This window comes from Mandrillus leucophaeus, unplaced genomic scaffold (genome assembly GCF_000951045.1).
Source record: "Mandrillus leucophaeus isolate KB7577 unplaced genomic scaffold, Mleu.le_1.0 Scaffold408, whole genome shotgun sequence".
NCBI lineage: Eukaryota > Metazoa > Chordata > Mammalia > Primates > Cercopithecidae > Mandrillus > Mandrillus leucophaeus.
Genome location: NW_012104343.1, coordinates 81,772 through 189,297, shown reverse-complemented (window position 1 = coordinate 189,297; position 107,526 = coordinate 81,772). Strand labels below are relative to the sequence as shown.

General features: G+C 38.3%; 2 protein-coding genes across 3 annotated transcripts; one reads left to right on the top strand and one right to left on the bottom strand.

Annotated features, from left to right (window-relative positions):
• Positions 1-10,921: 10,921 nt before the first annotated feature.
• DEPDC4 (DEP domain containing 4) lies at positions 10,922-22,809 on the bottom strand. Its single transcript, XM_011992248.1, is given in 9 exon segments — positions 10,922-11,004; positions 11,958-12,107; positions 12,110-12,177; positions 14,470-14,659; positions 17,272-17,310; positions 17,802-17,947; positions 19,067-19,174; positions 19,176-19,278; positions 22,653-22,809. Coding segments are annotated over 9 exon segments (1,044 nt in total).
• A 69-nt stretch (positions 22,810-22,878) lies between these two features.
• SCYL2 (SCY1-like 2 (S. cerevisiae)) lies at positions 22,879-92,839 on the top strand. 2 transcript variants are annotated; one of them, XM_011992216.1, is made up of 19 exons: positions 22,879-23,533; positions 38,934-39,138; positions 48,519-48,676; positions 52,766-52,910; positions 62,188-62,337; positions 63,921-64,142; positions 64,915-65,031; positions 65,991-66,116; positions 67,056-67,232; positions 69,158-69,169; positions 69,280-69,402; positions 74,635-74,748; positions 77,931-78,063; positions 80,489-80,607; positions 85,434-85,534; positions 86,747-86,813; positions 86,929-87,024; positions 88,507-88,626; positions 89,634-92,839. In XM_011992216.1, exons 2-19 carry the CDS (start codon positions 38,962-38,964, stop codon positions 90,276-90,278), a joined length of 2,802 nt encoding a protein of 933 aa, XP_011847606.1. In that variant the 5' UTR covers positions 22,879-23,533; positions 38,934-38,961; the 3' UTR covers positions 90,279-92,839. The 2 variants fall into 2 exon arrangements, with proteins under 2 accessions (XP_011847606.1, XP_011847607.1); XM_011992217.1 differs by lacking the exon at positions 69,158-69,169.
• The last annotated feature ends 14,687 nt before the right edge of the window (positions 92,840-107,526 follow it).

Here is a 107,526-nt window from a genome sequence, read left to right as displayed (position 1 = left end):
TTTTTTTTTTTTTTAAGTAGGAAGAACTTAGAAGTCATCTAGCTTAGTGCCTTTTTTTTTTTTTTTGCCCAGGCTGGCATGCAGTGGCATAATCTCAGCTCACAGCAACCTCTGCTCCTGGGCTCAAGTGATCCTCCCACCTCAGCCTCCTGAGCAGCTGAGACTATAGGTACCCACCATTTTGCCTGGTTAATTTTTGCATTTTTAGTAGAGATGGGGTTTCGCCATGTCGTGCAGACTGGTCTTGGAACTCCTTGGCTCAAGCAATCTACCCACTTCAGCCTGCCAAAGTGCTGGGATTATAGGCATGAGCCACCACATCCAGCCAATGCTCTTATGTTAATATAACATTGGGATATTTAATAGTTTATCCATAAGGTAAAAGCAAAATTTGGGAAATATATAAATATACATCAAGAAGGACTTTTAGATTCTTGAACCCAGTGGTTCTTACTGTGCTTGCACCACAGTCCTCGTGAAAATTTGCTGATAGCCATGGATTGTCTTCCTAGAAACATGCCATAAGCACAGATACACAAAAAACTGCCTATAGTTTCATAAAGTGTCTTGTACTTTGGCCCTTTGAAACCTTTTCACAAACTCTTAGTTGAGAATTTTTGTTTGTTTGTTTTGAGACAGAGTCTCTCCCTGTTGCTGAGGCTGGAGTGCAGTGGCGTGATCTCAGTTCACTGCAACCTCCACCTCCTGGGTTCAAGCGATTCTCCTGCCTCAGCCTTTCAAGTAGCTGGGATTACAGGCGCCCACCACCACACATGGCTAATTTTTGTATTTTTGGTAGGGATGGGGTTTCACCATGTTGGACAGGCTGCTCTCGAACTCCTGACCTCAAGTTATCCACCTGTCTTGGCCTCCCAAAGTGCTAGGATTACAGGCGTGAGCCACCACACCTGGCCAATAATTTTTTTTTTTTTTTTTTTTTTTTGAGACAGTGTTTTGCTCTGTTGCCCAGGCTGGAGTGCAGTGGTACACTCATGGCTCATTGAAACCTCAAACTCTGGCTCACGTGATCCTCCCACTTCAGTCTCCTGAGTAGTCAGAACTACAAGGCACACCACAGTCTGCCCAGCAATTAAAATTTTTATATTTTTTGTAAAGACAGGGTCAAACTACATTGCCCAGGCTGGCCTTGAACTCCCGGTCTCAAGCAATCCTCCTGCATTGGCATCCCAATGTGCTGGAATTACAGGTGTGAGCCACCAGGCCAAGCCTTAGCTGAGAATTTTTTTCCCCCTGAGACAGGGTCTTGCTATGTTGCCCAGGCTGGCCTCTAACTCCTGTGGTCAGCCAGACACAGTGGCTCACAACTGTAATTCCAGCACTTTGGGAGGCAGAGGCAGGAGGATCACTTGAGGCCAGGAGTTTGAGACCAGCCTGGGCAATATAGTGAGACCCCATCTCTACAAAAACAAACATACAAACAAACTAAACATCCTGGGCTCAAGGGATCCTCCCGCTTCAGTCTCTCAAATAGTTGGGACTATAGGTACATGCCACCATGTCTGGCTTCTTAGTTGAGAACTTAGAAACTAAGTGTTCTAATTCAAGATGACTGATACAAGTTTTATACAAAAAGAGTTTATTTTTTTTCAAGAACTTAATTAATCATGCTTCTCTTTCCCTGTGATCAATGATATAAATTAAGATGACCACAAAATACTTTTTCCCTTCTTCTTTTTTTTTTTTGAGACAAGGTCTTGCTTTATTGCCCAGGCTGTAGTACAGTGGCGCAATCATAGCTCACTGCAGCCTAAAACTCCTGGGCTCAAGAGACCCTCCCACCTCAGCCTCCTGAGTGACTGGGACTATAGGTGTGAGCTGCCACACCTGGCTAAATTTTTTTTGTAATTTTTGTAGAGATAGGGGCAGGGTTTCACTATTACTCAGGCTGGTCTTGAACTCCTGGCCTTAAGCAATCCCCCCTCCTTGGCCTCTCAAAGTTCTGGGACTACAGGCATGGGCCACTATGCTTGGCCCAAAAGAATTTTTCTGTGTAAAACTTTCCATAGGTATTGAATCCCTGCTACATTAGGGAATGATGCCATAGAGTGAACTAACCAATTTAAAACAAAGAGACAGAGAGGAGCAGGCAAGAAAAAAGTGAAAGAGGTGGAAAGAGAGAGAGAAAGAGGAAAGAAAAGGAAGGAGCAGAGAAAGAATGAGAAGGAAAGAAGACAACCATAAAATATGGACTGAAGAAGAATTAGAGACAGAAATCACAGTTTGGATGTTTACGAATTTTTAATTTGTGGCCTTTCAAATCTACTTCATGCGGCCGGGTGTGGTGGCTCACGCCTGTAATCCCAGCACCTTTGGAGGCTAAGGCGGGCAGATCACCTGAGGTCAGGAGTTCAAGACCAGCCTGGCTAACATGGTGAAACCCCATCTCTACTAAAACTACAAAAATTAGCCAGGCCTAGTGCCAGGCGCCTGTAATCCCAGCTACTCGGGAGGCTGAGACAGGGAGAATTGCTTGAACCCGGGAGGCAGAGGTTGCAGTGAGCTGAGAAGATGGTGCCACTGCATTCCAGCCTGGGACAGAGCAAGACTCCACCTCAAAAAAAAAAAAAAAATACTACTTCATGCATCTTTCCCTATTTCAAAGATTCACAGTCATTTAAGTTACAGCAGCTTAAGGGGGTTGCTTGAAAATAATCATATACTAAGGAAAGTGCATGCTTTCTTCAGGGAGCTTGTGTATGAAAAGTTCCTTTCCTGTGGGAAAAAAGGAAATTAACTGTACTAGTTCCCTAATAATAGCAGCACATTTATTAAGTGATTTTAGCAGCATAATAGTTAAGTGAATCAGCAAACATGAAGGCTAACTTGTATTCCTTCTTGAAGTTAAAAACTTCCTTAACATATTTTAAGCATGATTAAATTAAAATTAATATTTTATAAAAATAAAATAATGGCCAAGTACAGTGACTCATGCCTATAATCCCAGCAGTTTAAGAGGCCAAGGCAGGAGGATGACTTGATGCCAGGAGTTGGAGACCAGCTTGGGCAACATAGTGGGACCCCTGTCTCTACAAAATAAAAATAAAAAATAAAACACTTAAAATCTTTTGAGATTATGCTTTCTTTGAAGTGTAAGTATGGCAATTTGAGAAAACCACCAGAGAAATGTTCATATTTACAAATTGTAGTTTCTTGTACCAGAAATGTTAATTCAAAGCTTCTGGATGCTGTTTTTGAAATTCCTTAATTAATTTCTTTTTTCATTTCAGAGAGATGCTGGGGTTACTATTAATCTCAAGAGCCAACTGATGTAGATATTGAATTGTCCTTCCCTTTCGCTTTTCAAACTCCTTGTACATCAAGGGTTGGCAAAATGTAAAGCCTGGAAAAAAAAAAAAAAAGAAAAAGTACCACTGGAAAACCAAGTTAAAAAACCAACTAAACTGTACTTACCCAAACTGGTCTTATGGTACATTACCTATACCTAGGCTTTCTTCGTTCCAGTTTCTTTCAAAAGTGCTTTTACTTTAGCAAAACATACATGATGTTATTTTACACACATTATTTGATCTCCAAAATAACTAGAAGCAAGAGAAGCAAGAAACTAGTATCCCAGTTTCAAGAGAAATACATAAAAAATTTAAGTGACATGGCCAATAAGTTAGAGACATGTTCATAAGATGATGAACATGTTCATAAGATGATGACATGGCCCTTCATAAGATGATACCTATCAATCTCTCTAGTTTCAATTTCTGCTATCTCCCTGGCAGCAGTTTCTTTTTATTTATTTATTTTTATTTTTAAATTTTTTGGTTTTCTGAGACAGAATCTCACTCTGTCACCCAGGCTGGAGTGCAGTGGCATGATCAACGCTCACTGCAGCCTTGACCTACTGAGCTCAAGCAATTCTCCCACATCTGCCTCCCAAGCAGCTAGGACCACAGGCATATGCCACCATGCCTGGCTTTTTTTTTTTTTTGTCATTTTTGTTTCATTTTGTTTTGCCTTATGCCTGACTGCTGTTTCTAGTGCTTACCTGTTTTTGCTCACACTGTTCTAATTCTTTAAGCTCCTATTCGTCAAGACTCCTGTTATGCATTACCTCTTCTACGAACTTTGATTCCCTCAGACTAGGTGGTCAGGTAATCCTCCTCCAAGCTTCCATAATCTCCTCTGGCTTGAACATATCCCTGTCAGATTTTTATGATTCATTGATATGGCTGTCTCTCATTCATCAACTCTTTCACTGAATTTAGTCAACAAATGTTTACTGAACATCTACTATGTGCTAGTTAGTTTGAATGTTAGAATGTGAGCTTATTGCAAGCAGTGGCATTATCTTACACATCTTTGTGTTTTGTGGTGCTTATACAAGTTCTGGCACAACTGTAGATATTCAAAAAATGTTAAGTGAATAACTGAATAAATAGATAGACAAATCCTGGCTGTCAGAAGCATTTTAAATCAATACTCATGAATTTCAAGTACTCAGGCCAGCCACGGTGGCTCACACCTGTAATCCCAGCACTTTGGAAGGCCGAGGTGGGCGGATCACTTGAAGTTGAGAGTTCGAGACCAGTCTGGCCAACATGAGGAAACCCTGTCTCTACCTAAAAATACAAAAATTAGCTGGGCGTGGTGGCACTTACCTGTATTCTCACTACTTGGGAGCCTGAGTCAGGAGAATTACCTGAACCCGGAAGGCAGAGGTTACAGTGAGCAGAGATGCACTATTGCACTCTAGCCTGCGTGACAGAGCGAGACTCTGTCTCAAAAAAAAGAAAACAAAAGAAAATAAATTTCAAGCCATCTACAGAGAAAAAAGCATACAATACAAAGCATGGAGGCAATTTAAAAATGTAAAGTTGTTTACTGATATACTCTGACAGTTTTACTGAGTAAGAGATAAGCTTCAAGAAGAGATAAAATAGGCAAGTTATTTAGGGAAAAATATTATCAGAAAACTCTTCACTTTCCAAGTACTTGTAGTACATGGCATTGTGCAAAACACTTATATAATCCCCCCTTAGTGTATTCGTTTTTGTTTTTGTTTTTGTTTTTGAGACAGAGTCTTGCTCTGTCGCCTAGGCTGGAGTGCAGTGGCATGATCTTGGCTCACTGCAACCTCCGCCTCCCGGGTTCAAGTGATTCTTCTGCCTCAGCCTCCCAAGAAGTGTGGACTACAGGTATGTACCACCACACCTGGCTACTTTTTGTATTTTTAGTAGAGACAGGGTTTTACCATGTTGGCCAGACTGGTCTCGAAGTCCTAACCTCAGGTGATCTGCCCGCCTCAGTCTCACAAAGTGCTGGGATTACAGGCGGGAGCTGCTGCGCCCAGCCTAGCATATATTGTTGAATAGAAATAAAGAGTAAAATGTTGACAATTCTTCTATTTTCCTCAAAAGTCAAAAGTAATGAAAAGTTGAATGTGAAAAAATAATGCAGTAATGGCAGCCAATTAATGTTTGTTTTGAAATAAGCCAGAGAAGATTAAATTAATCCAAAAGATTCTAAGTACTAGTTTCAGAATACTTCATTAGTATCGATGTTTACTTACATCAAATAGGATGCATGTGGCAACATACTTGTTGCCATATACTCTGTATTCAAAGAAGGGAATGAGATAAAATGGCATCTATTAGCTAAGAAATTCCAAGTAATTCAAGCAAGTACACTTATGCCCTCCTCTGTAAATGTTCTTTCCAACAATTAATAATGCCTTTGAATCATTTTTTCCCCCGCCACAACCCTTGAAACTTTTTTTTAAAGAAAAAGAGTCACCTATCTTTCTAGTTCACCAAGTTACATAACCTCTCTAAGCTTCAGTTACCTCCCCTATAAAATCAAATAATAGTAATAATATTAATATGCCTACATAGTAGATTATTGTGAAGATTAAATAATTGCATAAGTCTATGTTAATCTTCAAACAGTTTCTGACACATAGTAGGGCTCAGTATATGTGTCAGCTAATGTCATATTAATTCAGATATATTAATCATAATTACAACCAGCATTATATATTAATAAACATTTAATATCCCTTTAATAGCATAAATATTAAATATTTAACTGCACAATGAAATAGCTATTATCATTCCCATTTGGTAGTTGAGGAAACTGAGGCAAAAAGGTGCCCAGACAATTTGGTGTGGGCACTCACAGATATATCTATTAAGCTATTTTGTTTCCTGCATGACAATCTTAATAAACTTGGATTAATAATATGTTATAGTTTTAAACAGTTATAAGTTAAAGAATCAGACCAATTAGGGCCAGGCGCGGTGGCTCACGCCCATAATCCCAGCACTTTGGGAGGCCGAGGCAGGTGGATCACAAAGTCAGCAGTTCAAGAGCAGCCTGACCAACATGGTGAAACCCCGTCTCTACTGAAAATACAAAAAAAGTAGCTTGGCGTGGTGGCGGGAGCCTGTAATCCCAGCTACTTGGGAGGCTGAGGCAGGAGAATCGCTTGAAACCGGAATATGGAGGTTGCAGTGAGCCGAGATTGCGCCACTGCACTCCAGCCTGGGCAACCAGAGCAAAACTCCGTCTCAAAAAAAAATAATAATAAGACCAATAGCCTAAAGACACTGAATGAAATCATGGACTCTATTCAACTGAGAGTCAGGCTACTCCTCTATAAAATTTGATCCTTCCCCTAGAAAAGAAGGGAGCAAGGGAGAGAGGATGAAAAACAAGAAAAAGAATCTGAGAGAGTCAGAAAAAGACACAACAGAGAGCACAGGAGCAAAGAAGCAGGCACGTGGGTGATAATTGAAGGGGAGGTGAGAACTTGGAGCAGCCGTGAGAGACAGAAAGTTCTTGCCTTCTTAGTAGAAAAGGTAAATAAAGGGCTTCAAAAAAGGACTAGAGAAGAACTTGCCCAGGAGATACTAAAAAATAACCTTACTATAACCACTTTTTACAACATTTTACATACATTTATTACATACTCATCTTTGATGCCTTCCCAACTCATTTGACCACAACAGTCACTTAACGATAAAGGAGGAACAAGAAGGAATCCATACCTGATATGGCATGTGCATCTTCTCCATGTAGAAGCTTCTTAAGTTTCTTACTAACCAGATCCAATAAAAGTAACTGGTGTCTACACAAAACAGGTATTTTCAAATATTTAATATAATTTTTTCTAGCCAGAATTTCAACATAGAAAGAAAAACATCTCCATATTTTTGACCAATGAGTAGAGGGAGAGGATCGTAGATGAGTGGAAAGGGTGGGTGGTAGAAGGCCTCTGAATTATAAATTCTTGAAATTTTTTTAGCACTCTTAAAATCTTATTTTCTGCTTTCATGTATGTATTATATTTAAAATTAGGTTAGGCCGGGCACGGTGGCTCAAGCCTGTAATCCCAGCACTTTGGGAGGCCGAGACGGGCGGATCACGAGGTCAGGAGATCGAGACCATCCTGGCTAACACAGTGAAACCCCGTCTCTACTAAAAAATACAAAAAACTAGCCGGGCGAGGTGGCGGGCGCCTGTAGTCCCAGCTACTCAGGAGGCTGAGGCAGGAGAATGGCACAAACCCAGGAGGCGGAGCTTGCAGTGAGCTGAGATCCAGCCACTGCACTCCAGCCTGGGCGACAGCGTGAGACTCCGTCTCAAAAAAATAAATAAATAAATAAAAATAAAATAAAATAAAATTAGGTTAACCCATCATTAGTGAAATGTTTTCCTATAACAATAAAAATTATTTGTACTTTAATTACAGCATTTATTTAAATAACATTACACAGTACATATGTAAATAGCAGCTCTAAAATACATTAAAATTTTTATCTTAAAATAGGCAAATAGGCCAGCCATGGTGGCTCACACCTGTAATCCCAGTACTTTGGGAGGCTGAAGTGGGAGGATCACTTGAGTCCAGAAGTTCAAGACCCGTCTGGGCAACACAGCGAGATCCTGTCTCTAACAACAACAACAACAACAAAAATCCCCAAACAAAATAGGTATCTATTTCTTTTCTAATTTGGTTATAGCAAAGGTAATCCCAGACTACTACACATATCTGGAGAAATAATCCATTGACTAATACTGTTACAGAGGGCATGCCCTAGCCCTACAATCCCGAAGCTCAGGTCTAGATAGCTCCTTCATCCTGGCTCACAGGATACCTTTTCATTAGCTTCCACTCGTCCTGTCACTTTCCAGCCATGATGCTGTCCCCATTAATTCATTCTGTCATTCAATAAAAATTGAGTGAGTGATTGTTATGTGCCAGGTACTGTTACAGGTGATGAATGAATAGATCAAGTTCCTGAATTTATGGGAAGTTACATTCTCATAGGAAAGACAATTTAACAACAACAACAACAACAACAACAACAAAATAGGCAAATACATAATACATATAATTTCAGGTAGTGGTAAGTGCCACTATGAAAACAAAGTAGAGAAAGAGGCTAGAGTGAAAGCAGCGGTCAAAGGTAAACAGAACAGGGAAAGCTCTGTAACAGGAACAAGCGTGGCATGTTCCAGAGCCCCTATCATAAATATCCCCACCTCAGCCTCCCTGAAATACATCAGCCTCTAATCTCTAGAAACCAACCATCAGGGCCCTTCTCCCCGCTTCCTGATTCTCATACCCCCACTTCCTCCAGCCCATGTCAAGTTGCTTTTCTCCATATGTGGCCTGGTACAAAACTTGAACCAGTATGTTTCTGTTTTTTTAGATGGAGTCTCGTGCTGTCGCTCAGGCTGGAGTGCAGTGGCGCGATCTTGGCTCTCTGCAGCCTCCGCCTCCCGGGTTCAAGCGATTCTCCTGCCTCTGCCTCCCAAGTAGCTGGGATTACAGGTGCCTGCTGCTACGCCTGGCTAATTTTTTTGTATTTTTAGTAGAGACTGGGTTTCACCATGTTAGCCAGGCTGGTCTCGAACTCCTGACTTCCAGTGATCTACCCGCCTTGGCCTCCCAAAATGCCGGGATTACAGGCATGAGCCACTGCACCTGACCTGAACTAGTATGTTTCCTTATGACACTGCTAGGTTGAACATGAAGGGGGAGGTAGAAAGATGAAAAAAATCCTTCCTAATATCTGTACCACGTGTAGGAAAGAGGCAGATTCATTTATGCAGAGGAGGGGGTAGAGTGAGAAAGAAGAAAGCAGAGAGAGGCTGAGTAGTACAGAAGAGGAGAGAGGAGAGGAAGTGTTCTTTCTAAATTGCTAGTTGAAATCTGGGACCCATTTTAGCAGGTAAACTACATATGAGAAAAAGTACATATGAGAATTTTACTTTGGTGACTGTAGTATTAAACATTTACATAACCTGGGCCCTTACTACCATCTGTTATTTATTTATTTGGATGAAAAACTAGGTGTAGAGTACCTAACAATTGACTTACAAATGACCTTTTAAAATAGGTTTCATTCAAAATTCGGGGGAATGAAACATTTTTAAATGTTTAATGTTAATGAGGACTGCCTCTATTGTATATACTTAGTGCCACCTTTTTCTTGTAAATAATGGGAAAAAAAGTTCAGTTAAGGTCACAGAACTGTTACAAAATTTGGATCAATATGTTGCATTATGACATGAGACAAAAAATTTTTTAAAAATAAAATGGGGTCTTGCAATGTTGCCCAGGCTAGTTGACAACTCCTGGGCTCAAGTCATTCCACCCCAGCCTCCAGAGTAGCTGGGGTTAAAGGCATGTATCACTGTGCCCAGTTAGACACATTTTTAAGCAAGGAAACAGAAGAAAGAGAATTCTTTATAGAGGCTTTGGAGAAATAACACCATTAAAAGTATTCATACTATTATCTGGTACTAAAATACAATAGTGAGGCTAAAAAAAACTCTTTCAAAAATGCTTCAAAATATATTAAGACCATGTTTTACTAATGCTACTGCTACTCCTAAGTGTTTTGCTTTGTTTTGAGACAGGGTTTCACTCTGTCACCCACGCTGGAGTGCAATGGCGTGATCACAGCTCACTGCAGCCTCAACCTCAGGGGCTCAACTGACCCTCCCACCTCAGCCTCCCTAGTAGTTGGGACCACAGGTGTGTGCCACTACGCCTTGCTTTTTTTTTTTTTTTTTGAGACAGAGTCTTGTTCTGTTGCCCAGGCTGGAGTGCAGTGATGCAGTCTTGGCTTACTGCAACCTCTGCCTCCCAGGTTCAAGCGATTCTCCTGCTTCAGTCTCCTGAGTAGCTGGGATTACAGGCATGTGCCACCACACCTGGCTAATTTTTGTATTTTTAGTGGAGATGGGGTTCTGCCATGTTGGCCAGGGTGGTCTCGAACTCCTGACCTCAGGTGATCCACCCACCTGGGCCTCCCAAAATGCTGGGATTACAGGCATGAGCCACTGTGCTCGGTCTGTTATTTTTCTGTATAGATGGGGTTTTGCTATGTTGCCCAGGCTAGTCTTGAACTCCTAGGCTCTAGTGATCTACCTGCCTCGGCCTCCCAAAGTGCTGAGACTACAAGCATGAGCCACTGTGCCCAGCCAACAAAATGGTTTTAAGTCTCCTTCCTTCTCTTTTATGGGTGTGGGGAGTCAGCATTTCTTTAAACTTTGCTCATTATAGGTACTTAGTAAATTATTTACTAAGTGAATGATTTTCTTTTTTGCTTGACACAAGTAGCTTAGTAATAAAAGTGCCCAGGCAAAATGCCAGAGATACCTTGAAGAGCTCAGAGTGGTACTCCAGTAGAAACCAGACCGGTTGTTCTGCCCACACTTTTAATAATGATTTGGTCTGCAAAACTGATTTGGCAAGAGTTTTCAGGACCACTGTTTTATTATCATACTGCAAACAGAAACATTAACATTAGCATAAATGGTTTTTAAAGGGAAAAAAAAGCAAAAAAAAGGGTAAAACTTATTGCAAAATTTTTCACCTGTTTTTGCAACTTGTAGGCATTGGGCTCTGACGCCACGCCATAAAAGTAAGTAGCCGTCATAATTCTTCTCTAATGTTCGGCAACAGCAATCTTAGATATAGTTGTATTGCTTCAAGTGCTTCTGCCCTTTTCTCATTTTCTGTTATATGGGTTACAAAGAAAACAAAGCATAGGATGAAAAATAGAGAGTATAGTAAGTATTTATTTAGTCGTCAATTAAAATGCTACAATGTTGTATTGGTTTGCAGGTTCTTTTCTACAATTAAAACTTTTTATTATGGAATATTTCAAACACAGGAAATTATCTATATAATTCTATGTAATATGCGATGTAGCTATATCCAGCATTGTTGAACATTATTTTGTTTTTAACATGAAATTATATGGCCACTTACATAGCTAAAAAATGACATGTCATTCACTTTTTATTTTGCTGAAAGTTTATCAAATTAATAACTCAGAAGTTAGTATTTCTAGGTACCTCAGTTCTTAAATCCTTATACTATATCATATGCTTTTTTCTTTCTTTTTTTTTTTTTGAGACGGAGTCTCGCTCTGTCACCCAGGCTGGAGTGCAGTGGCACGATCTCGGCTCACTACAAGCTCTGCCTCCCAGGTTCATGCCATTCTCCTGCCTCAGCCTCTAGAGTAGCTGCGACTACAGGCGCCCGCCACTACACCTGGCTAATTTTGGGTATTTTTAGTAGAGACGGGGTTTCACCATGTTGGCCAGGCTGATCTCGAACTCCTGACCTCAGGTGACTCACCCTGCGTCGGCCTCCCAAAATGCTGGGATTACAGGTGTGAGTCACCGCGCCCGGCTATATCATGTTTCTTAGAATGTCCCTGCGATGCTCTGTGATGTATTCCTTAGATTTATGCACTATACTATATTAGTTACATTTGATAATAGAATTTACAAGGTAGGCAATAGTAGTGAAGTAAAACAAGACTTCCTGAAGTACCTTGACATCATAGAAGAAAAATATTAAAATGTAATACTCATAGAGTATACACAATTTTCTATTTCAACTTGTATATTTTAAAGTATTTTATTACACTAAAAATTAAAGTATAAACATCCTGTCTTACCTAAAAGTTCAATAATTCCTGAATGAATATCAAAATACTCATCAGTTAATAGGCAATCTCTCTCTTGAGCATAGTATTTTGCTATGACATCAAAGAGTATCTTCTGACTGTTCAATCTTGTCTCTTCATTTCCGTTTTGCAGTAACTGCTAATTATAACTACTAACTGGTCAGGGAAATACTCCAAGCATTCAATTGCTGCATTAAGCTAGTTATTGATCCTAGAGGGAAAATGCAAACCAAAATAAAGCAACGGTTAACATTTCCATTTAACTAAAGCACTATTTGATAAAACATGATAAAAGCTAGCTTATTAAAGCTAGATAAATCTAAAGAAGAAATTATTTTTTGGGAGAAGCATTTCAATACATTTCACTGGATGAGTGAAGGACTGTATGAGAGGGAATGGCTGTATTCCTTACTGAATACCACCACACCTTTACGGACCTTTATTTTCAAGAAGTTAAAATAATTTTTAATGAACGCTTTATTATTTATTTCTAATTTTGTTAGTAGTTACCCTCCCTTTTCCTGCTCCGATGAGATGCATATGGTTCTATTATTATTTGAAAATAAGATACCAAATATTTCCCTAACCTAGATGTACTGTTTACCCCACCATACGTTGTTTCCACAGTAAGATAAGAAATTTAGGGTCCTGTCACCCCTACCCTCCAGTGACTCCTTTAGAAGGCCTTTATTTCTCCCTTTTCCATATCTGCTGCCCTCCCAATCCCCAGGTTTTGCCAAGATAGGTTAGTATTTATTGTAATTTCCCTTAAGGGTATGTCCCTTTTTTTTTTTTTTTTTTTTTTTTTTTTTTTTTTTTTGGTGCAGGGTCTTACTCTGTTGCCAAGGCTGGAGTACAGTGGCATGATCTCGGCTCACTGCAACCTCTACCTCCTGGGCTCAAGCAATCGTCTCACTTCAGCCTCCAGAGTACCTGGGACTATAGGCGTGCACCATCATGCCCGACTAATTTTTGTATTTTTTATAGAGATGGGGTTTTGCTGTGGTTGCTCAGGCTGGTCTCAAACTTCTGGACTCAAGTGATCCATCTGCCTTGGGCTTCCAAAGTGCTGAGATTATAGGTGTGGGCAACTGTGCCTGGTCTGAATTCTTTACAATCCTCAAATATCTTTCTTTCCTTCCTCCCTCCCTCCCTCTCTCCTTTTGTTCCTTTCTTTCTCCCTCCCTCCTTCCCTCTCTTTCTTCTTTTTAAAATATGACACAGGGTCTCGCTATGTCACCCAGCTAGAGCGCAGTGACATAGTCATAGCTCGCTCTAACTTCCAACTCCTGGGCTCATGTGATCCTTTCACCTCAGCTTCTTGGGCAGCTGAGACTACAGACATGTGCTGTCATGCCTAGCTAATTAAAATTTTTTTTTTTTAGAGAGACAGGGTCTCGCTATGTTGTCTTCCTTGAATTCCTGGCCTCAAGCAATCTTCTCACCTTAGTCTCCCAAGTTGCTGGGATTACAGGCCCTTTGGCCCTTCTTTCCTTCTTTCTCTTTTTTTTCTCCTGACAGATGAATAGCACATCTTGCCTAATATGTGTGATTGTCTTCTAGATCCTAGCATTGCAGATGAAAAGACTAATGAAAGTTTGATTGCTTTTCTCTTACAGATAACCTGCCCCTTCTGCCTGGAAGCTTTTTAAGGCAGACTGGCTCCTGTGGGTTCCCTGCAGAGGCACCTGCAGAAATCCTGTTTCTTTTCTGGTGTCCCTGTACTACCCCTGACTCAAGGGCAGGAAGACTCAGCCCTTTGTTTGGGTCTTTCTTGGCCTATTGCGAATAAGAGAAATCTGCCATGTACAAACAGGACCACAGTTGACTAAGAGGGTCCAGAGGTCTCTGATCACTAATCTCTTCACAAGATACGACGTTTTCTGGTCCTCAGCTTTGGTGTCTAATCTTCTTTTCTTGTTTGGCTCACATAGGAGGAAGCACTATATCAGTTCTCCCTGCTGGAATCCCAATACTACTCAAGGTCTAATGCCTATAGTTTCCATCAGCTGCTTTATTCAGAAGTGAGAAATAGCTTGGAGTTGGGAGTAAACGGGAAAGGAGGCTCATTCAGGGTTCCCTTAATCTCTTATCTACAAATTAGGCTGATGTTATGATAGGGCTTATCTCATCAGATTATAATTTTTTCTCTCATGTATGTCTCCCCTTCTAGACTATGGATTCTTCTAGGGCAGGGATAAATAAGCTGGTAGAAACTGGGATGGCTATATTATTTAGGATAATAAAATGGAAATGACAGAATTTTGGATGGTGCAGGGAGAAGACGACTGACATATAAATGAATTCATATGAACCAAACCACTCTGATTTCCAGTGATCTTGTAGGTCATGACCGATGGCTTTGTTAGATCAAATGGGGATTCATAATGATAATTTATAAAAGAGAGATGGTATCAGCTTATAACATGAATATTTTCTCACATTTTAAAATAGCAAGGGCAAATATGTGAAAAAAACTGTTTATAAATTATTTGACAATAACAACGGTCACTTATTCAGTAGACATAAACTTGGAATAAGTTCTCTGTCTAGGCAAGTATTAGCGGTAACAAGATTTTCCTCTTTGTTTAATAGAAGATTTTGTGTTTTAACTGGAGGCTCCAAAATATTGTCCAAGAATGGAAGGTGAATCGATCAAAGAAGACATAATAATGTTTGTTCTTTCCAAACATCTTGTATAACTTGAAAAGGAAAGTAATGCAATGATCAAGATTGGCAAATAAAACATACACATTTAACCAATATTATAAAATAATTCTATTTCTAAATAATACAAAAGCAAAACTAGTTCAGTAGTAATATAATGGGTTAATTTAATGATTAGATAATTTACACTTGTTGTATTACAATTTTTCAAGATTGATCTTAAACATCAGTTATGAGCCATATTAATTTTTTGTTATGCTGATCATAAAGACACATTCCAAATATAAAAAACTACTAGTCATGCTTATAACTTATATTATACATCTGAAAGAATATAAGATTACTATTTATCTTTCTATTTATAGTAACACAGATAATTGTAGTTCGTTGCTTTTAAACTAAAATACAGTATTAGGCCAACTTTATCTTGGATTTCCAGTCATTCCTGTTAAGTTCCTGTTAAGTTTTTCATCACCCTAACCATCATCATAATTAATACTTTGTTTTTCCTTTATTTTTATTTTATTTTTATTTATTTACTTATTTTTTGAGACAGAGTGTCACTCTGCCCAGGTTGGAATGCAGTGGTGCAGTCTCGGCTCACTGCAACCTCTACCTCCCCTGCCGAAGCGATTCTCCTGCCTCAGCCTCCAGAGTATCTGGGACTACAGGTGTGCACCACCACGCCAGACTAATTTTTGTATTTTTAGTAGAGATGGGGTTTCACCATGCTGGCCAGGCTGGTCTCAAACTTCTGACCTCAAGTGATCCACCTGCCTTGGCCTCCCAAAGCACTGGGATTACAGGTGTGAGCCACCGCACCCGGCCTGTTTTTATTTATTTATTTTTGAGATGGAGTTTTGCTCTTATTGCTCAGGCTGGAGTGCAATGGCACACCACAGCCTCCGCCTCCTGGGTTCAGGTGATTTCTCCTGCCTCAGCCTACTGAGGAGCTGGGATTACAGGCATGCGTCACCACGCATGGCTAATTTTATGTTTTTAGTAAAGACAGGGTTCCTCCATGTTGGTCAGGCTGGTCTTGAACTCCCGACCTCAGGTGATCTGCCTGCTTTGGCCTCCCAAAGTGCTGAGATTACAGGCGTGAGCCACTGTGCCCGACCTATTTTTTATTTTTTAAGGCTAGTCAAGTGAAGCAGTGGAAGTGGAGAAGGAACAAAGAAATCTGTAACTGGTTGTAATCAATTAGTTGTAAATACCATTGCACTTGGACCAGCCTGGTTTTCCTTTAATCTAACAAAATTACAAAAGCAATTATAGTAAGTTTCCTGCAGAGCTCCCAAGCCAGTGGCCTGTGGACTAAATTTGGCCCACAGCCACGATTTGCTTGGTTATAAAGTACTTTGAAGAAAATTAATGTATAAAAATGGGAGATTTCATGTGAAATTCTAAAATGTATATAGATAGATAGATAGATAGATAGATAGATAGATAGATAGATAGGGTCTTGCTCTGTCATCCAGGCTGGAGTGCCATAATATGATCATAGCTCACTGCAGTCTCAAACTCCTGTTCTAAGTGCCAGGGATATAAAGGTAAACAAAACAAGCAACCATCAAACAAAAACAGGATGCCACAAGAAAGGAAATTCTGAGAAGTTAAAAGTGCTTTTAGGAAAAAGTAAAAAAAGAAGAAAAAAATGAAAAGTGCTTTTAGGTATCAGTAAGAAAACTGGAGGATACATTTGAAGATACTTCCTAGTAGGTAAAACAAAAAAATCCCCAAAATATGAACAATAAGAGAGAAAAATATATACAAATTACTGCCTGGGTGAAAGAGTGAAACTGTGTCTCAATGGCCAGCCGAGGTGGCTCACGCCTGTAATACCAGCACTTTGGGAGGCTGAGGCAGGTGGATCACTTGAGGTCAGGAGTTCGAGACCAGCCTGGCCAACATGGTGAAACCCTGTGTCTACTAAAAATACAAAAATTAGCCGGGTGTGGTGGTGGGCACCTGTAGTCCCAGCTACTCTGGAGGTTGAGGCAGGAGAATCACTTGGAGGTTGGAGTGAGCCAAGATCACACCACTGCACTCCAGCCTGGGCAATGTTGAGCGAGACTCCGTCTCAAAAAAAAAAAAAAAAAAAAAGAGAGTTATCTTTTAGTTCCTCTTCTCAATTCCACACCCTTTCTTTGGGCACCCTGTATTTCCTTTATCATGCCAATGTTAACTATTGTTGATAAATCATACTCCTCCAGCGTGCAAGTCATGACTAGTCTTGCTTCTGGTCATGGTTTGACCAAATGGAGTAAAGGGCCATTAATGAATTTTGTATATATCTCTCCTAACTGCCCTGGCTACGGTGCTCTTTTTTCTGCCATTAGTGGCATTTTAAGGACAGAAACACTAGTAGATGAAGTACATAGTAAAGGGGAGTGGTGCAATAGGTAGTCTAGCTAGTTTGTTGTGAGAAAGGGAAAGAGTAGGAAGATGTTTGGGAGGAGTTTATACAATGGACAAAGGATACACTCATAAGAAGATGGTCTTGCAGTACAAATACTAAGGACTGTAGTGAGTCCGTATGTTTTCTCTCGTAGTACAAACTATAGCACCTCCAGTTAATCTGGTCATGGTCATTGTAAAAAATGAATTAAGTGTTACTGGATGTATACTGCCTCACCTGTCTTACCTGATGTAATTGCTCTGTAGAAGAAAACTCCTACAGGGAAGAGGAGGGAGTCAACACACTAACACACTACTTAAATCACATTTAAAACGTCAGTTCTTGGAAACAGTAAAAGTATTAGCGATTGCCTAAGGTTAGAGAGAAGAGAGGAATGAGTAGATGAAGCACAGAGAATTTTTAGGGCAGTGAAACTATTCTGTATGATACTATAATGACAAATATATGTCATCAAAAATTTATACAAACCCATAGAATGTACAATACCAAGACTGAGCCTTAATGTAAACTATGGGCTTTGGGTGATAATGATGTATCAATGTAGATTCATTGATTATAACAAAAGCACCACTTCGGTGCAGGATGTTGATAATGGGAAGGTTGTGTGTGAGTGGAAGCAAGGGGTATGTGGGAACTGTACTTTCTGCTCTATTTTGCTGTGACCTTGAAACTGCTCATAAGAACCTGTTAAAAAGAAGTTAGTTCTTCCTTACCAAGTTCTGAAAACAATAATGAAAACAAATTACCTCCTTTTGAAAGCCGGAGAAAAGGTTTCTGAACTGTGATATTTGGACATAAAGCTGGATTCCCATTTATTGTATGAATAAGTTCCTCAATTCTTTCCTCACCAATCTCTTGTGCTAGAGGATTTGAAATCATTTCATATTCTGGTCTGTTAAAAAATAATATGTGGCTCTTTTCATTATACACAGAACCAAAATTTCAAATATACATTTAAATTAATGTATTAAAATTTATTCATACATTCTCTATTTCCAAAAAGGATTTCAGGCAGCTTATAATAAAATATGCAAATAATTAATTTAATAGACTATCACCAAAAGAGGACAAATTAGAATTCTAAATCAAGAAGAAAAGCATATATGCTAATTCTAAGGTTAACATAGTTGTTATGATGGAAGAGAAAGTTTTTGATCTGAGTTTCCAGACAACCTTGGCTTTTAATACATTGGCTAAGTCATTTTTCAAAATTAGAAAGCATATCCATTCCTTAGAAGACATAGTTTTTCCTGGTATAAATTCTGAAAAATGTATGTGATAATGTCTTCAACAACTAAGCAAAACAGAAAACAAAAATGTATTTGCTCTAAGGAAAACAAAATGTTGTAAAGGAAAAGGAATAACATATATTTTTGTTCACAGCCACAGATGCTGCTATATTGGGAACAGTAAAAACTACCGAGATATAATTCACATCCCATACAATTCACTTTTTTTTTGAGACAGATTCTCACTGTGTTGCCCTGGCTGGAGTATAGTGGCACAATCTTGGCTAACTGCAACCTCCACCTCCCCAGCTCAAGAGATTCTTGTGCCTCACTCAGCCACTTGAATAGCTAGCATTACAGGCACCTGCCACCACACCCCGCTAATTTTTGCATTTTTAGTAGAAATTTTCTACTTTGCATTTTTAGTAAAATTTTTAGTAGAAATTTTCTACTAAAAATGCAAAAATTGGCCAGGCTGGTTTCGAACTCCTGTCCATCTCGCCTCAGCGTGGGCCACCCTGCCTGGCCAAAAGTCACCCTTTTAAAGTGTATAACTCAATGTTTTCTAGTACATTCACAAAGTTGTGCAGTCATCACTATTATCTAATTCTAGTCTATTGCATCATTCCAGTTTTAGAGGAGATGCATAAGTGTATTAATTTTTACATGGATTTTTTTTTAACTGGCTTCTGAAAAAAAGTACACATTCGAGTTTAGCGCAATAAAGATAGTTCTTCTAGGGTCTAAATAAAATATATTACAGTATCTTAGGTAACACTAACTTCAAGGTTTCTTTTGGTTTTATTTCATCATTGAACTCATTCTCAGCATCCTTTTGTCTTTTGCAACAATTGTAAGATGATTTATTGCCTAGAAACGTGTAGAGACTTGTTGGAATCTTCAAATTCCAATTCCTTTTCTTTTTTGAAAAGCTTCTTCATTCCTACTGGTTCAAATACTTTGTGATTCGTTAGAACTTGGCAAAGACGAACTCCTTTAAGACGAGAGATGTCATTGCTACTTAGGCATGTATTTTGCATACGACGACTTAAGACCACATTGACAGCATCAGAACCAGTAAAACAGTCTTCGTATGTTCGTAAACGATGCCTCCTTCTTTTTATTTTCACTTGGGCCTGAAGAGAGTGAATAATACCATCCCATAGCTGAGTAGCTTGAAAAGGACCAGAGCGTCCTGAAAAAAATTAAATATACATTTCTAACAAATCTAGATTATACAAAAATATGCAAACTTTTCAGTTTTGACAACCTTATGCCTGTTGAAGGCATATCTGCTGCTAACATCCTTCTTATGTGTCATTTCACATCTTACATAAACTATAGTATATTTACTCAGTTGCACCATGTGGGTTTGCCAATAAAAACAGAGCAAACCTAGGAACTTGCTTTACTGATGTGAAATATATTATTACCTGAATTTATATATCCTTATTACATGGTTAACTACTAGCTATACTTAATCTTCAAGAATGTTATTTTAGGGCACATTTAAAAGTAATGCAAATACATTCGAGTATTGATTATTACAGAGTTGTGGCTTCACCAAACTCTTTGCCTTTTCTTTTTGCCCTTTTGAACAATGGTAAGCTCTTCATTAGGGAGATCAAGGCAAGGAACTAAATAATCAATTTTTTTAAATTGTTTAAAGCAGCTGTTTAAAAAGTTTGCTGAGGCCAGGCACAGTGGCTCATACCTGTAATCCCAGCACTTTGGGCGGCCAAGGCAGGCAGATCACCTGGGGTCAGGAGTTCGAGACCAGCCTGGCCAACATGGTGAGACTCCGCCTCTCCTAAAAATACAAAAATTAGCTGAGTGTGGTGGCGTGCGCCTGTAATCCCACTTACTCGGGAGGCTGAGGCAGGAGAATCTCTTGAACCCAGGAGGTGGAGGTTGCGGTGAGCTGAAATTGCGCCACTGCACTCCAGCCTTGGTGACACAGCAAGACTCTGTCTCCAAAAAAAAAAAAAAAGTTTGCTGAAAAACGAAACAGAGGGTCACATACCCACTTGAGTCGAATACTTGAATATAACCGAATTATGTAAATTATGAAATGAAACTACCAAACATTGCAGAGATACCAGGCTCTAGAAAGTGCTTCCACTGTTGCTCCCAATTAAGGGGTTTAGATAAAGATGTGCCTTATCTTACATGAACATATTGGGCAATGAAAAAAAAACAGTCCTTATCACATGCTGAACTTACTCTCCAAATAAAAGAAATCCCACTTCTCTGGGCAAAAAGAAAAAAAAAATTGCTGAGAAATAATGAAAACCTAAAAACAATAAAAATGTCCATTACTGGCCAGGTTCAGTGGTGGCTCATGCCTGTAATCCCAACACTTTGGGAGGCTAAAGCAGAAGGATCGCATGAGCTCAGGATTTCAAGACCAGCTTGGGCAACACAGGGAGACGCTATAAAAAATACAAAAAATTAGTGGGGCATGGTGGCATGCTCCTATAGTTCCAGCTGCTCAGGAGGCTGAGGTGGGAGGATCACTTGAGCCTGGGAGGTCAAGGCTGCAGTGAGCTGTGACCTCCACACTGCACTCCAGTCTGGGCAACAGAGTGAGACTTTGTCTCAATTAGAAACAAAAACAGTTGGCCAGGCTCGGTGGCTCACGCCTGTAATTCCAGCACTTTGGGAGGCTGAGACAGGTGGAGGTCAGGAGTTCAAGACCACGCTGGCCATCATGGTGAAATCCTATCTCTACTAAAAATATAACACAAAAAAATTTAGCTGGGCATGGTGTCGTGCACCTGTAATCCCAGCTACTTGGGAAGCTGAGGCAGGAGAATTGCTTGAACCCGGGAGGTGGAGGTTGCAGTGAGCCGAGATCACATCATTGCACTTCAGTCTGGGCAATGGAAAAAAAGAAAAACCAACAGTCTATTACCTGAAAAAAAACAGTTAAATTATGATATACCTTTACTATAGAATAGTAGCCAGCCATTAGAAAGAATGAAGTAGAGCTATGTTTATAGTGTGCAAGGATCTCATTAAAAAGGGAAAAATAAAAACCCAAAACAAAAATTTTTTTAAAATGAGCTGAGCAGGACAACTTGTATATTATTATCCTACTTAGGTAAAAATGAATTCCCAACCTACATAAAAATGTATGTAAATAAATAGAAAGAACTGGAAGAATAAACTTCAAACGAGTAACCTTGGGGAAGAAGGATTGTAATGGTGGCTGATGAAAGAGGATGTTCATTTTTTAATATATGTTTTTCATTTGAGCCCAGTCAAGTTAACATCATTTTTTATTCTATGTTTCTGACTTGTTATAATGGGCACATATAAATTCATTTTTTAATTAACTGGAGACAGTAAAAACTACTGAGATATAGTTCACATGCCATAAAATTCACCCTTTTAAAGTGTACAATTCAGTGTTTTCTAGTACATTCACGAAGTTGTACAGCCATCACTATTGTATAATTTCAGACCATTGCATCATTCCACAAAGAAACCTATAGTTCGTAGTCATTCTTCATTCTTCCCCACCCCAGTAAAATTTTAATTAAAACATTTAAAGAATGATAAGGGAATAACTTAGAACACCTAGAATGTTTTTCTAGATTTGCAGGGGCAAGTGGGTAGAATCCAGGAATTTAAGCTCTCTTCTCCGACTACGTATAACCGCAAAAGGTATGCCCAACTACAGGTATGTTTACGATAAAATGACAAATAAAAATCCATCACCCTCAAATTCCTTCTGTAACAGAAGTCACCCGTCTAATCACTCCAGAAATCTTATCCCCAGACATTGTGGGCAGAGCGGAGACTGAGGAGGGGAAGCCAGAAAGTGATGGGCGGAGTAGGGCAGGAGGGTACTCGAAGGGGTTGGCGGAAGACAGAGCGGTGGAGCCTAGCTGTTTTCCATGGACAATCTACCTCTCTAACCTTCATTAAACAAGTAGGTTAGATTAAAGAAATCACTCCTCTAGCTCAAGGAACTTGCCCTCTAGTACTTTAACCTCTTGTTGCTCTAAGTGTAGCCTAGGGACCAGCAGCATTGGTGCCATCTGGACATGTATTAGAAACGCAGATTATCAGACCCTACTCCTCAATCAGAATCTGCATTTTCACAAGATCCTAGGGATTCGTATGTACATTAAAGTTTGGGAAAAAATGCTTTCCTGCATGCTCCAAGGGCACTTCACCAGAGTAACCCCTAAAAAGCCTCAGTCCTGGGTCCCCCAGTCCAGTGCCTGGGAGACCACGAAGGGGGCGGGCTAGGAAATGGGCGGGGCCCTGGACCGATGAGGAGCAGAGTCCCAGCCGTCCGCTCCCCTCAGCTCCCCACTCCACCTTCACTACAACTTTGGCTAGGATATACAGGGCTGCATGTCCTCCTTTTCCGGCAGAAGCCACCTTTACGGTTCATGGAACTTGGCCCGTTCAGCCCTGGGCCCGGAAGCTCGTTCTGACTGCCAAGTCTACGGAACCGCGGAGTCAAAAGAACCGCCATAAGCTCGCGTGCTGGCTCCTCCTCCGGCACCATAGCCCCGCCCCCAACTGACACCAGGGGGCGGAGAGAAGTCCTGGCCCCGCCTCTTCCGAACCAGCAGGAAGTGACGTCATGCCCCCGGCCAGCAGGTCTTTCAGTCTTTTTCCCCCTCCCTTACTCTTCGTCCCCAGTCCCTCCCCTCCTCACCCCCTTCCCTCCTCCAGCTCCGACGTTTGCGACCGCGGGGGCGGCGGAGGATATGGAGTAAAGCCGGAGTCAGCGGCCAGGCACCAAGGCAAAGCAGGAAAAGCCAGGCGGCGTTTGTTAGGGGGGCGGGGGGAAAGAGCCCCAGCACCGCCCCTCCTGGAAGGAGAAGGAAGAGGTAAGTGACCGGCCGCCGGCACCGAGCAACCTCCCTCACCGGCCGCGCTCTCGCCTGGGCTCCCGGGGCCGGCGAGGAGGGAATGGAGGACTCGCGCCCGGGGTAGGCCTCCCAGGGCCGCCTGGGCTGGTGAATGTTGCCTGGTGACGGGCCTGCCGGCGGCCGGCCGGGCGATCGGCGGTCGGCGCCCGCTCATAGCAGGGCTGGGCGAGCAGCGAGCTCCGGGGAGCTGATCCGAGAGGGCCGAGTCCTCAGAAGAGGCCTTGAGGCGACGGGAGACCGGGGATCGGAGTCAGCTGCCGGAGGGAGAGCCCCCCATGCCGGCTGGGGAGCTCGGGTTTCGGTGGTGGAGAACGTGGTACCTTTCGGGGACATTGGACACTACTCTAGGACCGAGTGAGAGAGCTCCCCTCAGTTCTGAGATCTGGAATCCGGTAGCTTGGGTCACCAGCCGGGGCCCTGCCGCCCGCAGTCCTTCTCTGACAGTAGCTTTAGTTCTGGAATGGAAGGTTATTGTGTGTGAGGTGGGTGGGGCAGGTGTTTTGTTAAGACAAAAACCCCACCGGTGACTCCTGCAGTCTTGTTTTTCTAAGCGGAAGAGAACGAATGGAGGAAGGTTTAGACCGATAAAGCTTGCAAAAACTTCTTGGACTCTGACTGAGCACATACCTGTGATCCGTAATTAAGGAGACCATATTATCAAATTCACCCTCTAAAGCACTCGAGGAGGCTCCAGACAAGCCGCTTAAAAGCGCTATATGCCTGTAGTGACTTCATTGGAAGGTGTCAACTGTTTTTTAGTACGTCAAACTCAGGAATTACTTGTGATGACACTTTTTAAAAACATTGGATTCTATGAGTGAGTTTTCTAAGTAGCATGTCTCCGTTCTGAAAAATAAATAGTTTAGCAAAAGTGCTCCAAATCAGCCTGTCACTGTAAAACCCCGTCATGTTCTGGTGATGGCTTGAAAGTCAGATGCTTGAAGATTCCTTTTGGACTTTGCAGGTTTGTTGTTGTTGTTTGGTTTGCTGTCTTATTCTTTAGCACAAATATTTTTAAAATATTTAAAAATGAAATCAGCTGAGTATATAAATTACTTCTTGAGGCAACATTAAACTGTAATCTTAAAGAATGCTTTTGGGGGATTGTGTAAAGGAAGGGAACCTAATGGAAGGTGAGGGCCTTCATTCTTTTTAGGTTTACATTACTCACATGCAGAAACCTATTTGGTCTCTAAGATTCATAAATACCCAATAAAATATATACAGGCACATTGTACTTCTGTACTCTGGAATACTTCCTGTACAGATCAACCCTGTTACTGGGAATAACTACTCATACTCACATGTTTGAAATTCATGATATACCTCCCTTCCCTCACCCCAAGAAGAAAAATAGCTCCTCTTACTGTGTTTAACTCCGTGGGTAGCATCACTATCCATTCTTTTCTATAGAAGTTGAAGTTTGACAGTTCCTCTCTCATGCCTCATACTCAGTCTCTCATGAAGTCCTGTTGATTTTGCCTCTTGAATATCTCTTGACTCTTGTCTACTCTTCGTCTGTAACAGTAGTCCTCCTGTTCCAAGCCACTGCCATCTCTTATCTTGACCACTTCCGTAGCCTCCTGATTATGGTCTGCTTGCATCTACTGTGGTCTCCTGTAGTTTTCCACATCAGACTTAGTGACTTTTTCAAAATGTAGACCTAATAACATTGTCTTTGTGTTTAAAATCTTTCAGTGGCTTCTCACTATTTTTAAGTAAATCGAACACATTAACATGCCTTACAAGCCCTGCATAGTCGGTCCCCTTTCCAATCTCATCTCCTCTGTGCTTTCTGACATTCCCTTTCTCCCCTAGTCACTCTGTCTTTTCTGTTCTCCTGCTTCAAGTATGTGGCTTTGGTTATGCTACTTCCTCTGCTTGGAAATGCCCTTCCTTTCTTTTTTTAGCCAATTATGCCTATTCATCATTCAGCTCACTTCAGGGAAGACTTTCCTGATTAGAATAGATTCTCCTGATTATATGTTCTTACCACACCATTGAAGAGTTGCCATGTTTATTAATACTTAATAAATTAATTAGACCTTCCTCATCTCCTGATGTGTAAGTGCTGAATATTTGTTAAATGAATTCATTTTATGCTTACTGAATGTGCCAGTAATTGTACTTAACATTTACCTCATCATCACCGTTAATCCTTATAACAATCACTTGAGGTATAGCTAGCTTTTCCCCTTTTTATAGATTAGAAATAGTGTTAGGGTGGGTAGTTAGTTAGTCATAGCTCTAGTAAATATTAGAATTGGCATTTGAACTCAGATTTCCTTACCACTGAAGAGTGTGTACTTAACCATTTAACTTAACTTTGCTGTTCATCAGAATCACTTGGGGAGCTTTCTCAGGATACAGATACACTTCATCTTTATAGGTTCCGATTCCAAAGGTTTGAGATACTACATAGGCATCTATATGGTTTAAGAAGTTATCCAGGTTATTTAGATGTTCATCAGAATTTGAAAACCACTATCTTAGACAGTACTTGTGTTCTATGAGTTTATTTGCATACACTGTATTTGAGATTTTATACTTTTTTTTTTTTTTTTTTGAGACAGAGTCTCACTCTGTCGCCCAGGCTGGAGTGCAGTGGCATGATCTCGGCTCACTGCAACCTCTGCCTCCTGGGTTCACGGCATTCTCCTGCCTCAGCCTTCCGAGTAGCTGGGGCTACAGGTGCCCGCCACCATGCCCGGCTAATTTTTTTGTATTTTTAGTAGAGACTGAGTTTCACTGTGTTAGCCAGGATGGTCTTGATCTCCTGACCTCGTGATCCACCCGCCTTGGCCTCCCAAAGTGCTGGGATTACAGGCGTGAGCCACCGTGCCTGGCCGAGATTTTATGCTTTCTTAAATTAAGGAAGAACTGTAGACTTTAAGGAAATAATCATTTAGTCTAATTTCCTACCCAGTTATTCCTTTTCCCTCTTCTCTAGCTGGAAGGCCTGCATAGAGATAAACTGTCATCCCTCTGCTACTGCTTTAAAAAAATTACAATAATTTCAAGAATCTGATTAACTTCTTGTTGTAAAAACTATAGTTCACTAATTACATGGACTGGAAATAGCTTCAAAAAACTTGGACGTAATTTTTCCTCAGATCTTATTTATTGTTTAAATTACTAATTTGATATTTAAGCATATGTTGCCTAAAATTTCATGTTGCTTTTTTTTTTTGTATTTTTTTTTTTTTAATTTACATAGAGACAGGGTTTCACTATGTTGCCCAGGCTGGTCTCAAACTCCTGAGCTCAAGTGATCCTCCTGCCTTGGCCTCCCAAAGTGCTAGGATTACAGGCGTGAGCCATTGTACTTGGCCTCATGTTGCTTTTTAAATCTTATTGTACAGTGGTCTTAAAATTTGTGACCAATGACGGAAACTGAATGTTTTACTTCTTGTTTCTCCCACTGCTTTCACCCATGATGAAAAGCATAGTGCTTTTCACCTAGTAGGTACCTAATAATTCGTGTACTAACTTGGCTGTACATTGCTGAGTCTCTTCAGTTTTTAATGTTCATTTTTAAAATCAGGCTTGTCTTCTGTAATCTGTTCTGGCTCAACTGTGTCTGATAATTAGATACTTTTTATAATTGTAAAGAGAATGATTGTACTCAGCTGGTTTAATCTTTGTTCTGAATAAGATTAAACATGATTTCTGTGTAGAACGAAGAAGAGCATTATCCATTTTTTGAAAACTTTCTTTTTAAAAACTTCTAGTAATCTCTGAGTGCTCCCACAAACAGAAACGTATATTTCAAGAATACATCTTAAGGCCAACTCTGGCCTTAAGGTTAGCCCTGCTCCTTTCAGAGCAGCTAAAAAAAAAAGAGAATGTATCTTAAGATCATCTTTCTTTAAATACAAGCAGGTAAGTACTGCATATGGGAGTATAAGCACACATTTTTTCCCCCAGATTTTGTGAAGCATTTAACCGTATTTCATGTCTTCTGAATGTAATTTTTATTTAGAATTACAAAAATTCATTGAATAACTATAAATGATTATATAAATGGTATTCTCTTATTTTCAGGCATTTACATACAAATCTCAGACCTTTGTGCCCCTTTAAGGGATAAAGCAAACTATTTTGAGTTTCTTTGTTTTATATTGCTGTTCTTTGTAGTCAGTGTCTATTATTTTGTGCTTTTTGAAAGTCTAGTCTCTGCTAGGTGCCATGAGACTGAAAGTTATTAAATGTAACTTCATTGCCAGATGTAATTACAATAAGCTTTTTATTTGCATTGCAGTGACTTCAACAAAAATGGAAGCTCATTCTGCTTTTTAATATTTTATTCTCGGGATTGTAAGCTTGGGAAGCTGGGGACAAAATTAAAAATATATTCCTGGGGAAGTATAGGACTGTATGTATTCATGTTATTTGAAAATTCAGGAAGTCTTTCTTAAGCATAAATATAATTTTACCTGTTGTATTTCTTGCTGTATCTAGAATTCATGAGCAGGCAGGACTGAAAGAATTGCCAGTTCCTTTCAGCCACCTGCTGTCAAATGCTGTAACACTCATCCGACTTTCTGCCAGGTGCACGCGAAATCTAGTATTACAACAGATTCACATTCTGGTTTACTGAAAGCCAGGTGATGGCTGAGCTAGATGGTAGAGAGATACAATCTTGGAATCATACTGAAGCTACCCCAAATCCTATTTTGGCTGAGATTTAGGAAGGGAAGATGATTGAATTTCTAGTGAATTATAATAAATGGTATGCAATGAGAAATGCCTTACATGAATAAGAATTTCCATCATTTATAATTTTGTCATTGGAAAATATAGGCTTTTTTCTTCATTAATCAAAGGAAAAATGAAAAGCTGTAATTTTAAGAAAAGATATTTGGACTCCATGTTTCTTACATGTCAGATGGCTATGCTAATAATTCAAAATCTCAAATTTAAGTTCAGGTCTTATTTTACAGGCTCCTTGGAGATTACTCAGTCCTCGACCTTCTGTAATTTTCATGGTATTCTTCTTGGGTCTCCTTGGGTGATATTTTTCAAGGCCATAGTCTACCATACTGACTCATGGTGCACCAATTTTTACGGTCAGTCTGGACGGTTTTTTCTAAGTTTTTGGACTGCATGTCTAAAAACCTACTAGATACCTCCATCTGAGTGTCATTCAGGCACTCAAATTCTACATGTCCAAAGTTGAGTTCTTCCCTCATAAAACAACTGGCTTCTATATGTCCTGTCTTGGTAAATGGCTTTACCTTCCAGCAAGACTCTGAAATTGGAGGTGGGGTAGACTTCTTAGTTTTGTCCTTTTCTTCTCTTGGTTTTAAATTGTTTCTTAATTTTTCCTTTCTTCTCCTTTCTCACTGCTATTTTTGTAATTCAGCAACCTTTCTCCTTTTAAAAATTTGTTTAAAATGTGAAATATAACGCATAAAAGTATATAATGTAGTTGAACATGTAAATACAAAATCTGTATAACTAGCACCTTTGAAATACCTCCTTTACCCACCATCTCTTCTCTATCTTCCTTGTCCATGTTTCCTTTATTTTCTTGCTTTGTATATATTCTGAATTATAAATATCCCTGAATTGCATATTGAAGTTCTCTTCAGTCTTGCCGTATTCTCAGCCTCCACTTTTAGTATATCTTCCACTCTGCTTGATAGAGTGATTGATCATCTTACTCATGCCTGAAACCCTTCTGTGGCTTCCATAGCTTGATTTCTTACTACTCAGTGTCCTTGGTGATCTGGCTTTTTAGTCTCCTTTGCCATACTTTCTCCTTTTTCTTCAGCTTTTAACTGAACTTGGTTTTCACTTTGTGATTTTACTCCTACAGTTCTCCTATTCTCTATCCAGTTTACTCCTCTAGCATGACTGTTTTTGGGAAACATTCTATTCCTCTTCTTTTTGTTCCTATAACACTGTGCATGTATATTCTGTAGCATTTTATCACCTGTAGGCTAATGCTGTGGTGGTTTTGTCTGTCTTCCCCTTTGATATAAGATGTTTCATAGCTTTTCATTTACTTCCTTCCCAGTTTCTCATATGGTATCAGATACATAGTGGATGCTCAGTAAATATTAAACCACCAAATGAATTTCCATGCCTATTCTCTGCCGTATGTACACCAGTGTTGACTCTGGATGACGGATAGCACCTCAAAATTGAATATCAATTCTGAAAATACGCTTTGTTTTCATATGGAACTCTGTAGTTTTCAGACCACACCATAGTCTTCCTCCCTTACGACTCTTGGCACATGGTATTATAATCCCTTCCGGAATACTTCTTCTGCCTTTTCTTACCTGAAAAATACTTTATAGTTTTGAGCCCATCTTAATATTTCCATAGCATGTACATTCTTACCACAGGTTATTTGCTGTAACTCTTTGCAGGACTGAGTCTGCTATTGGATGGAGTCCCTAAAAAGCAGAACCTCTGTATTCTCAGTGTATAACAAGGTGCAGGGCATTTAATATGTAGCTTATCAGGCAGCCTTAGAGGAATGGATATGTATGGTTTTAAATAGAATTTTGTATCCTTTCACCTTCCCATCAAAATCAACAGCAGATGTTCCTAGAGAACAACTTGGCATAGCCAGTAAATGTTTTCATAATGACAGTAGCTACATTTTCTAGCTGCTTACAAAAATGCAGCATTAAATTAGAAAGGGAAAGTGAGTCTCCGTTTCCATTTATAGACAGTTCAAATCTTTAATAGAAGAAAGTGGGTTATACTTACGTAAGTAAAATTTTGTTGATAGAGAAAACGGGATACAAACTACCTGAGATCAGTGGTCTTGTATCAAATAATTTTGAATAATGTGTGCTCCTTTTGCACATTTTTTAAGTTGATCACATCTGGAGTTTTTGTTAAGAGTTTAAATAGTTGCACAATATCTAATTTCTAAATTGTTGTATATTGTGATAGTGCTTTACTTCAACAAAACCTTGGATTTTATCAATTGAAATGTGTTCTTATATCTCTGTGACAACTATCTTCTTAATTGTAATTCTGTGATAGATAGCGTGTGTTCTTGTTGTTATTAACATCTGTCCTGAAAGAAGCAAGGTATAGCCTCCTTCAGTATTTCTTATCAAACTTCCTTGTGCTTTACTCTTAAGTGGCTTTCTCTTAGAATTAAATCTACAAGTTGCATCCCCCTCCTCCCACAAAATTTTTTACACCTAGGAAAATGGCCTACGGTAACACTGGGATGGCTGAGAAATACTTTGTTTTAGTCAAGTGGGAAAAAATTGTGAAGAAAGAAGCAGTTAAGGAAAATCTTCAGGACATAGACTTGGTCTCAGGCAAATCAATTTTAGGAAAGAGTACACATGGAAGTTGACAATTTGGAAAGTGATAGGACTTCAAAACTTTGTTTGTGCCATAGACCCTTTTGACAATTTAGTAAAGCGTGTGAATCCCTTCTCACAGTAATATTCTAGAATCAATTTGTCACTTTCTACAGAAAGCCTGCTGGGATTCTGGTTGAATTGCGTTGAGTTTGTAGATTATTAAGGATAATTGACACATTAACCATACTGAATCTTCCAATTCATGATCATAGTATATCATTCCATTTATTTAGGTTTTCTTCAGTTTCTGTTAGCAGTTTTTTGTTTTCATTGTATAGATCTTGCATAGCTTGTTAAATTTATTCATAGATATTTCATACCCTTGAAACATTATTTTTAATTTTTTAATTTTCTAATAGAAATACCTAGAAATGCAATTTTTTTTTCAAGACAGGGTTTCACCCTGTCACCCAGGCTGGAGTGCATTAGTGTGATCACGCCTCACTGCATCCTCAACCTCCCAGGCTCAAGTGATCCTTCCACCTCAGCCAACTGAGTAGCTAGGACTGCAGACATGTGCCACTGCTCCTGGCTAATTTTTAAAAACTTTTTGTTTTTAAAAATTATGTTTTTTTCCCAGGCTGATCTAGGAAATGTTTGCCAGGCTGATCTCAAACTCCTGTACTCAAGCAGTCCTTCCACCTCAGCCTCCCAAAGTTCTGGGATTACAGGCATGAATTACTATGCCCAGCCTAGAAATACAATCTTTTCAAATATGTTGTTCTTGTATTCTACTATCTTGCCAAACTTATGTATTCGTTCTGGTAGCTTTTTTGTAGATTCATTCCTTCTGATGTTCTGTGTATGCAGTTGTGTCATTTGGGAATAAATTGTTTTCTTTCTTCACAGTCTGAATGCCTTTTATTTCATTTTCTTGCTTTATTGCCTTGGCTAGGACCTCTATTGGAATGTTGAATAGAAGTGGTAAAAGTGAGTATACCTACCTTGTTCTGAAACTTAGGGAGAAAAGTGGTCAGTATTTATCTTTAAATATAATATTAGCTGTAAATATTCAAAGATGCTGTTTATCAGGTTGAGGAAGTTCCTTTCTGTTCTTAGTTTCCTGAGGGTTTTGATTATGAATTGGTATTGAATTTTGTCAATTTTTTTCTCTGCTTCTACTGAGATTATCTTGCTTTTTTTCTTTATTCAGTTAATGTGAATTACATGGATTCATTTTTAAATGTTGAATTAACATTGCATTCCTGAAGTGAACCCCATTTGGTTATGGGGTTGGATGTGATGTTCTAATATCTTAAGGATTTTTACATATTAACGAGGAACATTGGTTTGCAGTTTTATTGCCATGGCGTTATTTGGTGTTGATGTCAAGGTAATACTGACTCTATAACATGAAATGGAAAGTATCCTCTCCTCTTCTGTTTTCTGGGAGAGTTTGTGTGGACTTGGTATGATTTTTTTCCTTAAATGTTTGATGATATATGCTATTCATGTAGAAGCTTTAAGATTAGAATCTGCGGAATTTCTGTTGTTGGTCATTTGTGTCTTTTAAAATTTTTATTTTCTTTTTTTATTTTTATTTTTGAAACAGGATCCCACTCTTTGTCACCCAGGCCAGAGGGGAGTGGCACAATCATGGCTCACTGCAGCCTTGACCTCCCAGGCTTAAGCAATACTTCCACCTCAGCCTCCCAAGTAGCTGGGACCATAGCACACACCACCGTGCCCTGCAAATTTTATTTTTCTTTTTTTGTAGAAACAGGGTCTCCTTATGTTGCTTAGGCTGGTCCTGAACTCCTGGGCTCAAGTGATCCTCCTGCTTTAGCCTCCCAGAGTGTTGGGATTACAAGCATGAGCCACTACACCTTGCTACAATTTTCTTGATGAATGCAGCTAAAGTTTTGCTGATTTCATTGATCTTTTCAAAACTTTTTTTTTACTTCATTGGATTTTTTTTCCTCTTTTTCATTTCTCTATTAAATAAAGTATTAAATTACATTAAATTCAAATTACATTAAACTTTTTCATTGATTCCTCCTCTTCTGTCTACTTATTTTAATTTTCTCTTTTTCTAACTTCCTAAGGTGGAAGCTTAGACCATTATTTCAGACTTTTAAACCCCCTAATATAAACATTTACAACTATAGATTTCTTTGTAAGTACTGCTTTAGTTACGACTCACAAATTTTCATTTTCATTCACTTCAAAATATTTTTAAAATTTCTTTGTGATTTCTTTTTTAGCCCTTGGATTATTTAAAAGTGTTGATTGGCCAGGCGTGGTGGCTCACACCTGTAATCCCAGCACTTTGGGAGGCCGAGGCAGGTGGATCACAAGGTCAGGAGATCGAGACTATCCTGGCTAACACAGTGAAACCCCATCTGTACTAAAGAATACAAAAAATTAGCCGGGCGTAGTGGTGAGCACCTATAGTCCCAGCTACTTGGGAGGCTGAGGCAGGAGAATGGCGTGAACCCAGGAGGCGGAGGTTGTAGTGAGCCGAGGTTGTGCCACTGCACTCCGGCCTGGGCAACAGAGCAAGACTCCGTCTCAAAAAAAAAAAGTGTTGATTAATTTCCATATATTTGCAGTTTTTCTATGTATTTTAATCTATTATTGATTTCTAGTTTAATTTTATTGTAGTCAAAGAAAATAGTTTGTATTATTTCAGTAGTTATAAATATTTCGAGACTTGTTTCATAGCCAAGCATGTAGTTCATTTTAGTGAATGTTACATGTCTACATGAAAACAATTTGTCATTTGTAGAGTGACTGTTTTAGTTCAGGTTGTTTGGTAGTGCTGTTGAAGTCTCTGTCCTTACTGATTTTCTTCCTGCTTGCTCTGTGTTACTAAGTGAGAACTCGTAAAGTCTCCAACTATAATTATGAATTTGTCTATTTCTTCTGTCCGTTCTGCCACTTTCTGCTGCATTTATTTTGAAGTTCTCTTATTGGGTGTGTACATATTTAGTATTGTTATGTCTTTTTGGTGAATTGACAACTTTGTCATTACAAAATGACCTCTTTGTCTTCAAGCTTATTCTGTTATTAATATAGCCACTCCAACTTGGTATATTTTCACATTCTTTCACCTGTGTTTTTATACTTTTAAAGTGGGTTTTTGTAAGCAGCATATAGTTAGGTCTTGCTTTTTTATCCAATTTGACAATCTCTGCCTTGTAATTGAAATTTTAAATTGTTTACACTTAATGTAATTTATTGATATGGTTGGATTTAAGTCAACCATCTTGCTATTTATTTGGTATTTGCTGCATTTGTTTTTTTTTTCCTTCCTCTTTTCTGCTTCTTTTTATTTATTTATTTATTTATTTTTTTTGAGACGGAGTCTTGCTCTGTGCCCCAGGCTGGAGTGCAGTGGCGCGATCTCGGCTCACTGCAAGCTCCGCCCCCCCGGGTTCACGCCATTCTCCTGCCTCAGCCTCCCGAGTACCTGGGACTACAGGCGCCCACCACCTCGCCCGGCTAATTTTCTTGTATTTTTAGTGGAGACGGGGTTTCACCGTGTTAGCCAGGATGGTCTCGATCTCCTAACCTCGTGATCCGCCCGTCTCGGCCTCCCAAAGTGCTGGGATTACAGGCTTGAGCCACCGCGCCCGGGCTCTGCTTCTTTTTATATTTATTCAGTTTACTTTAGGGTTTATTTTTATCTTTACAATTTAGTTATATCACTTTATTATTTTGTAGTTATTTTATTATTCAAGGGTTTACAGTATATATCATTTAACTTACCACAACCTGCCTTCAAATGATACTGTACTGCCTCACATATAATGTAAGGATCTTTAAAAAATATACTTACATTTCCCCCTCCTGTTCTTTCTCATGCCAGTTCTTCTACATATGTTATAAGCACAATACATTTTTATTATTTTTGTTTTAAATGATCAGCTATATTTTAAAGATATTATGACATGAAAAGTATTTTTTATATACCTACATCATTTTTATTTTTATTGTTCTGCTTTAAAAACTTTCTTGTTTTTTTTTTTCTTTTTCCTTTCTTTTCTTAGAGAGAGGGTCTTGTTCTGTCACCCAGGCTGGAGTACAGTGGCACAATCACAGCTCACTGCAGCCTCCACCTCCTGGTCTCAATTGATTCTTCTGCCGCAGCCTCCTGAGTAGATGAGACTACAGTCAGGTGACACCATACCTGGATAACTTTTCTATTTTTTGTAGATGGGGTCTTACTATGTTGCCTAGGCTCGTCTCGAACTGCTGGGCTCAAGTGGTCCTCCCAGCTCTACTAGTTTTTATAGTGATTATCTGTTGTTTTTCTGAAAATGTCTTTATTTCACATTGAGTTTTGAAAGTTTTTTCCCCAACCTATAGAATTCTAAGTTGACAGTTTCCTTTACCAGTTTTAAAGACCTCATTCACTTGTTCTCTGGCATGTGTTGTTTCTGCCAAATCTGGGGAAATTCTTTTTTTTTTTTTTTTTGAGACAGAGTCTTGCTCCTTGCCAAGCTGGAGTGCCGTGGTGCGATCTCAGCTTACTGCAGCCTTCTCCTCCCGGGTTCAAGCGATTCTTCTGCCTCAGCCTCCTAAGTAGCTGGGACTACAGGTGTGCACCACCTTGCCCAGCTAATTTTTGTATTTTTAGTAGAGATGGGGTTTCACCATGTTTGCCAGGATGGTCTCCATCTCTTGACCTCGTGATCTGCCTGCCTCAGCCTCCCAAAGTACTGGGATTACAGGCATGAGCCACCGCACCTGGCCAGTCTGGGGAAATTCTTATCTTTGTTCTTATGTGTAATTTACTTGTTTTCTGTGGCTGCTTCTAAGATTTTTCTTTTAATCACTGATTTTCAGCTATTTGGTATATCTATGTATGGGTTTCTTTGTGTTTATCCTGTGTGTGGTTTATTTAATTTCTTGGAGCTTTGTATAGCAGCAGTCCCCAACCTTTTTGGCACCAGGGATCAGTTTCCTGGAAGACAGTTTTTCCATGGATGGGGTGTGGGGGACTTGGTTTCAGGGTGAAACTCTTCTACCTCAGATCATCAGGCATTAGTTAGATTCTCACAAGGAGCACACAACCTAAATCCCTCACATGTGCAGTTTGCAGTAGGGTTCACGCTTCTATGAGAATCCATTGCTGCCACGTATCTGACAGGAGGCGGAGCTTAGGCAGTGATGCTTGCTCGCCTACCGCTCACCTGCTTTGCAGCCCGGTTCCTAATAGGCCATGGACTGGTACTAATCTGCGGCCTGGGGGTTGGGATCTACTGTTGTGTAAGTCACATCATCTTGCTTCTTGGCATGTCAAATAGTTATTGATTGCCTGCTGAACATTGTGAATGTTACATTGTTTAGTATCTGAATTTTTTGTGCATGTTATATGTCTTCTTTTCATGACTATTGGGTTTTGTTCCGGTAGGCAGTTTAGTAATTTATTATTACTTCAGTTATTTGAGAATTGATTTTAAAGCAGATTTAGATTAACTTTTACACTAAGGGTGGTTTACCCCACTATTAAGGCATGGTTCTTACAAGGTTTCTGCTAAATGTCTTAGTGGTCAGTGAAGACTCACTACTCCAGCTGATGAAATACCGAATGATTTGCAGCCTTGTGTGAACTTTAAAACTATTCAACTCTTAGCTCTCTAGTTTGGTTCTTGCCAGACCTGGTGGAGTGTCACACTATGTATGCATAAGCATGTGTGGGACCAGGGAACAGAGCATGAAGGGGACCTCTATGCATTTTTTTTAGCTTCATTCACTTTGAAATTGTGTCTCAGAACTTTCATCTACCTCCGCATTCTTGAATGCCAGTTTGTCCCTCCAGCTTCTCCATTCAGCTAGATAGCTACCTGGAATTCTGCTTTATGCTCTGTAGTGTGCAATGTGCCTCTGGGGCAATCCTGGTTCTCTTGTTAGTTCTCTTTCTTACTGGGATCAAAGGCTCTTGCTGCCTGTTCAGTGTCTGAAAAAATGTGTTTCATATATTTTGTTCAGTTTTCTAGTTGTTAAAAGCAAGAGGGCAGATTCACTCTTTGTTCCTCCCTTATGGCCAGAAGTTAGAGTAACTTATTCATTTATTTACTTAGAGTAATATTTTTAAATATATGAAATAAAAAGTATAGAATAAAAACATTATTTTGAAATAATTGTAATAACATTTCCATAACTACAAAATGGTTTTATATATGTTTAATGCATTCAATATAACAAAGCCTAGTATGGGGTCCTAATAGTACCTCTAATTATCTTTGAAGTCTTTACCTGACTCCAGATTAGGAACTGCTACCTTAAAACTGTCTATGCCCATGTATTCCCTGAGAAGTCTTCAGGTAACCCTAGAGATACAGACATTACAGTTTGAAGAAAGCTTCCTTTAGCTTTCTTCAACTAAAGATGTCAACAGACATCATCACAATTAGAGTCTATTTTAATTTACCAAAGGAGAAAAGTTAAGCCTGGCAATTACTAATTATTAACACTGGTTGAATATCCCTAATCCAAAAATCTGAAGTGCTCCAAAATCTGAAACTTTCTGAGCAGTGACATGGTGCTTAAAGGAAATGCTCATTGGAGCATTTCGGATTTTAGATTTTTGAGTTAGGGTTGCTCAATCAGTAAGTATGTAATGCAAGCATTCCAACATCTGAAAAAAATTTAAAAATCCAAAATGCTTCTGGTCCCAAGCATTTAGGATAAATATTCAGCCTGTAACAACTGCTGATCATTATGCTTATTAAAAGTTACCAAATAAGTATTCATTAATGACACGTCATTCATAACAAAGCTATGTAAAATTTTAAAAATAATCTTCAGATTTTATGCTTATGCTTGTTATGCATGTATTTTATTGCCCCTTTACCATCAGTGCTTTTTTTTTTTTTTTTTTGGAGATAGAGTCTGGCTGTCACCCAGGCGGGAGTGCAATGGTGCTATCCTAGCTCACTGCAGCTCCCCATCCCGGGCTCAAACGATCCTTCCACCTCAGCCTTCCAAGTAGCTGGGAGTACAGGCACATGCCGCCATTCCTGGCTAATTTTCATATTTTTTGTAGAGACAGGGTTTCTCCAGGCTTCCCAGGCTGGTCTCAAACTCATGAGCTCAAGTGATCCACCTCCATCAGCCTCCCAAAAGTGCTGGGATTACAAGCATGAGCCACTGTGCCTGGCCAATGTTTCTCTTTTAGGAGATTTTCTTAAGTGATTTGATAGTTGAGTGTAATTATTATTTAATTATGAGTAAAACTTTTTATAAAATACCATTTTGGGCTAGACGTGGTGGCTTATTTATTCCTGTAATCTCAGCACTTTGGGAGACCAAGATGGGAGGATCACATGAGGCTAGGAGTTTGAGACCAGCCTGGGCAACGTAGCAAGACCCTGTCTCTACAGAAAAATAATAATAAAGAAAATACAAATTTATTGCTTAGTAAAACGTTAGCATCTTTTAAGTTTTATATTGTTTTTAATGTGAAGTGATCGACACCTGTGAAAAGGGGTGGAAAAAGAAAAAATAAGAGTAAATTTTTAAATGTGAAGTGAGAGTCAGACCGTCTATATTTGTTGTTGTTGTTGTTGTTGTTGTTTTTGAGACAGAGTCTCGTGCTGTCACCCAGCCTGGAGTGCAGTAATGCGATCTCAACTCTTGACTCACTGCAACTTCCGTCTCCCGGGTTCAAGCAATTCTTGTACCTCAGTCTCCTGAGTAACTGGGATTATAGGAGTGCGCCACCATGCCTGGCTAATTTTTGTATTTTTTGTAGAGATGGTTTTTCGCCATGTTGGCCCGACTGGTCTTGAACTCCTGGCCTCAAATGATCCTCCTGCCTTGGCCTCTCAAACCCCACAAACCCCACTTTAAGTCTTTTTTTTTTTTTTTTTTTTTGAGATGCAGTCTCTCTCTGTCACCAAAGCTGGAGTGATCCCGGCTCACTGCAACCTCCACCTCCTGGGTTCAAGTGATTCTTGGGCCTCAGCCTCCCAAGTAGCTAGGACTACAGGCACCCACCACCATGTTTGGCTAATTTTTGTATTTTTAGTGGAGATGGCGTTTCACCATGTTGGCCAGCTGGTCTCAAACTTCTGGCCTCAGGTGATCCGCATGCCTTGGCCTCCCGAAGTGCTAGTATTACAGGCATGAGCCACCATGCCCATCCCCCACTATAAGTCTTACAGCATCCGTGTTATACAGTTGAGCAATATTCATTCTCTTTCTTAATGTCATTGTCAAGTGTGAATATATCTTTTTCTGGTCAGTGAGAACTGAGGTTGAAACAAACAGTTTGATTTCTGGACTTACATTTGTACTAAAGTGTATTGGGTTCTGAGGACAAAACCAACATACAACTTTTATCTATATAGGATTATTCTGTTCACTGTTTGGGAGATCTTATGCTTTTCAAATTAAACTATGAATAAATGCTTATACAAATAAGAAATGATCAGTTCTCCACTATCCTTCTGTTTTTCTAGGTGACTGTAACTACCCAATATTGCAGCCATGGAGTCCATGCTTAATAAATTGAAGAGTACTGTTACAAAAGTAACAGCTGATGTCACTAGTGCTGTAATGGGAAATCCTGTCACTAGAGAATTTGATGTTGGTCGACATATTGCCAGTGGTGGCAATGGGCTAGCTTGGAAGATTTTTAATGGCACAAAAAAGTCAACAAAGCAGGTAAGTTTTAATTCAGCATCCAGTTGGAAAAAACACACATGCTAAGAACCATAAAATGCATGTATGCATTTTTATGTTAAGAAATGCCAAAAGTTCTTTAATAGGTTCTTAAATGAGTTTTTTAGTTCTCATTTTATCTTACGCTGTCATACAAAAAACAAATGCTTTTAAATATGCTCTGAATCCTCCTGGTTACAGATACACTGTTTGACATACCATATCATCTTGAAATCTAATTTTGCTTACTTCATAAACATGTCAGTTGAGCAAACTACTATATTAAATTGTAATATTTAGCGAAGTATATGTTTTAGGATAGAAATTGCCATGTTTGTTAAATTTTCTTTTCATGTTTGTCAGTATGTTACTGGCAAAATACCCAGTTAAATTTTTCAATGTTAAGTGTGTCTTAGTGCAGTCTTAGTGCTGGGATTACAGCATGAGCCACTGTGCCAGGCCAAAATCACTGTTTTCAAAAGTACTTTTACTTCCCTACAAATGAAATATATGGGTTGTAAAATGTAAAGGATTTCTTATATATACCTCCCAATAACTATCACAGTCATACAATTGTGGGTATGCATTATTTGCTACTTTTCTGAAGTTAGCTTATTTTCCAGCTAAGTACATTGAAGACCGAATTGGCTTTGGTTATCCTTTTATGAAATAGGAATCTTAGTCCTGTGGTAATTTGCTGGTATGTCATTTGTATCCAACCTGTTAAATCTTGTTTTTATTGCCATTTGGAAGTCTTTATTGAAATTCAGAGTTGATCTGCATCTGAAATGCTGATCGATTTGTTGCTTTTGAACATTGCTTTTTCTTCAATTCACCATAAGCTCATCCAAAAAAGTAAATGGTTTCTTGAGTATTGACTACCTAAAAACTATTAATGAGGTCATGAGTTGTGTAAATGAACAACCTCCTCTGATCCCAGCACACATTGCTTTTACAATCAGTTATATAAGGGGAAAACAAAATAACATTTACAAAATTAGACATTTTTATTAAGGATGTGATAATATATAATAGCATCTCTGTGCCTAACCAGAAAGGTTCTAGGTAGTTGTGGTAATATCAGTATTTCATATGCTGAAATCTCCTGATGATGTTGGAGCTTCTAGAACATGAGAACCAGGCACAAATGATAGAACCCCATTCTCAACTGCTGACTGTCAGCACTGGATTTTCTTAGGAAACTTTACTGCATTCCACTTTTTTTCTATATTTATTGCTTTGGAATGAAAGGTGGTACACCAGTAAGCTCAGTGGATATAGGTTCAAATTTTCTTTTTTTGCCTCCATCAACTTGCAGGGGTCAGAACTAAGTATCCTGTCTTTACTACTGGTTAATTTTTTAAAGAATAACTAAGTCCTTAACCACCTTGACATTGAAGCATCATTTAAATTTCTCCTTTAATTGAAAAGTTTTAATTCTTTCTCATTTGTCTCATTTTTACTCAGTGAATCATACCAAATATACAGTCTAGAGCTGTGCTACCCAATATGGTAGCCAAAGTTAAATTAATTTAAATTCCTTAGTTGTACTAGTCACATTTCAAATGTTCCATGGCTGCATGTGGCTCGTCTAGGACCACTGTACTGGACAATGTAGATAGAGAACTTTCTATCTTTACAGAAAATTCTGTTGATGGGACAGTGGTGATCTAGATAACCTGGAAGAAAAATAATGAAAAAAGATAACTGTTCTTGATCTCTTTTTTCTCCGTAAAGAGGCATTAAGACTCAGGGCGTCCTTTCTACCCTCTCAGTCTTTCTTGTGCCATATTGCAGTTGTGTTATATGGCAGCATATATGATCTGAAATTTGACATTGAGTTTGAGGTAAACAATTGGTTAGGAGTTTGGGACGGGGGATTTTCACACATAGTTTTAATATTTGAAGACAGCCAGGTGCGGTGGCTCATGCCTGTAATTCCATCACTTTGGGAGGCTGAGGTGGGCAGATCACTTGAGGTCGGGAGTTTTAGACCAGTCTGGGCAACGTGGTGAAACCGCATCTCTACTAAAAATACAAAAATTAGCTGGGTGTGGTGGCACATGCCTATAGTACCAGCTACTCGAGAGGCTAAGGCAGGAGAATCTCTTGAACCTGGGAGGTGGAGGTTACGGTGAGCTGAGATGGCACCATTGCACTCCAGCCTAGGTGACAGAGCAAGACTCCGTCTCAAAAAAAAGAAAGAATAAGACATTAAGATTTTTCAGTTATTATTTGGATAAATTTACCAAATTATAAGGTTCGTAAACATATTGAAATTGATAGCTCTTTACTGATAGCTTATTGGCTTTTTAAGCTACTATTTAAGTTTTATACTAATGGTATATGCTATTAGTGAACTTGTAGAGCTGTTTAGTTTCTTTTTCTTTTTCTTTTTTTTTTTTTTTTTGAGAGAGCGTCTCGCTCTTTCGCCCAGGCTGGAGTGCAATGGTGCGATCTGGGCTCCCTGCAACCTCCGCCTCCCGGGTTGAAGCAATTCTCCCACCTCAGTCTCCTGAGTAGCTAGGACTACAGGCGCGCGCCACTATGGCTGGCTAATTTTTGTATTTTTGGTAGAGACGGGGTTTCACCACCTTGGCCAGACTGGTCTAAAACTCCAGATCTCAAGTGATCTGCCTGTCTCAGCCTCGCAAAGTGCTGGGATTCAGGCATGAGCCACCACGCCCGGCCTAGTTTCTTTTTTGAGTGTTCATTTAGAAGCGGCTCTTAGTTTTTCGTTATTATTTTTTTCTGGAATCTCAGCTGGGAGGCTAAAGACATCTCCAGGTGATATTTAGAGAATAAAAATTGTGGTATTGGCCAGGCATGGTGGCTCATGCCTGTAGTCTCAGCACTTTGGGAGGCCAACGTGGAAGGACCCCTTCAGCTCAGGAGTTTGAGACCAACATGCGCAATGTAGGGAGACTCTGTCTAAAAAAAATTGTGTAGTCTGCTTAATTTTTAAAATATAAACTTATTTTTAATAACTTATGTTCAGCATATTATAGAATATTGCACAAATCCTGAGTGTACAGCTTATGTTCACAGTGAATATACCCATGTAACCAGCATCCAGACCAATTAAAAAAAACTACTAATACTGGTGTCCTTTCCTAGTCATTATTCCTAACCACTACCCTGTCCTTTAACACTAGAATAATTCTGCCTGTTTTTGAACTTTATTTAAATAGAATTGTATATACTCTTGTATTTGACCCCTTTTCCTTAATAGTATATGGATAAGCTAATCTGTGTTGTTGAACAACGCAGTTTTTCTTTTCATTGATAGAGTACAGCTGTAGACATTCTTGTTTGTGCCTTTGGCACATATGAGGCATTACCTAGGTATGGAATTGCTAGGTTGTAGTGTATGTGTTCATTGCCAAATAGTTTTTCCAGTGTGATGCCAGTGTACTAGAAACTTCCACCAGCAGTTACAGTTTCTTCACATCCCTGCCAATGTTGTTATATAGTCTTTTTAATTTTAGACATTCTGGGTGGAGGGCTTATTTAATTTTTGAAAATTCAGTGAAATATTCCCTGCTTCCCTCTCTTCTGAGCTTTAAGAATGTCTGATAGGTAATTCAGACATAGAATTTATACCATTATATTTCTGTTATAGCTTTCTAACTGACTTAGTCTTTTTACACAATTTCATGTTTTCAGGCTTAAAATGGTCATTTGAATATAGGTATTATTTTCAAACATATTGTTATGTTCTTTGTTATAAATATTTATTTGAGAGGTATTTCTGAGGCAAATGCCCTTGGTTGGATTTCGTTGACTTTGCTAATTTTTAAGTTATACTTTATTTAAACTAGTCATTAAAGATGGAAATTTTTATTTTGGCCAAGCTATATATATAATGAGAAATGTTTACCATATATATACGTACATACGTGTATGTCCTTTAAAAATTGGAATACTATGTTATCTGTTAGGTAGGAATATTATGACTATCAAGGCTGCTAATTTGTTTAAATGATTTCTAATAAAACACCACATACGTGTAATTTCCGTCTCAGCTATGTCCCTGATTTTTACCTCCTTTCAAGTGGAAGAATAATTCTACATTTTGAAATTTCTTTCAACTGTCAAATATCAAGCTAAGGGATTTATTTTGGAAGAAGATGTTTAAAAAAATGTGTATGTATGTGTATATGTTTATACATGTAATTTTGCCTGGTCTTGGGATATTTAAGCATTTATTTAGTAAGCATTTCTGTTGATCTTGACATAAGATTCTGTGTTGTCAAGGAATTACCCTTCAAAATTGATTAGTTTAACATTTATGAGTAGTCTTCTAGTACTCTACATTTATTATGACCTTTTATATTTGCTTTTGCAGTAGACCTTTTTTCTTGAAAAAAAAAAAAAAGGTAGCTTTGTGTTAGTTTGCTTTAAAAGTTGTATTTGTTGACCTGATATTTTTGCCCTACTTCAGGGACTTCATAACACCTCCCTGAAATGACTGTTTCTATGAGGATAGTGAAGATTGATTGATTTCTAATAATTATTATATAATAAATACTTAATTGTTGTTCATATCTTACCCACTCTACCAAACGTCAGGTTGGCCATAATCCCTTCCTTACTATAAAATGTACAGGACATAATCCTTCCTTACTACAAGATACACATTGTGTTATCCAGATGCCAGTATTCATGGATGAGGCTTGCTAATATTATATATACCAAAGCATAATTAAATTATAATAAATAATTAAATTAGAATAATTAATAGTTTTAAAATAAAGGAAACTTTTGTGCAAAGCCAAATATACTAGTCATGTCACCTAGACAAAATATGATCATAAACTAGGAATTTTAAGGGGTATGTTTTTACCTTTCATTCTTCTCAACAACTTATTTTTAACTTAATGTAAATAAAAGTTTATATTTTGGTTTATTGTTTTGAAGAAAGAACATCCCAAAATCAGATGAAAAATGGAGTGTGTGATGCTTGATAGTCACCACCAGCCAGTCATGAGGGTCCATAAAATAGAGATCTCAGGGAACATCTGTGTTCCAGAAACCACCTCTGGTGCCTCTGAGGGTTAGATTAGTGGAGGTCGTGATCGCTGTTGGAAAATTATGTAATTTAAATTTTATTACTTAAAACTATCTTGTTATCAACAGAGCTCAACTTTGTAGTAAGCAAACTAGCTTCTTTTTTTTTTTTTCCCCCCAGAGATGGCAGTTTTAATATGTTGCTCAGGCTGGAGTGCAGTGGCTATTCACAGGCACAACCATAGCTTACTACAGCCTTGACCTCCTGGGCTCAAGCGATCCTCCCACCTCAGCCTCCCAAGTAGCTGGGATTACAGGCATGTGCCACCATGCGTGACTCACAAGTAGCTCTCAAAAATTATAAATTAGGTCTGTATCAAATGGGACGTATACTGTATTGTGACAGATACTACAGTTTTTTAGAATATTTTCATAGCCTTTTTTGTTTAAAGTTAGGTTATTGAGAAAAAATACCTTTTAGTGAGTGTCTTTCTTTGCCAATGTTTTTAAAGAATAAGCAATGAATAAATAAAGAATAGTATGCCATATATTGCTTATATTTTGCTCTAATAATTTTTGTATTAAAAAACTCTCAAAATTTACAGTTAACAGTTGTTGAATCTTAAGCAGAAGACATACTGGATGATTGTGCTATTTGATCTTTTCTGTATATTTGAAATTTTTGTTAATAAAAAGTTAAATATTTTAATTAAAAATGATAAAAAGCTTTAATTGCTTATCTTTATTTACTATCAGTAGGCAATAGATATCTGAGTATCTTCTAGGCATAACTGCTGGGTTCTGTGGTAGATACAGAGACACATAAGACATTGTTTCTTTCTTCAAGAAGATTATAATACATATAAGGTGATTGAACTTTTGCATAAGTGATATGTGTTAGCAGAGTGGGTAGTATAGAAAAGTAGTAAAAGAAAAATGTAAGTTAGAAATTAGATTATGGTATATTCTGATGAGAGGCTTTGTACAGTGTAATAGTTTTCTTTTAGGAAGTCAGTATGAGGCCTGAGGATTAACAACACAACCTTGTTAACATTGGTTAATTTTAATCAACTGATTGAAACAAAGAGAAAATATTTTTAAGATAGTTGATAACCTATTCTGACTTATTTAGGAATCTATCGTCTTTGACCTAAAACAATGGACTGAGAGAATTCTGTGATTTTTTTCTTTTCTTTTCTTTTTTTCTTTTAAGAGATGGGGCCTTACCGTGTTGCCCAGGTTGGTCTTGAGTCCCTGGCGTCAAACCATTCTCCTGCCTCATTTTCACAGTGTTGGGATTACAAGCATGAACCACCATGCCCAGCCAGTGTTTTCTTTTTCTTCATGAACTGTAGTGTTCCTCTTTACATGTGGTGAAACTGCAAGAGCTATTTCATGTGGTCCTTTTTATATATATATATTTAGAACATCTTGAGCTGAGCATGGTGGCTCATACCTGTAATCTCAACACTTTGGGAGATTGAGGTGGGAGGCTTGCTTGGGTCCAGGAGTTTGAGACCAGCCTGGGCAACATGGTGAGACCTTGTCTCTACAAAAAAATTAAAAAATTTGTCAGGCATAGTGGCACACGGCTGTGGTCCCAGCTACTCGGGAGACTGAGGTGAGAGGATCACTTGAGACCAGGAGGTGGAGGCTACAGTGAGCCATGATTGTGCCACTGCGCTCCAGCCTGGGTGATAGAGTGAGACCCTGTCTCAAAAAAAAGAAAAAACAAAAAAACAAAAAAAAAACTTGAAAAATAAAACATTTATTTATTTTTATTTATTTATTTTTTTTGAGATGGAATCTCGCTCTGCTGCCCAGGCTCCAAAGTGCTGGGATTACAGGCATGAGCTACCGCACCGGCCACAAAACATTTAAATTGGATGTATTTATAAAATGTGTTATAGCAGAAGACTTACTAAAATAAGATTGTGCACATGAATGGCAAGATGGGAACTTGAAGTTTTAGGTCATTTGTTTTTAGTTCAAATTAGTATTATGTAAAACTCTTACCTCCTGGTTGTCCTGTGCCTCATAATGATCAGGAGTTAAGATGAGGTGTTTATATGAGTGCTATTTAAAGCTGTTACTCAGCCTAAATGACTGATTTCTTTCTTGAAGACATGCATCGTGTTTTACTTTGGTGTTCCGTATTTTCCCTGTGTTATTTCTGGGGCGACAGAATGATGTCTTGGCTAAAAATATAGTCCTGTGGACTGTGTTTGAAACTTGACTTTTTTTATCTTAGAAAACATTTTTCTTCTCCACAACATCCTCATTTGTAAAGTTAATATATTTGTCTCATAGGGTTTCTGTGAGGAATAGAATAATTCCTGAAAAGTACTTAGCACAGTGCTTGGCACATATAAATATGCAAATGCTATCTATTGTTATTTTATTATATAAATAGTTGACTTGGGAACCTCTTTATTTGTAAGATTTTCTAGTAGACTAATGCCTGAAACTTTAGCTGTAGGGTGTATTATATTTTCATGTTTTATCTCATTCCGTTTTTGACTCTGGTCTGAAAATAACAATGACCAAGGTTTGAGTTCAGGGTCAACATAATAAATGGCAGGAGTTGAATTCCATTTTGGGTTTGTGTGACTCTGGAAACTGGGCTCTTGATCACTGTTATATTCTTACATGCTGCATGTTTATTTCTGTGTGACATGGGAATGGTATTGGGTTTATATCACATCATTTTGTTTAGCTTAATATATTGATGTTCCTTATCAAGGTGACAGGATGTTGAATCTCTATCTTTCAAAGTTGATTCTTGACCACTGGTCTTGAATGTGTGTATCATTGATCATATATATGTGTCATTGATCAGATGGGTGTCAGCAGAAAACTCATCAGTAATAGAAAAGTAACAAAATACAGGTCTTGATGTTAGTGGTATAATGACATTAGCTGACATTAATTGAATATGTCAAGTAATACAGTAAGTTCTTTTTATGTTACTGTGTGACTTATTCTTCAGTGTTCCTTTGAGGTATTCATACTATTCTTTATTCTTTTTTTTTTTTTTTTCTGTTGAGAAAATTTGCCCAAAGGCAGCTGGTCAGTTGAAGGGAAATTGACTCAAAGTCTCCTCTGATCTAATGCCAGCGTCTGGAGTGCTGTATAAATACATTCTCTGTTGTTTTATTGTAGTAAATGCTGCCTTATTCACAAATGCTTGGGGGAATGTTGTGTTTTAATTGAGTTACAGTGCTAAATAATTCCTTTTTGTTGCCACTTTTGAGAGACTTACTCCTCTAATATCCTTAACTCATTTATATACATAAGGAACCCTCTTTTTACAAGTTATGTTTGAGAAATTTATCAGATTGGATTTTTTGCGGTGAATCTCTATGAGATGATTGAGTTGCCAGGCTAACTTGTGTAAATAATAATGCTAATGTAGCGAAAATGCAGAACAGAAGAAAATAATTAGAAGAGAAAAAAATGAGAATAGAAAAATAATGTCTTGGATATTGATAGTTGAGTAGCAGTAGGTTTAATTTGAGGCTTTCAAAGACATAGAAATTCTGAAAGAGTTTCTAAATCTTTCAAGGAATTTTGGAAGGCTAGCATTCTTTGCTAATTTTGCTTCCAGTTTATTTTGCATTATTACCGAGAACACACATCAGTGATTTAACCCATCACCTATCAGTAGAGTTTTTTTTTATTGATTTGTTAAGAGGAGGTAACTAGATGAGAACTGTTTTTCCTTGGGTATCTGAGAGATAGTGAAAGGAAGAAGCTGATAAGGAGGATGTGTGCTTTTAATAGTACAAAATAAGCTGTGAATGATTTCAAAGAGAGGTGGTGGGAGAGCAAGTCCCTGTACTAGTAGCCATTTACATTTACTGCCCCAACAAGATGGGGGATAGGAAGGTATGAGATAGAATATAGATTATTCATATCTAAAAGATACTGCAAATTTGTTTTTCTTACAAACAAGTGCTCCCTGACATACAACCTTTCTTTCAAAAAGCATTTCAAGATTTCGTAGTATACTTCAGGATTATCACTGTAAGTTACATTTTAAATTTTTAAACATTTTCTTTGAATTCTGTGTCCGTAAGAGTTTACTACACAGGAAACAACAGACTGTACACAGTTAATATGTATCTGTGATAGCAGAATTCAAAGGTAAGGTTTTTTTCCTGTGTTCTTTAGATGAGGACTCTAGGTTTTACACCTTTCAAAGTGTTTAGGTTTACTATCATAAGGAAACCAACTCTTTGATATCAGAAAAGTATTACAATGATGCTAAAATTTTTATGGCGTAGTTATTTCTATTTGTAGATTGTGACATTCATATAATTTTATTACTTTTCTATATTTCTTGACTAAAATTACCCAATTCTTTTATTTAGGAAGTGGCAGTTTTTGTCTTTGATAAAAAACTGATTGACAAGTATCAAAAATTTGAAAAGGATCAAATCATTGATTCTCTAAAACGAGGAGTCCAACAGTTAACTCGGCTTCGACACCCTCGACTTCTTACTGTCCAGCATCCTTTAGAGGAATCCAGGTAAATTTTTATAAAAACTTACATAGTAGACTTCCTGAACAAATAGTTAAAAATAATTTTATATTTGAAGTCTGTCCGTTTCAAGTATTATCAGTGAAAAATTCTTATACTGTCAGTGTTGAGTTCTTATACATTTGTTTTCTCCCTAAAATTTATTTGCACTGTCTATGTATATGTCTCTCTTTGAAATATTAATACTTTCTTTACTTTTGCCATGATTCTGTACTTCAGTGCCTACCCTGTGCTATTCACTACAGTAGTCAAAGTAGAAGATGCAAGGGTATGGAATACAGTTCTTGCCTGAAAGTAGCTGTCCTTGCTAATTTGCTAGAATTTCTTGTCTCCTTTTCATTGGTACAGTATTTGGAAGCCAATTTTGTGTGTGTGCCAACTATTGTTTCAGACATTTAACCTTCTACTATGCCCAGCATGTCAGTCCATAGCTCTCAGTTACTTTACCATCTATTTTTCTCAAGGGTGCACTTGGGAAGTGTTACTGAGAATGACAAGAAAATGAAATTTATGTAATCTTAACTGGACCCTCAAGCCTGTGGCACTTTTAATACGCCTTTAGATAACCTTTTCGACATTACTTATAACCCCAAATTTATGCCTTTCTTCCTTCTTCCTCAGCAGACTGTATTCCCCTCTCTTAATTCAGAAAATCTTAATCAGATCGTTTGGTATTTGTGTCCTGTGGCCCTGTTGGCCCTTAGGATTTTTAAGTATAGGGGAAAAATGGGAAGATGGAGGACACAGAGCTGGCAGGGTTCCAGGCTGTGTGGAATGAAGGTCCCATCTCCCTTCAATTGTACAGTTTTGCTTTTATCTTTTATTATATTTTGAGTTTCTGCAACTTGGAATCTTCAGTAACCCACACTTCAAAGGCACAAGATCTTTTTTTTAAACATAAAAGGAAAAATACAAATATTTACTATGTGAAAAACTATGCTAAATGCTTTACATTGTTTAATTTATCTAATTCTCACAATTAACACAGAACAGAGGATCAAAGAAACAATGGTTTTAAGTGCTAGAGCTAGGATTCATTTTGTCATTTTGATTCCTGAGTCCATGTTTTTATTTTTTACTGCACCCTGCTGTATCTACTCAAAAATATGCTCATGTGTCAGTTGATTGATCGAGACAGAGTCTCACTCTGTTGCCCAAGCTGGATTACAGTAGTGCCATCATAGCTCACTGCAGCCTCAAACTCCTGGGCTCAAGTGATCCTCCTGCCTCAGCCTCCCAAGTAGACTACTACAAGTGTGTGCTACTATGCCTAGCTAATTTTTTGATTTTTAATTTAAAACTTTTTTGTTTTGTAGAGATGGGGTCTTACTATATTACCCAGGCTTATCTTGAACTCTTGGCCTCAAGTGATCCTCCCTGGGATTACAGGTGTGAGTGACTGTGCCTGGCCTCTTTTTCTTTTTTAATTTTTGGGATGGGGTTTCGCTATCGTTGCCCAGGCTTGTCTTGAACTCCCGAGCTTAAGTGATCCTCCTGCCTCAGCCTCTTAAGTAGCTGGGACTACAGATGCATGCCACTGTACCTGGCTTGCTCATATGTCTCTTGCCATAAAAATATTTTTCATTGCCTTTCTTTTCATTGATAAACCCAGAACACTATAGTTTCTGTCTCTTTAATACTGTTGTGAATCCTGTATCCCAACATAGACTGTATCCCAGCGTAGAAATCTATGTAATCTTAACTGGACCCTCAAGCTTGTGGCACTTTTAATACTCCTTTAGATAACCTTTTCCACATTACTTATAACCCCAAATGTATGCCTTTCTTCCTTCTTCCTCAGCAGACTGTATTCCCCTCTCTTAATTCAGAAAATCTTAATCAGATCGTTTGGTATTTGTGTCCTGTGGCCCTGTTGGCCCTTAGGCATTTTAAGTATAGGGGAAAAATGGGAAGGTGGAGGACACAGAGCTTATCCCACATGTATCCTACACTTTCCTGACTCTGTATTTCTTGGTGCTATTTCCTCTGGAGTGTTTTCTATCAGTATCTCTAATGTCACCTATTAGAATCCTACCTATCCTTGTTATTTTATGTTGTATTTACATGCCTTATATCTTGTAATTGCGTTTCAAGTCTCTTGAGGGGAGAAGGACTATGAGTTATACTTTTCTATGTCCCTGCAGCTTTTTGTATAGCGATTTAAATATTATAGAATTAGGAATTTATTGGCAATCATGAAGAGAGACAATTCAAAGATTACTTTAAGATATCCTAATTGTTAGGCTGTAAAAATTGTAGTAGTATTGATAGAAATAGGGACACTTTAGGGAAGAAAAAGAAAACTTCCAGTTTTTAATGAATTAATAATACTGAGATGACACTGGAATTACCCAAAGGAAATGTACTACAGAAAGAGTAATTCAGATGACAGGCCAGAGTTGGTGATGTATATGGGGATGAGTCACTTACAGGCAGTAATTAAAACCTAAAACAAAGTGAGTTTTTCAAGAGTATGAGTAAAAGGAGCAGAGTACTGAGGAAAGAACCTTGAAATGTAGGGAAAACGAGAGCCAAAGAAAAAATTAGGAGAAATATTGTCGTATGGCAGGAGAATTGGCAGCATGTCATGGAAGCAAAAGGAAGGAAAAAAACCCACTAACACTGGGGAACACAGAATAAAAAAGAAAATAAGAACAGAGAAGAATTCGTTACATTTGACCAGTGAGAGGTTGTTAGTCACATTCAGTAATTTTAGTAGAATGACAGTTTGGAAGCTAAAAAAGTAGATTCAAAGGGACTTAGCAGAGAAGACACTATGTGAGTCTGTAAGACAGTTTTTTTTTTTTTTTTTACCTTACAGTTCAACAAAAGCATGCCTTATGGTCCATTGTGTTAATGGGCTAAGTGTTGGGAGTACAGAATAAGGCAGCTTCCTTGATAATGGCTGAGCAGGTAGCAGGACAATGTGACCCTTTCTCTCCTTCAACCTAAGCTCTGTTTTTATTTCTTATATATTAAGCTTCTGCATATGCTCTCATTTGAAAAACAGATTTAAGGCAGAAGAAAAGTTATTCAGGTACTGGAATAGATATCTGTTAAAGGACATAACTGCCATTTAACAGTTACTACGCAGGCCCAGAAGCTTTATATAGCCACGTTACTGAACTACTCTGTAGTTCTTCATTGCCAGAGCCTAAAGCCTAAGGCCTAAAATGTTAGGGCTTGAGTGGCAAATGCTTGGTAATTATAATACCTGTGGTAAGCTTATTGAGCTTACATGCTTTATGTATTTTACATGATTTTCTCATTTGATCTTTATATTAACCCTTTAAGGCGGATCTATTATCACCATTTTACAAATGGGTGAAGTGAGGCTCAGAACAATAGTGTCCATTGTTACCAAGATAGCACATAAGGATGCTGGGACTTAAAGTCAGGTATCTGTCCTCAAAGCCTGAGCTCTTGATCATTACTCTGTAAGGCCATTGAATGTTAATATCTAACATTTTCTGAGTTTATAAATATTCTTGTACATGAAAGGCTAGTAATTTAAAAAATTTAATAACTGATACCTTTCAAAATGACATATAAAATAGATAAAAGCAAAACTGCTTTGTGAAGTGGGAACCGGGCTGCTGGAGCTAGCTATGCCTTGTCTCTCTTCCTGACTACTCCTATTCCAGGGTCATCTGTGGGAAATCCGGAAGTTCCTTTGAGCGTATTCTGAAAATTAACAGCTTTATAAATAAAGATAGTACCATAGGTATAATGTAATGGTATTTTTAATTAGTTTATTGGTTTTCTGTAAAGAATATCAATCATTTGAACAAGACTGTTGAAGTAGTGTTTTATTTTCTCACTTTTTAAGTTTTAAAAAATATCACAATTATCACAACACTTAGTTTAAAAGACCAAGTGATTTATCTAGTATAATTTGTATGCAGAGGCTCCTAACTTTGTTGGTTTAAGTGGATTATGTCTATGCTGAAATTACCAAATGTAAAATAGTCTACTTTCTTATTGATAGTTTAATAGAAGTACTAATATTTTATGTATATTTGATTTTGATAATGTGTAATAATATGATAGTAAAAAACTTTTTCTTTTTTAAAACAGGGATTGCTTGGCATTTTGTACAGAACCAGTTTTTGCCAGTTTAGCCAATGTTCTTGGTAACTGGGAAAATCTACCTTCCCCTATATCTCCAGACATTAAGGATTATAAACTTTATGATGTAGAAACCAAATATGGTTTGCTTCAGGTATGTGTTTTTATTTAACATGTAAAAAAGAGTTATTTCCTTTAAAATTGGTTTTAGCATTTCAAACTTATTAGCCATGTAAAACTACTTTATGTAAACTTTTGGTTCTTGTTAGTAATTTAATCATTATTCCTATGTTCTGGAAATTTTTTCTGCAGTTTGTTGTTAGGCTTAAATGATATTTTAAACATATCAAACTGATAACATTGGTAACCTTTGGGGGGGTCACTTATTGGCTGGTGGATGGAGTCAATTCCTTTTGATTCTTTCGAATTTTAAACTGAACAAATTTTATAAAGCATTCAATTGAAATAAAAAAGTCTTTGATAAAAATAAAAATTTTATCTTTAAGGAATTTACGTAGTAGATATCAAGAGGTATTGTTAGCCTTTTCTTTCTTTTCTTTTTTTTTTTGAGATGGAGTTTCATTCTTGTTGCCCAGGCTGGAGTGCAATGGCGCGATCTCAGCTCACTGCACCCTCTGCCTCCCAGGTTCAAGCGATTCTCCTGCCTCAGCCTCCTGAGTAGCTGGGATTACAGGCATGCGCCACCACGCATGGCTAATTTTTGTATTATTGGTAGAGACGGGGTTTTACCATGTTGGCCAGGCTGGTCTCGAACTCCTGACCTTGTGATCCACCCACCTTGGCCTTCCAAAGAGCTGGGATTACAGGCATGAGCCTCTGCGCCTGGCTAGCCTTTTCATATATGCTCATTTTTTCAGATTTCCTTTCACTGCTTACCAAAGTAATATCTTCAAAGCTGACTTTGGCAGCTTATGCCTGTAGTCCCAGCACTCTGGGAAGCTGAGGAGCGAGGATCACTTGAGCTCAGGAGTTTGAGACAACCCTGGGCAAGACAACATAGCAAGACCTTGTTTCTACAAAAAAATTTTTAAATATTAGCTGGGCATGGTGGCGTGCACCTGTAGTCCCAGCTACTCAGGAGGCTGAGGCAGGAGGATCGCTTGAGCTTGGGAGGTTGAGGATGCAGTGAGCTATGATAGTCTTACTGCACTCCAGCTTGGGTGACAGAGTGAGAACCTATCTTAAAAAAAAATAAAATAAAATAATATCTTCAGTGCCATAGAATAAATTTATATAGTAGATTCTAAGTTCCTTTTGGGCAGACATTATTTTTATTACGTTTGAACAGCTTTATTAAGATATAATTGGCATACAGTAAACTACACATATTCAAAATATATGGTTTTATAAGTTCGACATATACTTACCTGTGAAACCATCACCACAATCAAGATATTGCATCTATTCGTAACTCCCAAGAGCTTCCTCATACCCCTTGTAATCCATCCTTCCTGTTCCTTGCAGTTTTTCTGTGCCTTATCTCAGAAAGTTACTGACCTGCTTTCTATCACTATGGATAGATTTGCATTTTCTAGAATTTTATGAGTGGAATCATATGGTACCTGTTCTTTTTCGGTCTGGCTTCTTTTTTTGTTTTTTGAGATGGAGTCTCACTCTCTTGCCCAGGCTGGAGTGCAGTAGCGCGATCTTGGCTCACTGCAGCCTCCACCTCCTGGGTTCACGCCATTCTCCTGCCTCAGTCACCTGAGTAGCTGGGACTACAGGTGCCTGCCACCACGCCTGGCTAATCTTTTGTATTGTTGGTAGAGATGGGGTTTCACTGTGTTAACCAGAATGGTCTCAATCAATCTCCTGATCTCGTGATCCGCCCGCCTCGGCCTCCCAAAGTGCTGGGATTACAGGCGTGAGCCACCGTGCCCGTGCTGGTCTGGCTTCTTTTAACCAGCATAATATTTGAGATTCACGTGTTGTGTGTATCAATAGTTGACTTTTTTTTTTTTTTAATGCCGAGTTGTTAATTTTATGAATATACCACAGTTAGTCAATTTGCCTGTTAATAATATTTAGATTGTTTCTAGTTTTTGACTACTGTGCATAAAGCTGCTATGAACATTCATGTACAAGTTTTCATATGAACATACACATTCATTTCTCTTGATTAACCGATTACTTGGGAGAGAAATGGCTAGATCGAATGGTATGTATATGATTCACTTTTTAAGAAAATGATACTGTTTTCCATAGTGGTGGTGCCATTTTACATTTCTGTCAGCAGCATATAAGAATTCCATTTTTTTTCACATCTTTGCCAAAATCTGCTATGTTTGGTCTCTTTGGTATCAGTCATTCTAACAGGTGTGCAGTAGTATCTCATAGTGCTTTTAATTTGTATTTCTCTGATCAATAATGATAGCGAGCATCTTTTCATATGCTTCTTTGCCATCTGGATGTCTTTTTAGGTGAAATGCCTCTTCAGATATTTTGCCCATTTTTTTGAGTGGGTTGTTTTCTTATTATTGACTTATGTGTGGACACAGTACATAATTTACATAATTTACAAAGGTTTTCTCCCAGTTTGTGGCTTATCTTGTTATTCTCTTCACTGTATTTTTTAAATAATTGTGGCAAAATACCATCTTAACTTTTTAAAAATTATTTTTAACTTTTGTGGGTACATAGTAGGTATATATACTTATACATGAGATACTTTGATACAGGCATGCAGTGTGTAATTGCATCATGGGAAATAGGCATCCATCTCCTCAAGCATTTATCCTTTGTATTACAATCCATTATACTCTTTTAGCTATTTTTAAATGTACAATTAAATTATTATTGACTTTAGTCACCCTGTTGTGCTAGCAAATTCTAGGTCTTATTCATTTTTTCTAACTATTGTTTTTGTACCCATTAACTATCCCTACTTTCCCCCACCTCCTGCAATTGCCCTTCCTAGCCTCTGGTAACCATCTTTCTACTCTCCATCTCCATGAGTTCAATTGTTTTGATTTTTAGCTCCCACAAATAAGGGAGAACATTGGAAGTTTGTCTTTTTGTTCCTGAGTTATTTTGCTTAACATAAAGACCCCCGGTTCCCTCTGTGTTTTGTTGCAAGTGACAGGATCTCATCCTTTTTTATGACCGAATAGTACTCCATTGTGTATATGTACCATATTTTCTGTATCTGTTCATCTGTTGATGGACACTTAGTTTGCCTCTAAATCTTGATTATTGTGAAATATCAGCAAAGTGCAGATATCTCTTTGCTATACTGATTTCCTTTCTATTGTTGAGTATGTACCTAGGAGTGGGATTGGTGGGTTGTATGGTAGCTCAAATTTTGGTTTTTTGAGGAACCTCCAAATTGTTCTTCATAGTTCTTGTACTAATTTACATCCCCCCGCAACAGTGTACGAGGGTTCTATTTTCTCCACATCCTCTCCAGCATTTGTTATTGCCTGTCTTTTGTATGAAGGCATTTTAACTAGAGTGAGATGATATCTCATTGTAGTTTTCATTTTTGTTTCTCTGATGATCATTGATGTTGGGTACCTTTTCTTATGCCTGTTTGCTATTTGTATGTCTTCTTTTGAGAAATGTCTATTCAAATCTTTTGTCCATTTTTGATCAGATTATTAGTTTTTTTTTTTTTTTTGATTGAGTTTTTTGAGTTCCTTATGTATTCTGGTTGTTAATCCCTTGTCAGATGGGTAGTTTGCAAACATTTTCTCCCACTCCGTGGATTGTCTCTTCACTTTATTGTTTATTTCATTTGATGTACACAAGCTTTTTAACTTGATGTGATCCCATTTGTCCGTTTTTACTTCGGTTATCTGTGCTCGTAGGGCATTATTCAAGAGTTCTTTGAGAACAATGTGTATTCTGTAGCCATTGGTTGAAATGTTCTGTAACTGTCTATTAGGTCCATTTAGTCTATGGTACAGATTAAGTCTGATGTTTCTTTGTTGATTTTCTGTCTGGAAGATTTGTCCAGAATTGCTGTCAAGAGCCTAGACCTGGATTTGGGCACCTCAGGAACCCACTTGGTGCTCTTCCCTGCTGTGGCCAAGCTGGTACCTAAGGTGCAAGACAAAGTTCCCTTTGCTTTTCCTCTGGTTTCTCAAATAAAAGGAGTCTTTCACCATAGCCACTACAGCTGGGAATGTGCTGGGTCACCGCCCTGAAACCAGCACAGCCCAAGACCCATGGCGTACTACGTGGGTATCACTATTGGTTATTCAGGGCCCGATGGCTCTTTAGTTAGCAGATGATGAATCCCGCCAGGACTGGGTCCTTCCCTTCAAGGCAATGGGTCCCCTTTAGCCTAGGTGTGTCTAGAAATGTCATCCATGAGCTAGGATCTAGATTGGGCCCTTAAGACTGCCTGGTGCTGTATTCTACTGTGACTGAGCAGTTACCTAAATGCAAGACGAAGTCCTTTTTACACTTCACTCTCTTCTCTTCAAACAGAAGGAAGGAGACCCTTTTGTTGCTGCCAACTGCATTGCCTGGGGTTGGGGGAGGGATGGTGCAAGCACCCCCTTATCTGTCCCAGCTGTTGTCTCCCTAGATCTCCCTAGGACACTTGCCATCCTAGTCAGTTTACTCTAAGCCTAGCCCAGGACTAAGAGTTGCATAGAAATTGCAGTCCTTTACCATTTGGTATGTTTTTGCAGTGGCTGGTACTGGTTTTTCCTTTCCATATTTAGTGCTTCCTTCAGAAGCTCTTGTAAGGCAGGCCTTGTGGTGACAAAATCTCACATCATTTGCTCGTCTGTGTAGGATTTTATTTCTCCTTCACTTATGAAGGTTAGTTTGGCTGGACATGAAATTCTGGGTTGAAAATTCTTTTCTTTAAGAGTACTGACTATTAGCCCCCACTCTCTTCTGGCTTATAGGGTTTCTGCAGAGAGCTCTGCTGTTAATCTGATGGGCTTCTCTTTATGGGTAACCTGACCTTTCTCTCTGGCTGCCCTTAACATTTTGTCCTTCATTTCAACCTTGATGAATCTGATGATTATGTGTCTTGAGGTTGCTCTTCTCGAGGAGTATCTTTGTGGTGGTCTCTGTATTTTCTGAATTTGAATGTTGGCCTGTCTTGCTAGGTCGGGGAAGTTCTCCTGGATAATATCCTGAAGAGGATTTTCCAACTTGGTTCCATTCTCCCCTTCACTTTCAGGTGCACCAGTCAAACGGAGTTTTGGTCTTTTCACATAGTTGCATATTTCTTGGAGGCTTTGTTCATTCCTTTTCATTCTTTTTTCTCTAATCTTGTTTTGATACTTTATTTCATTAAGTTGATCTTCAGTCTCTGACATTCTTTCTTCTGCTTGATTGATTCGGCTATTAATAATTGTGTATGCTTCACAAAGCTCTCATGCTGTGTTTTTCAGCTCCATCAGGTCATTTATGTTATTCTCTAAACTGGTTATTCTAGTTAGCAATTCCTCTTTTTTCAAGGTTCTTAGCCTCCTTGCATTGGGTTAGAACATGCTTCTTTAGCTCAGAGGAGTTTGTTATAACCCACCTTCTGAAGCCTGCTTCTGTTAATTCATCAAACTAATTCTCTGTCCAGTTTTGTTCCCTTGCTGGTGAGGAGTTGTGATCCTTTGGAGGAGAAGAAGCGTTCTGGTTTTTGGAATTTTCAGCCTTTTTGTGCTGTTTTTTCCTCATCTTCGTGGATTTGTGTACCTTTGGTCTTTGATGTTGGTGACCTTCAAATGGGATTTTTGTGTAGACGTCCTTTTTGTTGATGTTGATGCTTTCTGTCGATTCCTTTCTGTTCGTTAATTTTCCTTCTAACAGTCAGGCCCCTCTGCTGCATGTCTGTTAGAGTTTGCTGGAGGTCCACTCCAGACCCTGTTTGCCCTGTTTGCGGAGGCTGTAGAGCAGCCAAAGATTGCTGCCTATTCCATCCTCTGGAAGCTTCATCCCAGAGAGGCACCCACCAGATGCCAGCCGGAGCTGTCCTGTATGAGGTGTCTGTCTACTCCTGCTGGGAGGTGTCTCCCAGTCAGGAGGCACTGGGGTCAGGGACACACTTGATGAGGCAGTCTGTCCCTTAGCAGAGCTTGAGCGCTGTGCTGGGAGATCCGCTGCTCTCTTCAGAGCCAGTAGGCAGAAATGTTTAAGTCTTCTGAAGCTGTGCCACAGCTGCCTCTCCCTCCAATGCTTTGTCTCAGGGAAATGGGAGTTTTATCTATAAGCCCCTGACTGGGGCTGCTGCCTTTCTTTCAGAGATGCCCTGCCCAGAGAGGAGGAATCTAGAGAGGCAGACTGGTTCTAGTGGCTTTGCAGCTACAGTGAGCTCTGCCCAGTGCGAACTTCTAGGTGACTTCGTTTACACTGTGAGGGAAAAACCGCCTACTCAAGCTTCAGTAATGGCAGACACCTCTCCCCCACCAAGCTCGAGTGTCCCAGGTCGATTTCAGACTGCTGTGCTGGCAGCAAGAATTTCAAGCCGTTGGATCTTAGCTGGCTGGGCTCCTTGGGCGTGGAATCTGCTGATGAAGACCACTTGGTTCCCTGACTTCAGCCTCGTTTCCAGGGGAGTGAACAGTTCTGTCTCGCTGGAGTTCCAGGCACCACTGGGGTTTGAAAAACAAACTCCTCCAGCCAGCTTGGTGTCTGCCCAAACAGCACTCAGTTTTGTGCTTCAAACCCAGGGCCCTGGTGGTTTAGGCACCCAAGGGAATCTCCTCATCTGTAGGTTGCGAAGACCATGGGAAAAGCATAGTATCTGGGCCAGAATGCACCATCCCTCATGGGACACACAGTCCTTCACGGCTTCCCCTGGCTACAGGAGGGAGTTTCCCAACCCCTTGAGCTTCCCAGGTGAGGCCAAGCAGACTCTGCTTCAGCTTACCCTCTGTGGTCTGCACCCACTGTCTACGGGCAAAATAACCAGCTAGCATCATAATGACAGGATCAGATTCACATATAGCAATATTAACCTTAAATGTAAGTGGGCTAAACGCCCCAATTACACAGACTGGCAAATTGGATAAAGAGTCAAGACCCATCAGTGTGCTGTATTCAGGAGACTCATCTCACATGCAAAGACACACATAGGCTCAAAATAAAAGGATGGAGGAATATTTACGAAGCAAATGGAAAGAAAAAAAAGTAGGGGTTGCAGTCCTAGTCTCTGATATAACAGCCTTTAACCAACAAAGATCAAAAAAGACAAAGAAGGGCACTACATAATGGTACAGGGATCAATGCAACAAGAGGAGCTAACTATCCTAAATATATATGCACCCAATACAGGAGCACCCAGATTTGTAAAGCAAGTTCTTAGAGACCTACAAAAAGACTTAGACTCCCACACAATAACAGTGGGAGACTTTACACCCCACTGTCAATATTAGACAGATCAATGAGACAGAAAATTAACAAAGATATTCAGGACTTGGAACTCACCTCTGGACCAAGTGACCCAAATAGATATCTACAGAACTCTCCCCCCAAATCAACAGAACATACATTCTTCTCAGCACCACATCGCACTTATTCTAAAATTGACCATATGATTGGAAGTAAAACACTCCTCAGCAAATGCAAAAGAACAGAAATCATAACAAACAGTCTCTCAGACCATAGTGCAATCAAATTAGAACTCAGGATTAAGAAACTCACTTAAAACCACACAACTATATGGAAACTTAAGAACCTGCTCCTGAATGACTACTGGGTAAATAATGAAATTAAGGCAGAAATCAATAAGGTATTTGAAACCATTGAGAACAAAGACACAACATACCAGAATCTCTGGGACACAGCTAAAGCAGTGTGTAGAGGGAAATTTATAGCACTAAATGTCCACAGGAGAAAGCAGGAAAGATCTAAAATCAACACCCTAACGTCACAATTAAAAGAAAAGCAAGAGCAAACAAATTCGAAAGCTAGCAGAAGACAAGAAATAACTAAGATTAGAGCAGAACTAAAGGAGATAGAGACATGACAAACCCTTAAAAAAATCAGGGAATCCAGGAGCTGGGTTTTTAAAAAGATTAACAAAATACATAGACTGCTAGCCAGACTAATAAAGAAGAAAGGAGAGAAGAATCAGATAGATGCAATAAAAAATGATAAAGGGGATATTACTACTTCAACAGTCTTGTTCAAATGATTGATATTCTTTACAGAAAACCAATAAACTAATTAAAAATACCGTTACATTTTACCTATGGTATTATCTTTATTTATAAAGCTGTTAATTTTCAGAATACGCTCAAAGGAACTTCCGGATTTCCCACAGATGACCCTGGAATAGGAGTAGTCAGGAAGAGAGACAAGGCATAGCTAGCTCCAGCAGCCCGGTTCCCACTTCACAAAGCAGTTTTGCTTTTATCTATTTTATATGTCATTTTGAAAGGTATCAGTTATTAAATTTTTTAAATTACTAGGACCAGACGGGTTCAGTGAGATGGAGTCTCGCTCTGTTGCCCAGGCTGGAGTTCAGTGGCGCGATCTCAGCTCACTACAACCGCCACCTCCCAGGTTCAAGTGATTCTCATGCCTCAGCCTCCCAAGTAGTTGGGATTACAGGCACCCACCACCACACCTGGCTAATTTTTGTATTTTTGGTAGAGATGGGGTTTCACCATGTTGGCTAGGCTGGTCTCTAACTCCGACCTCCTGTGATCCACCTGCCTCGACCTCCCAAAGGGTTGGAATTACAGGCGTGAGCCACTGTGCCCAGCCTGAATTTTCTCTTTTTTTAAATAGTAGCCATCCTCATGGGTGTGAGGTGAGAGCTCATTGTGGTTTTGATTTGCATTTCCCTAATGATTAGTGACTTTGAGCATCTTTTCATGTGTTTATTGGCCTTTTGTGTTTTCTTTGGAATGTATGTTCAAGTCCTGGAAATCAGTGTTCATTGGTTTGCCAAAAGCTACTCCTTGGAAACAGAAATCTTAACCTTTAGTTTTGGTTGACACATTTGCTGGTGATGTCAGGGACAAATATAAAAATTACCACATATTAATCCAATGTGAGAATAAGTGAACTTCAGTTGAATATTTGAAAACTGAGTACAATACTATTCAGGAAAACTGAATTTCAATCTGAAGTGTAAGTATATAAAAATCTTAATATTCATCATCTGCAGCTCAAAAATCAAAGATTCCCTCCCTTTTCAAACTCAGGAACTGAATAAATTTGGACATCAAAGGATTCTTTATCTTTTCTTCTGCTTACATGCATATAAGAAGGAACTTAATAGGTGTACTCTGGTTTTATAACTAGATTTTTCTCACTAATCCTCAGATTGTCCTGGCAATTGACTACATCTATGTATACTTTGGTATTTATGATGAAATTTGATTTTTAGCTGACATGCAAAACTTTTATTGTGAGGAGTAGCAGTAATTATGATTTTTATGAGACATTTTACTGTAATTGAAAAGAGTTTTATTTAGTGTAAAATGTGTTTTTTCCATTTACAGGTTTCTGAAGGATTGTCATTCTTGCATAGCAGTGTGAAAATGGTACATGGAAATATTACTCCTGAAAATATAATTTTGAATAAAAGTGGAGCCTGGAAAATAATGGGTTTTGATTTTTGTGTATCATCAACCAATCCTTCTGAACAAGAGGTAATGAAAGTTTTAGTCTTCTAATTTTTGAGGCCAGGGAAATTTTGATTGTATCTGGAATGGACTGGAAATAGGCTATGTGGTACAGTGGTATGTTTAGATGTACAGCTTTATAGAAAATTTCTGGTGTTCATTGCACTTAAGAGTATTCTTCGAGGCCGGGCGCGGTGGCTCAAGCCTGTAATCCCAGCACTTTGGGAGGCCGAGACGGGCGGATCATGAGGTCAGGAGATCAAGACCATCCTGGCTAATACGGTGAAACCCCATCTCTACCAAAAAAGACAAAAAACCAGCCGGGCGAGGTGGCGGGCGCCTGTAGTCCCAGCTACCCGGGAGGCTGAGGCAGGAGAATGGCGGGAACCCGGGAGGCGGAGCTTGCAGTGAGCTGAGATCCGGCCACTGCACTCCAGCCTGGGCGACAGAGCGAGACTCCGTCTCAAAAAAAAAAAAAAAAAAAAAAAAAAAAGAGTATTCTTCGGCACATTACTACCACAGTAGTTAATGTTACTTGAGAAAAGGATGCAAGAGTTAAATAAATTTAGGAACTATTTGGTTAAATAGGATTTTTTTTTTCCCCCCTCAGAATGTCAAATGCAATAACACATGTGACTCTGTAGCAGTGTTTCCCGTTTATTGGGTCATGGAATATTCTTTATATTCTTTAGGGAGCATAATCATAGCAATAGCAATAGCTAACATTCTTATTGAAGCACTTTTCCACACACTTTTTCTGTACTTATTTAATCCTTACAACTCAATGAGGGGGGTATAGGAATAATACAGATAAGTTAAGTAGGCTCAGAGAATAAAAGAACCTGCCTAAATTTAGGTAGATGTAAGTGATAGAGCCAGAATTTGAACACAGCCATTCCGCTTCCAAAGCACCTTTTCTTAATGATTATTAAGAATCATTAATGCCTATTCATACTTAGAGAAACACTGCATTAAATCAGTTCTGCTTTGTGTTGATTGGGTCTGCATGGCATAGAAGATCCTTGGTGATATGGCACCTTATGATCCTTGGTGATAGGTTTTTATTATATGTAGTTGTTAGAGGGCCTGTGATTTGACCTAAGATTTGTAAGTTGAGCAGCCATTTTTAAGGTAATTAGAACTAACTAGTATTGGTTGAATATATAGCATGAGTGGGTCAGACACTATGCTAGGTCAAACTTCTACACATTTGTTTAATCCTTACTACAGTCTTTTGAACTTTTTAACTAAATCACATAGCTAATTAGTGAAAGAACAAATTTCAAACAACGGTCTCTATCTGAGCTCATACAACTTTTGAAGCCTGTGTATCATAAAACATGAGCCAGACCTTCACGTGTTCATATTACATATTACAGTGATAATTTGTCTTCTGGAAGAGACTCCAGTAATCTCAGTTGTAACCATTCTTATTTCTCAGTTTGTTGCATAAACTTTTTTACATTTGGGGATTTGGAAATTTTGGGATTGAAGATGTGATGGCATTTTTACTTGTATGACCGAGTAGAAATTTAAAGATAGATTGCTACTGCTTGATAGTTGTTTGGTTGAATTTGAAGTAACCCATGTAATTCCTTTTCTTCCTACAGCCTAAATTTCCTTGTAAAGAATGGGACCCAAATTTACCTTCATTGTGTCTTCCAAATCCTGAATATTTGGCTCCTGAATACATACTTTCTGTGAGCTGTGAAACAGCCAGTGATATGTATTCTTTAGGAACTGTTATGTATGCTGTATTTAATAAAGGGAAACCTATATTTGAAGTCAACAAGCAAGATATTTACAAGAGTTTCAGTAGGCAGTTGGATCAGGTATTTGCCTATAAATAATTTGCTTGCATTAAAAAATTTATTAAATGTGTCTTTGATTTTTTTCCAAAATGTGTTCAGGAAATTCTTTAAATGACATGAGTATCTCATTTTAAGTTTGTGTAAGATCAGTTTAATAATTTAATATATTTTTATTTTAACAAATTTGTAAGTAACGCAGACTAGGCCAGGTGCGCTGGTTCACGCCTGTAATCCCAGCACTTGGGGACACCCAAGGTGGGTGGATCACTTGAGTCCGGGAGTTGGAGACCAGCCGTAACATGGCTAAACACCTTCTCTACCAAAAAAAAAAAAAAAAAAAATACAAAAACTTAGCCGGGCTTGGTGGCACATGCCTGTAGTCCCAGCTACTTGGAAGGCCGAGGTGGGAGGATCAGTTGAGCCTGGGAGTTTGAGGCTGCAGTGAGCTGTGATTGTGCCATTGTATGCCAGCCTGGGGTGACATAGTGAGACCCTGTCTCAAAAAATTTCTTGTTTCAAATAAATAAAGAGGACTAGTTGAAGTTTGTTACTAGAACTTTAATCATGGCATTTGAGTAAACATAAATACTGGAACATTTTACTATAGGAATAGAAACAATTTTGGGTATTAAAGATAAGGATTTTGTTTTACAACAATAGAATTAACAATTTGTTTAAAATGTAGTCAGTATATTTGTAGTAAAATATTGAGTAAATTTTTAAATGTTTTCTTAAATGTATATATCATTTAAAATATTTTATACTCATTTAATGTTATCACTCTTTTGAATAGTTGAGTCGTTTAGGATCTAGTTCACTTACAAATATACCTGAGGAAGTTCGTGAACATGTAAAGCTACTGTTAAATGTAACTCCAACTGTAAGACCAGATGCAGATCAAATGACAAAGGTGAGTACATGTGGATTTCTGCCTAAGACGGAGGGACAAAAAATGAGTTGAAGTAGATTAAGTTTTTGGATTTTCTTTAATTTTTTTTTCCCCCAGAGATCCCTGTTCTGCGATTAAGTTCTTCTAAAGCAACAGTCAGATACAGCCCCAAGTAACCTCTGTATCCTTGAATGTATTAAATATTCAAGTTTGCTTAATCTTACACAGCTAAGTATGTACATAATTGCTCTGATAGAAAATTAAGATTTCAAATAAGCAGAGTGCTAAGAGTCACAATTAAGTAAACAGATATTCTAGACTCCTGGACAATTCATATTCCTTTATTTCACTCATATAACCATGGAATTTTTTTTTTTTTTTTTTTTTGAGGCGGAGTTTCACTCTGTCATCCAGGCTGGAGTATAGTGGCACGATCTCGGCTCACTGCAACTTCCACCTCCCAGGTTCAAGCGATTCTCATGCCTCAGCCTCCCAAGTAGTTGGGATTACAGGCACCCACCACCACACCTGGCTAATTTTTGTATTATTTGTAGAGATGGAGTTTCACCATGTTGGCCAGGCTGGTCTCAAACTCCTGACCTCAGGTGATCCACTGCCTCGGCCTCCCAAAGTGCTGGGATTATAGGCGTGAGCCACCGTGCCCAGGCCAACCATGGATTTTAACTAATAACTGGTATTTTTATGCCTTCAAGTTATTTTATTTAATCTTTCAATATTTTAGACTTACGTAAAAAAGTTTTTACCCAGCCATTTCGCAGGTACAGATTCCAAAGATTTGAATTTTAAAAAGAATTTATTTTCCTATTCAGAGTTTTATAATTAAAATATCTAAGGTGATCCTCAGCATTTTGCTAAATGTTTCTGATTATTTTTTTAACCATATTGTGACAGTTTCAGATGAGAGAAGTACTTTCAACTTAACATTTATCAAAATACTTTATTTCCTTTTTTTTTTTTAGATTCCCTTCTTTGATGATGTTGGTGCAGTAACACTGCAATATTTTGATACCTTATTCCAAAGAGATAATCTTCAGAAATCACAGTTTTTCAAAGGACTGCCAAAGGTTCTACCAAAACTGCCCAAGGTTTGTTGTTGATGGTTTCTTATTAATAACCAGGATTTTAGAAGTTTAATGTTTATTTTGACTTACTACCATAACTCTTCCAAGGAAATAGTGTAACTTTGCCTGAGGTACATAAATGACTATAAAACACTGCCGACTGAAGCCAAAAGTTCAATGGACCTTTTTTTGCATGGTCCAAAAATAAATAGAATAAAAAATTAAGAAGGATACTAACTAGGCAGAGACAGCAGTTGGATATTAAAGGTCAGAAGAAGAGTCCACAAGCTATCATGTGGAGTTCACTGTCTCACCAGCAATTAAAGGGGTACCTCTGTTGATGTAAGCCTTTCCAATTCCTTTACTCCTTTTCTGACTTATTGAATGATGAGTGTAATACAGTTTTTAAAATGTTGGTGAATGCTGAAGAGGAATACTGGTTGGAATACTAATAATTCCTGGTTGTAAAAACATTTCCAGTGTTTAATCTATCAGATTCGTTGGTTACCTACTGTTTGACCCTTTACTTAGATGCTATGGAGAGTAAAGAGGAGGCATAAAATATTGTCCCTGCTTTCACGCCCTTATAGTACGTGTAGCTAGGGTTAACATGTGAAACAGTTAACAGTACATGATAGTGTTTATGTTGTGTGGTATGAATCATAAGTAATGAAGGAATTAAGAGGGAAACAAACATAGCCGTGAAGACTAATTAGGGAAGGTTTCCTACAGGTAGGGTGACTGTGTGTCCCCTTTTACTCATGACCTTTCCAGTTTATGCTATTTATCCTTGCATAATTAGCAATAACATCCCATTGTACTCTCAAAATATACCAGTTTCCATCATAAATTGTACGGTCACCTTACCTAAAGAAATTAGAGGTTTCAGACTGTAGTGTTAATTAATACTAAAAACCTGAAATAAATTTTATTTTTTTATAAAAAAACATTTTTGCCTTTCAGCGTGTCATTGTGCAGAGAATTTTGCCTTGTTTGACTTCAGAATTTGTAAACCCTGACATGGTACCCTTTGTTTTGCCCAATGTTCTACTGATTGCTGAGGAATGCACCAAAGAAGAATATGTCAAATTAATTCTACCTGAACTTGGCCCTGTGTTTAAGCAGCAGGAGCCAATCCAGGTATGTTATAGATATTTTTGTGTATTTTATCTACTGTTACTTATGATGGTGACTATCACTGAAAACAAAAGGAATGAATATATGACTTAAAAAAAACTGAGGTAAGTGTACGAGACTTTCTTTTCCATTAGTACATGTTCAAGGCAAACTATTTTTAAAATTATGATTGAGCTTTGCAGTTAAATGTCTATAGCTCCCCGTAAGTTACCATCTCAGAAAATAAACTGCAATGAAATTTTGCATGTGTTACACTGTTCTTTGTGTACTATATATATACTTTGTAGAAAGTTACAGGTTTAGGAAAATAAATACTTGTTTTTCTCTTGCACTTTGAAGTATTAGAAGTATTTTTGATTATTTTGTTATTTAAGTCTTTGATATGTAGGTGCTTTTTGCCAGTTGTTTCTCTCCATTTTATTGCTAATAACTACTTCTAGTAGAATAGGAAAATGCTTACAGCACCATGGAAATAACGTGTGTGTGTATTGTAAGTGAAAAAAGTAATCAGTCTCTCATGTACATGATGTATATTTGCTACATTCAAGGTAATGTTGGATTTAAGAGCAGTAGGGTCACATACCTGGGTTGAACTGTGGCTTCTTTATCTCCTTACTTGAAGTATGACTTGCGTCATTACCATCTTAAAGCTTCTATTTCCTCATTTCTGCAGTGAAAAGGATTGTTGAGATTAAATGAAATTTTCTGGCACATAGCAGATATTATTACATGTTTGTACCACTGTATAATAATAGCTTATTAGTTATATATCAACTATCTGATTTAATGGTTTTATGATTCTTTGTAGTCCTTCCCTTGAAAGGAGGGGAACAGAAGCAAGTATATGGTGGTAAGGCGAGAGTTTCTGTGGATTAGGGAAAGAACAAGTGAGGGAGTGGTAGCCTTTGAAGCAGGATTCCCCCAAATGGTCAAGGTGTCATGAGGGAATGTTGGTGGAGCCACTGTTCCCTAAGCTATGCATCAGTCCAGATAGTACCCTAAGGAACCTATAATCTGAATTCTTATTTGTCTCCATTCTTTTTTCTCTTAGTTGTCCAGTTAAAAATACCTTTTGGGCCAGGTGCAGTGGCTCACGCCTGTAATCCCAGTTCTTTGGCATGCCAAAGCAGGCAGATTGCTTGAGCTCAGGAGTTTAAGACCAGTCTGGGCAACATGGTGAAACCCTGTCTCTACAAACAAATACAGAAATAAGCCGGGTGCCTGCCTGTGGTCCCAGCTACTTAGGAGGCTGAGGTGGGAGGATCACCTGAGCCCTGAGAGGTCAAGGCTGTGGTAAGCTATGGTCGCGCCACTGCACTCCAGCCTGGGTGACAGAGTGAGTGAGACCCTGTCTCAAAAAATAAAAAAAATTTTTTTCTTCTGAATATTCTTCCCTGAGTCTTGGCAGAACTAACTTCTGCATAAATAGAAGGGGCAGTATGTTCCTTATAATTTTGGTATGTGGAAGAATGACCAGGGACAACTTAAAAACATTTTTTTCTAAAATTTTTTTGTAAGAGATAGGGTCTTGCTATGTTGCCTTGGCTGGACTCAACTTCTGGGCTCAATCAATTCCCCTGTCTCAGCCTCCCAAATAGCTGGGACTGCAGGTATGTGCCACTGCACCTGGTGTCTGGAATTTTTTCTTACACTCCTTCTCAGTTCTATACTTTCTCTTTTTCTCTTGAGCTTCGTAGATGCCAAGTGATGGAATTTACTTCTTTGGGATATCTCACTTTACTGGCTTTTTTCACCCTGTAGCTTTCCAGATAGTTGGTACATGTGGGCAAGTGATAGATTACTGTAGACATGTGAGAGGAGATTAGTCTTTATTTAATTAACATTTAAACTCAGAGCAGATGTTAAATGTTGTGCCTCCAGAAATGTAAGAGACTTGATTTGTATGTTTTTGTCTTCCACGCCTTCAGGCTAGCAACATGGTGAGTGTCAAAATATATGAGTTATTCTTTTGAAGAAGCTTTACATTTGGCATATATTGAATCTCTTAAAGATTCCAGGTTTTAATACATTGTTTCCGTTTTCTAAACAGATTTTGTTAATTTTCCTACAAAAAATGGATTTGCTACTAACCAAAACCCCTCCTGATGAGATAAAGAACAGTGTTCTACCCATGGTTTACAGAGCACTAGAAGCTCCTTCCATTCAGATCCAGGTATAGTATTTGATTTGTTTTTCTTTAATGATGATTTTGATTCTTAAAGCAGAAGAAGAGGTATAAAGTACATTTTGGAGTTAAATCATAAAATATGTAACTCAATAGTAAATATATTTATCTTTTGAATCACATTATCGATACACTGTAACTAAAATATATTTACTCCTAACTCATTTAAAGAATCAGTGTATTGTAAGTGAAAAAAGTAATCAGTCTGTGTACATAATACCTGTATTATGAGGTCGATTTGTTGCTTTTATTTATCAGAAATGTACTATTATGGAAGAAGATTTGATATATTGTAGTTTGTATTATTGTATACCTTCTTTCTGCTTCTTTGTAAACTGATAATTATGAACAAAAATTCCAAAGATACATTTGCCTTTTTCTTTTCTTTCTTTTTTTTTTTTTTTTGAGACAGAGTCTTGCTCTGTCACCCAGGCTGGAGTGCAGTGGCACAATCTTGGCTCACTGCATCCTCCGCCTTGTGGGTCCAAGCGATTGTCCTGCCTCAGCCTCCCTAGTAGCTGGAACTACAGGCACCTGTCACCACACCCGGCTAATTTTTGTATTTTTAGTAGAGACAGGGTTTCGCCATTTTGGCCAGGCTGGTCTCGAACTCCTGACCTCAGGCAGTCTTCCTGCCTCAGCCTCCCAAAGTACTGGGATTATAAGCCTGAGAGCCACCATGCCTGGCCACATGTGCCTTTTGCTCATGAAAACATTGAGTAGGTATTTTCCCATACTCATAATTTTCCTTCATGCTTGGTAACTTAGTTTTCTGTGTAGAGATGCTGTTTCTTCTGCAGTGAAGTTAATTTGTACAGCAGGTAGATGGAAAAGCAAACAGTAATTTGGTGTGACCATTCTTAATACATGTATAGTCATACTTTTGTTCCGCAAAGGCAATCTTAAAACACCATATACTTTACCAAACTGTTAGTTTTGCAGTCTTTGCGATTAAAATTTTGGTTCTATGAATTCTTTGTCTGAAAGAAATTCCAGATCACTATTAAAAGTGTAATTTAGTTTTTTCACTTTGAAAATACATACTTATGTTAAGAACATCTCACTGCACGATGGTTTCGTAGTAAAAGCTTATAGTCTCTGCCAGTATAGACATTTTAATAAAATAGGATTTTTTTAAAGTTATTTACTCTAAAGCTTTTTATTCTTAATATGAACCTAATACTACATATTTAAGGTCACTTTTTGGACTTAATTCAGTCTTTGTCTGCTAAGTTATTTCGTTTGTTCAAGGCTGTGAGGTTGATGTTAACATTTTTTTCCTTATAATTAGATTTGCCTTCTTAAAGGTGAGGGTATGCTGCCTTTGTCCAAATGACATGGATGAGTGGGGAAGGTGTGTCTACCTCTGTTTCTTAGTTCTTTCTAAAGAAATGGTGAATTATAGCCTCACAAAACATTACCACAGGCTCTGTGCAGCCAAGCTTGTTTTATATTTAGTGATATTAAAGAAGAGAGAGGGGAAGATTAAGTGATATGAAATTCATTTTTCATTATAGTTAGTTTGGCCAGTAAGTATCAACAAGTATTTTATTGAAGTAGTATATAATTCAGATTGACTTTTGTAACTTTGCTAAGTTTTGGAAACCAGCATTTCTTTCTTTTTTTGTTTTCCAGGCTGGAGTGCAGTGGCGCAATCTTGGCTCACTGCAACCTCCGCCTCCTGGGTTCAAGCAATTCTCGTGCTTCAGCTTCCCAGGTACCTGGGATTGCATGCATGGGCTACTATGCCTGGCTAATTTTTTTTGTATTTTTAGTAGAGACAGGGTTTCACCATGTTGGCCAGGTTGGGGAAACCAGCATTTCTGGTACCATTCAGTGTAAGTCTTTAGTCACGAAATTAGCACTGCTTAGTTGATAAAGCATATCTAAACAATTAGGAGAATCCTAGAGAAAGCAAGAAATAAGAAATCTTTTCCTCAAGGTTCTTGCAAATAGTAGGCTAGAAAGTAACATCTGAAATTCGTTTTTAAATTGAAGTTTTTAAAGTTAAGTTTGATTAGAAATATTTAAGAGGCTAGAGATGGTTCTGAAAACATTTGTACAGGTAGAAGATGGTTTGCAAAAGGTAGCGTTCTTAAAAAAAGGCATTATAAACATGTATATCAGACACAATTTTTGAAAATTAATTTACCTTTTAAATGGATATCAAAGTTATCTTCACCTCCACCCACCCATTATAAAGTGTAAAATAAGCAGAAGTTTCTGAGAATTTGCTTATTAGACTCCTTTGAGGTTCGATTTTGTGTTTTTCAGTCTCCTGTTATTAAGTTCCTCATCCCGGGCTGGGTGCCGTGGCTCATGCCTGTAATTCCAGTGTTTAGGAGGCCAAGGCAGGGGGATCACCTGAGGTCTGGAGTTCGAGGCCACCCTGGCCAACATGGCAAAACTCTGTCTCTACTAAAAAAAATACAAAAACTAGCTGGGTGTGGTGGCAGGCACCTATAATTCCAGCTACTCAGGAGGTTGAGGCAGGGAGAATCGCTTGAACCCGAGAGGCAGAGGTTGCAGTGAGCTGAGATCGCGCCACTGCACTCCAGCCTGGGCGACAGAGTGAGACTCCGTCTCATAAATAAATAAATAAATAAATAAATAAATGTTCCTCATCCTGTCTCCTCTTTGGGAGAGAGCTCTCCCCTACGTTAGCTAAGTGATTTAGACAGAATTGAAGATTTGCCTCTTTCTAACGTCCTGCTCTGAGTTTGATTGGATAGCATGGCATTTTCCAGTCGCTTTTTAATAATACAGGTGTTAGGGGGTCCTTTCCTGTAAGTCTGCCTGTCTCTGTCTCTCTGTCTTAAAGTCTGATCTTCTGTAAGGAAGCTCCTTATGGGAATATAGGAACGTAGTGTCCCACTGACTGCTTACCCTTGCCTATTCTTTTCTCCCAAATGTGGTCCTTAATTAATTAATTAATATATTTATTTTTGAGACACGCTTTCACTGTGTTGCCCAGGCTTGAGTGCAGTGGCCCAGACTTGAGTGCAGTGGCACAATCTTAGCTTGCTGCGGCCTTGACCTCCCATGCTCTCTCAGGCTCAAGTGATCCTCCCTCAGCCTTCCTAGTAGCAGGGACCACAGGAACACACACCACCATGCCTGGCTCGTTTTTAAATTTTATCAGTCACTTAATTATTAATAGTTCTGAGTGGATGCAAACAATTAACTCTCTTACATTTGCCTTTTGGAAGCCTAAGAATAAGTTAAAGCAAATAAAATATATCCAGTGTTCTGATAACAGATTTATAGTAGTTAATTTATTTCTACCATCTAACTATAAATGGATGTCTTGAAGTTTGCCTGGTATTTTCAGTAGTACCCTTCCTAATTCACATTTGTGCTTCCATTTTCCTCAGTGATCCCTTCTCCTATGCTTTGCTACAAGGATCATCTCTCATATCGTAGCTGAGATGTGTGCACTTTAGCCAGTTAGTTCTCAAGCCATTTCTTCTTCTTTTCATTTTCTCATTTAGTTCGCTAGCCCCCAATCTTCCCTCCGTTTTCCTGTTACTCCCAGAATTACCAGTTATCATTTCTACTATGGTACCACATTAGTTAACAAAAATGTTTTAAATCTTTTTTTCCCCCATTTCTGAGTTATGCTTGCTTTAAGTTTCAGAATTTGGAAGTACTTACAAATACAAAAAAAAAAATTAAAATTCGCTCTCACAGATGACTATGGTTAACATTTTCAGATATATCTTTCTAGTCTTTTTTCGTAAGCCTGTAGATAGACACAGGTACCTACACATTTTAGAACTTGGGTGCAGTAGCTCACACCTGTAATTTTGGCACTTTGGAAGACTGAAGCAGGAGGATCCCTTGGAGCCAGGCGTTTGAGACCTGCCTGGGCAACATAGTGAGACCCTGTCTGTACCAAAAATAAAAGATGATAAAATTAACCAGGCATGGTGGTGCGTGCCTGTAGTGCCAGCTACTTGGGATGCTGAGTTGGGGAGGAGGATCACTTGAGCCTAGGAGGCTACAGTGAGCTATGAATTTGCCTCTGCACTCCACCCTGGGTGACAGAGCAAGACTCCCCCCCACAAAAGAAAAACAAGAAAATTAAAAAAAATTTGGAATTATATAATACTGTGTCCTCAATTTTCTTCTCAAAATTATTAAACACTCTTTTAAGGCCAGACTCTGGTTCATGCCTGTAATCTTAGCACTTTGGGAGGCCGAGGTGAGAGGATCGCTTGAGCTCAGGAATTTGAGACCAGCCTGGGAAACATAGTGAGACCTTGTCTTTACAAAAAATTGAAAAATTATCTGGGTGTGGACCAAGGCAGGTGGATCACCTGAGGTCAGGAGTTCGAGACCAGCCTGGCCAAATGGTGAAACCCCATCTCTACTAAAAATACAAAATGTTAGCTGGGTGTGGTGGCATGTGCCTGTAATCCCAGATACTCGAAAGGCTGAGGCAGGAGAATCGCTTGAACCCAGGAGGTGGAGGATTCAGTGAGCCAAGGTCATGTCACTACACTCCAGCCTGGGCAACAAGAGCAAAACTCCATCTCAAAGAAAAAAAAATAATTATAATAATAATAATAATTAGCTGAGCGTGGCGGCATGTACCTGCAGTCCCAGCTACTCAGGAGGCTGAGGCCAGAGCATCGCACAATCCTGGGAGGCTGATGCTGCAGTGAGCTATGATTGCGTCACTGCACTCCAGCCTAGGTGACACAGCAAGGTCCTGTCTCAAGAAAAAAAAAAATTTAAACACTCTTTTCAATGTGTTTTTTTTAAAAGTGTTTGTATTTTATCATATGGATATATATATAACAGCTAAGAGAATTACTTGAGAGGAGTATTTTTACAGGATTTCATACTTGATTTTCTCTTGTTATGAAAGATAGCAAAACTTATGTGTTCTTGTTATTTAAACATAAATGAGAACTTGTGTTATCAAAGAAAGAGATTAGGAATGAGATCAGGGAGTTTGGGTATTATGCACTAGTTATTATGACCTAGTATGACTTTGAGTAATGTCTTCTGAGCTTTTTTTCTCAGCTGTAAAACTGAAAAGTGATTATAACTATACATCCATTTTTCAAAGAGTTATTGAAAGGACCAAATAATACATATGAAAATTTATTTCAAACTATATGATGGTTTTGCCATGCAAATGCAAAACTTTATAATATCTGAGAGAAAAGATGAGTCTTTCCCTAATATTGATTCAGTTTATTTTCTTGATAGGAACTCTGTCTAAACATCATTCCAACCTTTGCAAATCTTATAGACTACCCATCCATGAAAAATGCTTTGATACCAAGAATTAAAAATGCCTGTCTACAAACGTCTTCCCTTGCTGTAAGTAATTGCATATTAATTTTTGTTTTTCTTTCACTTGTCAGTGCTTTAAATCATTTTCTTATTGCTTAATAACCCTTTTATAGAATTCTGATGTATTTCATCTTGGCTGTAGATAACCTGTATATAGTACTATAAAAATGAGCTGTTTTATTTGATACATAATTTATAATATTGCATTCCTAACCTTACTTGCTGTCCCTTTACTTTGAGTGCTTCAGTAAAAAAGTTGGGTGATTATTTTTTTCTTAATCCTTTTCTGCTTTAACTCACTTTATTTTGTTGTTAGTTTAAAAATATGAGAGTTTAACTTGGTATCTAAGCCTAAAAACTTGTTGAATAGTTTCCTTTTATAAATAACCTTTATTTTTAGTTATTGGTTTCTAAATTTCTTATTTCTCACTGACTTGCTTACTTTTTAAAAAAGTAGAGTACAATAAAGCAATAAGTTAATATGAATACAAGTAGGAGAAACAGTTGTACTAAAAAATGCAGACCAAGGGAATAGTTGCCTTCTTTGAATACAAAATTTTTTTTTTTTTTTTTTTTTTGGGAAGGGGGACGGAGTCTCGCTCTGTCACCCAGACTGGAGTGCAGAGGCGCAATCTCGGTTCACTGCAAGCTCCGCCTCCTGGGTTCACGCCATTCTTCTGCCACAGCCTCCCGAGTAGCTGGGACTACTGGCGCCCGCCAGCACACCCGGCTAATTTTTTGTATTTTTAGTAGAGACGGGGTTTCACCGTGTTCATTCAGTTACTTGTTAGTCAAGGAAGGTAGAATTGATAACGAAGTTTTCATTATCTCATATTGAAAGCAATAAATGTCCCCAACCTTTTCTCTAACACTAAATATAATAGTTTATCACATTGATATTTCTTTATAGAAGTAATTTTGAATGCTGTCTTCAAAATAGCAGCTTTAAAGAGGGAGAAATGTTCTCTTTTGCCTAACCAGTTCTTTATATTGATTTTTGATAATGGGCATATTATTAAATTTGCATTTTGTAAAGCTAGTTCTCTGGAGATCCTATCTTTATCTGATGGAATGTGAATTTAAATAAAAATAAACAGCTTAATAAAATTATAGGCAAAAGCAATTTGAATGATATGATTTTATCTTATAGCCATTGAATCTATTTTAGTTCATGTTTCTTGGTCGAAAGGCTTTGAAATGGAAAATGTAACATCAAAGTAGAAAAACAAATCATTACTGAAACAAACAGGCGTGAAATGAAATAAAGTCAAGAAGCTTTAGTTCTCATTCTCACTTTGTTACTAACAACCCCTGTGACCTTGAAAAGTCACTGTGCCCCTCTGAGTCTTTTCACCATCATTAAAAACAGCTGTTTTCTTTGAAATTCTCAATTTTATGATTGAATTTTCAAAATAGATGGTAGTAATATACAGCTTAACATTTAGTTTTCAAAATGCCCTTTAGAAGATGTTATAATCATACTATATACCTTATTTTATGGCAGCATAAATTTATTTTAACATACATTTTCTCAAAGTACATGTTGTAGGCCGGACATGGTGGCTCATGCCTTTAATCCCAACACTTTGGGAGGCTGAGGCGGGGGAATCCCGAGCTCAGGAGTTCAATACCAGCCTGAGCAACACAGCGAGACCTCGTCTCTACTAAAAATAAAAAAATTTAGCTAGGTGTGGTGGCATGGCGGGAGGATCACTTGAGACCAAGAGGTTGAGGCTGCAAGGAGCTGTGATTGTGCCGCTGCCTTCCAGTCTAGATGTCAGAGCAAGCACCCCCACCCCCCAAAAAACAAAACAAAAAATCCAAAACCAAAACAAAACAAGAGTACCTGTTCTAGTTCAGTTCTGAGCATATGCAGGGGTATGTAGAAATGGGAAGCATGGATACATAAATGATGTGAATTGCTGCCCAGTGATATTTATGTTTGTTTTAAAGATGCCAACTGGTCCTTAAGGCATGTTGTTTACAAGAAGTTGTAATGAATGTAATTATATTTAGAACAGTAACTAGGAATGGATTTATATTTTATATGTCACCTTTTAAGTGGATTTTGGATAGCACTTTCAGTGCTTCTGCCTACCTTCAGAGTGGCAAATAGGAATTCCTAAATTGTATTCATAGTCCTATATCTCTAAAAGTTTAAAATTCTAATTAGGAAATTCCTGAATCATGAGTTCGAATTGTATCTTAATACTCTTCCCTGAAAATAAAATTTTTAAAAATTGTACAGAGTTAGGTAAAATGCTCCAAGAGCTATATTTATTCATTACTTACATGACTAATATTTTATATATCATAAAAGTAAATACGTATTTTCAGTTTTGCTTAATATATATATCTCTCAGTAGAATGCAGCTGTTCCTTCTATAAAACTGATTATGAGTACAAGTAGAGCATTCAGATACCTTTTTGAACTTATAATATCTCTTGTGTTTGAATTTCAGAAAACAATTGTATGCTATTTTTTAGAAATGGAAAATTTTCCCCATTTCTCCTGTAGAACTATGGTGCTTTTTTAGCCAACAAAATTATTTTCTGCCTTTCTTGTTTAACTTTTTTTTGAAAACTGGAGTTCTATTAATACTATGGTCCTGACTTAAAGATATTCTATCTTAAGAAATTCCAAATAGAAGTAAGGTATGATGTATTTATCAAATAGTCAAGTGAATATGGAATTTTGATAAAAGCTTCTAAATAAGAGGTCTTAATAACTGTATTTAGAAATAGAAAACAAATATATGAATACCTTCACATCTTAAAATATTTAGTTTAAGAATGAACTGAACCTAACTTAGAGTAAAATACTGGAATGCGGGTGAACTTGATCACTTGGTGCAAAGAATGTAGTCCTTTTTATTATTCAAATGTCCCCAAAGGAGTGTTCTTATGATAGTAACACATATGTAGTAAAAGTTTCTCAAATCCTGATCACTTTAAAATGTTACAAAATTGTAGTCATTCCTTGTCTTTATCTCACTGGTGACCTGGTAAAGCAGTCATAAATTGTGAGACAAACCAGGAAAATTAGTAAATAAGTGAATTTCCTATGTTAATAAAGAATGAGAGCTTCTAAATCTACTTTTATTCTTGAGACTTTAACATTTTTATATGAAGATTAAGTTTGCACTTAAATATTTTGTTCTAGATTTTGAAAACTTTAAATGACTAATGCAATTTACCTTTTTTAATAGGTTCGTGTAAATTCATTAGTGTGCTTAGGAAAGATTTTGGAATACTTGGATAAGTGGTTTGTACTTGATGATATCCTACCCTTCTTACAACAAATTCCATCCAAGGAACCTGCGGTCCTCATGGGAATTTTAGGTAGCTGAAAATTTAATGTCATTTGATGCTGTTTTATCATGCAAATAAATTTTCCAATCTCTAAAACCATTATACTCTCCTTTCGTGTATACAGCATTTCATAATTGAAGAATGATGAGATAAATGTCATAATACACCTTTTCTCTTTAAGTTTAGCAAAAGCAGTAGAATCTTGATATTTATAAAGAAATAAGATGTTTAAGAATTCTAGCTTTACAAATATCGTGATAGCGTGTAGTTTTCCCCGCAAAGTGGTGCAAAGTGAGAGGGGCAAACAAAGCTACTAGAAATGCTGATACTGATCTTAGTAGAGGTTTATTTGATACTCAGTTTGTAAGAGGCAAAGTATTTTCTCTGCATTACCTTATTTTATTCTTCCCCAAATTCAATGAAATAGGTACTATTGTTTCTATTTTACAAGGAAACTGAGGCTCAGAGATGTGAAATAAGTGATTCAAGATCATGCAAGTGATAAGTGGTAGGAGCTGGTTTTCTAATATATTTTGTGGCTGACATGCTGATGAAGCATGTTAACCTTATAGGACATTCTGTGCTGTCAGCATAATTACAAATTACTAAGAAACTCTGAAATCATTTATATATAGTTAAAGTTATGAAAGTCCAATCTGGAAATGCCAGGGGTCTGCTGCACTATAACAGGCATAGCTATAGAGTCACTAAAACATTAACAAGTTCATTTTTATTTAATTAAAGGTTGTTAATTTTTTTTTTTTTTTTTTTTTTTTTTTTTTTTTCTGAGATAGAGTCTCACTCTATCACCCAGGCTGGAGTGCATTGGTGCCATCTCGGCTCACTGCAACCTCCGCCTCCTGAGTTCAAGCAATTCTCTGCCTCAGCCTCCTGAGTAGCTGCGATTACAGACACCTGCCACCATACCTGGCTAATTTTTTTGTATTTTTTGTAGAGACAGGGTTTCATCATCTTGGCCAGGCTGGTCTTGAACTCCTGACCTTGTGATCTGCCTGCCTCCACCTCCCAAAGTGTTGGGATTACAGGCATGAGCCACCGTGCCCGGCCTGGTTCTTTGTTAATATTTAAGAAAAACTATATTATTCATCCATGTATTCTTAACACCTAATGTAGTGCTTGGCCTATAGAAACTGCTCAGTATTTGTGGGAATGGTTAAGAGGTATTTATTGTGGACCTCTGTAGACATAGAAGGTACTCTAGGGATATTGCATGGTCTTAGCTGGGTGCAGTGGCTGACACCTGTATTCCCAGCACTTTGGGAGGCTGAGGTGGGCAGATCACTTGAGCCCAAGAGTTCAAGACTAGCCTGAGCAACATGGCAAAACCCCGTTTCTACTGGAAATACAATAATTAGCTGGGTGTGGTAGCATGTGCCTGTAGTCCCAGCTACTTGCGAGGCTGAGGTGGGAGAATCACACGAGCCAGGGAGGTTGAGGCTGCAGGGACCCATTATCGTGTCCCTGCATTCCAGCATGAGCGACAGGGCAAGACCCTGTCTCAAAAAAAAAAAAAAAAAAAAAAAAATGTCTTTTTGAGCAGGAGTTTGGCGTAGTAGAAATTCAAGCACTGGCTCTAATCCTGGCTCTGTCAGTTCCTGAGGTGACTTTGAAAAGTTTATCCAATGAGGATGAGACTAACGTCATTTTAGGATTCTTGTGAGACTTCACTGAAACAAAGGGAAAGTAACAAACAGTGCTCAGCAAATAAGCATTTAGTCAGTGCCCAATAAAGTTACCCTTTGGGTATATAAGTCATGTGCACATTAACAGAATAATGGCGGATGGTATTTCACAAAGCTTTGGATTATGTACAAAACACTTAGAACTCAAAGGCATTCAGAGAATGAGGAGGAAATGTACTCAGTTTACCAAATGAAGACTTTGTGGATAGATGTAACAAGTGGAGTATTGAAGATTGAGTAAATAGGTGAGACAATAGGGAAGGAATTTGTGGAGTTGAATTCAGTTATTAAATTTCAAACATGTTGAGTTTGATTTGCTGAAGAAGTGGATAAAGGTGTAGGACTTATATTTTGACTGTACCTATACTTACACCCTTTAAAATAGATGCCTTGAGTATGATTTCTGAAGTATGTATTTAGATGTTTCAGAATAAAAGGCCATTCTGTAACTTTACTGCTGCACAATAAGAATTGAATGTGGTTCTGATAAGCTTCTAATGTTATGCTGTCATTTATTGTGCTCCTAAACCAAAAGAACACAGGATAAATATGTCATGGTGTTTAAATCTGGCCTGATGATAAAGGCTGAAATCATTCTGATTCATAGTAAGAACATCATTATTCTAGGCATTGATTGGGAAAAATTTGTACTACACAGATTATCAAGGGATTTCATACACATATATTATTTTCATGATTTCTATGAATTGATGGTGTTAACTTAGGAAATTTGTCACATTCTTTTCTATCAGGTATTTACAAATGTACTTTTACTCATAAGAAGTTGGGAATCACCAAAGAGCAGCTGGCCGGAAAAGTATTGCCTCATCTTATTCCCCTGAGTATTGAAAACAACCTTAATCTTAATCAGGTAGGAGTATTTTTGTGCTTTATTCATTTTATTCAGCTTACTGTTTTCTTGGCATTAGATATATAAATATATTATAAAGTTTGGTTAAAAAAAAAAAGGTGGGGGTAAAATATGCCACAGAACTAAATGAAGAAAGTTTGTGGGGTGACTTCATTGGTAAATAGTAAATGAGCAGGATGTTGAAAAATATGTAGGATTTGGGACTACTTGAAATCTAGGGCTGGGAAATTGACATAAATGAAGAATAAAGTTATAGAATGTGTTTGGGGAGTATATTCATTATTTATTGATTGCTACAGAACAAATCACCACAAACTTAGGGGTTTAAAGCAACACACATTTATTATCTCACAGCTTCTGTGGGTCAGGCCAGGACATGGCATAGCTGGATTCCCTGCTCAGGGTTTCTCACAGTGCTGTCTATAGTCAAGAACTTGGGGCTCATTCAAGGCCCAGCTACAGAGTAATCTGCTTCTAAGTGCACTTACATGGTTGTTGGCAAGCTTCGGTTCCTTTTGGGCTGTTGTGCTTAGGGCCTCCATTCTTAGCTATTAGCTGGATGCCACTGTCAGTTCCTAGCCACATGGGCCTTTCCAACATGGCAACTTGTTTCATCAAAGCCTGCAAGAGAGAGTCTGCTAGCAAGACTGAAATTACAGTCTCTTGTAATCAAGGAAGTGATATCCCATCACCTGTGCCATAGTCTGTTGCTTTAGAAGCAAGTCACAGGTTCAGCCCACGCTCAAAGATAGGGGATTCCACAAGGGCATGAATGGCAGGAGGAAGAGATAATTGGGGACCATTTTAAGAGTCTATATACCACTTAGAAGAAATAATTCAATTTGGTTGGGAGATATATATAATACAGTAGGAGAATGAGAAAGGTACATTGAGACTAGAATAGGTAGACTTAAAATGTCTGTCTGGTTTAGGTATTTGAACTTTCAAGGTGTGGTAAATGTTTGAGCTAAGGAATAATGTGTCCAAAGAATATTGTGGAATTGTCTCTCTGCATACCTCTATCGCTGTTTGTCACAGTTGTGTTCTTCTGTGACTGATTCTTCCTGAAGATTAGAAATTCCTCAAAGATTATTAGAGCTTATTCTTCATTATAGCCCCAGCACTTAGTGCAATGACAGAACCAAAAATATTTATTGAATTGAGAGAAAATTGAAGTATAGAGTAGACGGGTCATTTTTATTCACAACAGAACTAGTATTTAATGAAATATAATGGAAAAGCCTGAGTTGGGTTACTGTTTAACTGAGAGCATCAGAGATGGATAGGCAGGGAGGATTTAGAACCGAAAGTGAATTACAGCAATGAGGGAAGCAGAAAGCTGGAAGTTGAGAGCTTTTGGCATTGGGGAGAGTGCTGAGCGAGCAGAGTTTTGGGAGGCAGAGAAATTTATAAAACTAATCAGAACAAACATTTCATTTGAAGTAATAGGGTAAGTCTCTGAAAATTAGTTCCTTGGTTTTAATATTTTTTTTTTTTTTTGAGGTGGAGTCTCATCTTGTCACTCAGGCTGGAGTGCAGTGGTGCAGTCTCACCTCATTGCAACCTCCGCCTCCTGGGTTCAAGCAATTCTCATGCCTTACCCTCCCGAATAGCTGGGATTACAGGCGTGAGGCACCATGCCTGGCTAATTTTTGTGTTTTTAGCAGAGATGGGGTTTCACCGTGTTAGTCAGGCTAGTCTCAAACTCCGAATCTCAAGTGATCTGCCTGCCTTGGCCTCCCAAAGTGCTGGGATTACAGGCGTGAGCCACCACGCTCGCCCCCTATATTTTAATTTTTGGTTTGGTAATTTCTTCATATCATGGATAGCAGAGTTGAGGTTAGGGTGGGCAAAGAAGGGAGACAGTGAATATTGGGGAGGAATAGTATAATATGCCTAAAACAGTCTTCAACTTTTGTCATTTCTGTTCTTTGTTGTCATATTTCTGATTTAGTGTGTTTTTAAATATTCCCAAATGCTTATTTTAGGATATATAGGCTCACTCCTGTCATCCCAACACTTTGGGAGGGAAGGGTTAGGTGGATCACTTGAGCTCAGGAGTTTGAGACCAGCCTGGGCAACATGGTGAAACCCCATCTCTACAAAAATACAAAAATGAGCCAGGTGTAGTGGTGTGCGCCTGTAGTCCCAGCTACTAGAGGGAGCTGAGAGAGGAGGATTGCTTGAGCTTGGGAGGCAGAGGTTGCAGTGATTTGAGATTGCACCACTGCACTCCAGCCTGGATGACAAAGCAAGACCCTGTCTCTAATTCCATTTGAAATGTTGTGTTGATTTATTTCAGCTTAGTGGTTGTTTTTGTTTTGTTTTGTTTTGTTTGGGGGGTGGCTATTTTCATCAACAAATATTTTGATTCATATCTTCTTGTATTTTACAGTAGTTTAGCATGGATGTGGTCTGCCTTCCTGTTTGTTTCATGGTCAGGGTTTCTAATTTAAGACTGCCTTCTTAGTTCCTTTCTGATTTAAGATGATTTAAGTATATTATACACTAAGTGACAAAGATAAGTAACTTAGGAAAACACATTTGCAACATTTGAATAAAAAACAGCAAATGCCCTGCAGCAGTCCACTGAATAATCAATAACTTGTGTTTGAGGGCGGTTCCTAAGACCACTCCCAGAATGGATGATTCAGTAGAAGGACTCACAGGACTCAGCATAGAGTTATGCTCAGGCTGTGCTCTATTATGGTGAAAAAATATACAGCAAAATCAGGAAAGGAAAAAGGTTCATAGGACAAAGTCTAGGGAAACCAGGCACAAGCTTCTAGAGTCTTTTCCCAGTGAAATCACGCAGGATTCCCCTTGTAATGACTTGTGATAATCTGTGTGAAATGTTGCCAACCAGGGAAACTCATTAGATGGAACTCAGTGTCCAGAGTTTTCAGTGAGGGCTGATGAAGTAACGCCCTCTGCCTGGCATGTACTCAAATTCCAAACTCCCAGAAGGAAAGCAAGTGTTCAGCGTAGAACATATTCTTTGTACAAACAGTTTAGGCAAGTAAGCCACTGTTACCGTTAATAATAGAACCTTTCTGAAATCTGAGTTCCCAGACACCAGCTAAAGGCCAATTTTGCAAGCAGGAGTTTTCAAGGATAGCAGTTTATGTCTACAATGTTAACTCTTTCCTGCACAAACTACATTTAACAGTATGAATGAATCTCACAAACATGTTGAGTGAATGAAGCCAGGCATAGAAGAGGATCTGCTGAATGATCTATTTATATAAAGTACAACAGTCTAAGCTATGCTGCTAGAAGTCAGAATAAAGTTTACCCAAAGAGTGTGAGGGTGAAAAATGACTGGAAGCGGGTATAAGGAAGCCTCTGGGATGTTGATAACGATTTTGCTTTGTTTTTGTTTTTGTTTTTTGAGACGGGGTCTCAGTCTGTCTCCCAGGCTGGAGTGCAGTGGCACAATCTCAGCTCACTGCATCCTTGACCTCCTGGGTTCAAGTGATCCTCCCACCTCCGCCTCCCGAATAGCTAGGACTACAGGCATGTACCACCACTCCTGGCTAATTGTTGTATTTTTTGTAGAGACGTGGTCTCTCCATGTTGCCCAGGCTGGTCTCAAACTCCTGGGCTCAAGTGATCTTCCTGCCTTGGCTCCCCAAAGTGCTGGGACTACAGGTGTGAGCCATGTGCCTGGACCAATGTTGTTTCTTTATCTGGCTACTAGTTACATTGGATGTGTTCAATTTGTGTGAATTGTGATTTTTTTTTTTTTTTGTGCACTTTAACATGTATATTTTTCTGTTAGTATATTATACTTCAATAAAAAGTTTTAAGAACCGTAATCAGTGGAAAGTCAGTCATAGTAAACTGCTTTGGAAACATGCCTTTTGACTTTCTCATAAGACAAAGAAGCTGCTGCCGATACAGCATGGTGAAAGGCAGTGTAATGTAGTAGAAAAGGGTGCAGACTTTGGAACCAGGCTTGGGATGAGTTCTAACTCTGCCATATGAGCTCTCTAGCATCTCTGAGTTGCTTTACCTCTCGTTGAGCCTGAGTTTCCTCATTTGTAGATTAGAAATATTAGTGAACCTACTTTGAAGAGTTGTGAGGATTAATAAAATAGTGTATGTATAAACACTCAACACAAAGATGTAATTATAAGATTTGGGGAAAGGAGGAGAGCCATTTCTAGATTCTTCCTGTAACATATGGTGTTATTCAAATAAGTTGTTTATGATGATCCTGAAGTACCATAGGGATGAATGATCAGCAGTTGACCAAAGTTAGCCAAAGCTTAAACTGTATTAAGACATAGTGCTAGGTATGCTTTATGAAATTTAATTATTTGAAAGTTGGATTATGTACATTTAATATTTCGACTGTCAGAAAACAAGGTTTATTTTAGCCAGATATGTCATTGCAATCTGAATAAGCAGGAATTTTCTATGCATATTAAATGGATTATTTCTAGTTCGGCACAAATTCAGATGTTTAATTTTGAATTATCCCAGAAGATCGATATGTAACTGCTACGGGTGAATTTGTACAAGGCCCCTGAATAATAGCAATTAAACAACTCAGGATATAAAACTCATTATTGAGACATGTTTTCTGGAACTTAAAAGCCTCATCAACTATCATATCATCACTATACAAAGATATTATAAAAGCTTGCTATGATATCCCAAATTTAAATGTATCATTCTTAGTGAATATCAGTGCTGTGACTGGATCCTATTCTACTGGTAAAAATTGAGAATATTATGATTAACTTAATGAATTATCTTAATTGATTACATTTGCTGCTAACTTGAAACATTGTAACCGTATCAATTTCTCATTATACCAGTTCAATTCTTTCATTTCCGTCATAAAAGAGATGCTTAATAGATTGGAGTCTGAACATAAGACTAAACTGGAGCAACTTCATATAATGCAAGAACAGCAGAAGTAAGTAGGTTGCCCATGAATTATATGTGGTCCAGGAGTGAGATTATAGTTGTCTTATGATTGATTTTCTGGAATATGGAATAGAAAAATTGCTGGATTTAAATTTGACCGTATGTAAAACATTTCAAAATTTACCATAGTATTAATAAGTTGAACTGAATTAAAATACAATGTGGTTGAAAAGTCTAGTGTCACTTCTGAGTACAGAAGTTTAATATGATATAATTTTAGCATTTTATCTACATAAAGAAAGTTCTGTTTCTGAGAAATCCCTTGTCAGTAATAGCCACTAGCATTGTAAACTCAGGTTGATGAAAACTAAAAGCACCACTTATGAAAATTTTTTAAATTTATGAACTTCTAGTGTTTTGATTTTTTTTCATTCTCTTTTCTCTAGCCCCAGAAACATTTATAGAACATTCATTTCATATTTAGCATCACAACATTCACCTCTTTTTATTTTTAGGGAGGATTTTCTAAATTATTTGCAGAAAGCTAGTATTCAAACAAGAAGGCAAAGATGGAAATCGTTGACTGTTGAATCCAGTTTATTAAAATCAAAGCCCCACTGTATTCTTTGCTCCAGAGTAAAACACATGAATTTAGGATACTTTTTGTATGCTTGAAGTATTCTATAGTGTGTATGTATGTAGTCTTTGATGGATTGACTATGTTAACATAAAAATCTGGAGAAATAATTTTTAAAATGCATTATAGGTAGAGATCAATTTTTAATACCAAGTATTTATATTTGAGTTGGGAAATGAACCCTTCCTTTTTCTTCCTTCTATCTAAATCTTACCTGTTTCTCAGGACATAGATCTGGCTCACATAACAGTGATTATAGCATTCATGTTAGTACAGACTCAGAACTTAATCACATTAAATTCCCCATATCATATCTTGTCTTGCAGTGAGATGTTAAGCTCTTTGATAAGAGCCATGCTTGACTGGTTTTATGACACCTTGAATAAATTCTCCAGTAAATCCCAAATGTTGAGTTTAAGAAATGGACTTACATACAAATGTTATTTTGGGGGCAAGCAAACATTAACAGTAGAAAACAATGGAAAAGATGACTCTTCTTAAAGAATGAAACCACAGTTTAATTGGGGTCTAATAAATTCCATGTGGATAAATAATTTTTAGCATGAGTATTTAAAACTATACATTTCTTTTTTGTTGTTTTGTCATAATTCAACTCGCCTACAGATCTTTGGACATAGGAAATCAAATGAATGTTTCTGAGGAGGCAAAAGTTACAAATACTGGGAATCAGGTAAGAAGATACTTAAGTTTTGTAGAAAGTGCTTCATTTGGAGGGCTTTTAATCTTTAAGCAACAATCACATTTTTATTGAACTTATTTAAATTGTTGACATTTTTCTATTTCAGCAAATTGACAAGGTTTTTAACAACATTGGAGCAGACCTTCTGACTGGCAGTGAGTCTGAAAATAAAGAGGACGGGTTACAGAATAAACATAAAAGAGTGAGTTTCCTTATTGTTCTTTCAGCCCTCTTATTTATACTACAGGACTTCCTGTAAACCACAGATTTTTGTTGGGAAATGCTGTTCAACAGCTTAACAAGAAACATTTGTAATTATCTTTCTGAAATTCCTTTATCAGTTAAACATAACCCTAACCCATTTTGAAAATAAATGTACTTAAGATTTTTAGCTTCCATTATTACTTGACTTGCTACAAGGTAATATTTATAGACTCCTTGTCTCCTTTGTCCTTTCTCTTGTACTTTGCCAGCCACACTCCTTGGTGAATCTCACTGTCTGTCTTCTCTGCTTCTCCTCCTGTGTTGATGGCTTCTACTATAGATTTGTGCTGTCCAGCTACCTTAGGCTGTCTCTGATTGTTGCTCATCAGTATTTTAATTTCTGTCCCACTCACTACATTCCCAACAGTTTGAGTTCCAAACTCTTTCCATTCTTTTTGAGCCTAGCAACCTCATCTTCTGTCATTTCATGGTGTCAAATTTTATAGTCCATCAGATTTTCACTTTGACACTTTCACAGAGTACTGGTCAGCTGTTTGGTAGCATGGCCATCAACTTGAGTTTGTCTCGTGTTTTCTCATAATTGGATTAAAGTTGTACATTTTTGACAGGCATACTACAGAAGTGATGATGTACCCTTCTTGGTTTATTCCAGCAGGGGTACATGATGTATACATTACTTACTAATGGCAGACCAACAATATTTTAAAGAGGATTTTCAAAATAGATCTGATTCCATCTCATAAGTAGATAAAAAATCTGAGCACATTTTTTTCTTCTCTATTTCTTGCTAAAATTTTGCTCCCCCTCTGATTTTGAATATTAAACTATAATAGGATACTTTCCTCTTGGTTAGCATCCAGTAAAAAAACTGTAAGTCAGTTTGTGACGTCTGCTGAGGGCATTCTTCTATTCATTCATAAATGTGAATACCTGTATGTGTAAAGCCAAAGGACTACTGGACATAGTAGTTTACAAAATTATAAGAGAACATTGTGAGCTTTTAGTTTAGCAAAGTTGATAAAAGACAAGACATTGAATTTGCTGTAGACATCAGGGCAGTGAAAGAACCGTGTGTTGTTTCATTCTTTCTTCACTTTTTGTGAGTTCCTAAAATATTCTTGGGGTGAGATAGATTAGAGTTTAAAAAGATTTCCCAATTTTCAAGAATGAAATCACTAAATCATATTGTCATTGTCTGGAAAAGGGTGATTCTAATGAATAGTTTAAAAATAATTATTATTTTCATACTGGAAATATTTTTGCACAGATCCTGTGAGTTTTTATCTAAAGTTAGATTATGTAGTGATTTGAAATACAACTTACTGTGACAATCACCAAGACAAGAGTAGTTTGCTTTTCAGTGAAGTAGTAAGATGTCCTTTGCCTGAAGAGATAACTTTTGTTTTACAAATGGACTTAAGAAATTGCCAGTTGATTTTTTGCTTTATTTTGTTTTAAGGCATCACTTACACTTGAAGAAAAACAAAAATTAGCAAAAGAACAAGAGCAAGCACAGAAGTTGAAAAGCCAGCAGCCTCTTAAACCCCAAGTGCACACACCTGTTGCTACTGTTAAACAGGTCAGAGTTCGTTTCTTTTGCATAATTTCAGGAATACTACTGTTAAGGAGTAAGGTGGTATAGAACTTAGTCTACTTGTATTTGTATAAAAATGTATCTCAAATAATACCTTAATGTGTGGTTTCTAAGAAGTATGGACATAAACGATTCTCCAACTCTGCTATAACCTGCCTAATGTACTGTGTTTTGTGACAATGCTTGTTACCAACAAAGAAGAAGCTAGAGGAATAGGATTAGGACTCATAGTGCTCATTCAACTCTGTTCACTCTGAAGTGATCAGAATATTATATTCATGCTCTTAATGTATTTTTGTGCTAAAGTTATTTTCTATGTTTGTCTTTTCAGTTGTAGTTAGATGTGTAACTTGGTTTAAGATGTACCTACATGACCTGGCTAGTATTTGTTTTCTCCTGTGTTCCAGGCACTGTTCCAGGTATTGGTGCTATGGCAGTGAATAAGGGCCCTTCTTGTAGAGAGTTTACACTGTTACTGGTTTCAGAGATAGCTTTGTCTTAAAAGCTTTCTTTAAATTATTTTTTCGTTACCTCTTAATCACCAACATTTTGTCTGAGAAAAACATCTTTGCAGGCCAAGAGGCAAAATTGAGAATATTTTGTAGGTACTTTTTTTAAGAATAGTGGAAACAAATTCCTATAAAATTTTGATGAAATTCAAACTATACAAATAATAGTAAAAAATTACTGTGTTTTTTGTAATATAGAATAGGAAGAATGTGATTCTGTTTTTGATGAGATAACGTTTTGCTTAATTGGAGTTTAAAGTTAGTATTCCCCATCATCAAATCGATTGCAAATATTCCTCTGTAAAAACCATACAAAAACACGTGGCAGGCTGTATTTGACCTACAGGATATAGTTTGCTAATTTGGTATAGACCGTTGAGCTTAATTCTAACTTGTCCTTTATGATTTAATCTGTCAAATGTTTACTAATTATAAAGTATTTTATATTTCTTAGAGATAAAGTAATTCTCTCATATTTTTCAGACTAAGGACTTGACAGACACATTGATGGATAATATGTCATCTTTGACCAGCCTTTCTGTTAGTACCCCTAAATCTTCTGCTTCAAGTACTTTCACTTCCATTCCTTCCATGGGCATTGGCATGATGTTTTCTACACCAACTGATAATACAAAGAGAAATTTGACAAATGGCCTAAATGCCAATATGGGCTTTCAGACTTCAGGATTCAACATGCCCGTTAATACAAACCAGAACTTCTACAGTAGTCCAAGCACAGTTGGAGTGACCAAGATGACTCTGGGAACACCTCCCACTTTGCCAAACTTCAATGCTTTGAGTGTTCCTCCTGCTGGTGCAAAGCAGAGCCAACAAAGACCCACAGATATGTCTGCCCTTAATAATCTCTTTGGCCCTCAGAAACCCAAAGTTAGCATGAACCAATTATCACAACAGAAACCAAATCAGTGGCTTAATCAGTTTGTACCTCCTCAAGGTTCTCCAGCTATGGGCAGTTCAGTAATGGGAACACAGATGAACGTGATAGGACAATCTGCCTTTGGTATGCAGGGTAATCCTTTCTTTAATCCACAGAACTTTGCACAGCCACCAACTACTATGACCAGTAGTAGTTCAGCTAGTAATGATTTAAAAGATCTTTTTGGGTGAGGTGTTTTACTTCTATTTTGAAGGATCATTTCAGTTTCAATCATGGGTGAACTGATTTACATCTTTATATAGTTGGCTTGGAGGAAGTACTTCTATGGGAAAGTGAACAGTTCTGTGACAGGAAACATCTGTGTCCATGCCAGCATAGTAGTTGTATGGACTTCTAACCAGTTGAGTTTTTTTAAAGCATTGAGGATTTTTTTCCTCTTACCAACTCCTCTTCAGGTTTTTAAAGACCCAGCCTTTCCCAATCTCAAAGAGAAAAAGGACAACTGAGTTATCTTGAATAGCAGAACTTTTTAATCAAATGTTTATTTTGGCTTGTGGATCTTGGTGTTATTTAAAAAATTGAGTTGATGGTCATTGCAAGCTCATCTATTAAGTACTACATGGTACACAGTCTACCTTTACAAGTCATTAGTCTTCATTTTAATATGTAAAAATCTTGATCCTGTATTGATTTGTTTGCATTTAAGATGACAGTGAGAAAATGATAAGCATAAAGAGAAGTATCAGGTTATTTGCTTTTTTCCAAACTTACTTTTCAGATGAACTAATGTTTAGTACAGAGACTGAGCAAATACTACAAAATTTAACCTAACCTTCATTTCATTGGTTTAAATGTGTTATTAACCTTCTTAAGTGCAAACTAATCATTGTAAATTATATTTTAGCATGGTCTGCCTCAAATAGTAATGTATTTTTCTGCATTCACTTGGATATATTTAGAATCACTTTTTTCCTCCTGTATCACAGAAGAGGTATGTGCTGATTTGTTTGGATATTTGACAAAGCACTCTGATGTGACTTCCCTGACTACTACCTTCATATTTAATTTCAAATTCAAACTTCTGAGGTTGCAACATATATGAACTGTGTTTTCAAAAGAAGATTTGTAAGAATTAAACTATATTTAATGAGTAAACTTTTGAGATTTCTGCTGTATTGTTTCAAATGTAATAAACTTTACTTCTCTAAAAATTGAGCAGTTGTATCTTCTGACCACCAACAGATTAATATTCAGCTTGCCATGATAGTCTGACCTCATTAATTACTGCTACTGAAGTTTAATTTTTTTTGAGGAATTTTAGGAACCTTTTGTTTAAACATTTTAATTTCTATTAGACATTTTTAGGAAGGAAAGAATCAATTCTCTTAACAGGAAACGCGCTTTATTTTTCAAAACCTTTCTCTGATATTTTTCTTTAATTTGCTGATTATTCAACCACAGAGCCTTTTGCTATAAATGTCATTTGTATTTTAAAAAATAATATTCCACTCTTATAACTTTGAAACCATCTTTCAAAGAACTGTATATGTATTATAGTTGTTGCCATAGAGTTGATGGTTTTTAATTATCTGGAACCAGCAATCATTTAAAATAAATCATATTAAATTTAGTATGCTGGTACTAAGTTTATTCATTTTATATGGATATTCATTGAAAATATATACACATACTATATGTAATATACAGCACTTGATTACAAAATGTAATTTGATTACATTATTGCTGGCAGCATTCAGTTAAGAGGGTACTTTAAAAAATAGAAGTCAGCTTTCAAATCTGATTTCTGTATGGGCTGTATTTGGTTAACTTGATTTTAGAAAAAGAACTAATAGAATTGCTAAAGAAATTTATCCAAGAAATGAAAAACAGTAGGAAGATCAAATGTTTTTGTCAAATATATTCACAGCTTGACCAGATTAGCTGTCTTGTTTGTAATGCAATATTAATGTATCTTTTGGGAAGAAGCTTATATATGGAATAAAATAAGTATTGAAGAATTTTTCTTTGTAACAATTTAGTAGTCACTGTTTATTGAGAAATTGTTTTTTATTTTGTAAAAAACATGGTGTTAGCATTGAACTCTTAAACAGAAAGAAAGCTTAATATAACAGCTTATGGAACTTGAACTACTAAATATGAAAATAGGTTATTTGAAAAAATACAGTATGTAAAATTTGCTCATTCGTTGAGGTAATGGTGCTATGTTTTTACAGAATTGTTCCTACACCTTTTTTCTACTTTCTCAAAGGTGTTTTATTTCAACCATTTCCATCAATTGAACTGTTACCATTGCCTTTTCTGTTGAGAAATTGCCTCTGAAAAATAGTGCTATTTTTAAGCTTAAGTGTTCTTAAGTGAATGAAATTTTCAAAGTACTAGATCACCTTAAAATTATTTCATGTACTGAAAACAGTTAAGTCCCTTATGCTTAGAGCAGAAAATATTTAGGTTAAAGAGCATCTGTCAACAGAATCTACAAAAAAGATTCCCTTGCATTTGAATTGGTTCTCTATTCTCCTATTGCTAAAATGTGTGATATATATAGAGGATGTATAAAAGGAAATGGAAATAGACTACGTACTTGTCTGGGTTTTGTTTTTATTTTGGAATGCTTGTAAGCCTCCTTTACACTGAATAAGGAAGTAGTTTTTTTTTTTTAACCTGTAAAATACCTCACATGGTTGTTTTTACACATGAAAGAAAAAGGTATATGCGAACATACCTGGTATCAATAGGAGTATGCACCAAATAAATTTTAGCTTTGATAAAACTTTCCATATTAAGTTGTGATTTCATACTTTGTGATTACTGGTCTTAAAATAATTTTGGAACAAATGAATCTATAAGAATTCAAACTATATAGGATTTTAAGTATCTACATCAGTAGCTTTTAAACCGTAACTGTGACACTCAATAAGAAAGACATTTTACCCTGCAACTGCTATATAAAATATATACCTGAAACAGAAGTTTCAGAAAATGTCTTTAATAGGTGTAGTGTACTGTTTTTATTCTATTAATTTTTTAAAAAGTTGATTACAATTGCTAAAGGATTTCATGACTTAGTGTGAATATAACTAAAGTAGGCTGGGCGTGGTGGCTCACACCTGTTATCCCAGCACTTTGGGAGGCTGAGGCGGGTGGATCACAAGGTCAAGAGATAGAGAGCATCCTGGCCAACATGGTGAAACTTCGTCTCTACTGAAAATACAAAAATTAGCCAGGCGTGGTGGCATGCGCCTGCAATCTCAGCTGCTCAGGAGACTGAGGCAGGAGAATCGCTTGAACCCGGGAGGCAGAGGTTGCAGTGAGCCGAGATCACACCACTGCACTACAGCCTGGGCAACAGAGCAAGACTCCGTTTCAAAAAAAAAAAAGAAGTAATTCAGCCCTCTCTCTCCCAGCAGAGATAGAAACAGAGGGCCTGAGGCTTGCATGGCTTAACCTGAAAAAATCAGAACCTGTAATAGAAGCTAGATTTTTTCCTAATCTGCTCTCTACCGCTTTGCATCTGTTACTGTATGAATTCCTGTGGAAGTGCTTTTGTTAAGACGGACATATGTAGCAAGTAGGTGTTCAGTACTTAATGGGTATTGTAAATATGTTTACATTGAGAAAAAATGGTTATGAAGAGAGGAGAGTTGAGATGACAGAAATGTACATAGTCAAAATCAGCCTCTGGGCTGCTGGTTTGAAATATGAGTGAGGAGAGTTGGGAGACCTGGGTTAGCAGTGTTTGTAGTACCCAGACATATAGCGAAATTAAAGCTTTTAGACTTGGGGAGAAGGGAGTGCAGTTGAAAAAGCCATTTCACCAAGATGGAACTTGTTGAAGGTTAGAAACTTTTTCTATCCAAAGAAACGAAGTTGCTCCAGCTACTCAGAAAGGATATAACTACCAGGGGTAAAAACCACATGTGTAACTTAGAATTTTCTAGGAATCCCATTAAAAATAGGTGAAAGTGATTTTTTTTTTTTTTTTTTTCCCTTTGAGACGAGTCTCCTGTCGCCCAGGCTGAAGTGCAGTGCTGTGGTCTTGGTTCACTGCAACAATCTCGGTTCACTGCAGCAATCTCAGCTCACTGCAGCCTCTACCTCCCAGGTTCAAGAGATTCTCCTGCCTCAGCCTCCTCACTGGGACTACAGGCACCCGCCACCACTCCCAGCTAACTTTGGTATTTTTAGTGCAGACGGGGTTTCACCATGTTGGCCAGGCTGGTCTCGAACTCATGACCTCAAATGCTCTGCCCACCTCAGTCTCCCAAAGTGCTGAGATTACAGGCATGAGCCACAGTGCCTGGCCCTGAAATTGATTTTATTGTATTTTAATATTGGCAGGTATGGTGGTTCATGCCTGTAATCCCAGCACCTTGGGAGGCCAAGGTGGGTGGATAACTTGAGTTCAGGAGTTCAAGACCAGCCTGGGCAACATGGTGAAACCCCATCTCTACAAAAAATACACAAAAATTAGCTGAGTATGGTGGCTTACGCCAGTAGTTCTAGCTACTTGGGAGGCTGAGGTGGGAAGGTCACTTGAGTCCAGGAGCCAGAGGTTGCAGTGAGCTGATAACACACCACTGCATTCCAGCCTGGGTGACAGAGTGAGACCCTGTCTCAGAAAACAAACAAAAAACTATTTCTGCATGGAATTGATATAAAAACCTCATATTTTACATCTTTTTTGGTACTTAGTCTTTGAGATGCAGTGTGTATTTTACACTTAGCACATTTAACTTCAGATTAGTCATATTTCAGGTACTTAGGAGCCATGTGGCTAGTAGCTGTTGTATTAGATAATATGGATATAGGCTGGGTGCAGTGGCTCACCCTGTAATCCCAGCACTTTGGGAAGCCGAGGCGGGTGGATCACCTGAGGTCAGTAGTTTGAGACCAGCCTGGCCAACATGGGGAAACTCTGTCTCTACTAAAAATACTAAAAATTAGTCAGATGTGGGGCGCCTGTAATCCCAGCTACTTGGGAGGCTGAGGCGGGAGAATCATTTGAACCCAGGAGGTAGAGGTTGCAGTGAGCCGAGATTGCACCGCTGCACTCCAGCCTGAGTGACAGAGTGAGACTCTGTCAAATAAATAAATAAATAAATAAATAAATAAGATAATGTAGATGTATATGGAAGCTCAGTGACCAAAGAAGTGAATGATGGCTATTATCAACCTATGGTCTCATTTCCAAACCCATCCTTTGTCTTGCCTTGTACTGTCTTTTTCCTTTGCCAGCTGGGAAGATGAGGGCCCACGAGTGGCACTGCAAAGCAAAAGCTGTAAGAAGATACTTTACTTATGGTTGTGAGTCTCCCATTTTTATACACCATAGAAGCCCAGCAGTCCCAACAGAGGAGCTCCAGCTGCACCTCAGGTTACCTTCTCCCAACCCTGAGCCACTGTGGAGCAGCTCCCATGGGCTGCTTCCGTGCCAGCTCTGCCACTCCATCAAGCAACCGTCTCTCTGTGGCCCATTCCCTGGGACAAGTTTCTTCACCATGGCAGACTGAATGTTCCTGTAGAAACCACAGCCTCTCCAGGGAAGTCTGATCTCAGCTTGGGAGTGAGGTAGGGTAATAGAGCCTCTCCTGGTCTTTAGTTCATTTTTTTCACTTTTCTTCACCCTAGGGACAGTATTTGCCTTTTACCTGCTACTTCTGTGCACTTTAGAGTCCTCTTTTGCCCCTACAAATAATTAACCAGCTTCTACTAGTTAGCAAATATTATATTAAAACTTCCCTGTTCAAGTATCTGGTGTGGGGTTTCTGTTTCCTTACTGTACCCTCACTGATACAGCCTGAATCCAATAATAAGTCATTTTAAAATGGGGCCATATATATACTGCTATCAAAAGCCATATGGAATTGTGTATATGTATCCTGTATTAAAACTTCATGAATGTTCTTTTGAAAGTTTCCACAGTAGAAATGCAGTTTGGCTACTTTAATTGTACCTACTGGATGCAGTTCCAATTTTGTCTTTTTTGCTCCTATGTTTTCGATATGTTCCTTTGTGTGGGTGACCTTGGTTGCTAGTAAAGGCAGTGTTTGACTTTTATATAAGGTAAATGAGATAGAGACTTTAATGTCTATAGTTTGAGTGTAGGAATAAACATAGGTTTGCCCCAAGTCTGTGTCCCTAAGCCTACCCATCTTTTTGAACACAATGATCAGAAAAAACTCAAATATGAGGCATATCCATGGAAACACGAGAAGCATATGGTGTATGAAGTTTGGAGCCAGATAAAGGTGCTTTTTTTTTTTTTTTAAATTTAAGGCTAAAATTGTAGTATTCACACTTCATAGATGTGGGGCAGGGTACTTTACACATTTGTGTGTTGTAACAGATCCAGGTTTTTTTTGTTTTGTTTTTTTGTTTTTTGTTTTTTTTTTTTTTGGTCTAAGACAGGGTCTGGCTCTGTCACCCAGGCTGGAGTGCAGTGGCGTGATCTTGGCTCACTGCAACCTCCACCTCCCAGGCTCGAGCAATCCTCCCACCCCAAGCCTCCTGAGTAGCTGGGGCTACAGGCATGCACCACCACACCCGGCTAATTTCTGCTTTTTGTTTGTTTGTTTGTTTTGGTGGAGACAAGGTTTCACCATGTTACCCAGGCTGGTCTTGAGCTCCTGAGCTCAACTGATCCACCCACTTTGACCTCACAAAGTGCTGGGATTACAGGAGTGAGACGCCGCGCCTGGCCCCAAAATTGTTTTTCAGAAAATCTTGTCTCTAACAATTGGCACTCTTAAGATCATTTCTGTAAAGAGATGGAAAGGCTTTTCACTGAGGTGGGTGTCCTCATTAGACTGCTCATGTTTCATAAGAGGTTGTCACGTCTGTCTCCAGCTACAGTGATTATGTGAATCCGCCCTCAAACAGCAATAGTACCTGTGCTCCAGCCACTTGTCAGAGAGCAACCTTTAACTCTCTATTGCCCAATTGGCAAAATCTTGTTTTTGAGAGATGTTTATGGAGGAAACCAAAAATTGAGTAATCCATTCATTTCTCTTAAAAATTCTGAATTAAACCCACTCTTGAGACCTTTGTGCCTGGGTTGCCGTGTTTTGGCCATGCATCAGGTTTCTTTTATCACTGGTAGCTTTTGACTATGCTTTAAACCGTATTTATGCCAGGGATGACATTGGTTCACTCCCACATAAATAGCTTCTTTGAGGACCCACTGGAGAGATTTCAGATTTCAATTCAGGAGTAAATGTGCTTCTAAGCAAATGGTTTGCCCTTACTTTTTTTTTTTTCTTTTTTTTTTTTTTTTTGAGACTGAGTCTCACTGTGTTGTCCAGGCTGAAGTGCAGTGGCACGATCTCGGCTCATTGCAAGCACCGCCTCCCGGGATCAAGCGATTCTTCTACCTCAGCCTCTGGAGTAACTGGGTTTACAGGTACCAGCCACCAAGCCTGGCTGATTTTTATTTATTTTTATTTTATTTTTTATTTTAAGTAGAGACAGGGTTTCACCATGTTGGCCAAGCTGGCCTCAAACTCCTGACCTCAGGTGATCCACTCGCCTCGGCCTCCCAAAGTGCTGGGTGGCGTGAGCCACCACGCCTGGTCTGCTCCTACCTTTTAAAGTCTGAAGAAAGTAACAGATTAGGTAATGACAGCTGAGAGATTCAGCCAAATTCGCCGTTTACCTGTAGCAAATGTATAGGACAATAATAGTATGCAATATTTAATGCTTACCTTCTGGCTTTATCTGATTTTTTAAAAATCCTTATTTCTCCTTTGCTCTGATTTCCTTCTAAAAAGTCTTTTTTATCTATGTTCATGGAAATTCTCTCTGGGAATCAGATAGAGTATAAACAGTTACATGGACTGAATGAGAGTAAATCTTGTCTCTTTCACTTAACTGACCAGAGTAAGTTTTCTCTACCATGAAATAAGATCACACCTTACAGGCTTATTAGGATTAGATGAGGTAAAAGTGTGCAAAGCATCTAGCACAGCTCCTGGCACATAGTAGGTGCTCAACAGATTTTTCCAGTCACTTTGTGATGGATATAGATCTCTAAAATAAACTCTACTTTAATGAAAAACAAATACTTCACCTGGCTGGGCGCTATGGCTGATGCCTGTAATCCCAGCAGTTTAGGAGGCCAAGGTGGATGGATCACTTAAGGTCAGGAGATTGATACCAGCCTGGCCAACATGGTGAAACCCCATCTCTACTAAAAATACAAAAATTAGCTGGGCGTGGTGGTGCACTTCTGTAACCCCAGCTACTTGGGAGGCTGAGGCATGAGAATCGCTTGAACACGAGAGGCGGAGGTTGCAGTGAGCTAAGATCACACCACTGCACTCCCTCCAACCTGGGCAACAGAATGAGACTGTCGCAAAAAAAAAAAAAAAAAAAAACACAAAAATCTTCACCTGGCACCATTTGAATGCACTTATTTTTCAATAAATATATAAATAACACTAAGCCATAAAATACTATAGTCTTGGCACTGTGAGATTCTTGGGACACAAATAGGAATGGAGATATAGGCCTTGCCCTCAAGGGGTTTGCACCGTAGTTATAAAGGTAGTCGAGTAAGCAGACAGTTGCAGAACAGTGTGATACATACTGTGAGCAAAATCCATGTAGGAGGGACACACAATCTAGATAGTCAGGAAGGCTTAAAGGAGACAGAGCCTGAGCTCAGCCGCACAGAGCTTTTGTAATTTTTTTTTTTTTTTTTTTACTGTTTTTTGTTTGTTTGTTTGTTTTTTGATGCTACCAAATGATTACTTAGGTCACATTTTCCCAAATTAAGTTTGAACTACTGGGGAGTGGATTAGAGCAGATAACTCCCAAAGTCCTTTTGAATTCTTAGATGTTACGAAAACTTCTCAAATTAAGGGAAATCTGGTCAATTTTTGATGATCAAGAAAAGCAAAATTAATGCTAGCTGCCTAAATTAGAACATGTGGAGAAACACCAAAAAGAGAAAAATGTTTGCTGCTTAAAACATTTTCTATTAGAGCCAGAGATGACAGCAAGACAAGGAGCAGAATAAGTGAGCTATAATGTTATTTTTAGCTGGTTTATATTTTATTGAATATTTCATAAATTTAAGAATCCACACTTGGGGGCTTAATGTATATAGAATAAATCTTTTAAAACCGTGGCTGGATTTTGGGGTTGTGGGGGAAATGTCTGCCATAAATATATTTAGTCTGTAAACTACCAGAAGATGTCACTATCTTCCAAGTAATCATCCATTACAGTAGCCCTTTTACAGGTGCTTTTTTTGAACATGAATAGGCTAGGGAAGGTATTGGTAAGAATATACTGCCTTTTGGTGTAGCATCTACAAAAGTATGGGATCATGAGAAATACTTGTGAACGGTGTGTGGGTTTGTTCTGCCTTGACCCTTAACCCCGCCCCAAGATATCATCCTTTTTCACTGCTCTATATGTTAAAATTATCTGGACACTCAGGGTTCTATCTGCACCTTCAAGAAAAATGAGGGTGGTAAAAAAAAAATCCTTCCAAATATTTTCTCTGGTTTTGATCTTTCAACATTTCAGTTTGCATTTTTGCAATACACTGTAACAGATTATCAGATTTTCTAGGATATTTTGGTCTTGGACACAACCTAAATATCCCTGAGTATTTTTTTCAAGTCACCATGCATAGTGCATAAAGCAAATCTAGTGTTTCCACATTGCAGTAATACCAAATGAAAGGAATCCATCTTTCCTCATTTACTCACAAGGGGGGATTTTGGAGCAAACAGGTAGTATAACACATGTTTAAAAAAATAAGCCTGTAATTCCAGCACTTTGGGAGGCTGAGGCAGGCAGATCACTTAAGGTTAGGAGTTTAAGACCAGCCTGGCCAACATGCTGAAACCTCATCTCCACTAAAAATAAAAAAATTAGCTGGGCCTGGTGGCACACACCTGTAATCCCAGCTACCTGGGAAGCTGGGACAGGAGAATTGCTTGAACCCAGGAGGTGGAGATTGCAATGAACTGAGATCATGCTCACTCCAGCCTGGGTGACAGAGCAAGACTCTGTTTTAAATAACAATAATAATAATAATAGTTTTATTGTCTTTACAGCCAGAAAACAGACTAAAAAATCAATAATTGAGTGTCTTATGTGGGGATACCCCAACATAAGATACCTAACCTTGGGGAGAGATACCCTCCAAGATGAAATGAGAAATAATTTGTTATAGGTAACCAATGGCAGCAAGCAAATGAGCACATGAGTATGGCTTCTTGTCGCATCTCTGTCTGATACCTCAAAGCATCACTGGCCTTCTCCATGCCCTGGGCTTCAACAAGAAAGTGGAGTAGATGGCTCAACATAGTTCTTTCTATATGTAGTGATAAGACTCAAAGGAGCAGTGAAAATGAAGTTGAAAGTTCTTCATAAATATAAGGAATTCATGTTCAAAGCAAATTCTTGATGTTTATCATGCGTGAAATACTTAATGAATGATTCCATCCTGTGTAAAAACACTCTAAAGTTCTGTATTTTGGTTATCTGACCATTTCTTTTCAAATTTTGTTTAATATTTAGACAGTTACAGTGACAGATTGAAAATGGAAATTGATATGTTTCCAGGATCTCCATATATGCATCTTTATATTTGCAAACTATTATAGAGATATCTTTTATATATAGTGTAAAAATCCTGTAATTTAGGAAATTAGAGTCAAATTAATTGAACTCCAAATTGACTGAGTGGCTGACTTCCAGTGAGCTGAAATTAATGGGACTAACAGTGTTTTATTATGGACTGGAAGCAGCATATAAGAATAAAGTGACATTTGTAATCAAGTGGGATTAAATCTCAGCTCCACCAATAACTATGTAATTTTGGACAAGTTATTGAGTGAACCTCAGTTTACTCACATGTAAAATGGGGATAATATCAATTGGGCCATTCTACTTTGTCATATACACTTTTTTATTCTACTCTGTGAGAATAAAATGTGATCATGAAACTCAAGTCAGAAAGACGATACGGAAGCATTTACAACAGAATGGGATAAAGGTTCCCATTAGCCTTCCCTTAGAAGGGGAGTCTTACCCAGAATGGGGTGGGTGGTAGCAGTCTTAATCCAGAGGCCAGTATATCAGTGTTTGATGTTAATTTCTCTTCACTCTGCTGTCAATTTGCCCTGATTTCCAGTGGAACATTTTAAAGAAAGATAGAAAATATGTAACCCTAGAAACCAGCACCCTATTTTATTTTGGAGATGAGGTCTTGCTATGTTGCCCAGACTATGCTTGAACTCCTGGGCTCAAGTGATCTTCCCCCCTCAGCCTCCTGAGTAGTAGCTGGGACTACAGGTACACACCAGTGTGTCCCACTCATACTTTATTCTAAAAATGTCCATGGTAGCTAGGACAAGCGTACCTATAGTTAGGTGCTCAGTAATGTTTCTAAAAGCACAAGGATTCTGAGTATATCTTTCCTCAGTTACACTAAAGACACTCTACTACTCAGAGTAAGATTATATGATCACGATGTACCATGTACCATGGTGGTACAAGTTCAGGAAATGATCTTTAGGACCTAGTCCCAGCTCTCTGAATTCTGCTGGCCAGGTTACCTTGGGCAAAATTTGCATCTTTATTGCTTTATCTGCTTATTTGTTTCATAAGGTTGTAGTGAGAATCAAATGAGATATTTGAAAATGCTTTGTATATAAACTTGACTATCAGTAGGAGAATTAATGTCGGCTGGGCGCGGTGGTTCAAGCCTGTAATCCCAGCACTTTGGGAGGCCGAGACGGGCGGATCACGAGGTCAGGAGATCGAAACCATCCTGGCTAACACAGTGAAACCCCGTCTCTACTAAAAAATGCAAAAAACTAGCCGGGCGAGGTGGTGGGCGCCTGTAGTCCCAGCTACTCTGGAGGCTGAGGCAGGAGAATGGCGTAAACTTGGGAGGCGGAGCTTGCAGTGAGCTGAGATCCGGCCACTGCACTCCAGCCTGGGCAACTAAGTGAGACAAAAAAAAAAAAAAAAAAAAGAAAAAAAAATTAATGTCAAATATGGGAGTTCAATAAAAGAAATGAGTTTATATATATATTGGTTAATACTAATGATAGTCAACAATATACAAATTTTAAAGGATTGAGAGAAGTCCTGCATAAAAGAAATTTTTATGTTTGTTTCAGGATGTTATGAGGGTGAAAAGAAGGAGTATGGAGTTGGGATAAGGAATAGGGTTGGCTGCAGAAGCTGCCACAGAATTTAGGAGAGAAGGAACCCCAAGATGACCAGTTCTCTTCATTACTTTTGTTTCCTTATGAAGTTTCTTATGGAAAGGGTGAATCGTTTGGTCATTACCTCTGATCCTGGTTGAAATGTTCCATCTAACACTTTGGTTGAATTTGATGAAATACTTTTCTTGAATCTTGAGTAACTATTTGAGTTGTTTGGGATTTGCTGGTTTCCTTTTTTTTTTTTTTTTTTTTTTCGTCTGGGTGGCAGATTAGAACAACCTGGCTCACGACCAGCCTATGCGCTCTCCTTGTCTTGCTGTTGCAGACTGGAGTCCTGCATGTCACCAAACTGGGTAGTCAGGCTCACCAATCTGGTGTTAGGTAAAGAAACACTTGGTACTACAGGTTTGGGTTTTAAATAATTGCAAGAGTCAAGACTATTTGTAAAGAGCAGAAACTATCTTGAGCAATTTGTTATAAGAATGTGAGTATTTTGTGAAACCCAAGGGTAAAAGGACAAGTGCGTCTAGGCAGATGAGGCCTGGAAGGCCATGAGAAACATCCTCACCCCATTCCCTCGCCCTGTTATAGTTTCATTGTTTTATTTCTCACTCTTTTCCAAGACCAGTGTTCTCTGCATCTCTATACCACAAAGTTAATGTAACCACCTTACAGTTACAATTCCAGAGTCCTGCAAGATTAACTAGCAGTCTTGTAATTCCAAATTTAAATTACTAGGAAGGTCAGGTGCGGTGGCTCACACCTGCAATCCCAACACTTCAGGAGGCTGAGCCGGGCAGATCACTTGAGGTCAGGAGCTCAAGACCAGCCTGGCCAACATGGCAAAATCCTGTGTCTACTGAAAAAAAAAAAAAATTAGCTGGGCGTTGGGGTTACACCTGTAATCCCAGCTAGTCAGGAGGCTGAGATGAGAGAATTGCTTGAACTCACGAGGCAGAGGTTGCGGTGAGCCGAGATTGTGCCACTGTACTCCAGCCTTAGTGACAGAGTGACACTCTGTCTCAAATAAATAAATAAATGAATGAATGAATGAATGAATGAATGAATGAATGAAATAACTCGGAGAATCTCACATCTGACTGGTTCAGCTTGGTGCAGGTGCTTACCCCGGTCCATTCAACAGTGCTCAGGGGGATGAGAAACATAGTTAGCTACAGAACTTTTGGAGACCTGTCACTATGAGAGAGGGGGGGCAGGGGAGACTGGAAGTTCCCTGAGAATGAAGAATTGCTATGATCTGGGAAAGCACCCCTAAAGATGCCTTAGTTACTATTATTTTCCCTAAGGGAAGAGACATTTTTAGTACAGGATGATGGGACGTCATTAAATAGATATCAATGGCTGGGTTTTATTTTTCTACTGTATCTACAGTCTATGTATCCCCAGCACAGACCCAGGCTTTTGTTTCACACCCCCACAGAGAATTTCAAACTGCATGTAATTTCCTATCTTTGCTATATTCCATATTTTGAGATGGGGAGCACATGGTGTTTTTTTCTTTTTTAAAAGTTTTGTCTTTATTAAGATCCTTATTTGTTGAATTATTGTCATTGCTTTTTTCCTTTAATTTTTTTAACTTTTAACTTCAGGGGTACACGTGCAGGTGTGTTACTGTGCCATGGGGGTTGGTTGTACAGATTATTTCATCACCCAGGCATTAAACCTAGTATCCATTAGTTATTTTACCTGATCCTCTCCCTCCTCCGACCCTCCAGCCTCTTATAGGCCCCAGTGTATGTTGTTCTTCTCTTTGTGTCCATGTGTTCTCATGGTTTAGCTCCCACTTGTGAGTGAGAACATGCAGTATTTGGTTTTCTGTTCCTGTGTTAGTTTGCTAAAGATAATGGCCTCATTCTCCATCCGGTCCCTGCAAAGAACATGATGTTTTTCTTTTTATGGCTGCATAGTATTCCATAATATATATGTACCACATTTTCTTTATCCAGTCTTATCATTGATGGGCATGCAGGTTGATTCCACGTCTTTGCTGTTGTGACCAGGGAAGCACATGTTTCAGTGCTCTTCTGCAACAACTGAATTGCATAGTGTTCAAGATCATCATTCCAGTCGTGTTTTCTACCTCATGGGCATTCCTACCTGACTCTCTAACACTATGCAAGGTTCCCCAAATGCCATGCTGTCTCATGCATGTCTTTGTTCCCCCAGTTTCCTTTTGTTTGCCTCAGTCTTTCTCCTTCCTGAAGGTTTATAGTATCCTCCCCTCATCTAGGAAGCCCTCTCCCACTCCCATCTGGAGGCTCAGGTAGGTGTCCTTGTTTGTGCTCCCCCAGCCCTCTCTTGTGGGACTCACTGCACTGTAATGGACTCATTCATTTTCTGGTTGATTTCTTTCTTCAAGGGGAATCTCACAGTTCAACCTATATCACCAGTGCCTAAGAAGGGCCTGCTACCAGGTAGGTCCTCAAGAAAAGGAAGCAATGAATAAATGAATGAAATGAGCCTCATTTCTGTATAGTCTTGGTTTATATTTTCTAGTCCCTATTATCAACAGTTCTACTGTAGAAGGTAAGAGCACAACTCTGATGTCAAACTTTCTGGGTCCATATCCTCTCTCTGCTCAGTTTCCTAGCTGTGTGAACTTGAACAAGTTTACTTCACCTCTTTCAGTCTCCTCATCTGTGGATGGTATAATGACACTTCCTACCTCAGGGTCATTGTGGGGAATTTGAGTTAGTGCATGTTAAGTGCTTAAAGTCGGACATCTAGAAAATTATCTATAAATCTTAGTTATTATTATCAAACATCTAAATCACCACAAGTAACTGCAGATCTGGGTATGCTTCCTAAGCAATACATTCTGCAGGAATGGTTAGTGCTCTCAGAAGTCATTGATCTTCAGGAGAGATGGATGTGGTCTTTGCCTAGTATTGCTTCCATTATGTGCTCTAAAAGATAAGGAATACAAAGGTATGTTGGGCTGGAGGAATGGGTTAGAAGCTCCACCAGTGGATGCTTTCGGTAAGAGAGTGTGTCTATCATGGTTTATTGTTACTGTATTTGCTTTTAATGAATGAGTAAGCTTTTTGAGGACAGGCAAATACTTGGTGGAATGATTAGACATGGGGATTCCTGGGGCCTTCCTATTCTCAGTCTTGAGGGGTTATGATGGGAAGGTTGGTGACCAGAAACTATGTTTTTAAAAGCCAGGGCTAGACAGAATTTTGTTGTTGTTGAAACTGAAGTGTTTAGGAACAAGCTGAGGGCCGGGCATGGTGGCTCATGCCTGTAATCCCAGCACTTTGGGAGGACAAAGTGGGAAGATCGCTTAGGCCCAGGAGTTCAAGACTAGCATAGGCACTATAGTGACACCCTGTCTCTACAAAAAAAAAAAAAAAAATTTAATTAGCTGGGTGTGGTGGTGCACACCTGTAGTCCCAGCTACTTATGAGGCTGAGGCAGGAGCATTGCTTGAGCCTGGGAGGTTGAGGCTGCAGTGAGCCATGATCGAGTCACTCACTGCTCTCCAGCCAGGGCAACAGAGTGAGGCCCCATCTCTAAAAAGAAATAACATAATCCTGAGGCAGGAACAAGGTGTTCCTAAAATTTATAGGAAATGCAAAAGATCTAGAATAGCCAAAACAATTTTTTAAAAAGAGCAAAAGTGGAAAACTTTCATTTTTCAATTTAAAAACTTACTATAAAGCTACAGTCAGGCTGGGCACGGTGGCTCAAGCCTGTAATCCCAGCACTTTGGGAGGCCGAGACGGGCGGATCACGAGGTCAGGAGATCGAGACCATCCTGGCTAACACGGTGAAACCCCGTCTCTACTAAAAAATACAAAAAACTAGCCAGGCGCGGTGGCGGGCCCCTGTAGTCCCAACTACTCGGGAGGCTGAGGCAGGAGAATGGCGTAAACTTGGGAGGCGGAGCTTGCAGTGAGCTGAGATCCGGCCACTGCACTCCAGCCTGGGTGGCAGAGTGAGACTCCGTCTCCAAAAAAAAAAAAAAAAAAAAAAAAAGCTACAGTCAAGGCAATGTGGTACTGGCATAAAAATACACACATTGGACTGGGTACAGTGGCTCACTGTTGTAATCCTAGCACTTTGGGAGGCCAAGGCAGGTGGATCGCTTGAGGCCAGGAGTTCATTTAAGACCAGCCTGGCAACATCTCTACAGAAAATACAAGAATTGGCCAGGCATGGTGGTACATACCTGTAGTCCCAGCTGCTTGGAGACTGAGGTGGGAAGATGGTCTGAGCCTGGGAGGTGGAGGTTGCAGTGAATTGAGATAGCACAACTGTGCTCCAGCCTGGGAGACAGTGTCAGATTTTGTCTGAAAAAAAAAGAATAGATGTATAGATCAATAGAACAGAACCAATAGTCTGGAAATAAATCCTTATATTCAGTAGATTTTTGACAAAGTTGCCAAGGTAATTTATTAAAGAAAGGATAATACTTTTAACAAATAATGCTGGGACAAGTGAATATCTGCATGATGAAGTTAGATATTTATTTCACATTATACATAAAAATAAACTTTTTTATTTTTGTATTTTTTTGAGACAAGGTCTTGTTCTGTTGCAGAGGCTGGAGTATAGTGGTACAGTCACAGTTCACTGCAGCCTCGACCTCCTGGGCTCAAGGGATCCTCCTGCCTCAGCCTCCTGAGAAGCTGGGACTACAGGCTCATGCCACTACACCTGTCTAATAATTTGTATTTTTTGTAGAGACAGGGTCTCACTATGTTGCCCAGGCTGGTCTCAAACTCCTGGGCTCAAGTGATCCTCCCACCTGAGCCTCCCAAAGTGCTGGGATTACAAGTGTGAGCCACTGCGCCCAGCCTAAAAATAAACAAAAAATAGATCATAGACTTAAGTGTAAGAGCTAAAACAATAAAACTTATAGAAGAAAACATTGGAAAACATCTTTGAGACTTCAGGTTATGCAAATATTTCTTAGATAGAACAACAAAGGCACAGTCTATAAAAGAAGAAAAAATGAATACTTTGGACCTAATCAAAATTCAAAAGTTTTGCACTCCAAAATGAAGAACAAATAAAATGAAAAGACAAACAGGAGACTGGGAGAGAATATTTCTAAAACATGTATCTAATAAAGAAGTTGTATCCAGAATATATACTCATATACCTCAGTAATAAACAGATAAAAACCCACTTACAAAAATGGGCAAAAGGGCCGGGCGCGGTGGCTCAAGCCTGTAATCCCAGCACTTTGGGAGGCCGAGACGGGCGGATCACGAGGTCAGGAGATCGAGACCATCCT

Excerpts from the sequence above, each read along its gene's own strand:
- SCYL2 (XM_011992216.1), top strand. The coding sequence starts at position 38,962 with ATGGAGTCCATGCTTAATAAATTGAAGAGTACTGTTACAAAAGTAACA. Across the intron at positions 65,032-65,990 it reads ATGCAGATCAAATGACAAAG|ATTCCCTTCTTTGATGATGT; the intron begins GTGAGTACATGT and ends TTTTTTTTTTAG. Across the intron at positions 88,627-89,633 it reads CTGTTGCTACTGTTAAACAG|ACTAAGGACTTGACAGACAC; the intron begins GTCAGAGTTCGT and ends CATATTTTTCAG.